At 41.7% G+C, this 110,041-nt stretch overlaps 3 protein-coding genes and 1 pseudogene across 11 annotated transcripts; all 4 read right to left on the bottom strand.

Annotated features, from left to right (window-relative positions):
- Window positions 1-31,006: 31,006 nt before the first annotated feature.
- On the bottom strand, window positions 31,007-43,639 carry CHAMP1 (chromosome alignment maintaining phosphoprotein 1). Of its 5 annotated transcripts, none has more exons than XM_059685211.1 (3): window positions 43,467-43,639; window positions 38,090-38,210; window positions 31,007-34,480 (listed from the first exon to the last, which is right to left on the bottom strand). In XM_059685211.1, the coding sequence occupies exon 3, from the start codon at window positions 34,470-34,472 to the stop codon at window positions 32,010-32,012; it is 2,463 nt and encodes an 820-aa protein (XP_059541194.1). In that variant the 5' UTR covers window positions 34,473-34,480; window positions 38,090-38,210; window positions 43,467-43,639; the 3' UTR covers window positions 31,007-32,009. The 5 variants fall into 5 exon arrangements, with proteins under 5 accessions (XP_059541194.1, XP_059541189.1, XP_059541191.1 ...); XM_059685206.1 differs by having other exon boundaries at window positions 31,007-34,526; window positions 43,467-43,638; XM_059685208.1 differs by having other exon boundaries at window positions 31,007-34,526; window positions 43,504-43,638.
- Window positions 43,640-45,946: 2,307 nt separating this feature from the next.
- On the bottom strand, window positions 45,947-64,477 carry UPF3A (UPF3A regulator of nonsense mediated mRNA decay). 5 transcript variants are annotated; one of them, XM_059685213.1, is made up of 10 exons: window positions 64,209-64,474; window positions 62,885-62,991; window positions 60,182-60,288; window positions 56,197-56,295; window positions 55,963-56,073; window positions 55,204-55,259; window positions 54,960-55,118; window positions 51,717-51,877; window positions 49,283-49,580; window positions 45,947-47,124 (listed from the first exon to the last, which is right to left on the bottom strand). In XM_059685213.1, exons 1-10 carry the CDS (start codon window positions 64,413-64,415, stop codon window positions 46,969-46,971), a joined length of 1,461 nt encoding a protein of 486 aa, XP_059541196.1. In that variant the 5' UTR covers window positions 64,416-64,474; the 3' UTR covers window positions 45,947-46,968. The 5 variants fall into 5 exon arrangements, 3 of the variants coding, with proteins under 3 accessions (XP_059541196.1, XP_059541197.1, XP_059541198.1); XM_059685214.1 differs by having other exon boundaries at window positions 45,947-47,121; window positions 64,209-64,473; XM_059685215.1 differs by lacking the exons at window positions 45,947-47,124; window positions 51,717-51,877 and having other exon boundaries at window positions 49,427-49,580; window positions 64,209-64,477.
- Window positions 64,478-69,762: 5,285 nt separating this feature from the next.
- On the bottom strand, window positions 69,763-108,576 carry CDC16 (cell division cycle 16). The gene is made up of 18 exons (XM_059685212.1): window positions 108,369-108,576; window positions 105,674-105,728; window positions 105,478-105,575; window positions 104,516-104,554; window positions 103,335-103,475; window positions 101,143-101,302; window positions 99,823-99,914; window positions 98,735-98,868; window positions 97,950-98,029; window positions 96,836-96,885; window positions 95,892-95,965; window positions 93,778-93,903; window positions 83,019-83,171; window positions 81,516-81,579; window positions 78,263-78,324; window positions 76,139-76,274; window positions 74,652-74,742; window positions 69,763-70,297 (listed from the first exon to the last, which is right to left on the bottom strand). The coding sequence occupies exons 1-18, from the start codon at window positions 108,414-108,416 to the stop codon at window positions 70,038-70,040; spliced, it is 1,863 nt and encodes a 620-aa protein (XP_059541195.1). The 5' UTR covers window positions 108,417-108,576; the 3' UTR covers window positions 69,763-70,037.
- On the bottom strand, window positions 83,184-93,388 carry LOC132228580 (cap-specific mRNA (nucleoside-2'-O-)-methyltransferase 1-like; annotated as a pseudogene).
- Window positions 108,577-110,041: the final 1,465 nt, after the last annotated feature.

Here is a 110,041-nt window from a genome sequence, read left to right as displayed (position 1 = left end):
GGACCTGCATTAGGGTTAGGGTTAGGGTTTGGGTTAGGGTTAGGGTTAGGGTTAGGGTTACGGTTAGGGTTAGTCTGGGACCTGCATTAGGGTTAGGTTTAGGGTTAGGGTTAGGGTTAGGGTTAGTGTTAGGGTTAGGGTTAGGGTTAGGCTGGGACCTGCATTAGGGTTAGGGTTAGGGTTAGGGTTAGGGTTAGGGTTAGGGTTAGGGTTAGGGTTAGGGTTAGGGTTAGGCTGGGACCTGCATTAGGGTTAGGGTTAGGGTTAGGGTTAGTGTTAGGGTTAGGGTTAGGGTTAGGTTTAAGGTTAGGAATAGGTTTAGGATGGACCTGCATTAGGGTTAGGTTTAGGGTTAGGGTTAGGGTTAGGGTTAGGGTTAGTGTTAGGCTGGGACCTGCATTAGGGTTAGGGTCAGGGTTAGGGTTAGGGTTAGGTGTTAGGGTTAGGGTTAGGATTAGGTGTTAGGGTTAGGGTTAGTGTTAGGTTTAGTTTTCGGCTTATTTTTAGCTTTCAGAAGTTGTGTTAGTGTTGTTAGGTTTAAGGTAATGTGTCGGGTTAATGTTCAGGATTATGGTTAGTGTTAGGGTTGAGAATTTGGGTTATGTTTAAATTTAGGGTTCCGAATTAGGTGTAGGCTTTATGGTTAGGGTTAAGGTTAGGATTAGATTTAGGTTTAGGTTTTAGTCTTAGGGTTAGGGTTAGGGTTACGGTTATGGTTACGGTTTATTGTTGCAGCGTAGTTTTATGGTTTTGTGTTAATGTTAGGTTTAGGGTTAGTGTTTAGTGTTGCATCTTTCAGTTTCAGAATTTCTTTTGAGTTTCTTTTTATGATTTATGTCTTTTGTCAAGTGTTTTAGTTTGTCTATATGTCTTTTTTTAATATGACTGAACTGTTCTTCTGAATTTAATTGTAGCTCCTTGAGTTTCTTCAACAGCTCTGTTGAATTCTTTATCAGGTAATTGGCTGTTGTTTATGGGTTGAACCAGTTATTAGAAAATTATTGATATCTTTTAAAATGGCCTATTTCCTTGAATTTTTAAGTTTACATTTCTGTGTTGCTGCTTTCACATTTGAAGTATCTTTCCTGGCGATCTTGACAAGGGGGTACTGAGCCATGATGATGTTTCTCTGGGCTTTCCTATATTTATTTTGGATTGGCTTGCTTTGTTGTATTTGCGCCCTCTTGTGGCAGTATTTTTAAGTTTTGCATGTTCTCATGTTATAACTCGCTAAGCTAGGTGCTGGGAACTTCTTTGTTTGCCAGAAGGTGGTGCTGTGGCTCCAGTTTGTTGTTTTTCTGTTGCCTGACCTACTGTGCCAAGGAATGAGCACTAGGAGCTGGTTGCAGTGCAGGTGTGAGTTTAGCATTCAGGTGTTGAGAGTGCCACGGACCCAGTGGGGAGATCCTCTAGTGCAGCGGTTCTCAACCTGTGGGTCGCGACCCCTTTGGGGGTCAAACGACCCTTTCACAGGGGTCGCCTAAATACATCCTGCGTATCCGATATTTACATTACAATTCATAACAGTAGCAAAATTACAGTTATGAAGTAGCAACAAAAATAATTTTAGGGTTGGGGGTCACCACAATATGAGGAATTGTATTAAAGGGTCGTGGCATTAGGAAGGTTGAGAACCACTGCTCTAGTGGCTTACTCCCAGAGGCTTGTGTGTGGATTTCCTGCCAAAGTCCTGACAGACAGCAGGAACCACATTTGATGTTCTTAACTGCTTCCTACACTTTCTCCTTAATCCCCCAGACCTGGGGGTCCCACCTCACTACTTAGGGTGATGCTGGATAGAAAGGGGTTTCTCCATCCAAAACCCGCTCAACTGGAGTAGTCCAGCACTCGCTCACTGCTTTCTACCCCCTTAGGAGAGGTCGCCGCTTTCCACCCCCTATGTGTTAGAGTCCACTGTGCTGGACATCTGTGCCCATGCAGTGTTGCTCTTGGTGGGAAGGTGGCTCTGGAGGAGTTCCTTCCTCTCCTCAGCACTCAAACTCAGCACTTTCATGCTCTGATGGCCGCTGGAGTCTCCCCTGGAGTTAACCAGACTTCTGCAAGTTTGGTCTCACCCCACGTCTAGGAGGTCCTACTTCAACACCTTGCTGCTGCAGGAGAGAAATGGGTTTATTTCTCCTCTTAATTGAATTTATTGGGGTGACTTTTTAAATAAAATTGTATAGGTTTCAGAGGATGTCCTACCTATGGCTTAGGCCCGCTCCCCATAGGGAGCGGGCCTAAGCCGCAGTCTGGCCTCCCTCTGCCAGAGGTGACCACTGATCAGGGAAAGGCACCGCCCCTATCACCCTCTTGCTGCTGCTGCCTCTGGCCTCCCTCTGCAGGAGGGGACCCGGGGATCATGGGAAGGCGACGCCCCCATCACGCCTCTGCTGCTGCCACTGCCAGCCAGGCCGGCCCTGGGCAAGCGGCAGCTGCCATCGCATCCCCGACGCTGCAATTCCCCGCCCCATCCCCGACGCTGCAAGTCCCTGCCCACCAGAGCCTGCTGTGCATGCAGCCTGCTGATCGGTCATTATGTGATGGCATCCCGACCAATTTGCATATTGCCCTATTATTAGTATAGATGTCCCTTCAAAGTCTAATCTCATTAAAAGGGGAAGCAATCATTTGGACCCCTTTCTCTTCAAATGGGGCAGGTTTGTTTTAGAAGGGAAATTTCTTTTATTCTTGGAATGAGTTGAGAAATTGCTGTGTAATATCACTTATGAGCAGAGAAATTAACACTCAAACTGAAAGTGTTGACCAAGTAAGACCAAAGTAAGACTAATATCACCATCCTTCCTTTATACTTTTCCTTCCTTTGCTGATCAAAGAAATCCCAACTTCATGTCTTTAATCCTCATTTTAGAAACTAAGACACCCAGAGTAAACCAACAGAAGGCTGGCTGAAAATGCAAGAATCACTGATTCCTGCTTCTCAGTGGAGCATCAGCATTGCCCACCCAGTTTCCGCATTCAGTATTGCACCTTTGGGGCAGCCCTTGGCAATACCCATCATGCTCTGGGCATTATCATAGCACTAGGTGAGGCTGATAATGTGCCGTATGAAGGAAAAGTTGGGCAAAACTACAAGACAGTGTGTTTTAAGTGCCATAGAAATGATGCCGACAGGGAGCCTCACATGAAGTAGGCAATTGGGAACTCGGTGATGGCACGGATGGGCTGGGATGGTTTCAGAGAGATAAAGGCTTGAAGAATGAATTAACATTAAGAGATGAGGATGGAGGTACATTACATGAAGCTGGGCTTCCAGCTGCAATAAAGGGGAATAGTGGAAGATGGATGGGAGAGAGTATGACCAAATTGAGGAGGGCAATCATTGTAAATTAGACTCAGGAATATGGAGGGACAGCAGATATAGCTTGGGAATGTGTAAGTGAGAATGTCTCTTTCATCCTCAAATCACCTAGTTCCTAGTTCTGTACTTTGCATATTGAAGACTTTAATAAATATCTATTGATTTGTACTGAATTGAAATGAAATGATGACTCCTGACTGAACTAAACATCAAAAGATCTAGTGTAAGTGTTTCTCTGCTTCTAACCTACACGTGACTGGTGACAAGTTTCTTCCTGACTCTCGATCTTTCCTGTGAAGTGGCCCTTCAGGAAAATGAGCCCAGTCATTGACAGAGCAACATAACAAGCTGAGAATCACACTTGACTCACATCTAACTTTCTACAACATGACATGCCTCACCACAATAGTCCTGAGGCAAGATAACTTAGAAACAATTAATTGGCATGTTGTGCCTTAACCACAGAAAGCAGTTAAAGGAGGCCTTGAAATACCACCAGTAAGAGCATATCAGCCCTAGGGTTAGCAATGGGTTTTTATTTTTTTAAATCTGCTTTTGTTATATCTACATCTATGCTATGGGTGGGTTTTTTTTGTTTTTTGTTTTATTTCCTGGCCATATTTAATTTTTAGAGTGTTAACAGAAGCCAAAACACCATATGGAAAATTGCCCAGTTCTTTTAGGTTTGAGACTTCAGAGTTCTAAACAACATTAAAGTTTTCACTATAATTTTCTTTGTCCGGTTTTCTACTCCTCAACCCCAGGTCAAAAGCAACAAACAGATTCTATAAATGTTAAATAAGACTAATTGAAGGACAGCTCACCATTTCCTATGAAATCTTAATTAAGAATCAAGATGTTTCCAGAGATGGGATGAGAATCTTTCTTCATGGACTGATGGGTGTAGGCCACAGACATAAAAAACACTGGAATTTATTCACATGTTCCTTTATAATTTGCATTTTTATGTACATAATCTCATTTGGATTGAGGAATTGAGTGGCCAAGGGAAGCTTACAAGTTAAAGCAGGCATCTATGGTACTTTTCTGGAACAAGTTAATTATGGCCTTTGCCATTTCAAGCCATGGGGCGTAGGTAAGAAGGCGGAAGGAACACAATCATGCAACTGGTAAAGGTTGATTGTGTAGAGGACCGGTTGCCATTTAGCAATATTGCATCTTCCAAGGCCCTAAACAAATCCATTTTTCTAGCGTTAATCAAAGCATTTCATTGGTGGACATTTGGGAGGAAAGTTCCCATGAGGCTGTAAGTTTCATAAGCTATGTGATTAGATAATAAATGTAACACCTATTGACAATGATTCTGCAATGAGCAGGGACTGTGAAGAAGTGAATAGGAGCTGTGATTGTTACTCGTGAGGAACTTTCAGTCTAGCTGAAACATGGACATAAAAGGCTGAAAATGAAATTCCTCCAGTGACTATAGAGACAATAAAGGTTATAGGAGTTCGGAAGTGGGAGGAATCACTTCTATGTTGAGACCTTGGGTGGCCTCAGAGAGTTGTGTCTTCCTAAACACCACCGAGACTTAGAACTAGACTTGGAATGCTGGGCTATTTGGACGGGTGGACACAAAGTGAGGTAGCGGTAGTATTGATGAGGATTTCATAAAGGAAGATTAGTGCAAAGCAAAAGGGCCACATCTCCAAGATTTATAGAGAACAATTTTAGCTAGAATACAAAAAAAAATACTTGGTTTTACATAAGGAAATATGACTAAGCACAGCAGGAATGGAATTTTAAAACAGACACAAAAGAAAAAAACAACCACTCCAACTGAAACCAGGGAACACAGCCTGGAACCTCGGTCCTTAAAAAATTATGGAACAGGAAACATTTTCACTTGTTCTGCTGCTAGTAAGATGAACAGAATATTTTCTATTTTAGCTCTCACTGCATCGATAATTTAGAACTAGATAAGAACAATGGCTGAAGAGCTAGGTTTTCATAAATTCTCATCTTGGGCAACATAAAATGACATGAGATGATGCCATTTGGCACTGACACTTAAGAGTACTCAATCAGCTCATCTTCCTTTTTATGCATGTTTGTATACTTGTAGGAGGGATGAGGGTGGCTACTATTTGTCTATTATATTCCAGTGATCCTGCAAAGGAAAATTATCATTACCAAATTGGAGCAACTAAATATATAAAGCAAATATTAACAAAGCCAAAGGAAAAAATAGACAGCAATACAAAAATAGTAGGGGACTTCGATACCCCACTTCAAACAATGGATAGATTATCCAAGCAGAAAATCAATAAGGGAACAGAAGTCTCTTTTTTAAAAAGATTTTTTTATTGATTGCTAGAGAGAGGAGAAGAGAGAGAAACATAGATTGGCTGCCTCCTGCACATCCCCTATCAGGGATCGAGTGCGTGCGTCCTGACTGGAATTGAACCGGCAACCTTTGGATGCATGGGACAAAGCCCAAACAACTGAGCCACACCAGCCAGGGTGGAACAGAAGTCTGATACAACACTGTAGACCAACTGGACCTAAAATTACATATTCCACCCAAAATCAGCAGGATGCACACTCCTCTCCAGCACACACAGATCATTCTCCAGGATGAATCACATGTTGGGCCACAAAACAACTCTTAACAAATTTTCCAAGCATATTTTCTTACCACAACTGTATAAAACTAGAAATCGATAACAGGAGAAAAGCTGGAAAATGCACAAGTATGTGAAAGTTAAACAACATATTCCTGAACAACCAATGGGTCAGAAAAGGAAGCAAAAAATATCGTTACAAAAAGAAAGTGGAAACACTACTAACCAAAACTTCAAAAGCAGTTCTAAGATGAAAGTTTACAGCTATAAACGCCCGCATGAAGAAAAACGAGAGGCATCATGGAGGCATAAATCCTTCCTCTTTTCTCTCCTTTTAGTTTTAAAACAAGTAATGAGACATGAATAACCAACCAGAAGTGCCGGCCACACCTTACTGCAAGGGACCTGGGAGGGGTGTGGCGCACCTGTGCATCAGAACATAAACAAGCCCGGCGAGGGCTGAGGATCCACCCCGCTTGCTGTGATGGGGAAACCTGGGGAGTGCGGACCTGAGCAGATACGCAGGGCGAGCGAGAATGTGTAGAAGTCCAGCTTGCCTGAGGGGGGACCCCAGCTTGCCATCGGAGTGGGAGAGAGAGAAGTGTGGAAACAGGAGCGAGGAAAACTTGCCAGCGCTGCACCCACCCCAGGGAAACACTGCAGGGAGCTAAGCTGTTCGGTGGCAGCGACATCTCCCCGGAGGAGGTGAAAGTGGTGAGAGACACCCCGCTTCCAGCTGCTCGAGTTACAAGTGGAGAAACCCATGCTTCTCCAGCAGCACCTGGATTTCTGAGGCGGGACCTGCATGACTAGGGGCAGAGAGGAAAGAAGGAAGGAGGCAGGTAAGAATGTCAAAGATTAAAGAATGTGGTTACTTAAAAAAAAAAAAGGTGGTTACTGATATTTGCTTCAAAACTTCCTCTGGGAGTACCCATTTAGCCCGGGAACCCCTAAAACCCCAAGTGCTAAGCCCGCCCCCTGCCCCAGTCTGCTGCTGACTACTTGTGCGTGGGCGCCACTCTACTGCACAAGTGAGAGCAGCTCCAGGAGACAGAGTGTGCTAGGAAAACAGTCCACGGTCAGTGGGCGAAGGAAAAACCGCACACTGGAGCTATAGTGCCACCTGTTGGAATATAACAGAAAGTTTTAATAGTCAGCCTGGTAAATGGTGAGAGCCAAAGACATAAAAAAGCTAGGTTAAGCCCTAACCGTTTTTTGGCTCAGTGGATAGAGCGTCAGCCGGCGGACTCAAGGGCCCCAGGTTTGATTCCGGTCAAGGGCATGTACCTTGGTTCAGGCACATCCCCAGTAGGGAGTGTGCAGCAGGCATCAATGATCCCTTCCTCTCTGTAAAAAATCAATAAAATATTTTTTTTTTAAAAAAAAAGCTTAGTTAAGACGGTGTATGCTACTTAATGTGAAAGCAGAAGCACTTAGCTACAAACACTATTTTAAAAAATCAAGAAGATATGATTTTTTTAAAAATGATAGTTCTTCGACAGCCAAGCTCAAAGGAAGAAATATTGCGATCTAAAAGATAAGGAATTCAAAACAGCTATATGAACAAACTTAATGAGCTACAAGAAAATTCAGAACAAAAAAGTATGAACTCAATAAATTTAATAAAGTTGATGAACAGCAGTTATTTACCAAAGAGAATAAAATTATTTAAAAGAATGAAACAGATATTCTGGAGCTGAAGAATTCAATAAACGAGATGGAGAGAAACATGCAATAGAGAGCATCTGTAGCAGGGAAGACCAGATGGAAGAAAGAATACGTGTTTTGGAGGATAGGAAAGTATAAATAATATGCTTACAAGAAGAGAAGGAACTAAGATTTTAAAAGAGTGAAGAAAGCTTATGAGAGCTCTTGGATTTGAACAGAAAGACAAACATTAGAATCAATTGGGGTTCTGGAAGGGAAAGAGGGCGGGGAAAAAACTTCACTATGCATTACAGGGTGGGTATCACGTCCATTCACTGAAGTAACACTAAACACATCTTATAAGTAGCTAATTAAAACTTCTTTGCAAAAGTGTTTGTAAACACTTCACTGCATGCATTACAGAGTGAAATTACTTTCACTCACTGAACTAACATGTGCTGAGTGAATCTTGCAAGTAGCTTTTAAAAACATCTTTTAAAAGAAGTGTTCTTAAACACTTCACTACATGCATTAAAGCATGGGTACCACTTCCGTTCACTGAAATACAGTTTTGAATGCATTTTGCAGGTTGCTTGTTAGAAAACACCTTAATTAAATGTTTTAAACACTTTAATACATGCATTATAGAGTGGGTATCACTCATGTACATGGACTTTACACTGTGCTGAGTTCATTTTCAAGTACCTTGGTAGGTACATTTTTATAAGTGTTCTTAAAACGTTACTACATGCTCTACAGAAAGCTTGTCTCCTCTATGCAGTGAAAGAACACTGCTGAGTGCATCTTGCAAGCAGTTTGTTAAAAAGCAACTTTATTAAATGTGTTTTTCAACACTTCACTACATGCATTAGAAAGCTCCATTCTCTGAAATAACTCTCTATTGAATATTCACCTCTATCAAGTAGCTTATTAGAAACATCTTTTTAAAATGTGTTGTTAAACACTTGACTATCAGTATTACAAAGTGGGTATCACTTCCATTCCCTGAAATAACACTGTGAATGCATCTTGCAAGTAACTTGTTAAACACCCTTATTAAACGTGAGCTTAAACACCTCATTAGATGCATTACTTAGTGTCTATTACTTGGATTCAATGAATTAGCACAGGGCTGATGGCCTCTGAAAGTAGCTTTTTAGAAACATCTTTATTAAATATGTTCTTATAAACTTTGTGGCATGCATTAAAGATGGGTATCATTTCTGTTCACTGAAATAACACTTGCTGATTACATCTTATAAGTTGCTTGTTAGAAACAACTTTATAGAAATTGTTCTTAAACACCTTATATCATACCTATTAGCCATCTAAATAAAAGCACGCTGAATGCATCTTTAAGTAGCTTGTTAGACACATCTTTGTAACAATTGTATTAAAAACTTCACAACATGCACTACAGATTGGGTGCCACTTTCATTCTCTAAATAGCACTAAATGCAATTGCAAGTCCATTGTTAGAAACATCTTTATAAATGTTTTCTTAAACATATCACTACACGCATTACAGAATAAGTGTAACTTTCAGTCAAAGAAGCAACACTGTGCTTAATGCATATCTTTCAATTAGCTTGTTAGAACATCTTTATTAAATAAGTTTTTAAAACACTTCACTACATGTATTAGAGTGGGTATCACTTTCACATACTAAAATAATACTGTGGTGAATGCACCTTGTAAGTAGTTTGCTAGAAACACCATTATAAGACGTATTTTAAACACGTCACTGTATGCATAAAGGGTATCACTTCCATTCGCTGAAAATTTCTATACTGAATACATACTGCAAGCACACGGCTAAAAATATTTTTATAAAGTGTCCTTCAACACTTCACGACATGCATTACAGAAAGTCTATGACATCAGTTCACTGAAATAACTGTGTTGAATGCATTGTGAAGTGGATTGTTAGAAACATGTTAGATGGTCTTTTAAAACTCACTAAATGCGGGGGGAGGACAAAATGGCAGCAGAATAGATGGACAAGTCCTGAGCCTTGTCCTGGAGCAGATAGAATGAGCAGCAGAAATGAATAACATCCACCCCAAATTGGCGAAGGAGACTCAGCTGCCCAGGACACTGCGACCATCCAGCAGCAGACATGTGAACAGCCCGCTACTGTCCTGTCCAAGGAGTGGCAGCCCCGCGAGCAGCCTGCCCCAGGCCACAGAGTGGCAGCCTCATGTGGCCTGCCCCTGTCCAAGGAGCAGCAGCTGTGTGAGCGGCCTGCGCCCTCCCCCCTTCCCCGCCCCCCCGCTCCGGCATCTGAGGAGCGACAACCACACAAGCAGCCCACTCCCATCCAAAGAGCAGCGGCCGCACAAACAGCCCGCCCACAACTGAGGGGCGGCAGCCCTGCACAACCCGCCCCTGGCCAAGAAGCAGCAGCTGCATGCAGCCCGCACCCTGCACCCATCCGAGGAGCAACCCACCCCTGTCCAAGGAGCAGCAGCCACCCGAGCAGCCCGCCCCAGTCAGAGGAGCAGCAGCTGCATGAGCAGACTGCCCATGTCCGAGGAGCGGCAGCCTGCACCCATCCAACGAGCAGCAGCTGGGTGAGCGGCCTGCCCCTGACTGAGGAGCAGCAGCCACATGTGCAGCTCACTCCCGTCTGAGGAGCAACAGTCGTGCAAGCAGCCCATTCCCCATCTGAGAAGCAGCAGCCATGCAAACAGCCTGCCCCCATCCGAGGAGCAGCAGCCACATGGGCAGCCCACCCATGAATGAGGAGTGGCAGCCCCGTGCAGCCCGCCCAAGTCTGAGGAGCAGCAGCCACACGAGAAGACTGCCCACATCCAAGGAGCAGCAGCCCTGTGCAGTCCACCCCAGTCTGAGGAGCAGCAGCCTCACGAGCAGACCATCCACATCCAAGGAGCAGCAGCCCTCAGCAACCTTCCCCAGTCTGAGGAGCAGCAGCCACACACAGCCCACACCCATCCAACAAGCAGCAGCTGGATGAGTGGCCCACCTCCAACCAAGGAGCAGCAGCCACACATGCAGCTCACTCATGTCTGAGGAGGAGGAGCCACACAAGCAGCCCGTCCCCCATCCAAGGAGCAGCAGCCACATGAGCAGCCTGCCCATGACTGAGGAGTGGCAGCCCCGCGCAGCCCACCCCAGTCTGAGGAGTAGCAGCCACACACAGCCCACACCCATCCAATGAGCAGCAGCTGGGTGAGTGGCCCGCCCCCATCTGAGGAGCAGCAGCCACACAAGCAGCCTGTCCCCTGTCCAAGGAGCAGCAGCTATGTGAGCAGTCCTCCCCCATCCGAGGAGCAGCAACCACATGAGCAGCCCAGCCCCATCTGAGGAGCAGCAGCCTCATGAGCAGCCCACCCCCATCCAAGGAGCAGCAGCTGTGCAAGCAGCCTTGCCCCATCAGCCAGAGGAGCCACCACTGCTGCGAACAGCACCCACCAGAGGAGCTGCTGCCAACTGAGGAGCAGCTGCTGCCATGACCGCCCGAGGAGCAACCGCAGCCCAAGGAGCCATTGCCACCCAAGGAGCAGCCCCTGTGTGACTCAACGTCTAGATGCCTTGGTGAGAACAAAAATGGGTAGACAAAGAAACCCCCAAAGGAAAGAAAATGAGAAAGTGCCAGAAAGGCAGCCAAGTGAAACAGAGGCATGCAATATGTCAGAAAAAGAATTCAGAATAAGGGTCATACAGTTCATAAACCGGATGGATGAAAAAATCAACAACTTATATAAGAATCAAGAAGAAATGAAGAGTGATATAGCTGCAATAGAAAACACCATGGAAAGTTTCAACAGTAGACTAGGAGGAGCGGAGGACCAAATTAGCAAATTAGAAGACAGGGAAGCAAAACATATCCAAACTGAACTGCAATTGGAGAAAAAAATTAAAAGACAGGAGGAGAGTCTAAGGGAGCTATGGGACAACATAAAACGAAGCAATATACGAATAATAGGGGTACCAGAACAACAGAAAGAGAAACAAGGGTTAGAAAACTTATTTGAAGAAATAATATCAGAAAACTTCCCTGAGGTGGGGAAGAAAAAAGTCACACAAACACAGAGAGTCCCAAACAAGATGAACCCAAAAAGACCCACACCAAGACACATCATAATTACGATGGCAAATGTTCAGGACAAAGAGAGAATCTTAAAGGTTGCAAGAGGGAGACAGAAAGTTACATACAAGGGATCTCCCATTAGATTATCAAATGATTTTTCAACAGAAAAACATCAGGCCAGAAAAGAATGGAAAGAAATTTACAAAGTGATGCAAAGCAAGGGACTGAATCCAAGAATACTTTATCCAGCAAGGCTATCATTCAAAATTGAAAGGGAAATAAAGAGCTTCACAGACAAAAGAAAGACTAAGGGAGTTTATCACTACCAAGCCAGCAATGCAAGAAATGCTAAAGGCACTGGTGTAAAAATAGAAATAAAAAGGTAAGAAGGAGCACAGGCACAAAAAATAAAAATGGCTACAAACAAGTACCTATCAAAAAAACTTTAAACGGCCCTAGCCGGTTTGGCTCAGTGGATGGAGCATCCGCCTGCAGACTGAAGGGTTCCAGGTTCAATTCTGGTCGGGAGCATGTACCTTGGTTGCAAGCACATCCCCAGTGGGGGGCTGTGCAGGAGGCAGCTGATCAATGTTTCTTTCTCATTGATGTTTCTAACTCTCTGTCCCTCTCCCTTCCTCTCTGTAAAAAATCAATAAAATATATTTTTTTAAAGTGAAAAGTTTAAAAAAAATAACTTTAAACATAAATAGACTAAATGCTCCAATCAAAAGACATCGAGTGGCTGAATGGATTTAAAAAACATGACCCATATATATTCTTTCTACAAGAGACCCACCTCAGAACTAGGGACTCACACAGACTGAAAGTGAAGGGATAAAAAAAAAAAATATCAGGCAAATGGAAATGAAAAAAAAGCTGGGGTGGCAATACTTATATTGGACAAAATAGACCTCAAAGTGAAGGCCATAACAAGAGATAAGGGAGGCCACTTCATAACACTAAAGGGATCGATACAACAAGAGGATATAACCCTGATAAACATGTATGCACCCAATGCAGGAGCACCCAAATACATAAAAAAAACTCCTGAAGATATCAAGGGAGAGATTGACAACAATACAATCATAGTAGGGGACTTTAATACACCACTGATATTACTGGATAAATCTTCTAGACAAAAAATCAGCAAAGAAATAGCAATTCTAAATGGCTCACTAGATCAGATGGACTTAATTGACATCTTCAGAACATTTCACCCCAAAGCCACGAAATTTACATTCTTCTCAAGTGCACATGGAACATTTTCAAAAATAGACCCCATATTGAGTCACAAGCAAAGTCTCCCCAAATTCAAGAAGATTAAAATCACATCAAGCATCTTCTCAGACCACAATGGCATAATATTAGAAATAAACTACAATAAAAACAATCCAAAAAATTTAAACACTTGGAAGCTGAATAGCATGCTATTAAACAATGATTGGGTTACCAAAGAGACCAAAGAAGAAATTAAAAACATCCTGGAAACTAATGACAATAAAAACACAACAATCCAAAACCTATTGGATACAATGAAAGCAGTCCTGAGAGGGAAGTTTATAGCTCTAAAGGCCTACCTCAAAAAAAAAAAAAAAACAAGAAAAAATGGTAGTAAATCATCTAACTCTAAAACTCAAAGAATTAGAAAGAGAGCAACAAGAAAAGCCCAGAGTGAGCAGAAGGAAGGAGATAATAAAGATCAGAGCAGAAATAAATGACATAGAGACCAAAAAAACAATACAAAAGATCAATGAAACCAAGCACTGGTTCTTTGAAAGGATAAATAAGATTGATGAACCTCTAGCCAGGCTCACCAAGAAGCAAAGAGAGAGGACCCAAATAAACAAAATCAGAAATGAAAGAGGAGAAATAACAATAGACCCCACAGAAATACAAAGGATTATTAAAAAAATATTATGAACAACTCTATTACAACAAACTAGACAAGCTAGAGGAAATGGACACACTCCTAGAAAAACACAACCTTCCAAAACTGAATCAGGAAGAATCTAAAAATCTCAATAGGCCAATAACTATGGAAGAAATTGAAGCAGTCATCAAAAAGCTTCCAGCAAACAAAAGCCCGAGGCCAGACGGCTTCACAGGGGAGTTTTACCAAACATTCAAGGAAGAACTAAAAGCTATCCTTCTCAGACTATTCCAAAAAATTCAAGAGGAAGAAAAACTTCCCAGCTCATTCTATGAAGCCAGCATTACCCTAATACCAAAACCAGATAAAGACAACACAATAAAAGAGAATTACAGGACAATATCCCTCATAAACATAGATGCCAAAATCCTCACAAAATTCTAGCAAATCAGATCCAGAAGTGCACCAGAAAGATCACACACCATGACTAAGTAGGATTTATCCAGGGGATGCAAGGATGGTACAATATCCACAAATCAATAAACATGATACATCACATAAACAAATTGAGAGATAAAAATTACATAGTCATATCAATTGATGCAGAAAAGGCATCTGACAAAATCCAGCACCCTTTCTTCATAAAAACTCTCAGCAAATTGGGAATAGAAGGATCATACCTCAACATAATAAAAGCCATATATGACAAACCCACAGCCAACATCATACTCAATGGGAAAAAACACCATTTCCCCTAAGAACAGGAACAAGACAAGGATGCCCATTCTCATCACTCCTGTTCGACATAGTACGGGAAGTATTAGCCATTGTGATCAGACAAGAAGAAGAAAAAATAAAAGGCATTCAAACAGGAAAAGAAGAAGTAAAACTGTCCTTATTTGCAGATGACATGATATTGTACATAAAAAACCCTAAAGACTACATCAAAAACTACTAGACTTAATAAATGAATTCGGCAATGTAGCAGAATACAAAATTAATGCCAAGAAATCTATGGCATTTCTTTACACCAATAGTGAACTAAAAAAAAAGAGAGACTAAAAAAGCAATCCCATTTATCATCGCATCAAAAAAAAAAAAGATATCTAGGAATAAACTTAACTAAGTAGGTAAAAGACCGGAAACTATAGGACACTGAAAAAAGAGATAGAGGAAGTCATAAACAGATGGAAGAACATACCGTGTTCATGGATTGGTAGAATCAATATCATTAAAATGTCCATACTACCCAAAGCAATCTATAGATTCAATGCACTCCCCATTAAAATACCAATGGCATATTTCACAGACCTAGAACGAACTCTCCAAAAATTCATCTGGAAGAATAATAAAAAAAAAAAAGACCCCGAATAGCTGCAGCAATCCTGAAAAAGAAGAACAAAGTAGGTGGGATCTCAATACCAGATATCAAGCTGTATTACAAAGCCACTGTTCTCAAAACAGCCTGGTACTGGCACAACAACAGACATATAGATCAATGGAATGGAATAGACAACCCAGAAATCGACCCAAACCACTATGCTAAATTAATATTTGACAAAGGAGGCAAAAACATACAATGGAGTCAAGACAGTCTCTTCAATAAATGGTGTTGGGAAAATTGGACAGATACATGCAAAAAAATGAAACTAGACCACCAACTCACACCATACACAAAAATAAACTCAAAATGGATAAAGGACTTAAACATAAGATGGGAAACCATAAAAATATTAGAGGAATCCACAAGCAGCAAAATCTCAGACATATGCCAAAGCAATTTCTTCACTGATACAGCTCCTAGGGCACTTGAAACTAAAGAAAAAATGAACAAATGGGACTACATCAAATTAAAAAGCTTTTGCACAGTAAAAGAAACCTTCAACAAAACAACAAGAAAGCCTACTGCATGGGAGAACATATTTGCCAATGTTTTCACTGTTAAGGGTTTAATCTCCAACATTTACAGGGAACGCATACAACTTAACGAAAGGAAGATAAACAGTCCAATCAAAAAATGGGCAATGGACCCAAATAGATACTTTTCAAAAGAAGACATAAGGAAGGCCAAGAGACATATAAAAACATGCTCAAAGTCACTAATCATCTGAGAGATGCAAATCAAAACAACAATGCGGTACCATCTCACACCTGTCAGAATGGCTATCATCAACAAATCAGCAAACGACAAGTGCTGGCGAGGGTGCGGAGAAAAAGGAACCCTTGTGCACTGCTTGTGGGGATGCAGACTGGTGCAGCCACTGTGGAGAACAGTATGGAGTTTCCTCAAAAAACTAAAATGGACCCAGTGATACCGCTTCTAGGAATATATCCCAAGAAATGAGAAATACCAATCAGAAAGGATATATGCACCCTTATGTTCATAGCAGCACAATTCACCATAGCAAAGATTTAGAAACAGCCTAAGTGCCCATCAGCAGATGAGTGGATTAAAAAACTGTGGTACATCTACACAATGGAATACTACACTGCGGTAAAAAAGAAGAAATTCTTACCATTTGCAACAGCATGGATAGAACTGGAGAGCATTATGCTAAGTGGAATAAGCCAGTCAGAGAAAGATAAATATCACATGATCCCACTCATTTATGGAATATAATGAACAACATAAACTGATGAACAAAAACAGATCCAGTGACAGAGAAGCATCGATCAAACCATCAAACCTCAGAGGGAAGGTAGGAGAGGGTGGGGGTAAGGGGGGGAATCAACTAAAGGACTTGTATGCATGCATATAAGCCTAACCAATGGACTCAGACAACAGGGGGATGAGAGCATGAGTGGGGGGGGGGGAGCAATGGGGGGATTAATACCTTAATCAATAAAGAAAAATAAATAAATAAATAAATAAATAAATGTGAGTGGCTATCACTTCCATTCACTGAAACAACACTGTTCTGAATACATCTTGCAAATAGATTTTTTAAAATATCTTTATAAAATATATGCTTAAAACATTATGACATGTATTGGAGTAATCATTGCCATTCATTAAAATAGCACTGTTGCAAGTAGCTTTTGAGAAACATTTAATTAAATGTGTTCTTAAACTGGTCCTCTGGAGCTTCCTCCTTTGCCGCTTTCTGTGATGTCACACTTACGTCCTAAAACTATAGCTAGATCTTTTGCTATTACTGTGATAAATGTTTGAGGGTCACATAAAATTGCCTATAGTACTTAGCAAAACTAAACATTCGAAGGTCATAATAGTACTTAAGCTAGCAAACTCAACTGACTAGAAAGTGTATCTTATGACACTTTAAAAAGCCAAAAGAAGTTAACAGATTTTGGTACATTTGTTCTATTCCATATAGAAAAGCCATGTACCGATTTGTGATGTCTGTCAATCCCTCGATTTTCCTTAAATGCAGTTGCTATTCTCTGTTGAAACTCCCAGATTTCCTTGGACAAGAATAAATAGCTGTAAAGTTTATGAAGCACGTGTACGTAACTCTCAGCAATGTGTAGCCAAAGGGCCCAACCGCTCTTTGCGCAGGAAACAAGATTCAGCCCTGCTGGAGCCAAAGGTCCTCTGGTCCTGATTTTCCTGATGACCCCTGACCTGCCAAGGCAGCTGCCTTCGACCCCTCGTCCATCCCCAAAGCCTCCAAGACCGGGCTGCAGGATAATGCGGGCACTCTCCACATGTCAACCACCCTGACCACAGAACAGTGGGCTGGTCGGAGGTGCAGGTCCACCGCCCACCCTGGGTGGCCAGGCCTCCAGACTCCTAGCCCCGGCCCCGCAAGCCCTCTGACCTCGTGTGTCTCCGGCAGTGAAAACGGGGGGGGGGGGCGGAATGAGAAGTCGCGGGACCGGGGCGCGGGGGGGGGGGGGGCGCGGGAGAAAGGGTGCGCAGGTGTGGGAGCAACTTGGACGAGGGGCTGAACCAAGGGGGACGGGCGAGCATCATGCGGGTGAGGGCAGGAGTGGGGGCGACGGGGGCCTAGGGCTCTCGAAGTTTAGGCCCGGGAAGGAGCCAGCGGCGTACCCACGGTGGGTGTGGGGTGTAGACGTTCAGCTCTGCCGGGGGTGGACGCGGGGAGAGCACCTGGCACCTCCGACCTCGTTATCTGACTGTGGGCATAGTGCAGGCAAAGCCTGAGAGAGGAAGCGGAGAACCTGAGCTGGGTAGGGCGGGGCGGGCAGAGCCGAGCTTGCAAACCTAGATAGAGGAGGGTCCTCAGCAAGGTGGGGCGTGGCGTGGCGTGGCGTGGCAGGGCAGTGAAAACTCTGGAGAAATAGCCCGCCCTGAATTAGGCGGGGGCGGGGCGAAGAAAGAGGCGGAGCTGACAGTGGTGCGATCCCTTGTGGGGGTCAGGGGCCGGGCAAAGGAGGCGACCGCTTCAGCACCGCGGACAGCAGCCGGGCAGCGGTGCCCGAGCTCCCAGTTCTTTCTTGGTTTGGGGAGAAAGAAAATTCTTTTCAGCCTGTGGAGGTGGAGATGGGTGTCCTGTTGGGGCTGGGATGCTGGACTCACCAGCTAGGGCAGCAGCTGTCCTCACTGCCGACGACGGGGCCCTGAGGAGGCATGAGAGGGGGTAGCTGCTCCCTGAGGGTCCCGTGAGGTCCAGGGAAGCCTGCAAGCTAGAGAGTCTGGAAAGCCTGCAGGTGGACCCGAGGTGTGACGCTGTGGACTGGAGGCGAAATGTGTCCACCGCAGGCAGAGTTCCTCTTGGCAGTAAAAACAGACGCAGACCTTTATTCCTGCAAGTTCTTTCTAAGTAGGCAGATCAATAAATGCCTCTAAAACAGATTTGAAATATGCCTCTATTAGCATCACCATAGTCTAAAAAGAAAACCAGGCCACCAAACAGCATATGACCACTTTATGGTTCTCTCTATTTGTACTACTTTTCCTTCTTGAATGGCAACTTAGTCTGTTTTTTAAGTCATAAGTTAAAAAAAATGTTGCATTGCCCATTTTGTGCATTATTTATCAGTAAAAAAAAATATTTTAAGGCCTTACCTTTTGAAATTTTTGCAGGATTTTTTATAGCTTCCCAATGTCATCCAAGTTAAGAACGGAGAAAATCTGCAGGATTTTGTTGTCAGGCATGTGAACTAACAAATCAAATTTTCCCCAACACAGATTCAAAGAATAATTCAGTACTTCTGCGCCAAACGCTTTCTGCATCTGCCCTAAATATCAGAGAGAGTGAGAGAGGTTATGACAGGCCAATTCAATCCCACCCACTCTCAAAAAAAAACCACTTGGTTTAAAAAGCACCTATGCTTCTTCATGAAGGATATACCTATCATTATAATAAAGCAGTTTTTCTGCTGAAAAGATGGTCATCATTAAGAAATCCTAGCTTGCTTAAGTGAAACAATAGAATCTCACATTTATGAAATTCTTTACAATTTGCCTGACAGTAGCTCTTTGAAAAGACAGTTTTTTTATCATCTGTGAACATTCATTCATTCATCAAATTTTCACCAAATTTTGTGTGGCTAGTACTACTCTAGGCCTCAAGCATACAGTTTGAGCAAAGCAGACCCATCCCTGGCTTCACAGGTCTCAAGCCCTTCCTCTCATACAAAAGGAATGAGAACCCCTAAAAGGTCATGATCTTCTTCAAACCCTCCAAGTCACAAATGGCAGAACCAGATCCTCTCCATCAGGAATTCTTCACCTGAAATCCACGTGAGGGGCTGTGGTGACATTGTTGTTCTGATCCTCCATGGGTTCCCTAAATTAGTATCACCATATTGTCAATAGGTATATCATACATTTTTCTCTGGAACAATCTATATTAACTTTTATCAGATTCTCAGAAGAATAATTTTAAAAGTTAAAAGGTTTATACATTAACCTGTCAGTAATCCCACTCTGAAATAAGGTGTGGACAGAAAATGCAGGTATTTTTATTTTTTCAATCACCTTCTCACCAAGTACACTGATCTGTTTAGAAGGAATAAAATTTGGGAATAAACATTTGGGGTCCCTTGCCCCTGACAACAGAAGGCCAAAGCTCAACCAATGAGAAGTGCCTGCCCATGCCCCTGATGCAGAGGTGATGTGGTGGGTGATTGATTCAGGGCTACTTTCTACAGCAGCAAGCAGTGAGGGTGATAATGGCACCCAACAGAGTGACAACAGTGACTCCATGGGGGCCTTGTGTGTGCTTTCTGCATTGTGTCTCTCTCCTTTGGTTCTGAATCTCATCTCATTCTCCAGTTGATTCCCTGAGCTACTTGAGACCCTTTCAATAACCTTCCTTTTCTGCTAAGTCAGCTAGGATTGGTTTCTATTGCTTAAAACCAAGAACTCTAAAGGAAAACTGATAAACAGGGAGGGGGTTAGAGGCAACAATAACCAAAGGAAACTTGGGAAATAAGTTATACTGCCCTGAATAGAAATCCCATTAATAGCCAGGAATGAGAATCTGGCAGCCATAGTCTATGGGAAAATGGCTGGTTACCTATGGTCAACTGAAATAAACTGTTCATTATGAGTCAGGTTTGGGGAACTGCATTGCCACTGCCATAGAACAGTGTGAAAGGCAAAAGGAAGTCAAGATTGTCAGGTAGAGTAGCAATTTCTAACAGCACTATACTTGAATACAAACAGCAAACAAAATGTCAAAATTCTTTTTTTTAATATATTTTATTGATTTTTTACAGAGAGGAAAGGAGAGGGATAGAGAGCTAGAAACATCGATGAGAGAGAAACATTGATCAGCTGCCTCCTGCATACTCTCCACTGGGGATGTGCCCGCAACCAAGGTACATGCCCTTGACCAGAATCGAACCCGGGACCCTTGAGTCCCCAGGCTGGCGCCCTATCCACTGAGCCAAACCGGTCAGGGCTCAAAATTCTTTTTAAAAAATATATATTTATTAATTTCAGAGAGGAAGGGAGAGGGAGGGAGAGATAGAATCATCAATGATGAGAGAATTATTGATTGGCTGTCTCCTGCATGTCCCACATTGGGGATCCAGCCTGCAACCTGGGCATGTGCCCTGACCAGGAATTGATCTGTGACCCTCTGGTTCATAGCCATGCCAGCCAGGCTAATGTCAAAATTCCTAAAACCCAAGACTTGGGACTTGCTATGCAGTTGCTAATATAATTTGTCTTATAGAAACAGAATTGAAATAGCCACAAAATATCTGGGTGAAGGTTGGTTCAATAATCCAGAAAGAATGGGACTCTATGCATCAGAATGAAGACATTTAGGAGGCTTCAGACTCAGAATCTCCAGACTTATAAATACTCAAATTCAACTGATCATCCCATGCCATTCCCTCCCCAAGGAAACTGATTTGCTCTTGCTCCCCCAATCCCACCACTGTTTATAGACCTGAGGTGGCCAATAACACTGATACTGGGAGGAGGTGGCCTCCACAACAAAAGAACACAACACTTTACTAAGTCATGTCAGCAAAAATGAGGAGAACAAATGTAGGAGTCTATAAGAAGGAAGAAAATAATACTAGGTTGGGCTGAACGTATGGATAGTGTGTTGTTTTAAACATTAGAGAGCCCTGGCCTGTGTGGCTCAATTGGTTGAGCATCATCCTGTACATCAAAAGATTGCAGGTTCAATAACTGGCGAGGGCACATGCTTATGTTACAGGTTCAATCTCCTCTGGTCCAGGCAAGTATGGTAGGCAACCTATTAATGTTTCTCTCTCACATCAATGTCTATTTCTTGCTGGAGGCAAAGACCAACAAGCAGTTAGCATAATAAATGCGAGAGGTCAGTCAGAAGGCTGATGGACTTTGGGCTTTAGCAAGGGGTAAAAGCTATGCACCATTGTTCTGTTGAGACAATGGTGGCTCAGGGCAATCCCCTAACCTGATATTCTTCTACTGCTTATCAAACCTTACCTTTGATATGCATGTTTGCTTTGCTAAAGGGCAAATGTGTATTCTAGTAAATAAAAAGCTATGGGTCCAGAGATTTGGAGAGCCACTCACCTAGAAAAGGGCCTCCGCCTGGTTCCCCAAATGCCTTCCAAAGTTATATTTCTTTTTTTAAAAATATATTTTATTGATTTCTTACAGAGAGAAAGAGAGAGAGAGAGTTAGAAACATCGATGAGAGAGAAACATCGATCAGCTGCCTCCTGCACACCCCCCACTGGGGATGTGCGCAACCCAGGTACATGCCCTTGACCGGAATCGAACCTGGGACCTTTCAGTCCTCAGGCCGACGCTCTATCCACTGAGCCAAACCGGTTTCGGTAATATTTCTTATCTAGTATAGCCATTTGCACGTGGCCCCTTCTCCAGATTCTGAATCCTTGTTGCAAAAGGTTGCAGCAATTTCTCTCTTCCTCTCTCTCTAAAAATCAATAAGCATATCCTCTGGTGAGGATTAAAAATTAATAATAATAAAAAGTTGAACATCAGAAAGGTAAATAGTTGTTTACTCAACTGGTTAAGAGCAGCCTAAACTCAGTGATGGTCCAGTGAAGTTGAGATGCCAAAAATTCCCATCAGAATTCAGAGATTTCTGGGGATAGTGATGCTGGAATAAACTGAGTATGTGCTACCTACCCTCTTCCTCCTATTTATGGCCCCCAAGGGCCCAATTATACTTTATTCTTCAAACCATTGAAAATACTCCAGTGAGAAAACACCATTATCTCTGAAAACATATAAGTGGCTACAATTAGAGTAGGCTCTGTAGTAGACTAGAAAATGGCCCCCAAAAGACAGCCACATCCTCATCTCTGGAACTTGTGAAAGTTATTTTAGATGGAAGGAGAAAAGGGATCTTTACAAATGTGATTAGGGATCTAGGGGTGAAGAAACTCTCCTGGAGTGTCCTGGTGAGCCCTAAATTCAGTCCTGTGTCCTTCCAAAAGAGAAACAGGGGAAGATGAGAGAGAGAGAGAGAGAGAGAGAGAGAGAGAGAGAGAGAGAGAGAGAGAGAGAGAGAGAGAGAGATTAAGAAAGAGAGAGAGACATGAACATGGAGCACGAGAGTGGTTGGAAAATGTGGACTTAAAGATCAGGGAGATGCTGATACAAGCCAAGGATGCCAGCAGCCACCAGAAGCCAGAAGCTGGGGGAGGCAGGGAACAGATTCTCCCCCAGAGCCTCCAGAGGGAGTGTGGCCCACAGGCAGATTTCAGACTTCTGACCCCCAGAACTGTAAGAGAGTAAATTTCTGGTTTTTAAAAACTATTTTTATTGATTTTTGGAGGGGGAAACATTGATGTGAGAGCTGATCACTAGGGCCAAGTGATTATGGAGTGCCCCGGCTGAAATGGATGAACTACCCCTCATACAACAGGTACTGCTCCCCTTTGTCTCTGAGTACCACAGGAGGCTGCTTCATTTGTTTCATATCCTAGAGCCTAAAGCTGTTCCTGACATAGTAGGTACTTAAATGCCTACTGAGTAAACAAATCAATGTACCCTTCATCAGTTCCACTCATGTGACACTCCCTGGATAGAACAAGAAGAGCAGCTGGCCATGTGGCCCGTGGAGGATCCCCGACAGCCACCAGACAGGAGGCTCCATGGGCTGCACTTCAGCTCTGCCCTGAGCTGCTGCAAACTATGGATGTTGGAGATTAGCCAAGCTGGGGCAGTGCCTGGGCTCCCTCACGGGTCCCAGCCAGGCCTCTAGTGCCAGGAACAAAAGGCTCTTTAAAGAGGGAAGAAGGCACAGTCACAGGTGCCTATGACAACGTAAAACTGCCAGGCCCATCACAAAGCCCTCTCTGTTGCAGCCAGATGCTTGCCGTGCAGCTGCTTTCAGCAGGAAATCGTTGTGGAGTTTTCTCACTTCTCTTGGGAGGATTGTTTCTTGTTCCAGATGGGGAGAAACCATCCATGACTTCCAGATAACCTACCCAAAGAAGCAAACACACGGACACACAGGCTGGCATAGGTGCTGTTCACCAGGGAGGCCATAGAGAACCAGCTCTCAAAGCAAGTCCAGAAATGGGTGAGAGAAGAAAGGCATTCACATATTCACATAACACACACACACACACACACACACACACACACACACACACACACAAGCTGGGGGGCATGTCTCAATGGTTGAGTGTTGACCTATGAACCAGGAGGTCATGGTTCAATTTCCAGTCGTGGTACATGCCCAGGTTGCAGGCTCAATCCGCAGTGTTGGGTGTGCGGGAGGCAGCCAATCAAAGATGCTCTCTCATCATTGATGTTTCTATCTCTCTCTCTCCCTCTCCCTTACCCTCTGAAATCAATAAAAATATATTAAAACAACAAAAAAAAACCCCAAAACTCAGTAGTTAATATAAATATTATTTCAGTGCAATACTTTAAAAAAATCTAAATTAGTGCCCCCCAAAATCCATGATGAACAAAATATAAAGATTTTAAATAAAGACAGGATCTGGCCAACTCCTTTGGCCAGTCCATGGGTGTTGACTCGAGGCTCCAGCCTGGGAAGCGCTTGTCCCAGGTGGATCAGCCATCTGCTCTGGCATCCTTTCATCAGGATTTGCCAATAAGTAACGCTGCTGAGCCCTTCCCTAGGCCCACTGAATCACAGCCTGAAGTTATCAGATACCCAAGTAATGTCAGACTTTCTCATGGACCAGAGAAAACACAAAACCAGGCTGAGGAATTGGGGACTACTTGTCCCTGTTTGAAACTGGTAAAGGTTTACACTTAGCCAACTGCTGTTTCCTTAACAAGTGGTCCTCAAAACTTTTGCTCCTGTATGTCCTAAAGTAATTTTCACATTTCTATTTCACATCATTTCATCCTGCTGAGGACAAAATTCTTTGCAATAAAAATATGCACGTGAATTAAAGGTTTGGATTTCCCATCATAAGGTCATAGGTATTAAAAATATCTATTTCAATAGTGTATAATTAACCAAAGCAAATATTAAAATAGTTTATATATAAACTGCTAATAGTCTTTTTCTTTTTACCTGATATAAAGCTATATAATACAATGTGTAGCTAAAACTGCGAGTTATTGATGGAACAAAAGATGCAACAGTGGGAGTTCATTTCTTCAATAAATACAAATATATGAGTATATCAAACTCTAGCATTTTGGGAATGATTAAGATTTATTTTAAAACTTATAAACAAATCCTTTATTTTGTTTTATACCACTATCAAACATTTTATATGTTTATGTTTGATAGTGATATAAAACAGTAAGATAGCCCAGCCGGTTTGGCTCAGTGGTTGAGCATCGACCTGTGAACCTGGAGGTCATGATTCCCGATAAGGGCACATGCCCAGGTTGTGGGCTCCATCCCCAGTTTGGAGTGTGCAGCAGACAGTTGATCAATGATTCTCTCTCATCATTGATGTTTCTATCTCTCTCACCCTTCCTCTCTGAAATCAATAAAAATATAGTATTTATAAATAAATAAATAAAACAGTAAGATATATGCACTGCTAATAAACTATTCTGTCTGGCAACTAGCATATAAGTATTTTTTAATTAGTGGAAGGTAGAAATAATAAAATATTTAATTGGATGAAGAATGATTATAATTGGGAAATATACTTTACAAAAATAGGATTTAACTATTTTAAAGATTATTGCACTTTATCAGGAAGAAATAACATTTTACCTATATGTTTTATAGAATGAATTTTGAAAATACAGTTATGCTCTGCTTAACTACGGGGATATATTCTGAGAAACGCATTATTAGGTGATTTCATTTTTGTGAGAACATCATAGCGTGCACTTGCAAAACACCAAATGGTGTAGCCTACTATACACTTGGACTAGATGGTATAGTCTATTGCTCCAAGACTACAGACCTCTTCTGCATGCTACTGTACTGAATACTATAGGCAATTGTAACACAATGGTAAGTATTTGTGTATCTAAACATAGCTGAATATAGAAAAGGTACAGTAAAAATATGGTGCAGATGATTTTTTAAATGGTACACCTGTTATAGGGCATGCATAAAGCTTGTGGGATTGAAAATTGCTCTGGGGGAGTCAGTGAGTGAGGGGTGAGTGAATTTAAAGGCCTAGGACATTACTGTACACTACTGTAGACTTTATAAACACTGTACACTTAGGCTACACTAAATTTAAAAAAATAACATGAGACTAAATCAAGCACAAGAGAAATTGTGCAATCAAGAGACACAGGAAACACAAGATGTGGATGTAGGAGGCTGCTGCTGTGTAACATGACATACTGTTTCACAGCAAACTTATTTTTCCTATAAGTAGAAACAGTATATTCTAAAATAAAGATAAAAAGCATAGTATAATAAATACAGAAACCAGTAACATGGCTCCTTACTACCATTATCAAGCATTATGTACTGTACACAATTGTACTGCTATACTGTTATAGACCAGTAGTGCAGTGGGCTTGTTGACACCAGCGTCATGACTAACACGTGAGTAATGTGTTGTTCTACGTCATGACAGCTATGATGTAACTAGGTGATGGAAATTTTTTAGCTCCATTTTAAACTTATGGGACCACCACTGAATATGTGGTCCATTGTTGACTAAAATGTTGTGATGCGGTGCATGACTATAGTCCCATTAACCAGTTTTCTGTAACTTAGCAAAGTTATTTCAGGCTGCCTTTGCCAACTATATAGTAAACTGCTGTTCACCAAATTTTTCTTTGAAATAGCGCATTTACCCATTCTGCACTTGCAAGCTGATTAACTCTGAAAGGTATTCATTGTTTTTGGCTTTGTAGAAATCATACTTTGATCTCAAGCCCACACCCCTATTTTTCATCTCTAGTCTTATTCCTATTATGCCCTCCAATTCAATTTATGAAGCAGGTATTATCATCTCAGGTGTGTTAGAGACAAACCATTTAATGTGCCAAAGGCCAACAGACCTGTAACTGAGTGAGGTCTTACTCAAGTCTTGTTTCAAATCACTGGTTCTTTCTGCCATCTGTTCACTTACCCACAAGCCTTAAATGCCATCCTTACTCCAGCTTACTACTTAAAGCAATAATATATGGCAGTTTAGACTCCTTAAAAACAAAAATTTGTAATTCATCGTTTGGATAGCTACATAGTCTCATGGTTCCTTCTGCTTGCTTTGAATTCTATCTCGTGTGAATTCCACTGCTCACTGTTTGGAGTGGAAGAGGATGGGTGAAGAGAGTGGAGGCTGTCATCTTTCCACTAAGCTGGGGGCCCTGGGCAGGCCAGTTCCCACCTCTGTGTTTCTCTTTCACCAAAGGAACACATTTTCACAAGTAACAGGAAGCTCCATAAGTGAAATGTGGGCAGAATTTTCCACTGGTAATAGACACGATTTTTTTTGATCAAGCAACCGCCAATTAACTCCCAAAGACACCACTTACAGAGTCCAGAGGCCCTGAGCCAGGCCTCTACTTTGCAAAGCAGAGTTGGATGAAGATGAGGACTGGCTATATTTGAGATGCGTCAAGATGGTAAAAATTCTATTCACCAGGCTCCTCTCAGAGAGAGAATTCCATGTGATAGGGCTATTTGATAGGAATGCTTGGTGGGGGTAAGGTTCCCCGGGGCAAGACCAGTGGTTGATGACTAAATAATCTCTGCCTTCTGAGAGTTGTTCTGAGACTAAAGCTGACTTGCTTAGGACAGCAGAGGGCACCTGTGTCCTCCTCCAACTGGCACTGAACCTCTTCTGAATGAATGTTGAGAAAATATTTATAGACTATCAGCTTGAAGGGGAATAAACCTATTAACTGCATTTGGCACCCACATGACTCAGTCTGGCTTCATTTCAACCCTCTTCCCGCCCCAAGTGTAGAGAGATCATGATTTAAAACTGAACTCATTTGGCCTCTTTTCTGTTCACTTAAATATTGAGTTTTATAACTAAAAATGCAGTATAACAGGATGTTCCTGCTTCAGTTACAAATGTGACTCAATGTGGTTACAATGTGCACAAACACGTTTTACCACTTTTTAAAAATAACAGCTCCATGAATTAGATGTCATATTACCTTTTTAAAGACCAAAAACACTGAAGTGAAGAGTTAAGGTGCCCCCTTACTTAAAGGCAGGTCTCCTTCCCACACGGGGAGTTTCTCTTACCACAGCAGAGGTGAGCTGTGGCCGAGACTGAGCACCTAACAATATGGTCTATAACAGGGGTGGGCAAACTTTTTGACTCGAGGGCCACAATGGGTTCTTAAACTGGACCGGAGGGCCAGAACAAAAGCATGGATGGAGTGTTTGTGTGAACTAATATAAGTTCAAAGTAAACATCATTACATAAAAGGGTACGGTCTTTTTTTTTAGTTTCATTCATTTCAAACGGGCCGTAGTTTGCCCACGGCTGGTCTATAACCATGGTTCTCATCCTTGGCTGTGTTTGGAAGCATGTGAGACTCTAGAAAACACCTGGGTCTGTGCCTGGTACCTAAAAAGATTTCACTGATCTGGGGTGGGGCCCAAGAACCAGTTTTTAAACTCTCCAGGTGATTCCAAGGTAGCGCCAGGTTTTAAAACTACTGCTCAGTAACACTGAGACCATGGGGAAATTCTGGGTAGCAAAGAATGTGCCATCCTCTCCTCATTCAGCAAATATTTGAGCGACTCCTATATTCCAGGATTAAGGCATGCAGGTTTCTTCATTCAGAGAAGGAGAGGCACTCCATTAAAAGTGAGTAACACAGTGCTAGGTGTCTGAGTGCCTTGCCCAGACTAGACGGCAGCAAGTGTGGATGAGGAAGTGGTGCCTCAGCTGTTTTAACCAGGACCTGTGGTCTTCTTCCTGTGGTGACAGCAGGAAGGGTACATATGGAAAATTAGAAATGACTTTTTGCTCTCTGGAGCTCCAACCCCAGGGCAGAGTCCACCATGGATATTTCAAATTGGCTATTCATAACCCAGATGTTTGTTGGTATGAAATTCCCAAAGACCCTAACTCACTGCCAAGAAGAGATAAGCCATAAAACCCTGAACTTTCAATATGGACTTATTTTCCCTGCTAGAGGTCAAAGTTCTTGCAACAGTATCTAACATTTACTAAGCACATTCCATGTATCAAGTACTTTACTAAGTGCTCTGAGTGCTTTATGCTGTCGTAGGCTGTAGGTCCTACAAGTCTACCCCATTTTGCAGAGGAGAATAGCACGCCCAAGTTCAACTTCACAACCCCCTCCCCCCGCCATCCCCACTAAGCAACCGAGGCAGGTATGTCTGACTTCACAAACCAAGCTCTCAACCACTGTGCTTGTTATTCCCAGCACAAGAGGAAGTGTGTGCTTATCAAGCATAAAGCTATAACGTCCAAGAAAGCATGTACTTGCCTTTGTCAGTGCCTTACCTCAGTTTTGGTAATGACCAGGTGGGGAAAGTCCTTGCTTGGAGAGGGAGCCTGGCTTCCAATCTCATACAGATCGCTGGGCACGAGAGAAGTCATGGGTTCCTCCTGCAGTTCCAGTATCCAACAACCACAAATAGTATCCAAGACCTGGCCGGTTTCTATGCTCAATGCCCTGCTTTTTTTCACCTGCAAGAGCAGGTGGCCTTCACTCTTAGGGCAGCCTGCCTGAAGCACAGAGCCCTCTTTCCCCTCTCCCCTTTTCACAGGAACAATCAAAACTGTTTGGAAGAGGTTTGGCTTTGCACTGTCACTATACATTGGCCATGCATCAAGGAATTCATCTGGCCAATGTCAAGTTCCTGGCTGCCTTTCACTTGCATGTGTGTGAAAAGCCCATACACTCATGTACTCAACTAGTATTTATTGAGTGCCTACAATGTACCAGGCACTGGGGTGTCAGTAGAGCCTGTCACTTCCCACCTGCCTCACCCTGGCCAGCTGGTCAACCTTCAGTGGTCATTCATCAGAGCCAGTTCTGCCTGTTAGAAAAGAAAGAGCCCCACTCTCTCTAGAAAGAGCCCTGCTCCCTCCTATAAGGTGGGCTCATGAATGGCCCTCAGGCCATGGTTGGGCATCCAGTTTTCTTGATGAAGTAGAAAGCCTCCGCCTCATTCCTAAATGAGACACTGTGTTATTTGTTTTCTATATGCCTTAACCTATATAATAAAGGGTAATATGCAAATTGACTCTAACAGTGGAACGACCAGTGCTCTGACGCACACTGACCACCGAGAGGCAAATGCTCAATGCAGGAGCTGCCCCCTGGTGGTCAGTGCACTTCCACAATGGGAGTGATGCTTAGCCAGAAGCCAGCTCATTGCTGGCTGGCGCAACGGCGGTGGTGGGAACCTCTCCTGCCTCTGCAACAGCACTAAGGATGTCTGACTAAAGGCTTAGGCCCGCTCCCCAGGGAGAGCTCCCAGGCTGCCAGAGGGATGTCTGACTGCCAGCTTCGGCTCAATACCCCTAGGGAGCAGGCCCAAGCCATCCGTCAGACATCCCCTGAGGGGTCCCGGACTGCAAGAAGTCGCAGGCTGGGCTGCGAACCCCCCACCCCCGAGTGCACAAATTTTCATGCACCAGGCCTCTAGTACCATATAAAGCATATAGCATGTTTATCTTTTTGTTCACATTTCTTGTATTTTTTCTTTGGTGTTTAGTTGATTTTGTAGTGAAATGTTTAAATTCCTTTACCTCCTTTTGAGTACACTGTATAGCAATTTTCTTTGTGGTTACCATAAAGATGAACATCCTAAAGTTATAATATTCAAATCTGCATTTATAGCAATTTAACTTCAATAACATACAAAATTTCTGCTCCTTTACAGCTGTTCCAACCCCTTTAGATTTTTGATGTCACAAAATTACATCTTTATACATTGTGTGCCCCAAAACACAAACTAAAAATTTTTTAAATGTATTAGTTTCCTAAATTATATAGAAAACAAGATTTGGAGTTACAGTAATGCTAGTTTTACACAATAATTTTCTTTAAATGTATTTATGAATCTATGCACATACTATAGTTGGTTTGAGACTGCAGGCTTCAAAAGGGTTTCTGGGTACTGAAGACCCTTTGTTTTTCCATTCATAACTTTAATCAAATCAGTATAACGAAAACGACAACTGTATATGAAAGATATCTTATCTGTCCAACTTGTTGGCATTATCCCTAGAAGGAAACTTCAGGACTAGAAACTTGTTCTTGAGGTGTTCAGTGTAAATTGACAACTACTCAGTGCTTTCCCTGCCTAACTATGCTCACCAAAGTGATAAATCTGAAGCTTCGAAGACCTTCCCAGTATTATCTAACACTGTCTTCCCAATTGGCATGTTAATTTGGATGCCATTAAACAAAAAACACTCCTGTTCAAAAATGTCCAGAAATGGCTCAACTAAAGCTAGTATTTCAATCTGGCTATACATCAGAATCCTAACAGCGTGAAATGTTTCACACTGTTTAAATGAAGCAGCCAGGATAAACACTGAAATTTGAACAACCTTTAATAAATTATGTGCACTGATGAGATTCTCCACAAGGAACACCTAGTATAGTGAGTCCCTAACTTACCTGACCACAGAACTTTGAGAAAACAGAGCTGAGAAAATGCTGCTCCAGATATGAAAAAATTAGTATGCTGAGAACAAGTGGAAATAGGAAAGAGTAACAGAAATTAGACATCATACAATGAAAAAGAAAACACACACATGAAGATGTTGGCGACATGAAAGCCTTTGTTTTTAATTCAGTTGATACACATTTGAACAAAATATTTTAGAATAGAATAATCCATGAACAGGCTCAAGGTATTTACAGTAACAACTTTAAAAACAAAAATGGATACATTCTCAAACAGAAATGTCTTTATAAAATTTTCTGTGGTGACTCCGGAAGACTTTCAATTCCTACTCATTACCCTGATGTGAAGCTCCAACAGGTGGCACATAAGGCCCAGGAGTAGGAGGTACATCTCTAACACATTTGGCAATTAAGGATCATCTATTGGTGTGAGCTCACAGGGAAGTGAAGGGCCAGATCTCGGGATAAGATAAAGAATGGAAGACTCCAACGCAAACAACTAAGGACAAGACCTAAAATCATACTCACCTTTCTCAGTTTCCTGTAGGAGAAGGCTGCAAATAGTTTTTTATACTTACTCAATTTTCTCCCTTTTAGCAGAAAATCAGCAACCCTGAGACTCCAATTTTCCAAGACATAAAAGTTAATAAACATCTAGAAACTCTCTGTTCAAGATTTATAAAAATGATCAAATAGAAACTTCAAAATAACTTTTATGATCGGAAAATATTTTTAAGGAAAAAGAACAAAACCCCTCAAAAATGTCTTGCCTAATTCTTAAACATTCCAACTAGTAATTTCCATGGTATGAAATGAGTTTCACAAAAAAGATACACTTTTTAACTAGATTATTTTAAATTGAGTACAACTGGCTCTTGCTTGTTAAATGAATGCCTATATCTTCATATTATTCAAATATACTTAAAAGAGATTAGATATGTTATCCATCTAGAATATACAGTCTGAATTGATAGCAACATAAACAGAGACCATAAAAAAGATAACAAATGTCTATTCTGTGAACACTATTGAGACAAACACTATACACCATACATAGCAACATCTACTGACCCAACTAGGCTATTCAACTATACTTTCAACAAACAACTTTGTAGAGCATGTAGCCACTGTTTTCAAAAGTCAAATCTGCTGCTCTTCCAGTGGTGGTTCAAGAGCTTCCATTAGCTTTTTGTTTGCCTCTTCATTGTGCCGACTTTGACAATGAGTTAAATGTTTCTTAAAGCCTCTTGGGAAATTTGATTCAAAATTACATCGTGGACATTTAAGTAAACTTTGCCCATGGGCTGCTACATGATTTTTAAGGAGAGATTCCAAAAGAAAAGCCTTTCCACAAATTGTGCATTTGTAAGGGCTATGGACATTATGCTTATTAACCAAATGATGCAAAACAGCACCTTTTTTCATAGCACGACAACAACAAATTTTGCAATAATACTTTCCTTTTCCACGCTTCATATATTTGGCAATCTCCTCTTCAGAGATAAAAGCCTCCTTTTCTTCAGTAAACTGTAGTACATTTTTGGACTGCTCTGGACTAGTCATGTCCATTTTGTTCTCTTTACTAAAATCAAGAGATTCCACATCAACTTGCTCTTGATCACTGCTTGATTCTTGGCCCTTACTTTCTATTGCTTCCAAATCTGTTTTTATATATTCACTACTACTAAGCTCAGCATCAGAGTTCTCTTGGTTGTCTTTCTTGAGCTTCTTTGAGGCGGGAAATAAAGTGTCTTCTAAGAGTTTCTTAGGTGTAGCTAGTTCTTCCTGAACCAAAATATCACACTTTTGATCATCTATGGCATCTGTCTGCAGTTCATCTCCCAATTCAACTGCCTTTTGAGATTCTGGGAACATAGCAGATTTGGAAAGTTCAGGGAAAAGGGTATGTTTCCGGGGCTCTGGAAAAAGAGCACGTTTTCGTGGCTCAGGAGAAGCAGGAGGGGCTGTTTTGGTAGGCTCAGAAAACAGGGCGAGTTTTCTAGGCTCAGTATCAATAGAAAGAACGGGCTTCCAAATATCGGAGGCTGCTTTAGGGGACTCAGATGGCCCAGAAGGTTTCCGGGTCTCAGGGAAGACAGGTTTCTGAGGTTCAATAAAAAAGGAAGACTTCCAGAGATCAGGGGAACCACTACGGGAACTTTTCTGGAACTCAGGAAAATCAAGTGAAGCAGGAGGAGTCTTCCGCTGATCAGGAGAAAGCTTCCAAAACTCTGGCGATCCTGAGGGTTTTCTGAGCTCTGGAGATCCTGCTGGACTTCGAATATCAGGGGACAATGGTGGGCCTGGTTTGCGAAGCTCAGGAGACAAGGGGGGTCCCGCTTTACGGAGCTCAGGAGACACTGGGGGAACCGTCTTCCAAAGTTCAGGTGACAAGGTGGGAGCTGTCTTTCTCAGTTCTGGTGGGCCAGACTTCCACGACTCAGGAGATGCCGGGGGTGATTTCCAGGAACCAGGTGAGACTGACGAAGACTTCCAGGAAGCAGGGGACATGGAAGGAGTTGGTTTCCAAGGTCCAGGTGATATAGAAGGAATTGGTTTCCAAGGTCCAGGAGACACCGATGGAGCAGGTTTAGCTGGCTTCCAGGGTCCTGATGCTGAAGGACTGGATTTCCAAGACCTGGGGGACCCAGGGGGCCCTGGCTTCCAAGAACCCGGTGACACAGCTGGGGCTGGTCTCCTAGGCTCTGGAGAGACAGCAGGGAATGGCTTCCAAGGTTCAGGAGACTCTGACGGAGATGGCTTCCTAGGCTCAGGGGAGACTGTCCGGGCTGGCTTCCGAGACTCTGGAGATGCAGTTGGGGACGGCCCCCAAGGTTCAGGAGAAGCAGCAAGAACTGGTGACTCTGGAGAGGAGGCTGAAGGCAGCCCCAATGTTTCTGGGAAATGGGAGTGTTTCTGAGGTTTGGGATTAATAAGAGCAGCCTTTACTGGCTCAGGAGATACAGGAGCAAGTTTCTGTGGTTCTGGAGAAGGAACTGGGACTGGTTTCTGAGATTCAGAAACAATAGGGATTGATTTTGAAAGTTCAGGAGAAGAAACAGGGGTAGTTTTTGGTGGCTCAGGAGAAGGAAGAGAAGGTGTCTGTGGCTCAGGAGAAACATGGCCAGGCTTCTGTGGCTCCAAGGAAGTAAGAGGAGTAGGTCTGGGTGATTCTGGAGACAAAACTGGGTCAAGTTTCTCTGTTTCTATGGAAAGGGCAGGTACAGATTTCTGGAGTTCTGAATTAGGGGGCATTTTCTGGTGTTCAGGAGGAGGAGGGCTTTTCACAGAATCTATTTCTTTGTTTAACTGATTTTTTGGTTTCTCATTCCATTTCTCTGGGGCTGCATGTTTGGATGTGATGTGATAGTATACATTAGAGTACATCTTGCTGGTGAAGAAGCATTTATGGCAATGAAATAGCTTTGCACTTTTCTGGTAAAATATCATTTTACCTAACCCACCAGCATCCATTTCATCACAAAATTCTGGATGGATGGTGCCCATGTGGATTTGTACATTTTCATAATCCGTGCCTCTGAAATTACAGTGGTCACACTCCAAACGTACTGATGGTTTACGAAGTTCCTGAAATACTTCCATTTTTCTTTCTGTTACAACACACACAGTTATACTCTTTAAAAACTTTCAATAGTGCTGAAATAAAGTAGAAATAAATTATTTTCAGGGAACATAATCTTGAATGAACTGCTATTCTAGCCCATTCTAAAACTGCATAATTGTAAGCATAGGATGGCGCACATATGCATTTATTCAATAATATATCTATAAAAGATTTTTAAGAAAAAAAATGCAACTAATTTTTAACTGAGTTACAGGAACTCTGCTAGGTTTACATACATCATCCTATTTAATCTTCTTAATAATCTGACTCAAGTATTATTTTGTTCATTTAGAGATGAAAAACCTGAGGTTCAGATTAGTGACTTAACCAGGTTATGAAGCTATTAGTGACCCAAGCCTTACCCCAGAATTATGTACTTCACGTGCTATATACCCTGACTCTAAAACCCCAAATATCAACAAGCTATCTGTGTACAAAGCTAAGTAAATATCAAAATACCAGTTAGGCTATTTAAGGCTGAGCAAGAAACTTTAAATCTATTTCAAAAATCACTTGTTAAATTAAGTGTAACTATGAAAACATAAATTTTTAAAAAATTTATGTATGTATTGATTTTTTTGAGAGAGAAAGACTTGATCCACTTATTTATGCATTCATTGGTTGATTTTTATATGTGCCCAGACCAGAGATCGAACCCACAACCTGTTGTATCAAGACGATACTCTAATCAACTGAGCTACCCGACCAGGGCTCATAAATCTTAAAAAAAAAAAATCAGCCTATTTTATATTTTATCCATTTTAATATAAAGTATTTGATTCATTTATTTAATAAATGATTTTGTGCCCCATGCTTTTCTAAGCACTCAGGGGTAAAGGGGTGTTTTGCAATATGGTGCTTTCGTTGGTAGGGATGTGAGAGTGTAGAGGGAACATAAAGAAAGCTGTCAAGGAGACATTCAAGAAGAGATTTTGAATAACATGCCATCCTAGGCTTAAAATTATTACTTGAGCAGAGATGCTGCCCTTACCAAGCAAAGGGCAATTTAGATTGAGGACAGCCTGGAGGCAGGAACTTGCTTGCCAGAAAATAGAACTTTTTAAAATTTTAAGTGAGACTTTTTAGGTGATAAAAGTAACAAAAGCTCAGTTGAAACATACTCATTCATACAGTATATAATACTCACACAGTATCACTCCCCAGGTAGCCCCGTATTTACATGTGATTGAAGAAATGTTCTATGTATACTATACACAAATGCATAAACACATTCTATACAAATGGGATATTATACATATTGTTCTGCAATCTGCTTTCATTTAAGGAAAAGAAGGTGTCCCTCTGGCTCAAGAGAAATTACAGGGCCAGGTTTCTGAAGTTCCAAAGCAAGAAGAGTAGGTTTTGTGATTCTAGAAACAAAATTGGGCCAAGTTTCTGGCAGGTAGAGGTTTCAGGAGCTCTGCTGAATTAGAGGGCATTTTCTAGGACATTTTTACCTACAGAGATAAGCACTGAATTTCTTTGTACATATCTTTGAATGTAAGGGTACTTCTGAAGGGAGAATTCCTAGAAATGGATTACCATGTTCAAAGGCTAGTTACATTAAAATTGACACATTATACCAAACTCTCAAAAAGTCACAGCACTATTGCATACCAATTAATAGTGTATATATGAGGGACAATTCCCCAAATTCCTCATCAACACTGAGTGTATCATTAAATTTCTAACCTTTACTATTTCTTAGATGAAAACCAGTATCTCACTACTGTTTTAACGTGCTTTTCTTTAATGAGAAATGGACATTTTTCCTTGCTGATTAGCCATGTATATTTCTTTTCTAGGATATGCTTTGTCCATTTTTCTTAATTACTTATAAATTGTCCTTGTATATAAAAGAAATCAAACTTTTAACTATAGGAACTTTTCTTAACTTCTCAAGCAGTAATTCATATACAGTTTGGAGAAAGTAGGTTTATTTTTTCATTTCAAAGCAGCACTTACTTAGCTTCATCTCTCCTCTTTGCATAACGTATAGTCCCATTAACAAAACAATTTTCTTCCTTTCCTATATGCTGCCCATCAACTCTTACCAATAGTAACTCATATAATCTATTAATCATCAAAAAGTCCAGTAATTGTATAATACAGACAGGGCTTTGATTATAAACCTTAAGGGCAAAGCACTTTTTCTTCTATTCCCACAGAAATGTCTGAGCACACTGTTTTATAGTCAGGAAAATTTTTTAAAATGCTTCTGGCAAACTTCTCAAATAAAAAACAAAATAAAACAAAACCACATCTCATAAATGGACGTCTCTAACACAGTACAACAGTAGAGAGTTGGTCTCCTTTTGGGCACATACTCTTTCCCGATTGTTATCCCAGTCTTGTGGTCCCTTTCAGTAGGCAAAGCTCTACAACCTCTTCTCCTTATTTCTACTTTCCATTGACTCAGTTTCTCCCTTTTTTGCCTATTTGGAAAGTTTCTACTAACCCTACATTTTATAGCTACTCCTGCAATTTAGTTCCTGTTTTTAATACCATTTAGCCTAATTCCAGCTGCTCTTGCCTCAAACATCCTCCAGCCACCTCAGTTTCTTGGACTACTTTTGTCCTCAACTGCTGCCTGCCAAATCTGTCCATTCACCAGCTCTCCACCTTCACGTATGGACACTCAGTAAATACATCATCCATTCTCATTCCCTTTCAGTCTGTATTAAATCCTGATGGCTCCTCAGACTTCCAAATCATTCATTCCCTATCTTTCCCAAATGGCCCTCCCTCTTTCTCTTGCTACCAAAACTCTTCTGGTCAATCTCAAAGTTTCTATTACTCACACCTGCCTATTATTTAAGCCTCATTATCAAACTTGTAAAAAAAGAAGGGAGGAAGGGGGGGTGGGAGGTAATCAACCAATGACCTTGTATGCATATATGCATAACCCATGGACACAGACAACAGGGTGCTGAAGGCCTGGGGGTGGTTGAAGGGGGAAAGTGGGGTGGGGAGGGGAGGGGCATGAGGGGACCAATGGGGGTAAAAAGGGGACATATATAATACTTTGAACAATGATGAACAAAAACAGATCCAGAGACTTAGAAGCATCGAACAGACCAGACTGTCAAACCTCAGAGGGAAGGCAGGGAGGATGGGGGTGGGAGTAAGTGATCAACCAAAAGACCTGTATCCATGCATATGAGCATGACCAATGGACACAGACAATAGGGGGATGGGAGCAGGTGGGGAGAGGTCAATGGGGTAAAAGGAGACATATATAAAACTTTCACCATAAAGAATTTAAAAATAATTAAAATTTAAAAAAGTGTATGTAAAACACATCTTTTAAATGTTACAGAATTTACCTCTCAAACTCCAGTTAGCACATGTTCATACATCATTTTATATATATGACTGTGTACGCTTTTATAGAGGTTTTTCTTAAGAACTCTAAGAACCTTTCAAAAATATTCTCATCATAAAATATTCTCCTAAACATTAAAAAGCAAGAAATGTTAAAAGCAAAAAAAAGGGAAAAGAAATATTGGTAGAATAACACTTTATAAATCCAAGACAAGTACTTTTACAGCGAGAAAGAAATAAAGACCAACATGCTTCTCCCTAGTAGACTTACCAGCTGTCTTACTAGAAGTCTTTAAAAAAGTCTTCAAAGGACAGCAATTTACATGGCTTTTTTACTAAACGGCAGAAAACAGCTGGAGTACATGAAGGAGGACAAAGATGAGAAGTTGAACCTAAAAATAAAAAAATAAAGGGCAGTCAAAATCCCATCTCTATGATATCTTGTGTCCCCTATAATAGAATTCTGCCTATTTCTCTCACCATTATTCCCTAAAACTTGTCAACTGCTTTAATTCTGACACCTTATCTCCCTGCCACTAGTATTCTTTCCTTCCAATCCATTCATCAAACTGCTGCCACTCATCTTCCAAACATAAAAACCTAATGCGACTTGCCTGCCCACAATTTCTCAGGGTAATTCTAACACCTATGGCACAAAATTTGAACAGTGTATATAAAGCTTTTCACAATCTAGCTCCTGACTACACTGCCTTCTTCTCACCTGTCATTCCCTGACAATTCAAGCTTCTGGGCCTCTATACAGGTATTTCCTCTCCTTCACATCCACATATTGCCACCCAGTAATCGGGCAAGTTCCTCCATCCTTTAGGAGGGATTGTTTCTTAAATACTGTAAATATCTCCATCCTCTTCAATCTTCCTTGGACCCCCTGCTGTATACACATCTCTACAGAATGGTCATCTCACACCAGGCTGTGGGCTCTTGGAGAGCAGGGACTAACCATTCCCCTCTGTAACCCTTGCATTTCCCTGGCATATGATATATGCTCAGAAAGTATCTGTTCAATCTCACACACTCTGTCATAAAGACTGGAGCCCTGATCTTGGGCGAGTCTCTAGGGACCCAGACTCAAATGGGAGAAGCGGGACTGTCTGGCTTGGGTCGGAACTCGAAGGCAGCTTTCTCTCCGAGGTTTGCAGCGGTTGCTGGGACTCTGTGAGGCAGAGCACCTAGGGACGGAACTGAGAGCAGCCATAACTGCTCGCTCCACCCGCCGTTTAATCCTGTGTGACCCGCCCCGCCCCGCCCAAGCCCTGCACAGAGCCATTTGCTGGATAGCCTCAGGCAAAGGCTAGATTAGCACCTCCCCAGAGGACAGAAGTTTTCCCACTGCAGACACAGCTGACTCTCACAGCCAGTTGGCCTGGAGGTCAAATCCCCCCAGTACTAACTACAACAATCAAGGCTTAACTACAACCAGACTGCCACAAAGACCACTAGGGGGTGCACCAAGAAAGCATAAAAAAAAATGCGGAGACAAAGAAACAGGACAAAATTGTCAATGGAAGATACAGAGTTCAGAACCACACTTTTAAGGTCTCTCAAGAACTGCCTAGAAGCTGCCGATAAACTTAATGAAATCTACAAGAAATCTAATGAGACCCTCGATGTTATGATAAAGAACCAACTAGAAATTAAGCATACACAGACTAAAATAACGAATACTATACAGACTCCCAACAGCAGACCAGAGCAGCGCAAGAATCAAGTCAAAGATTCGAAATGTGAAGAAGCAAAAAACACCCAACTGGAAAAGCAAAATGAAAAAAGAATCCGAAAATACGAAGATAGTGTAAGGAGCCTCTGGGACAGCTTCAAGCGTACCAACATCAGAATTATAGGGGTGCCAGAAGATGAGAGAGAGCAAGATATTGAAAACCTATTTGAAGAAATAATGACAGAAAACTTCCCCCACCTGGTGAAAGAAATAGACTTACAGGTCCAGGAAGTGCAGAGAACCCCAAACAAAAGGAATCCAAAGAGGACCACACCAAGACACATCATAATTAAAATGCCAAGAGCAAAAGACAAAGAGAGAATCCTAAAAGCAGCAAGAGAAAGAAACTCAGTTACCTACAGGGGAATACCCATACAACTGTCAGCTGATTTCTCAACAGAAACTTTGCAGGCCAGAAGGGAATGGCAAGAAATATTCAAAGTGATGAATACCAAGAACCTACAACCAAGATTACTTTATCCAGCAAAGCTATCATTCAGAACTGAAGGTCAGATAAAGAGCTTCACAGATAAGGAAAAGCTAAAGGAGTTCATCACCACCAAACCAGTATTATATGAAATGCTGAAAGGTATCCTTTAAGAAGAGGAAGAAGAAGAAAAAGGTAAAGATACAAATTATGAACAACAAACATGCATCTATCAACAAGTGAATCTAAGAATCAAGCGAACAAATAATCTGGTGATCATAATAGAATCAGGGACATAGAAAGGGAATGGACTGACTATTCTTGGGGGGGAAAGGGGTGTGGGAGATTCAGGAAGAGACTGGACAAAAATCGTGCACCTATGGATGAGGACAGTGGGTGGGGAGTGAGGGCGGAGGGTGGCACGGGAGCTGGGAGGAGGGGAGTTATGGGGGGGAAAAAGAGGAACAAATGTAATAATCTTAACAATAAAGATTTAATTAAAAAAATAAAAATAAATTAAAAAAATAAAAAATACTGGAGCCCTGATCTTACATTCACAGAATTTTAAAACTAGAAAAGACGCAAGCTACGATCTAGTCTTAGAGCCATTGGATTTTAGAACAAGAGGAGACCTCAAGGACCATCTACTTTAAAACTTCAATTTATACTTGAAGAAACTCAAACTTAGACATTAATTTGCTCAAGGTAAGGCAAATAATGAGCATGTGGTGATCAGAATAAACTTCTGCTATCTATCCAAGTTCTATTTTATCTTGACCAACTTAATACAGTGGAATTTCATAAGATCTTGAAAAGCCAATACAATGAGTCAAAATCAACAAAACAAAATTTATCAAACATTTAGAACCCAAATATCAATTGCAGAACATAGCACTAAAGAGAACTGCATTTCATATTCTGCATTTGGCAGAATATCCCAGTGGATCACTGTCTCCAGCTCTGGGCAGGAAGGGCACTTTAAGAGAGTCCCTAACACTAGGAAACTTGTAAATGAAAGCAAGCAGGATGGCGGGCATGAAAACATGTCATTTGTGAGCACAGGCACTTAACTTCAAAAGTGGGAGAATTATGGATAATATGTAAGCTGCCCTAGAAGCAACAAGTGGAGCCAGTAGGAAAACAGATGTCAGTTCAACATATCAAAATTTACGAACTACTCAATCACAGACAAATAAGTTGCTTTGTGGGGGAGGTGCCCTCCATAACAGGAAGCCAATGATCAGGACAGGACTGGAAGGATCCTCAAAGCACTTGAGTCCAACATCTTCACTTTATAATTGAGAAAACTGATGCTCAGTGAGAGAAGTGACTTGTGAAAGATCACACGAATTAGGTCCAAAGAAGCAACAGAAGACCCTGGCTTCCTGATTCTGGATCTATTTGTAACACAATGCTACCTTTCCCACAGGGGTGTTTCAGAATGAGTCCAGAATTCAGCTGCTGGGTAGAGACTAGGCACTGAAATTCCTATTATTTCTCCTATTAGTAACATCCTGTATTAGTGTGGTACATGCTCCAAATGACAAATACCAATATTAACTAAAGTCCACAGTTTACATTAAGGGGTCACTTTACATGTTTTATAGTTCTACTAGAGGCCCAGTGCATGAAATTCGTGCACGGGTGTGTGTGTGGGGGGTGTCCCCCAGCCTGGCCTGTGCCCTCTCGCAGTCTGGGACCCCTCACTCCTTACCGCCTGCCACTGCTGCTGCGCTCACCAGCTGTGAGCCTGGCTTCTGGCCTGCGGAGTGGCACTCCCCTGTGGCAACACATTGATCACTAGGGGGCAGCTCCTGCATTGAGCGTCTGCCCCCTGGTGGCCAGTGCGTGTCACAGTGACTGATCATTCCACCACTTAGACAATTTGCATATTAGCCTTTTATTATATAGGATGGAATTCCTAAATATCAACTACCCACCATTACAGATTTCACAGAATACTTTCACTGCCATAACAATTCCCTGTGCTCTGAAACACCACTGATTTTTTAAAAATATATATTTTATTTATTTTTTTACAGAGAGGAAGGGAGAGGGGACAGAGAGTTAGAAACATCAATGAGAGAAACATCGATCAGCTGCCTCCTGCACACCCCCTACTGGGGATGCGCTCGCAACCAAGGTACATGCCCTTGACCAGAATCGAACCTGGGACCCTTCAGTCCGCAGGTTATCCTTCTATCCACTGAGCCAAACTGGTTAGGGCCACTGATATTTTTTTCTTACTCTCTGTAGTTTTACCTTTTCCTATACACTCGTTAAAACAGTAGTAAAAGATAACACAATTTTCCATTCTAACCATTTTTAAAAGCACAACTTAGTGGCACTAAGTACATTCACAATATTGGAAAACCATCACCATTATCCATTTCCAGAATTTTTTTATCACCACAACAGAAACTCTGCACCCACTGAACAGTAACTTCCCTTCCTCCCCTCACCCCCACCAGCCCCTGGTAATCTCTACCCCATTTTCTGCCTCTATGAGTAGAACCGTACATGTGTCCTCTTGTGCCTGGCTTATTTCACTTAGCACATCTACACTGCAGCATGTCACCGAATTTCAGTCCTTTTCAAGGGTGAAGAACATTGTGTCTCCCACTCATGCGTTGACAGACATTTGGGTTGTTTCCTCCTTTTGGCTACTTTAAGTTAGGCTGCTCTGCACGCCTGTGCGCAATGTCCATTTGAGTCCCTGCTTTCAATTCTTTGGAGTTTACACCTGGGGGTGAAATCGCTGGATCATATAATAACTCTGTCTAAATTTCCGAGGAACCACTACTCAGCGGTGGGCCACGGCTCCTGGCTGCACCACGTTACATGCCCACCAGCAACTGCCCACGTGCTCCCATTTCTCCACACCCTCGCCAATAATAGTGATATTCCCCCGAATAGTCATGCGAATGGGTGTGAGATGGTCTTCATTCTGGTTTTCATTTTCATCACTGATGGCGAAGGCGCATCCTTTGATGTGCTCACCGGCCATTTGTGTATCTTTTTTGGAGAAATACCTACAGGCCTGTGCCCAGTTTTGAACTGGATTGCTTTCTGTTGTTGAGTTTAGGTTCTTTACATGTTCTGGACACGAATCCCTTACCTGGTTCATGACTACATTTCTCCCATTCTGAGGACTGCCCAGCTGTCTTTCAAACAATGACAAAAGCCCACGCCGTCTAGGGGCGGAGAACCCTGCATCCGGGACCGAAACGAGAAGAACGCACGCCCCGAGAGCCAGAGCCGAATTCCCTGCAGGGTTTAAATAAAACATTACCTACTCCCCCCCCCCTCCAGTCCCGCGGCGTCCTCTCCGCCCGCGGCCTCTGGGTAGCGGGTCCTTCCGCCAGCCGGGCGGGAGCTAACGGGATGCAGGCCCCTCCTCGGTGGGCGCCCAAGGCTTCCCGGAGACGCGGGCGGGGAGTTCGGGCCCGGACGACGCCCCTGCCTGCTCACCCCGATCCTCACCGCGGGACCGCGGATGTCGGCGGGGGGCCGGGCTCACCGTACCGGGCAGCGCCGCGAGGCCCTGCAGAACGGCGGCCTTCCGAATGGCGGCGGAGCGCAGGCGCGGGCTCCGGGCGCGCGAGCATGCGCGTGGCGGCAGGACCCGAGGGCCGGGGCTGACGGGAAGAGAGTTTGGCCATGCGCGCCCTTCCGTGTCGGCCAATCTGATCGCCGATCGGGGGGCACCTCCTCCCCGCCTCCTCCCCACCCCCACCCCCACCCCCAGCCAAGTGCGCGGGCGCGTGGAGCGGCCCGCCCGGCCCCCGGAAGTGATGTGTCCCCGCTCAGCTCCTGGACGTTCTCGCGCGCCGGCGGGGGTCCGGGCATCTCCTCCCCGTCCTCGCCCCCCTGGCCGAGCGGGAGCCTGCCCGCCGCTGCTCCTGCCAGGCCCCGGCGTGGGACCCCGGCCTGGTCGCGCCCAACCGAGAAGGTCCAGCGCGAGGAGGAGGCTTGCGTTTCAGATTCGCTGGCGGAAAGCGGGGGTAGATTGGAACCCTTTGGGGCAGTGGTTCTCAGCCTTGGCTGCACGTTAGAATCACCTGGGAATCTTTTTAAAATCCTGATTTCTGGGCCGCATCCTCCGGAAATTCTGTTTCTTTGTTGTGGGGTGGGGCCGCAACATTAGTAACAAAGAAACAATTTCCGGAGGATGAGGCCCAGAAATCAGGATTTTAAAAAGATTCCCAGGTGATTCTAACGTGCAGCCAAGGTTGAGAACCACGGCTTTAGGGTACAAGCTGGTCCTCACCTGGCGTTTCCGCCCAGCAGGTCTCAGCAGGTTCACCAACGTAAGCGAACGGCACCCCGCCAGGTTCACCTGTGCGAGCAAAGCCATCCCGCAAGGTGCACTTGTGTGAGCAAAGGCCATCCCGCCAGGTTCACCTGAGCCTCCTCCAGAGATGTGCTGGCAACTTGGTTTGACCATTGGAGTGAGCTGGAGGGAGAAGGTGGGGACAGGGCCCACCAGCTGCCCCCAGCTCCAGGGAGGATTGCAGTCAGTACTTGGATGTGTGCTAATGAGAAGCCGGGCAGCAGTTTGTACTCCCAGCTCTTCCAGGAAAGTTCTGGGAGATGGACACGTTTGTCTGCTCCTCTGTGCTGTGCCCTGGGTGACAGCAGCAGCAAGTACCCATGCACTCATTGAGAACTGCTGCTTTGTTTCCTACAGTCCTGTGGGTCTCATGGAGGCAAGCCCCACTGACTTGCAGAGCTAGGTGTTTTGGGGGCCCATCCCTCAGGTGAGGGCCTTAAAAGTAGATGCAAGATATTGGGACCCTAGGTTCTCCTCAAGGGCAAGCTGGTAATTGGGGGTTTCCTTCTGGTTGTATGGTGTCTTGCCAGGATTGGGGTTTATGGTGAGAGTGTGTCTCAGACTTACCTACTTGGTTCTCCCTTGGTGTAACAACTTTTTAATTTTATTTTTATTTTTACTGATTTCAGAGAGGAAGGGAGAGAGAGAGAAACATCAATAATGAGAATCATAGATCGGCTGCCTCCTGTACGCCTCCTGCTGGGGATTGAGCCCGCAACTCAGGCATGTGCCCTGACCGGGAATGGAACCATGACCTCCTGGTTCATAGGTTGGCGCTCAAACACAGAGCCACACTGGCTGGGCTTGGTATAACTACTTTTATGTTAAGACTAAGGTACTATTCTCCTTTTCACTCTGATCCTCTCCTCAGTGTACAGTGGCGTTTTCCAGAGGCTACATAATATGCGGTGATGTTATTACTAGGGCAGTAAATGGAACATGTGTTTATGTATTCTTGTGCTTTAATATTTCTGTTTTAATTCTGAATACGGTAAACATCAGTAGATGTAATCTAGTTGATAAACAAAAGTTCTGGGGCTGCCAATAATTTTGAAAAATGTAAATAGTTCCTAAGACCCAAATGTATGAGAACTATTGTTTTAAACCACAAATTTTGAAAATGAGCTCTAAAGATCTCCATGTCTTTGATCACGAAAATACAAACAAGCCAGTAAGACAATAGAACCAAGATGGGGGCCTTAGCAGTAAGATTTACTATGTCCTGATCTCTCAGGTGTGGAAATCTCCAGATCAAAGCCAAAATGAGCAGCAAGGACCACAGCTGCTCACTGTTCAGGAGATCCAGTCTAATGCATCCTCTAAGCAGGGGTCAGCAAACGACTTAAATATGGTTAAATATGGTCTGCTACCTGTTTTTATAAATAAAGTTTTATTGGATTCATTTATGTATTGGCTGCTTTCTCACCACAACAGCAGTTTAGTAGGTGTGACAGAAACCATATAGCCTGCAAATTGTAAAATGTTACTATCTAGCCTTTTCAGCCAGGGTTGGCTCCTCTGATCACTTGGACCTGGCTGAATCCACAGCAAGCCCTTCTCTCCCCTCCCCCACTAAGTTCTTGGAGCTCACAGGTAAAGAACAAGAACATAGCAATGCCATAAAACTGTGTCCAACAACTGGATGTTTTTAATGATGAGTCGTTCTTAGTTTTTTGACAAACATTTCCTATTTAATAAGGAATAAATATAACAAAATATTCATATAGTTAAAGTACATTTTAAAAAGCAAAATTATATTGTGTAAAATTCTATGTAGGAAAAGTACAATAACTGGACTTCAAATCTATAGCTACTAAAATTTTTATTTAGGTTCAAAACACAGCGCCAAAAATACCCAGACGTTTTAAAACTTCACTAAAAGGAAAAAATATTATAGAATGCATACTTGCAGAAAGCTACATAAAGTCACTTTAAAATTACCTCAGGCTGCAAAAAGAAAAAACCTAAATGCTGTACCTAAATTATCCATGTCCCAAAATAACGCCATTTATGTTAGCAATTCTTAAACTATAATGGTTATAAACCACAAGCACATCCATCAACAGAATGTCAAACTATTTTGATCAATTCAGTGGCCAGATTGTTAAAAGGGCCATAATGGAAGCTGTGGGGCTTCACAGTGTTAGGTTCCTATCCACGGGACTACAGTACAACAGACTTCCTGGAATCTTAGGACAGAAGGTGCATCCGTGGCTGAATTACCAGGATTATAATGGAATGAGAGCTGCTCACTTCCCAGAAACAAGGGCTCATAAGAAGCACAATGAGATATAAATCCCAACAGATTATTTGCTTACAAATGTATAAAATACAAAGTGTAAGTTATTCCTACAACATGTTTAAAGTGCTTCAGAATTCATGCTGTTTTGGTCATACTCTTCTACTTTCCCAAAGAGTTTGTTTTCTCTGTTGTGGCTAAATGATACACAGAAGTTCTTACTAGAAATGGTAAAATCAAAGAAAACTCTGTTCAATTTTTTAAAAGATTGTTTCTATGCCACCAGTTTCTAGATTCTTTGTAAGGAGTAGATTCACCTTGCAGGTTATATTCCAGACCCTTGTATACATTTCTAATCCATGCAATTTGGAATACGAGCTCACCCTTGTCACAACCGTGGCATGCCCGCTGACTCATTCTGCCTCTTTGCTCTTCTTGGAGCCAGCCCCCGCTGAATCTTCTGCCTCAGCCCTCCTCCCATCTCGGCCCTCCTCCGAGAATCTTCCACCACATTCTCGTGCTCTCATGCGAGCTCCTGGCTGGTACAGTGGCAAGGCCGGCCGGTCCTGCTAGGATAAAAGGGTGGGTTACTCTTCCAAGGGCTGGCAATGCAGGAGGGAACAACATCACTATTTCTAGGGACTGAAGATCTTAAATATATCTAAAGATTATCAGTCTTACAGCTAAAAATCAGCCTTTTTTTCACAGCACTCAGAAACCAAGCATTTCAAGGCAATAAAAAGTCATGAAAACACAGTTACTGTGTTACTGCTCAAACCTACAACACTCTGTGGAAACAGTACACCATGGCCCTCTCCTGCCAGTTTGAGAGATGACAAGTCAACACACACATCTCAGTCCCACACAGTCGCCAAGCAGTGGACCTGAGTCTGAGGGCTCTTAGAGTGCTTAACGAAACAGTTATTAACATTCATGTGGATTATTTCTGAACTGTCCCCTTTACAGAAAATACCCATCATCTTATTAAACTCTTAGAAGTGGTGGAATAAAAACAGAGACTGAATAAAGTACACAAAATGCACTTAAATAGCTTCCAGGCACGAGGACAGTGAAATGAGGGAAGGACAGTGTGATTCTGAAGGCTGGGACCCACACTCCCAGTGGGAACAACTCCTCAGGAAAGCCAGCGCTCCAAGAGAGGGAGGCAGCAACCCCATCCCAGCTTGGTGCTCCTTCCCGGCCTGCGCGTATGACAGCACCAGCAGCCCTCGCCTTTCCACGCCACCCGGAGTGCAAGGACAGTGCGACTCGCTCGGGTGGGCATGTCCCACTGGTGTTTTACCTTTACCCACTCCGAGGCTGTGTGTGGAGGCCCCACAGCCACCACCTGGATTTATCATAATATTCTTAATATAAGCCTGGCCAATGAGAAGAGTGGGAAAGGGTTCAACAGGACCCCTGTGTAGGCCGAGATGCAGCCTTGACAACCCACCATCTCCCGCGCCAACAAGCTGGCTCTGTTCTTCACCAGGGTAACGTGTACAGAGTTTGAAACTGACCCTAAAAGCACATCATAACCTGCCAGGTCTGGTACGAAAGGCGCTATCACCAACAAAGCACTTTATCTCTACTACCACACTGCAAACTTAATTGACAGGAGTCATCGCAAGTTCCCACGCCTACAGCTGTGCAAATACCCAAATCACTCCGTTGGAAAACGAGTGCTCACAGGAACAGCCCCCATCAGTGAGACTCATGGCTGTCCTTGGTGTACCCAAGGTCAAGGCAGCTACAGGAACCCTTTGTGATACAGACTTGACCAGCCAAGGGTGAAGCTAGAAGGTGCTGGCTTTTCTGAAGACCTCCCTTGGCTTTACTGGAAATACTTAGAAAATCAACATCGCTGAAACTTGGATGGATCTGACGGGAATCATGCTGAGTGAAAAAGCCAATCTCATAAGGTTACATACTCTGTTTCCGTTTATGTAGTGCTCCTGAAATCACAAAGTCATAGAGACAGAGAACAGAGTGGCTGCCAAGGGTCAGGAACGGCAGGAGGTGGGTGTGACCCGCAGCCTCAGACCCAGCTGCCCACCTGGAGGGCAGGCTTTGGGGGACTGACAGCAATCATGGGGCCTAGCCCTGGGAGGGAGATGAACGCATTTATAGCGCTTCTCCCTGACAATGAGATCTGAATACAAATTAACCTCAAATTTCTGAAAGAAAACCTGTTTGTTGGGCTAAGTGGGCAATCTCAATCTGATTGTGGGGGTCTAACTTCTGGGTGTTTATGAGCCATCTGATTGTCCATTAATCATCAGATGCTGTTAATAATGGAAAAGAAAGCTTCATGAAATGTTAATATTTTCCTTACTGTCTTAGTGGTAAATCTGATAATATACCATTATTTCTTCTCAAGCAAATAGTATGAAAGTGCTAGTTTTATAATAAATAAAAGCTTATTTTTTTCCTGGTGAAAAGATGATGGCTGGTTCTATTTTTTTATTTGTCATTCAGCACTTGGTGCCCACTAAGCGGACAAGAATAACTGCTCTAGCAAATACAGGCTCAGGGCGGTGCACCCTCTAAGATAATGCAGGATCCCGAGTAGAGATCCCGCACCTCAGGCACCTGTGTAGATTTTTCTTTTTTAGGTGAAATTAAAGAATTTCTGTTTGGAAGAGCAGTCATAAGCCTGCAAAAGTACAGCTCATACTTTTAGCGCAGACAGATGAATGAGGGATTATCCCAAATGAAGAAGAGAACCTTGTTTCGCACTCTCTCCTTTCTGGGGGCCGGGCTGTCCTCACTCTTCTGTTCTCTCCCCGGTCTCTCTGCTGCTTCCACCGGGACTCCACGGTCCTGGCTCCCCGTCTTCCCTCTGTCTGGGGTGAATCCTTTCCCCGGTTTCATCTCTTCTTCATTTCTTCTTGAAAACTTGTCAAACTCGTAGTGAGCTCTAAGCTTTCTGCTATCATCCGAGTGGTATCTTTGTGTTTCAAGTTCTTTTTCTCGAAATTTTCTCTCCATATCCTTTTGCTCTTTATCACTGTCATTTTGTGACCTGTGATTTAATACAAATGATCAGTAACCTTTCATAAAATGCTTGTTGATGACCTATCTTCCCTTCCAGACTCCAAGTTCCAGAAAAGGCAAGGAACATGTAAGTCTGCCCATCACTTAATGCCAAATTTGCATGCACAGGCATTCAATAAAAACTATGAATCAATTGTATTAACAATATTTCCTGTTATACTTGAGTAACACATATGTATTAAGTGATATGCTAAGGCACCAATTACACATATTTTTAAAATTCTCAGTAAACCTCCAAAATAAATATATTTCCCCCTCATTGCAGATAAAGTAAATGAGACTACACGTGGTCAGGTGACTCCCAGTATCCCAAATGCACATCCATCATGAGGCAGAGCTGACAGTGACAGCTTAGTTGCTGCTTCAACCATAGTTAAAACTACCTGAAATTTAGTAACATTTGTGTATATGTCAAACTATTAAATGAACAGTAAGTAAACAAGTGGCTGGTTAGCTCATTTGGATCTTAAAGTCTTTCCCTCCACCAACCGCTGGCAAACGTCCTTACATACCACCTGTGGACCCCTCACGTACAGAAGCGGCAGGACTGGTGGGGACAAAAAGATCTATAAGCAAAGCGTGAACTGGTGCCAGAAACATGACAAAAGGCAGTGCTGTGTCCTAAACCAGCGGTCGCCAACCTTTTGGACCTCATGGACCACCAGTGATCTGCAGACTACCGGTTGACAGCTTCTTAAGAAACTGCGTTATGTCTGTAACATAAACCATAATTCTAACAGATCAGATTTGATATCATGTATTAATTAATTTTATATACAAACCAATTTGATATCATGTATTAATTAATTTTATATACAAACCAATAAACTTCATGGACAATAGAGACCATTATAAACTTTTGAACAATAATAGATACAGAGGCAGAGCTGCCTCAAACAGATTGTCAAACTGCAGCGGGAAGGCCGGGGAGGGTTGGGGGGCAGGAGGTAGGGGGGTAAGAGATCAACTAAAGGACTTGTATGCATGCATATAAGCATAACCAATGGACATAAGACACTGGATGATAGGGGAGGCTAGGGGACTGTCTAGGGCGGGGGGATAAAATGGATACATATGTAATACCCTTTGTAATACTTTAAGCAATAAAAAAAAAAAAAAAACAAAAAACAAACCAATAAACTAGAACCCACCAAAAAGAGGGAAAGAAAATTTTACATAACTCTATATGCAAGGAAGGCAGTCATAAATCGTTCAGATTACTGTGCTCCTGGGCAAACAGCAGCTTAATCCCATGACCTTGCCCACTGCACCTGAATCCACTTCCAGCCACTCCTGTGAGCGGAACAGCCCTTGCCTCCAGGAGGCTCCGCAGGTGTCCAAATGCAAGGCATGGGCAGGAACCCTGGGTCAGGGGGACAAGAAGCCCAGTTGCATGTGGCCCTACTGACTGGGACATGACCAAACCCAGGGTCAGGGGCAGGAGGAAGGGCCTACCTCTGGACAAGCGAATGGCTGGTCTTTCTCTGGACCCTGCACAGACTGCTATGTCTGTCTTGTTCCCAGAGAAGCCCAGGTCCTTTTGTGAGCTCATGTCATGAGCAGGTAAAGACCTATGGGTCACAACACCAGGATCTACAGCTGTGTGTCAAAGTCCATGGGGCCAGAGGGCCGACAACTCCCACAAAGGAACTACAGCACTTAGAATTCTATATTTTTAGGACAGGAAGACTTTCAGCACCTGAAAGACCAAGTTCTCAAATTCATAATTCCATAGAGAACTGAAGGTCTGGAAGACCAAATGAGCATGGTATCTCAGAAGACACAGGAAAATTACAAACTGATAAAAATCACAAGGAAAGGAGACGGGGGAGAAGAGCCAGAAGACCTAAAGTGCAACAACAGAAACCCAAAGGAAATACAGAAGATATTTCTCTGCTTCAAAGATAGACTTGAGGCTACAGCCTAAACGGGTTTACCAAGTTCCTAGCATGACCAAAACGAAACAAAAATGTGGACAAGCATTCAAGAATTCCAAGAATTCTATGAAATATGAGCACTCGTGCTGACAAAGGATATGTGACCATGATGGATGACCATCCTGTGATGCTGAACGTGGCCAAAGAAACCGAAGCGCGGGGCTCACTTTTCCCTGCGCTCCTCCAGCAGGCTCTCCCGGGGCTTGGCCTTCCCCACAGCGCAGCCAGGACTGGCTTCCCACTGTCCCTCTCCACTCTCAATGTCCTCTCCAGGTTCTTTTGGTTTCTCAGTGGCTGCTTCCTCTCCCTTTTCTGGTTTCTTAAGAAGCTGAGAAATTATAATGTTAGTAAAATGTCACTTTAAGAGTATATTAATAAATAATTTAAACTATATACCAATATTGAGCCCAAATGTCTGAATACAAACAAAGATAAAGGTCCAATGAACAGGTTTGGGGTTAAACACCTAGGGCAACGTTCAGTCAATAAAACATTTTGTGGTTGTTAAAAAATGATGTAGGATAGTTAATGTGGTGCCTCAATGCTGGTATTAACGAATAAAGGAATGTCACAAAAGAATGACCTGATTTCTATTTCTATGTTGATACACATGAGTAGGAAAATGTCCAGAAAGCTTGCAACACTGTGTTCATAGTGATTATTTTTAGGTGACAGAACTGAAATGAATTTCTTTCCTTTCACCTACAGGTTCTAGTTTTTTAAAAATAAACAAGTATTGCCCTTGCTGGTGTGGCTCAGTTGGCTGAACATTGTCCTGTGCACTGAGAGGTCACCGGTTAGACTCCCAATCAGGGCAAATGTCTGGGTTGCATGCTCAACCCCCAGTAGGGGGCATGCGGGAGGCAGCTGATCAATGGTTGTCTCTCTCAGATGTTTCTCTCCCTATTCCCTGTTCTCCCTCTCTAAAATCAATACAAAATCTTTTGTAATAAGAAAAAAAAACAGTTTTTAAAAGGCTGCTTTATATTAATGGCTTTTGGAACAGTTTTAGAGTTTTCAAAACTTATTATTCCCTTTCTTCAAACAGACCTAGAAGGTTGCTATGGTGTGTTTAATTCAGTATGCCTTTTATGTGCGCCTCCCATCCAGTTAGTTCCCCAGCTCTTTGAAACAAAAGTCAGTTTGTAGAACATAAACGAAAGATCTTGTTCTATTTTTAGGCTATTAATACTAATTCTGTTGGGATTTCTTCACAGACTTTGTTTTTCAGAGTTTTGTTTTTTTAATTTAAATTCTCCAAATCATTCATAAGTCAGATGCCCAAATTGAGCAAAGATGCTTGTTAAAGGCTTATTGGGTCAGATGTGAACTATTAGGTTAGAACACCAGACACTCCTCAGAACAGGAGCTGTGGGCTACTCACGTCATTGGGTCCAACCAAGATTTTGTTCTACCAGATTTGGACTATATAACTTTCTCTTGCTGTGTTTAAGTCTTTCATTTTTTTCTTTATGAAGGATCCTATATTTACTTTACTGACTTAAATTTGTTTTCGTATCTTTGGTTTATTCTGGATTTTAGTCCCATTCTCCAAACGGAGTAAGTACATGCTGTACTCCCAATACTTGAAGTCTTACTTAAAACTATACATAGTTGAGCCCTAGCCAGTTTGGCTCACTGGATAGAGCGTCAGCCTGGGGACCGAAGGGTCCCGGGTTTGATTCCGGTCAAGGGCATGTACCTTGGTTGCAGGCACGTCCCTAGTGGGGGGTGTGCAGGAGGCAGCTGATCGATGCTTCTCTCTCATCGATGTTTCTAACTCTCTATCCCTCTCCCTTCCTCTCTGTAAAAAATCAATAAAATATATTTTAAAAAATAACTATAAAACTATACATAGTTGAAATTACAGGCTACAAGTTTCAGTGATTCTTCCGGAAAACTCTCAGATGTTGACAAAAGTGTTTCTGAGAATGTGAAGCATTAGGCACTGAGGGAGCTACAACTCTTTGTTCAGAAAGTAAAATGAAAAAGTTAGTGTTCGCACACCTGTGACCATTAAATTTGCATTAAATATATACCTACTTTGTCCCTGGTCGTGACAGAGCTGAACTTCTACAATGACAAAGACCTTTCCTGTAATATTAAGGTTTCGTTTTATTTTTTACTTGAGATTAGGTGGGGTCACGTGGCTTGCTTTTTGGCCAGTGAAATGTGGGCACCGGGATGTGTTCATTCCACATGGAAGATTTAAGTACTAGTGTGCAATCTGCCAAATACACATTTTCTCTCCTTGTCATAAAGATTGTAGAAGCAAATGCCAAGATGTATCCTCCATCAGCCTGGGTCACTGGATGGCTACAATGAGTAATACACAATGGACAAGTGACATGAACAAGAAGAGAACTTGAGTTTTATGAAACCAATGAAATTTTTGAAACTATTTGTTACTGCAGCATAACCTAAGCAGTCCTGACTGATACAAATGCTGATGTGTTTTTGTAGAAATATTATTAAGAAATCATTCCCTCCATTGCTAGGACACCCCATATGGGAGAAACTGTTTTAGAAGCAAAGGCCTAGAAAAAGCTTTGCTTCCCTTAAAGAACTGGCATGTTTTCTCCTCATGGATAATGAAAACAATGTTTCTGATCAACTTCCTAGTTGATCAGAAACTAATCTATGGCACAATGATGGAGACTGTGATCTCTTCCCCATCCTTTCCCTTTCTACTCTCTATCTTCCTGCAAGCACTGACCTTTGATTATTTTTCTGTCTATCACACAATTTTAATGAAGTCCTATAAGGCACCTTATCCCCTTCATGGAGTGAGTTAAGAAGCACGTTAGGTTGAAACCTAAGCACATCTGAGCAGAACACTAACAAGGAAGGGCTGACTCTAATTTGGGGCAACATATTTTACAGAGCAAAAAGTTCCCTCTGTACACGAAACCACCCTCCTAAATGAATGCCTCAGGCAAAGGAAAAATTGGGCAAGAGGTGCAGAAACCATTTCCGTGAGAAACCCAGTTCTACGAGTCAGCCTTCATAAGGCAGGGCTAGTGTACACTGAGCCAATGGTTTTCAAATGTATATTTTTTAGTCAGGAAATATTTTCATTAAAATAAAATGTAAGCAGGAGCCCAGTCTATGGTACTTAAATGCAGGGCTCCTCTGAGTGAAGTGCTCTGTTCACACTCAGGAGGCTGGTCCTCCTCCACCCTCCCACCCACTCAGTCCTTCCAAACACAGCATGCCCAAGGAGCCCCAAGGGCTCAGGGAACACAGTTTGAGAACTACTATTAAAGAATAGAGAAAAGGAACTATAGTAAAAAAAAAACTAGACAAATTAAAAATGTTCCTTTATTTCCAGTGAGCTAAAATACTGAAAAGGCACAATTAGGACAGCAGAACTATTTTTGGAAAAAAGATATGAAAGGTCTCCAAATTACCTTAATCCTTACTTCTTTCTCAGCAGCTTTCTTTTGCTTATCTGTTTCTTTTCTCTTACATTTTTCTTCTTCTCTTTTCTTTCTTTTTTCTTCTTCACGTATGCGTTTCTTTTCCAATTCCCTTCGCCTTCGCTCTTCTCGCTTCTCTTCTCGAATCCTCTAAGGAGGTGGAAAAGTCTGTGCATAAATTGTCTGCGTGGATGTGGCAGAAACATAAAGCATATGCACAAAAGGCCAGACATACCTGCTTTTCTAATTTTCTGTTTTTAATGTATTCCAAAAGAGGTGTGGTTCTTCTAGCTAAAACAAAATAATTGGAATAAAGTATTTAACTAAAAAATAAGATCTCTTTCCTTTGTTTTAAATACTTGTTTTCAATGTAATCTTTAAAATCTTTAAAAAATAAGGAAACTTAATTAGAAAAAGGTGTCTCATGTCTACTCTTGAGTTTCTGGAGACTGCTACTAGGAGATAACCACTTATTTCTAAGACACACCACTTGCAGGTGTAGGGCTGAAGGCCTGATTCAAACTGGACTCTGTATTCTGAATGGGTTTATCCACTTGTTTGCTTGGCTTGCTCAGGAGGCCTGATATGTTTTGAACAACAGAAAGATGATCTCATACTTAAGCCACGCATTTCATTTCAGTGGCTGGTCTTTGAAAAGATACTGACTCCAACCTTGAGATATAATGCTCCTTCCCGAATACAGCCAGGCACAGAGCACTCAAATGTCTTTTCTACTGTTCAAACGTCACAACTCTGAAACAAGATGAGTATAATGTAACTGAAAGCTCAAGCTATCCCATCCACAGATACTCAGAATATTTTCCCAAGCTGCTGTCTTGCAATGCTTTTGTCAAAAGTAGGAAATATTCTACATTTCTGCCAAACCTGTCAAAGGTGTCAATTTTTTATGAAAGTCATAAAAAAGAAGAAATACGTATATACTCTATAAATACATATCTTAATACAGTAAAGAGGTGAAATGAGCAAAACAGACCAATAAGTTCTCTTGTCTTTGCCTCTATGTCTCCCAGAAGAGTTTCGGGATTGGCACTAGTTTTTTCTTCCTCCACACAGTAAGTTTCTAAAAACTTCTTATATTCTGGATCTGTACATTTAAAGAGAAAAAAATAAATAAATATACTTCTCCCCATATAAAGGAGATAAACTGCATTTGATCATTGTATTTAATTTGGTAGGTTCATAATCCAGCCTTTGAAAAAGGGCTCACCATCGTCAATGCTTCCGGTTTTGGCATCTTTTTTCTTCAGCTTCTTTTTGGCTATCTTCTGGAATGGAGCGAACTCTACCACTGCGGGGTATTCTAGCCCTTTAACAACAACAACAACAAAAATTCCAAAAATCATTCTGAAATTCTACTATATTCATTTTGTAGAAGAATGATCTAGCTTTCTTAAGGATTGAACATATGTTGCAATGAAAATGTTAGTAGAGAACCAAGATGGCGGCATAGGTTAACGCCGGAGTTTGCTGCTTTGAACAACTACTTCAAAAGTGAAACCAAAAAACGGAAGGGACATCACCCAGAACCACAGGAACGCTGGCTGAGTGGAAGTCCTACAACTAGGAGGAAAGAGAAACGCACACGGACACTCAGAGGAGGCGCAGTGCTGAAGTCAAATTCTGAGGTGCGGAGTGCGCGGGGCGGGCTGGCGGCGGAGGGCGCGGTTGTTGTTTTCGATCGGGAGGGAGTCGCAGACTCTGAGCACCAGATCCGGGCGAGTCTTTAGGGACCCAGACTCAAACGGGAGAAGCGGGACTGTCTGGTTTCGGTCAGAGCGAGTGCAGCTTTCTCTCCGAGCTCTGCAGCGGGTGCTGGGACTCAGAGAGGCAGAGCCCCTTGGGACAGGACTGAGAGCCGCCATAACTGCTCTCTCCGGCCCACCCTGTTGATCCTGTGCGACCCGCCCCGCCCAAGCCCTGCACAGAGGCATTTGCCGGATAGCCTCAGGCAAAGGCTAGATTAGCACCTCCCTAGAGGACAGAAGTTCTCTCACTGCTGACACAGCTGATTCTCATAGCCACTTGGCCTGGAGGTCAAACCCTCCCTGGAATTAGCTACAACAATCAAGATTTATCTATAAGACTGCGAACAAAGACCACTAGGGGGTGCACCAAGGAAGCATAACAAAATGCGGAGACAAAGAAACAGGACAAAATTGTCAATGGAAGAAATAGAGTTCAGAACCACACTTTTAAGGTCTCTCAAGAACTGTTTAGAAGCTGCCGATAAACTTAATGAGATCTACACGAAAACTAATAAGACCCTCGATCTTATATTGGGGAACCAACTAGAAATTAAGCACACACAGACTGAAATAACGAATATTATACAGACGCCCGACAGCAGACCAGAGGAGCGCAAGAATCAAGTCAATGATTTGAAATGCGAGGAAGCAAAACACATCCAACCGGAAAAGCAAAATGAAAAAAGAATCCAAAAATGCGAGGATAGTGTAAGGAGCCTCTGGGACAGCTTCAAGCGTACCAACATCAGAATTATAGGGGTGCCAGAAGATGAGAGAGAGCAAGATATTGAAAACCTATTTGAAGAAATAATGACAGAAAACTTCCCCCACCTGGTGAAAGAAATGGACTTACAGGTCCAAGAAGCGCGGAGAACCCCAAACAAAAGGAATCCAAAGAGGACCACACCAAGACACATCATAATTAAAATGCCAAGAGCAAAAGATAAAGAGAGAATCTTAAAAACAGCAAGAGAAAGAAACTCAGTTACCTACAAGGGAATACCCATACGACTGTCAGCTGATTTCTCAACAGAAACTTTGCAGGCCAGAAGGGAGTGGCAAGAAATATTCAAAGTGATGAATACCAAGAACCTACAACCAAGATTACTTTATCCAGCAAAGCTATCATTCAGAATTGAAGGTCAGATAAAGAGCTTCACAGGTAAGGAAAAGCTAAAGGAGTTCATCACCACCAAACCAGTATTATATGAAATGCTGAAAGGTATCCTTTAAGAAGAGGAAGAGGAAGAAAAAGGTAAAGATACAAATTATGAACAACAAATATGCATCTATCAACAAGTGAATCTAAGAATCAAGTGAATAAATAATCTGATGAACAGAATGAACTGTTGATTATAATAGAATCAGGGACATAGAAAGGGAATGGACTGACTATTCTTGGGGGGGAAAGGGGTGTGGGAGATGTGGGAAGAGACTGGACAAAAATCGTGCACCTATGGATGAGGACAGTGGGTGGGGAGTGAGGGCGGAGGGTGGGGCGGGAACTGGGAGGAGGGGAGTTATGGGGGGAAAAAAAAGAGGAACAAATGTAATAATCTTAACAATAAAGATTTAATTTAAAAAAAAAAAAAAGAAAATGTTAGTAGTTAAACTATAATTTAATTATACTTTTAAGCAAGTGCAACCTTAGCATGTCAGACTCCACATTTAAGTAAAGGAGAACTATTGTTTATTAAATAAAATGATTCCTCACATTGTAGTGGTGATTACATGACTGAATACATTTAAAATTCATCACACTATATACTTTAAAATGACGAATTCTGCCATATGTTACTTATACCTCACGAAGCCTACCTCTCCTCACTAAAGAGTGTAGTATCTTTAAATCAGTTTCTTAGTCACATTTAAATCTTTTTAATTTAAAAGGTTAATTCAATTATTAACCTGCCATATGAATTCAAGAAAATTATTTTGCTTTTGAATAGACACATGGCTAAAAGAGGGGCCTTCAAAGTGTATACATAATATTCAAGTAAGATTTGCTTCAAATAAAAAAGTTCAGATTGAAAGTCACTACAAATTCATTCTGTTGTGATATGGGCAGAGGGGCATTCACATAGAAATGATCACTGGGAGAACTTGCTATGTGCTTAATAAAAATAGCACATTCTACCTCCATACTGAACCCACTGAGAATCACTCTGGACTTGTCAGGAATGACCAGGTGACTATGATATTGTAATTCTCTCATTTGTCTGGAAGACACACACTACAACATTAGTGAACCACGAAAAAATTATGCTAAGTGTAACAAACCAGTCAGAAAAAGACAAATACTGTATGATTTCACTTCTATGAGGTATCTAGAGTATTTAAATTCATAGAAACAAATTAGAAGGGTTGTTGTCAGAGCTGGGGCGGGGGGAGAAATGGGGAAAGTTGATATTTAATGAGTACAGAGTTTCAGCTTTGTAAGCTAAAAAGAGTTCTGGAGATTGGTTGCATAACAATGTGAATATACTTAACACTACTGACCAACACACTTACAAAAATAAGATGGTAAATTTATGTTATGTGCATTTTACCACAATTTTTAGAGAAGAAAGATAAGAGGCACTTGAATGAATTACCGAATAAATGAGCATTCAACAGAAATGTCAAATAGTTCAAGCACTAAACTTGCTTTTACTCACAGCAAAAATGTCTGAGTTTCGATCTAGTCACTCTTTAACCACCTCCCCCCCGCCCCCCCCCCCCCCGGCCCCCCACAGTGGAAGGGAAGAAAACTCTTGTCAGTAGTTGGGGGTGGGGTGAAATGGAAAGAGGTTGGTTGGTGATGGGTGTATAGAAAACAACATGCTCTTAAAAGTGTACACACATGATAGCAGTGAACACAATGGCTGACAGTCTGACAGAAAAGGAGGAAATAGAAAAAAATGTCAGAAGTAGAATCTAAGAAGTACAGAGAATTGGAACCATTTAACGTAGAGGTAAATTACATTGTCTCAGCAGACAACCCTGTTAAACAGGGTCAAAAACTGATGCTCAGTATTACAGTCCCTTCCCTCATGGCTTCATCCAGAAATGGCATAATTATGAAGAATATTCTGATTAGGAAGATGCTGATATAAATATATAATATAGTTTAGAAAATTTTATCAAACATGGGTAAAATAATTTAGTTTGGAGACATAAAAAGCAAAGTTCACTTATCCAGAAAGCGCATTTATATGGAAAAACTTCAATCTCCAATGATAATACATAAATAGGTTATCACTATTACACAACTGTTAGAACCCTTTCCATTTATATATCATTTTAATTTTTAAGAAGCATACAATCACAATAACATGATGCATATTTCTGCTTTACTTTAGATTAGTATCTGATAGCTTTTTTATTAACACTCACAAATATTCCAGCATAATGTAATTAATGTACTTAAAGATTGTAACAAAGGGTTTAAAAAGCCAATGACCCAACCTTTGTTGTCAATGAAGATATAGCCATCAAACCGATCTCTGAAAAGAAGAATGTCGTCAGGATTTCTAAAATTAATGTATGCTCTGGAGTAGAGATGAGGATAAAGACTGAAATGAGAAATAACAGTGAAAATGGTTAGTAAAAAATAGGATTTCTTTAATTTTGCCTTTGTTTTCCTTGTCTGAATACAACAAAACTACTTCAGATAAAACTTCTTTGTCAAAAGATTCATCTCTCAGTAAATGACAACAATCTGGATATTCTTTAGCAAAAAACAACAACACACAAACAAACAAAACATTAACTGATATCTTTTTAATGACTTGGGAAAGACTCTAGGTTAGTTTCTCTACTGCATGGAGCCAGGGCTAAAATACTGGTTCTCAGGGGTTGAAAAGCAAAGTCACGCCTCATCTTGCATCGTGGCTGCAATACAATCTTGCCGGAGACCATTCATCGTCTTCACTAGCTGAGTTTAGATAGAGACCCCCCAAAAGCTAGTAGTCATTGAAAGTCCTAGTAAAGGTCAGGGCTTGAAAGTCCTAACAAAGGTCAGGGCTGTGCACCACCCAGTTAATCTAGGAACCACTCAGTTAATTTAGGTAATAATAGTTGAAGCATCCCCACCTTAGTTCCCTTAATTCCTTAGATACTTATGTAGATTCTTGTAGATTATTGTTAATCAGATACCCTGCCTACTTCCGGAAACCTATTGATGAGCTAATCAGATGCTTAATCTATTCCTGGAATTTGTCCACCGATCCCTGTGTCATTGAAACCTCCTTACCCTAGGGCTACCCCAAACAAACCTCCTTACCCTAGGGCTACCCCAAACAAACATCCTCACCCTAGGGCTACCCTAGACCAAATAAAAGGTTGGAACGGCCTGAGCATCAGTGGAAGTCCCTCTCCTTGAGTTGGACTTGCCCGCCTGGTCCTCCAATATTGCAAAATTATCTCGTGTCTCTTTCTCTCATTTGTTGTGCGGCTCCTCTTTCAGATACCGAACCCTACTCCACGCGGGTCGTGGAAGGAATCACCCGACACAATCTAGTTATAATTCCTTCACAGAATAAAATGTTATATTGTGAAAAAGACTGTTTACTGATTTAGAGATCATTTTTAGGTGTTAGAGTATTTACTGTAGCACAGTGAACAGGGTCTACAGAACTAAGCCTTTCTCTGCTATCTCACAACCACCAATTTCCTTCAGGGCAGATGCTCTAACCTGATGTCACAGATGAGTACACTGAGGCCCAGAGAAACGAGGTACTTTCAGAGGGAGCCATTAGTTAAAAGGTGGGCCTGGGATTCCAATCTGAGCAGGTCGGGGTCCAGTGTCAGCCCTCCTTTAACTGTACGTTTTCCTAAATTTTAGTTATTTGAATATCATCTTTATGTTTTTTTAAACCATATTTATATTTACCTATTAGAGGTTATTTTTTGTTGAATAGACTCACATTATTTATTTTAATGTATTTATTCAAAAGGAAAGTTTTATGGCTACCATAAATAAGAACCCATGATATTGAAGATAAAAAGGATAACAAAGATAATAATAAAAACATAGTGAAAATCACTAAATCACAGCTGAACTGTCACCTGTTGAAGGTCTAACCTGAGCTCAGCACTCTCTTTGTTAACAAAAGCGAGATTTGAAAATAAAAAGTGTTGTCAGAGTCATCCGTCTCCCAAGTTGTAAAAGGGAACTGAAAAAGATATAAACTGAGAGGAGTGGAGTGGAGTCTGGGTGCTAGTGATGGAAGGGAGCAGAGTGGGACTTCTGGGGTCTGGGATTTCTGTTTCTTTATCTGGTCTTAGTTACATGGGCATGTTCTCTTGTGAAAATTCATCAGGTTATACATCTGTATATTCAATTTACTTTGTTATATCTTAATACATCTTACTTTAAAAAGCTACATGAAATATGGTTTGTTGATATTCAAAAACAAAAATTAAGTAATATGTTGTTACTTGGTCTGGTCTTGTTTTCTTAGACTGGTGATGCCAGTAGAGGCATATTTCAAATCTATTTTAGAGGCCTTTAATGATCTGCCTACTTAAAATAACTTGCAGAAATAAAGGACTGCTCTGATTTCTGGGAACATGTGGGAAATGGAGATGTCTTCTATTATCTATAACTAGAGGCCCAGTGCATGAATTTGTGCACGAAGGGCGGGGGAGGGGCAGGGGGGTGTCCCTCAGCCTGGCCTGAGCTCTCTTGCAATCCAGGACCCTTTTGGGGATGTCCGGATGCCAGTTTAGGCCCGATCCCTGCCTGGCCTGTGGGATTGGCCTAAACCGGCAGTCGGACATCCCCCGAGGGATGTAGCAGTGTGCCAAGTGGCAGGTAGCCCAGGAGGAGCCCAAGCCGGGTCTGGGCACTGTGCCACTCGCACTCATCCCAGCCCATTGCGCACGCCTGCTACCACTGCTCAGTAGCACTGGTGGAGTCAGGAGAGGCTCCTGCCACTGCAGCAGCTGCGCTGGCCAGCCATGAGCCCCGCTTCTGGCTGAGTGGCATTCCCCTTGTGGGAGCACAATGACCACCAGGAGGCAGCTCCTGCATTGAGTGTCTGCCCCCTGGTGGTCCTAGCAGCTGGTCGACCAGTTGTTCAGTCTTTAGACTTTTATATATATAGATAATTTGCCAGAAAGAGACAATGCCTCTAAGATTCTTAATGTTGGTAAACAGCTTCTCACCTGAGATCCCCAGTAAAGAATTCAAAGTAATCATGTGCAGGTAGTGGGTGTAGTTGCTCTTCCAGCTGCTCCTTGGTGAGGCTGGGTGGAAGGCGCCGGATGACTACCTGGGGAAAGGAAGCTGGTTGGGTTTTGTTTCACTCTTACGGTATTAAGCTTTAATTAATTATTTCAATGCTTGGAGACCTGTATTCATGCTCAGAGGAAAATCTAATCCAGGAGTCTAGCAAAAACACTTATTTTAGGAAAAGTTAAGAAAAACATACATGACAACTTGGCTGTCATAGGGTAATGAAGCGTGAATAATTGAAAAAGGATCCCAGAGGTCAGAAAAGGCTGTGCATAACAGTTCTTTTCATATAATCATTTCATTACCACTGGACAACCCATTGGTATGTCTGTGCCCGAGGTGAAAAATAATAGCTTCTCCTACACTCTCTCTGCAGGGTTAAGCCACACTAGAGGGTAAGACCCATGCAGGGAACGTATCCATGCTGGAATGTTTGTTAGCAGCTGGTAACAAATAAACGGTGTGTCTGTTCTTACTGCCAAGAGGAATGCCACTTGCATTGGACACCTTTCGTCTCCAGTCCAGAGTGTCCACACTGCGGGTCCTCTCCCACCGCCCACCAGGCTTTCCAGCCTCTCTTCCCAGCTTCCCAGGACCTGACAGGACCTTCCCCGAGCAGCACCCCTCCTTTCGTGCCCCTTCCGGCCCAGGACCTGGACAGTGTGGAGCTGCTGAGCCCAGCGTCTCAGCCCCAATGGGACACGTCCACCTCCAGAGACTGAAAATATGTTTCTTTCTCCCCAAACCGGAAAAGCGCTCCGAAAACTCTGGCTGCAGGAGGGGCTCAGGACTCGCTGCCCGGCCGCTGTCCGCGGTGCTGATACGCTAGCAGCTCCGCCCGACCCTGTGCCCCCGCCCAGTTCCTCGGCCCCGCCCGCCCGCCCAAGGAATGCACCTTGGCCCCGCCCCGAGCGCCTACCCGTTGGCCCCGCCCACTCTCCCATTCGCCCACCCAGCCCCGCCCTCGCCCTCGCCCCGCCAGGAAGGTCTTCCTCCCTCGCCCCGCCCCCGCCTCGCTCAGGACCAGTCTTCCCAGGGCGCTGACTCGCACCACCCCGTCCTCTCCCGCCCCATCTCGCTGAAACCCTCCGCCTCCGGTAGCGAGGGCGGCAGAGCCCAGTCCCGCTCCGCCCAGCCGGCTTCCTTCCCTCGCCCTCCCGCCGGGCTCCGGACTCTCCTCCCGACTTTGCTCGCACCTCCACGCCGGCAGGACCCCCATCCTCTCCACCCCGCCCGGCTTCAGGTCGCGCCCACCTTGCTCAGGACCGTCTTCTTCTCCTCGCGAGGTCTGCCTGCGCTGCCGGCACCGCTGGAGGACAAGGCCGGCGGGGCCCCAGCCTCTCGCCGAGGCGACTCCCGGGGGACGTGAACTTCCGCGGCGGACGTCCTCTCCCTTCCGCTCTGGCTCCGCGCAGCGACGGCCACGCCGGAGCCTCCGGCCCCCTCCTTCTCCGAGCGCATCCCGCCCCGGCCGCGGACCCACCGCCGCCTCCCGCCCGGGCCTAAACTTCGCGAGAACTGCGACGCCGCCGCCTCCACTGCACCCCCGCCCCCTGGTTCCGACACCGCCCGCCCCCTCCCCCGTCCGTGTGGCGCTCAGGCCGGCTTCCCGGCTCCCGCGCAAGACCTCTGACGCCGCGCCTCACACGGGGTTGCAGACACCCCGGGGGTTAGTGGCCTTGCGGCGGGGCCGGGCGCCGCAGCGCGCGCACCCACCCCGCCATGCCCAGGTGCTCGCTCACCGGGAAGCAGGGGGAGGGGAGATGTCAGACCGCCCACGCTTGCTGCTGCCCGGACTCGGAGGGTCCGAGGGCGGAGCTCGTCTGCAGTCGCCGGGACCCTGAGGACCGGAGGGCGTTTGGCCCTGCAGGGCTGCATCTGTTTCCCACCGAGAAGAGCAGGCCCTTTGGCTAAACGTTACACACACGTGCTAAATAAACTATTGACAGCTATTTTTTTTTTCTTTTCCAAGGAAATCTGAAAGTTTCACCAGAGACTAGCAATCCTGTTTAAGAAAAGTGAATCGATTGACAAACAGCACAAATCGGTGGCTTTTCTATACGGAATAAAATAAATGCTTCAGAGGTGAGAGCATGAGTTGGCTGGCATAAAAAGTTCGTTTTAGCTGTCCGTACCTTAGGAGTTCAGGTGTCGGCGTTGACCACTGTCTGGATGGATGGTGGTTCTGGCTGGATTAGAATAACTAATAGCTCAGACCCAGGACGTTCACAAAACAAGACGTATTTTCAAATGTAGTTTTTACTCACCTTTTGGAGGGCTCTCAAGTAATAGGACAGCAACTAGGCCAGGTTCACATTTGTATATTTTTATTTTACAAACATACAGGCGTTAACATTTGGTTAGTATAATGTATACATGGAAGTTCTTCATTTTAAAATGAAACACTTTTTCATCGTTTTCTCATTTCTTTTTTTCTTTATACATGTTGGCTATACTTTAATTCATAGTACCTTTCTCCCAAGAATTTCAAGTACAAATAAAAAGGAAATTATAGAATGGAGTAACTGAGGCATTAAGAGATCAAGGGAGCCACTGGCTGACCCTGGGAGTAAATCCAGGTTTACTGCAAGCCAGTGCTCCTTGAACCACTAAACCCTGTGAACACACTGGAAATATATTAGTGGGCCAAAAGATTTAAAAAGCAGTCCCCAAACTGAGTTCTCTAAAACTCCACAAAGGGGCCAGGAGCTGTTTTCAGTGTATTATAAAGTGTAAAGGTATACTATTGAAAACACACCTATTGATAAAGTTGTACAAACTAGACCCAGTTTTCTATATCAAAGTTGGTATAGAAAGTCTTTAAATACAGTGCATATAGCATATATTTGGACTATCTTTTTAAAAACTATTTGCAGGCCTTCCCTCTCTAATTTCTAACTATAATTCAGATTAAATAATCATCTAACAGTATTTAATTTGAGCTCTGAAGTGAGATTTCTAGATAGGGGTAATAAAAAGGATCCTAAGTCTCACACCTCACATCTATTCTTTTTGAAGCACTCTTGCTCCAAGGAGATTCTTTCATTACTCTGCCAAATAACACCAAAATTATCAGATGGAGAAAAGACCTCTCGTCCTCAGCTTCTCAATAGGCACAATCATGAAGAAGCCTTATGTTTCTGGTGTCCCTATTTTTTTGCCTCCACCACTATGAAGCCGTGGCTTATGTTATTATGAAGTCCTCTCAGCCCAACCAAATGCCTTCCCAGCCACGGTCAATTCATTTGAGATCCCCCCAAATCATTAACAGACCCTCCATTAACTAGTTACTACATTGTCCTCAATGCTTAGGGGACACTCCCTACAACCCAAAACTGTGCCTTTCCTTAAGCAGGAATTAATGTCTTTATTGAACTCTGCATGTCCACTTCAGGCCTGTATCTGGCACTTACAGGCACTCACATGTTTGTTGGGTGTGTATTTCTTGACAATCCAGCCAACAAAATGTCCAAATGTTTTCCCCCCAAGTAACATACACTACTCTAAATTTTAAAAGACCCCTCTAATTCTGTACTGCCTATTATCACAAAGTTCTGAGAAATGAATGAACAAAAATGAGATTTTAGAATTCAGGTTTGTCTGCTGAAATTATTCTTTAAATAAAATCTTATAATACAAATGTCAAGATACAGTAAATGAAATACACTGGTAAAATAGGTTATGATTTTATATGAAAAAAAGTCTTTAAAAATGTAAAGATTTACCCATCCTGTTAAATATTCTATTTTACATATGCAGAGAAATATATCCAAAACAAACCAGTAATAAATCACCTCAAAATATCAGCATGAATACAGTAAATTTGCTTTTGCTTAACTCAGTGATTTTCAATAGGCATGCTGCAAGGATTTATAAAACATGCAATACCTGACTATTTAGTCAAGGGTACTGACCTCCTTTCCCTTAGATTGCTTTTTTAAAAAAATGGCCCTGACCGGTTTGGCTCAGTGGATAGAGCGTTGGCCTGCGGACCGAAGGGTCCCAGGTTCGATTCCAGTCAAGGGCATGTACCTTGGTTGCAGGCACATCCCCAGTAGGGGGTGTGCAGGAGGCAGCTGATTGATGTTCCTCTCTCATCGATGTTTCTCTCTATCCCTCTCCCTTCCTCGCTGTAAAAAATCAATAAAATATATATTTTTTAAAAATGACAACAGCCAAAAAAAAAAAGCCATTCAGTGTGAATGCCATCTTGAACCATAAATATATAGGTCATATAATAGAGTTGCATCTTATTGGTCATGTCCTATATGGTTGCATCTGATTGGTTAATTCTTGGTACCAGAAATTTTTATATCCAAGTTTAGGCACCTGATTTCTTAAAAAGTAACTTTGGAGCAAAAAGTGTAGGTACTTACTAATATTATTTTGTAAATCAATCAAAATTATACCTATTTTTTTAGTCAGATCAGCAAAATAATATATATTTTTGGTGTGCCACAGAATATTAGTAATTAGTTTATGTGTATCATGTGATGAAAAAGGTTGAAAATCACTGGCTTAATTGAATACTCCACCCATAAATGTAGTCCTGGGATACATGTCTGTCATAGGGAAGGCTGTTATACTAGGAGAAGTCTTAACTGATGGATGATAGTGGCTTACGGCAGCTGGAGACCATATCACTCCCATTTTCCTTTGAAGATGACAGCATGACCACTTAAAGTTGGCAATAAGGATGCTTTTTTAGGAAACTATGCATCGTTATGAGATACTAGAGAATTGGGCAGTAACAGAAAAATACCTGGCAGTACAATCACACATTGCCTTTTTGACACACTCAAGTCTAAATCATGGTATTAAATTGTTGCTGATCTGAAAAGCAGCTTAGTCAAATGTCTTTAAGCTTTTGCCTTTTGTGTCTTAAAGTCAATGTGGTAATGGCTCACTATCAGGAGTTTGCTTTTCCAGAAACCTAAAAAAATCATAGATGAACAATGAAGAAACTAAATGAAGAAATATTTTGGTCTAGTGAGCAAACTGTTTAAAAAGTACCTTCATTTTTATTTCTAAAATGATTATATTAAGTTCAGTCATTTGAATTTCTAACCTCAGCTAAAGAGATGGGGAGGCATAAAGGCAGGTACATATGATGCCTGACAGAGGTAGAAAGTCCATTAAAAAGAAAAACTCAAGCCCTAGCTGGTTTTGCTCAATGGTTAGAACATCGGCCTACAGACTGAAGGCTCCCAGATTTGATTCCAGACAAGGGCACATGCCTGGGTTGTGGGCTTAATCCCTAGTAGGGGGCATGCAGGAGACAGCCAATCAATGATTTTCTCTCATCATTGATGTTTCTCTCTCTCCCTCTCTGAAATAAAAATATATTTGAAGCAAAAAAAATGGGGGGGGGGGAGAGAAAAACTCAAAATACACTATTTGAGTCTAAATACAGGGCAGGTTATGGTCTCTTTAGTGCATCATTGCATTAAACTGACATTCTCTGTGATGAACTGAGAGAGAATGGGGCCTGGCTGCCTTATTACAGTGCTCAGATTCCTCATTTATAGAAAGCCTTATTGGTGGGGGGCCTCACAAAATGAGAGCTAGTATTTTTTTGCCTTATATATTATATACTAGAGGCCCAGTGCATGAAAATTGTGCACTCAGGGGGGTCCCTCAGCCCAGCCTGCACCCTCTCACAGTCAAGAAGCCCATAGGGAGTGGGCCTAAGCCGTCAGTCGGACATCCTTAGCGCTGCCGCGGAGCGTTGAACATCTGCCCCCTGGTGGTCAGTGCGTGTCATAGCAACCGGGTGTTCATCCGTTCAGTCAATTTGCATATTAGCCTTTTATTATATAGGATATTTTCTTCTACCTTAGCCATTGTATTTCCACATTGAGAAGGTAGAAATACCTGGGATGCATTTAGGTTAAAATAAAAAGTTTTGGTGGTTAGCCCTGGCCAAATAGTTCAGTTGGTTAGAGCATCCTGATTGCCAAGGTTGTGGGTTTGGATGGGATATGTCACAGGAGCCAAACTGAAAGATCTCCAATGGCCAAAGCTGAAATAATTAAAGCCAAACAATAAATACTGCATGGGATCATAACCTAAAATATCAAATACACATCCATGAGTCCATACTGGTAAATGACTGAATAAATGAGAACAAATTTTCATTACAGAAGAATTCTAAATAATATGTGCAAATATACCTGCTTCCAGGGGGTAAAGCTTAAACCCCCTGGTGCCACTGAGGGTCGCCTGGACTTAGTGATTGCTTCTAAAAAATAGAGTCTGGAAAGGGAAAAACAGTAACTTTACAGTGGAGAAGCTTGGCAGACACCATCATAACCAAGAGATAAAGGTTAGTATCATCTGTGTTAAGTTGATATCGTGTACCCCAATCATGATGTGATGAGAAAATTACTTTATATCTGTGGTATTTTTTTCCTAAATCCATAACCCCAGTCCAATCATAAGAAATACACGAAACAACTCAAATTGAGGGACATTCTACACAATATCTGATCAGTCCTCCCCAAAACCCTCCATGTCAGGAAAGACAATAGGTGTCTGAGATACTGTCTGAGTTAAGAAGAGCCTACGGAGACAGGACAGCTGCGTAGTGTGGCCCCTGGACAGGATGCTGGCACAGAAAGAGGACATTAATGCAAAAACTGGTGAAATACAAAGAAAGCCTGGAGTTCAGTCACTTGAAACATAAAAATGTAGGTTTCTTAGTTATGACAAAGGTTCCATGGTAATGTAAGATGTTAATAATGGAAAGCTAGTGAAGGGTATATAGCTCTTTGTACTATCTGCAGTTTTTCTTTAAATAAAAAACCAGTCCAAAATAAAAGTTTATTGAAAAAGAAAAAAAAGACATAATAGATGCTTTACCTTCTTTATTCCACTATGTATAACTGTTTTGTAGGATCAGAAAATATCTGCTGCAAAGGTGTGCTATGCAGTCTCTTAAGGCCGGTCTCTGTTCCTAAATGTAGAAGTATGGTCTGGATTCATGTTAAGAAATGGGAAATTCTTAAGACATGACACGGATGTGAAGAACACTGACTGACCTACTCTACGCTAGGACAAAACAAAGTCAGGACCCATTTGGAATCACGTACTGTGGTCTGACATAGATGTCTCTAGCATCATGTCACTTTCATTCATTTCAATTTCAAAGGTTTCTTCCAAAGAAGGCCTGGAATCTGGAGTTTTCCTTGAGGTTTCCAGTGGTGTAAGCCCTGTTTCTTCTGTAGTCTGTTTTTCTACTTCAAATTCCCTGAAATCCCACGGAGGTGAAATAATGTTTTTTAGTGTCTTCATTGTATGCACATCAAAGTCATAACATTTTAATTTGTCTTTAATGTCTGCTCCTAAAAAGAAACACCATAATAAGAACAAAATAAGAAATTCCATTATTTCACTGTCATTTCCATTATTACATAACACAGCCTTTATCATTTAAGTCAAATGGTACTTTTAACACTAGAAAGACTGAAATTTAGTATATATCTATATTGCCCAAAAGCAGTCAAAATGACTGCATCATGAAAGAATAATATCGGAGCACTCTTCACTTATGTTCCTTAGCTTTTCCAATAATTCACTTCTATTCGACATTTCTTTCATGAATTTAGGGCGCAAAAGAAATAAAATAAACAACTTATTAGAACAAGTATCACTGCATAAAGATTCGAATAACAAGTTCTAGTTTAGCTTATTGAGCAACTGCAACTTATCAAGTATCGACAATTTATCATATACTTGTATGTTATCATGTGACGGTAATCGGAAAAAAATAAAAACTGTTATTTCAATACAGAGCCGAACTGGTCATATAAGAAATTTACTCAATTCAATAATAAGAGTCATAATTTCCCAAGCAGTCAAAATGACTGCTTTTGGGCAATATAGGTATAACACATATATATATACCGGAAATGAAGGAGGGGGAGGTAACTACAATTATTAATAAACACATTAACATGTTGTACAAAAAGTCACAAAATTCTAAGACATTGTGTCCTTATATACATAATTGTTTTTCTATTTGAAATTAAAAAGCAGTCAAAATGACTTCCTTGGGCAATCTAGTGTTAAGAGTACAAGTAAAGCTCAGAAGGAAAAAATGTTTCAATCATTTTCCTCCTTTTTTATTTTATTTTATTATCACAAGAGACAACTGGGAAGGCTTCTAGAAGTACATGCAGTTTCAAGCTCTAGCATGGCTCAATAGCCATCCCATTCCTAAAACCACTTACATAATGAAAGGAACCTGTGGGCGTTTTTTTCTCAACTGATAGATAAGAACTTCCTGTTGGCATTTTGGCATTGGTATATAGACACAAGTTTTATGCATATAAGAGCCACAGTGAAGGGAAATATATTTTCCACATATCAAAATCTTTAGAATGAAAAAAGGACTTTCAACAGATGTATGACATTCAATCATTTCTGACATAAAAACATGACAATTTTACACAGTACAAACTAATAGGTGTTTTGATAATGACATATAAGCCTTCTAAAAATATATTTTTATTTTGTACTATTTTGTACATCATGGTGACTATCCTATATAATAAAAGCCTAATATGCTAAGTGTCCGGTCGTCTGTTCAACCAATCAAAGCGTAATATGCTAATGATATGCTAAGGCTGCTCAACCGCTCACTATGATGTGCACTGATCACCAGGGGGCAGACGCTCAACACAGGAGCTGCCCCCTGGTGGTCAGTGCACTCCCACAGATGGAGTGCCGCTCAGCCAGAAGCCAGGATCATGATTGGCGAGCACAGTAGTGGTGGTGGGAGCCTCTCCCACCTCCGTGGTAGCGCTAAAGATGTCCAACTGCCGGCTTAGCCCTGGGCCTAAGCCGGCAGTTGGACATCCCCTGAGGGCACCCGGACAGCGAGAGGGCGCAGGACAAGCTGAGGGACCCACCCCCGCCCCAAGTGCTCGAATTTCGTGCACCAGTCTTCTAGTAGTTAATAATATTGTATTATATATTTGAAAGTTGCTAAGAGAGTAGATCTTAAAAATTTCAGCATAAGAAAAAAATTCTGTAATTATGTACAGTGTCATGTTAACTAGACTTATTGTGGTGCTCATTGTGCAATACATACAAATATTGGATTATTATGTTGTATAGCTGAAACTTATATGTTACATGTCACTTATACCTCAATAAAATAAAAAGTAGTACAGGACATAAAATCATAGAGGAGACTTCTAAGTGTAGTGAATGGTAGACTTGGAAATCTCCTCTGTAAAATCATTACCTTTGTGAAGACAGGCAAAATATCTGCCTTACTCAGTATTGTATCTCCAGACCTCACTTAGCTGTATAGGAATTTTGCATTTAAGCCTCACAACTTGGCCAAATGAAGAAACATACTCAGATGTGCCCCAAAACCACAGGGCTACTGAGTGGCAAAACTGAGATTTCAACCTAGGTTCTTCAGGATGCCAGAAGTCAAGCTTCTTTTTTCCTTTTTTAACTTTAAAAAACTGAGTCATAACCTACAAACCACAAAGTGTGCACAGCTGGATGAATTCTCATATATGTATAAACCCACATAATCACCACCAGACCCAAACAGAACACTGCTGGCTCCAAGAAAACTACCTCATGCTGCTTCCAGTGAATACTTCCCTTTCTAAGCCAGAAGTAATCACTGCTTTGATGTTTGCATCATCAATGATTAGTTTTGCTTATTACTAATCTTCATATAAATGAAATTAATCAGTAAGTATTGTTCTTTTTGGTCAAAATCTGTGAGATTCATCTATATTATGTGATTCAGTAGTTAGTCCTTTTAATTTTGTGTAGTATTTTTTTGTATAAATATACCATAATTTATTTCTCCATTCACCTATTGGTGGACATTTGGTAATTTCCAATTAGATGCTTTTACGAATAAAGCTAAGGTCCTAGCTGGTTTGGCTCAGTGGACAGAGCGTCAGCCTGTGAACTGAAGGGTCCCAGGTTCAATTCCAGTCAAGGGCACATGCCCGGGTTATGAGCTCGATCCCCAGTGGAGGGCATGCAGGAGGCAGCTGATCAATGGTTCTCTCTCATCATTGATGTTTCTATCTCTCTTTCCCTCTCCCTTCTCTGAAATCAATAAAAAGTATATTTTTATTAAAAAAAGAAAAGAAAAAGAATAAAGCTAAGAACAATCTTATGTGTGAACTTGGGCTTACTGAGGCCCTTGTTTCTGTTGGGCATATACTTGGGAGTAGAACACTACATATTAAGGTCAGTAATGCCCTAATAAGTCACACCTCCTGACACCTTTGCCACTCTTGAATAACCCCCTCCCAGACTGACACTGCACTTAATCACATGACTCCTTTTGATGAAGAGAATTTGATGGAAGTAATTTTGTGTAACTTCCGGCTTTAAAGAGGGCTGGAATTTTACCTCTTGTCCTTTAGAACCCTGAGACCACCATGCTATGAAGAACTGGGATAAAAGACCATGGAGAGGCCCAGCAGTGTCAGCTGAGGCCCCACCTGTGTATGAAGCCATCTCAGATCATCAGCCCTGCCAAATGCCTGCAGACCATAGATGCAGAACTGAATGAGACCATCAAGAGCCAACTTTGAAAAATAATACATTTTTATTGGAGTGGTTTGTTAAGCAGCAACAGATAACTGATATAATAGGCCTGTTTAACTTTAGTAGATATGTTAAACAGTTTTATCTGTTTATAACCCTCCTGATAATAAAGTACATACAAGAGTTCTAGTTGTACTGTATCTATACTACACCAACACTAGGTACTATCAGTATTTCTAATTTTTAGCCATTCTGGCAGATGGGTAGTGTTATCTCATTATGGTTTTCATTTCATTTCCCTAATAAGTAAGATATTAAGCATCTTCATTTGCTTTGTAACTATATGGATATTCTCTTTGGTGAAGCTCCTGTTCAAGCATTTTGCCTGTTTTTGATTAAATTTTTTCTTACTGATTTGTAGGACTTTTTGTATTCTAGACACAAGTTCTTTGACAAGTCTATGTATTATGAATAACTTCTCTCAGTATATCACATGCCTTTTCACTCTCTTAATATTTGTGTTTTTGACAAATAGATCTTAATTGTATTGAAGCCCAAATAACATTTTTCCCTCTATGATTTTATGTTCTGTTAAAGAAATATTTGCCTATTCCAAAGTCCATATCTCAAGATTTAACCTCACTGTACCCTCTTTACCTTACAATGTTTATAAATAAATGAGTATCCAAGTACACCAATGCCATCCAAATTTATGACTTGCTTGTCATTAAAAAATAATTTAAAGAATTATGAGCACTGTAGTGTGAATGTAAACCAACTTAATATTCTACTAAAATATAAATATGCTATATCCTGCATTATAAAATATTAAGGCCAGAGCCCTTTATCAGAAAAATGTCTCTTAAGATTTTTCCATTATGCAATTAAATTAATTCTTATATATCACAGTGCTCTGCACAAATTCTGTAATAGTATTTTGCATATAGCAAATATCCAACTTTAAACTCAATGAATACTTAATGAGTCATTAATTCTCACAGCATTGTTCTAACAAAAAAAAGGGAGTTTCTTGATATTAATGTAGTTAGAATGGTAGGAAAAATAAACCTAGAACCTCACACAAAATTTTGAGAAACCGAAACAGAGATTTATAACAATCTATAAAATGGACTATGAAATCAATAATAATAATTGTAATCTTACCAATATAAGCTTCAGAATCACCAATGTACATTTCAATGCAATGACCAAGCATTGTAACAGAAAATGTATCATCTCGCCTAAGTCCAAGGGCCTGCCAGAAAAGATTCAGCATGGTTATTACAAGAAAAAATATTTTCTTCTCTTTTATTTTAAAATATTCTTGCTAAACTGAATTCAATATACTCTAGGGAATCTCACGTGTGAGTAGAAGGAGGTTGTTAGTGGGGATACAGCTAAAACAAGAGTAGCCATGAGTTAATGAATGTTGAAGTTGGGTGATGGTATGTGAAGGGTCATTACACTATTCTCTGTATTTTTTTATGTTTAAAATTCCCCTCCTCCAAAAAAATTTTTAAAAACTTTATGTCCACATGGAGCCCTGTGATTTGGTGGCCAAGTTAATGGCACAGGCTAGATCACAAACCTTGTGAGGGGAGACACAGAAGATATATGATTTGTGGCTGTTGTCTAAAACTTTCTGTTGACAGCATAAAATTTGCAGAGTCAATGTCTTTGGCTAACAGGGGTGGGGAACATCTGGCCTGCGGGCCATATTAGACCAACAAAATAATTTGATCTGGCCCTGCTAAGGCATTAGGGGTGAGTTAATTAAATGTTTGACCAAATATAGCAGGATAATTTTTAAGTTGATAGTTCTGTATGGCCCATGAATGATGTTTTAAATATTCAAATGGCCTTTGGCAGAAAAAGGGTTCCCCACCCCTGGAGAAGGAACCTGAGTCAATAGCAGGGTGTGCTGGCACCACGACACTACTTTGGGGAAACAGGGTTATCACCTGGTACAAAAGTGATTTAGAAGAACCACACTCTGAATGTGAAGAACTGAATATCTTAACTATTTATTTCCCTTATATTTTCTTTTTATGTTGGTACTTGAGTGATCCCTGAAAAAAATCTATATGCTAATATATCCAATAGAGCCTGTTTTAAGTACAAAACAGTTGACAGGAAATAATTATGTTAAAGTTTAAGTGGCAGTGATTGTTTTATTTTTGTGGTCAACTTGCTTATTAATGGCATCTTAGATTTGATGAAGCACAGCATATAGATTAAGGAGAGATTCTTTCCTTGTAATAAATGCATATTGTTTTGTTCATATGTTTAAGTGATCTAAGGAAATTAATTATAACTCATAAATGGACTAAAAAAACCCACTAGAATTTCCAAAGGGTTCTCACTGTGCAACACAAACTCCCTGCCTAGAATAACGCCCGGCTCAGACTGGGCTGACAGACATCACTGGACACTACTATATCTCACTGCACACATAAGACAAGTCTCACATTTGTTTCTAATTTATTGAATATTGCACAACATACTTTTCTCTGCAAAGAATAAAATATAAGGTCACCTAAAGAATTTTAAAATGGCAAAGTAACAAAACATTGCCTAGAAAAGATCTTTTTTTTTTTGTAAAGTGGTAAATGTTAACCAGATTTAAAATTAGGTACAAACAAAAGACATACTGTATGGAAATAGTCCACAGCATTTTCAAAGTTGCCCATCAGACTATGGATATACCCTATGGCAGAATAGGTGGATGCATTTTGCGGAATTAACACCAATGCCTGACGGTGATAATCCAATGCCTCAGCATACTTTCTGTGGGAGAAGAGAGAGAGGGAGTTGGGGAGGGGAGGAGAATGGAAAGAAAGAGATAAAACAATTAGTGAGTACAGTAAAAGTAGTAAATACTAAGTCTAAGATGAGAATACCTATTAAAAACATAAATACTTTCCTATACTAGAACAGTGATGGCGAACCTTCTGAGTTCGGTGTGTCAGCATTTTGAAAACCCTAACTTAACTCTGGTGTCGTGTCACATATAGAAATTTTTTGATATCTGTAACCATAGTAAAACAAAGACTTATGTTTTTGATATTTATTTTATATATTTAAATGCCATTTAACAAAGAAAAATCAACCAAAAAAATGAGTTTGTGTGTCACCTCTGACACGTTTGTCATAGGTTCGCCATCACTGTACTAGAATAACAGTCTAGACCAGCGGTTCTCAACCTGGGGGTCGAACGACCCTTTCACAGGGGTCGTCTAAGACCATCGGAAAACAAATATATAATTACATACTGTTTTTGTGATTAATCACTATGCTTTAATTATGTTCAATTTGTAACAATGAAAATACATCCTGCATATCAGATATTTACATTACGATTCATAACAGTAGCAAAATTACAGTTATGAAGTAGCAACGAAAATAATTTTATGGTTGGGGGTCACCACAACCTGAGGAACTGTATTAAAGGGTCACGGCATTAGGAAGGTTGAGAACCACTGGTCTAGACTGTTAACTGATAACAGTACTTCATATCCACTTTTGCGTATCTTAACACCTCCTTGACATGTACTTTCCTGCCTGCTCGCTCAGCCAGCTGACGGTGCTCCTGCAGGGGTATTGCTGCATTCCTCCGGATGCTTAGTAGGAGACTGGAGCCAGCACCTAATCCCTGACACTTAGGCCTGTGCCCTATCACACGGCAAGGCCTCTTTATGTGAAGTCAAACCTCCTACACCAGAGGTGGTGAAAGGCAACTCAAGAGGTTTGCTTTAAGGTCAAAAGGAGTTACTTGGAAGAGCATTTTCAAAAGTTCTCTGGAATACTTTCCCTGTAAAATCTTTTCTGAAAAAAAGGTTTTGTGCTCAATAAAGTTTGGGAAATGTTGCAGCTCATAATACATAGTAAATACTTCCAAGAAATCCTGAAACAGAAAACCCATTAAATTTTGAGTAACCTAGAGTCTACCAAATTCATTTAACTAAAGAACCTATTTTCATTTTTTTAAAATATATTTTATTGATTTTTTACAGAGGAAGGGAGAGGGATAGAGTTAGAAACCTTGGTGAGAGAGAAACACCGATCAGCTGCCTTCTGCACACTCCCTACTGGGGATATGCCCACAACCAAAGTACATGCCCTTGTCTGAAATCGAAGCTGGGACCCTTGAGTCCGCAGGCTGACACTCTATCCACTGAGCCAAACCGGTTAGGACCAAAGAATCTATTTTCAACTGCCATCTGTTTCTCACACCACAAAACTGTTATCAAGCGGAAAACAGTGAGATAGAATGTAGACATCCTATATAATAAAAGGCTAATATGCAAATTGTCCCCTCAGGAGTTTGACCAGGAATTCGATTGCTTGCTATGACGTGCGCTGACCACCAGGGGACGGCACGGACCATGGCAGGCGACCAGTGGTTGCAGGGTGCTAAGGGAGTGAGGGAAGGAGGCAGGGAGGTGGGGAGGTGGGGAACCTGATTGGCCCTGATCGCCAGCCAGGCCTAGGAACCCTACCCGTGCACATATTTCGTGCACTGGGGCTCTAGTGGTTTTATACTATCCTAATTCTTCTAAATTAATTTTGAACATTAAAAATTATTTAATCTAAGAAATTAAAAGTGATTATAATTCTTGATATAGTACTAAAAATTATAAGATTACTGAAAATTATATATTACTATAAATTAACGATAACAAAAACAACTAGTCTTCCACAAAAATATGGAAAAGGCTACACAAAATTAAGTTCACTTTCAGTCACAAGAATATTTCTGAAAATACTTCACTTACTTAAGTTTTCTGCAGACATGCCCCAAGTTGTTCAACAAAGGTTCCCATTTGTCAACAGTTACCTGAAACACAGCAACATCAAACCCATGACTTCCAGACGTCACTTTTCAGCCTGACCTGTTTGCACTGCATTATTTCACTCATCTATGGGAGTTGGACTCTTTCCTGGTGCTTGCACAGCACTAAGCAGGAGTATTTGCTGTTTTTTCCATCTTTCTTTACTACTACTGAGACTTCCTGAGGATATCATTATTTTACTTAAATATTTATGTATCGCTCTGTCTGGTGTGGCTCAGTTGGTAGAGCATCACCCCATTCACCAAGAGGTCGCCATTTTAATTCCTGATCAGGGCACATGCCCAGGTTGTGGGTTTGGTCCTTGAGGGTTTGGTCCCTGGCGGTTGGGTCCCCAGGCTGGGGTGGGGGGGTTGGGAGGATGGGGGGAGAGACAGGGACCGAAGGCAACCGCTTGATGTTTCTCACATTGATGTTACTCTCTTTCTCTCCCTCTCTCTCTAAAATCAATTTAAAAAAACCCACATTTTTAAAAGAAATTACTGATTGGTTGATTTTAGAGAGAGAGAGAGAGAGAGAGAGAGAGAGAGAGAGAGAGAGAGAGAGAGAGAGAAAGAAAAACATCGATTTGTTGTTCCACCCATCTTTGCATTCATCGTTTGATTCTTATAGGTGTCCTGGCCAGGGCCCTGAGAACATTATTTTATTAGCACAATTTGTCATAGGGCCCATCTATGTTGAAGAAGTTCAAATTTTATATCTCCAGCTCAGAGCTTTATATTCTGTCTACTAAATATTTCTACTTAGACATCTCACAAGCACTTCAAATTCAATGAGCCACATGCTAAACTCTTATCGTCGCTCTCTTGCCATCCCAGCTCCCTAACCTCACCTCCTCCTGAGTGCCCTCACAGTACATGGCAACCATGTCATGCCTGACCCCTCCAAGGAATCACCAAGGCTTGTTTATCAACCTTCTTGGTAAAATTACAACCACCCATTAAAAAGTCTTGTCTGGGCCCCAATCAGACAAGTCTGACCATGCTGCCCTTCTTAAACCTTTTGTTGTCCCACCCCCTCAGGATAAGGTGCAGACTTTAACATCACCTTCAAGACCCTTAATAGCTTCTGCCCCATTTCTTGACATTCTCTGTGAACTCAAAATCCAAGTCATACTAAATTAGCTCCAACTTTGCACACACCGTTCCCTATTCCTGAAATACCCTATTCCTTACTTCTGCCTGGTTAACATCAACCATCCTTTAGGACTGAGGTATATGATGTAGCCAGGCTTTCTTGACCCACCCCCAAATCTGGGTTAACTGCCCTTCTATGTGGGTTTCTTTATTTCCTCAATCACAGCCCTTTTGTACCACAAAATTATTGCCAATTTACTTATCTGAATTCCCCAATCGATCTGAGGGCAGGAAATAGCAAACAAATTCCCTCTTGCCTCTCAATGCCTAGCTTAGAGCTTAGGGCACAGTCAATATGCATTAAGTAAGTCTGATCTGTAAATGAATACACAGATCTGAGCCACTCTCTCTAACTCTCCTGAGCCTGGTACTGGGAGGCACAGACCACTTGAATGAAAACAAACTCTTTGTGATTCTTTTTTTTTTTTCTTCTTCTTCTTCTTTTTTTTTTTTAACTACCACTAAAAATATCCTCACCCGAGGAATTTTTTAGAGAGAGTGGAAGGGAGAGGGAGAGACAAAGAGAGAGAAACATCGATATGAGACACATCATCAATTGATTGCTTCCTGTGAACCTGCAACTGAGGTATGTGCCCTTGACCAAAATTGACAGGCTGACACTATCCACTGAGCCCAACCAGCTAGGGCCCCTTTGTGATTCTTCAGCATGACTGCTTTCCTGTGGCTATTTTGACATTTTCAGCAACAATGTTTTCCCCTTTTCACATAACTTTCTAATGGAAATTCTGAGTTTAATGGTATTGTGTTTTTGTACTTAAAATCATTACTTCAAATTTCTGTAGACTCCTAAAATGCCTTCTGATCATCAAAGAATATAGTTTAAATTTTAAGTGTCATTTAAGACAGTGCATTTCAAACTTTTCTGTACATGAGAAATCACCTGGGGATCTTGCTAAAACTGCAGATTTTGATTCAGTAGATCTGAGATTCTGTATTTCTAATGAGCTCCCAGGTAATGCTGATACGGCTGGTCCAGTTTGAGTACCAAGGTCCTAAGGTATTCAATTGTATGAAAACTGGCAAGGTGCTAAGTAGCAACCCTATATTAACAAAAACACATGTATTATCCAGTCCATCCAAGACTGTGCTGTGGAAGAACCTGTTTATATACATACATGTGCAAACACACAGAAATACAGTGTTTTTAAGTTCATATGACAAGTAAGAAGAGACCAAAATAAACAAAGCGGTATCTATGGGGACAGGTGAACTGCCACCTGACAGGAAGCCCAAGGGAGCGGTATCTGTCTCAGCAAGGAGGAACTATGACCAAAGAAGATGTGGACTGTGGGCAAGTATGCCCAAGTATGTAACTGACAAGTGGCAAACAGAATAGAATAAAACCAAATAGGTACAAATAAAAAGATTCAGGAACCAGAGAGTAGAAACATGCAAATTCCGTATCTACAGAAGTTTACAATACCTAAAACTGTTAAAATAATATAGTATATATACATCCATGCTAGATGGAAGGTTAAGTCATGAGTGCAAATTCATGGGGTACATCTTTCATACAATAGAACCTAGTAAATTTTTCAAATAGTTAATAGTCTAAATATATGTTAAGTACAAGGTGAGGAAAAACAATAATAGGTCTGAATTTGAATGACACTTAGCCCCATTTCAGTGGGATCAGCTGCTATATTTAACCATTTATCAAAGATGAGGCTCTTTTGGGGTGCTATAGGACATATTATGTTATGTGCTGCAGTGCCCACCAGTTTCCACAAGTCATCACACATTCCTTGTATCAAATAATCATCAAATATATTCTGATTACTCCCACCTATCAAAACTAGAGCACAGAGCCAACACCTGCCCTCCCCTCCATTAGAAACAAATTCATTTTGTATCATGAAGTAAAACAGTTGATTGCCTGACAATTGTTATGATAAATATTAGGTTATTATATGATATTAGGTTACTTTTTTCTAAGCAAGACAGATTATCTATACCATTTTCCTCATTCAATAGTACACATACTTACGAGTGTGCATATTTATAGATATTACATAAAATACCTCATTCCCAATTGCTTTAATTTTTTCCAAAGCATCAAGAAACCATTTTTCTGCTGTTTTCCATCTAAAATAGAAGGAAAAAAGATTGCAGGTTATTCAAAGTTAGAAAACTTAATAAACATTTTAAGAAAAATTTGATTCTCTTTTTAGTAATATAAAAATGAAATGAGGTAAACCTCTGTAAATAGTACATCACAATGTACTATTTGCAATAGCAATTGTAATAGATGATGAATTTATGGCATTAATATCACTGGAGTTCAAGATGTTAGGAGATACAGATTCTCATTATTCTCTGTGTTCTCTAGTCACCATGCACACTGTTAGTGCAGTCAGACTACTGCTCCCAGTGGAAATACAGGGCTTAGGTTTCCAAACCTCCGCTCACATTTTTTACCAAATGTTCAACCTATAACCTGTTTTATATATGCTTGTGCTTAGTGATGCCTAATTTAACATATATTGTTGCTTCATTAACACTGAACTGAAGGCACTGTAACTTATGCCTTCACAAAGTTTATCTAACAAATGTATTTTCTGCAAGGCACAACACAACACAGCCTTCTTGTGCTTAGGAACACTAGACAGATTTCAGCACTACACTTGGGAGCCATTTTAAAGAGTGAAATTACCAACAAAAAGCACAAAAACGTGTCACAAAATTGAATGTAAAAAAGAACACTTGTTTAAGTAGGAAAGTGGAAATAAGAAGGCAAAACATCATTTGTTTGACCTTAGCTGGGAAAACGCACATGTCCGCACAATGTGAAAGCACCTTGATTGACTTTGGGGGTAAAAATGAGTTGACTGTATATTAAAATATTATTATACATTATTTTTAAATCTCCAAACTTTCTTTTAGAAATACTAGATAACCCAATTTTTAGAATACACACACGCCACAACAAACCATTACAGAAGTACTAATTTACTGTTTTAAATTCATGTATAATTTAATGCAAAGGGCTATACATATTTTTCTCTTTGAGAATGACATTGAACTACTTATTCTATAAATGTTCAAGGCTACAGTTAATGCCTCAATTGACCAGTAAACTCAGGTTAGGCCATCCTAGCTTAATTCTGAGGTTAACTGGAAGCTAAACAGAAAACATTTTCATTCCAAAGTTGTAGAGAATGTTTCTCAAATGCATGACTCCAACTCCTAATCAACAAGGAGATAGATGACTGAGGAATCTGCAGTGCCCAGGCCATCCTGCAGGGCTCAAGTGAGTTGACAGCGACAACAGTCCAATCTCAGAATTTAGGAGCTTGTAATAGCCCACATTAAAGGGGACCAAACAGGAGGTTTAGCATTTTTAAAGAAATCCAAGATAACACTTTTCTATTTCTTTTTTTTTTAACTGTACACCCCCTTCTCCTAAAGAATACACTTTTAAAAATCTACTGAAGGGTCACTCTGAGCAGTTAAACTCTAGTGATTGAGGTTTTATTATACTAATAAAAAGGAAACAGAAGGGCTTTTGGCCTTTCAGTACTTACTCTCCATTTTGAAATGCAACCACGCCAACTTCATGCATAACAAAAGGATCTTCTGGTGCAATGCTTAGAGCCTGGCCAAAGAATCTTTCAGCCAATTTTGAGTTATTGGTTAATCCATATTCTAATCCAATATAGAGCATTGGCAAATGACACCTAAAAATATTGGAAATTTTCATATATTCAACACCAAAAACAATAATCCAGTAGAAATTAATTTATTGGCTTCAAATCCTGTCTGCAAAATAACTTAAATATAGGCAAAAACAGAGCATTTACTTTTTTCTAAAACTTGGTTTACTAATATTTAAAGAATGTCAAATGGACTTTTAGTTTAATCAGCTGCCACTTCTGGAACCTTTCAGCAACCTAGCCTTTATATCTCATTATTCAACAGTAAACCCCCAAAATCCTCTAAAGCAGAAAAACAGGTCTATGCTGACTGTTTTCCTACACTATGCTAATGTCATGGCCCTATTCTAGACTGTCCTCCTCGTTCTCCTTTATGGACTCAGTACCATGTATCCTTCATGACTGTGTTAAAGTTCTGCTTCCCTTCATGAAGCTGCTTCTGACTTTCTAACTGAAATGGCTCTTCCTGTGTAGATTCCAATATACCAGTTATTATCAGTTCCACTGCAAAGAGTTCTGAATTATGTCATGTCTAGTCCATTTTCATGTTCTCTGAGACAGTTTTACATGCAAAGTACAGTGATTACATTAAAGCAAAGAAAACATACTTTTTCTTTGCAGATGGATCTAAGAATGTCAATAATACTGACTGAAAAGTTGGTATGTGCTTTGGTTCAAATCTAGAATCATGACTCAAGAATCTATGTTCTACAGAAAGGTCAGGAAGAATGCTTTAAAAGTTTTTACCTGGAGGATGTATTTCTGAAATGGCAGAATACAATCTACTTCTCCATGAAAGCAACAAAAGCATTGCCAAAAATCATCAAAATAAACTTTTTCAGAACTCTGGAAGTTAACCAAAGGCTTACAACAATGTGAGGAGTGTTTATTCTAGAGAAACAGCTGAGTCTCAGCAAGAACAACGGATTGTATGATGTTTTAACTTGTTCCTTTCCTGTCTCCCTTTTCTCAGCTCCACACTAGCCTAGAACATCAGTAGCCCAGCAGCCCCTGGAGGAGAATGAGCTTGGAGAGCCTGATATGTGCCACAGAGAACTGTCACTAATTAGTCACCCATCTGTCAGCTCCCTGGAAAACCCCCATTCATAGCTTGATTTTCTTTGACCTGACTCATAGCCAACTCAGTGAGATAAGCTCTCTCCCAGGGCAGTTGTTGAAAACAATCAGTGGTAACTGTTTAATATTAACCTGAGGCAGCCATACCAGATGAGGCAAACAAGAGACTGGCCAAAAACTTAAAAGGGAATCGGGGAATGAGATGTCTGTAAGGGAACACACAGAGATGTGTGTCAGATTTGTAGCCAGTCAGTCAGAAGTATCATTGGCCTGGGGCTTGTGATTGGCACCTGAAGTGGGGAGGGGCAGTCTTGTAGGACTAAGCCCTTACTTAACCTGTGAGGTCTGCACTAACTCTGAATAGTCAGTTTGAGAAATGAATTGACTTGGAGGTTCCAGTTGGTGTCTGGAGAATCAGAGAATTGGTTGTTGGTGTTGGAAAGAACCCTAGTTGTTATTAATCCAAACAAAATTGTTTTAAAATGTTACTTATAGTCCCCAAGATAATCACACACACACAAAAAATTCCTCAAAATTATAAGAAAACAGGGAATTAAAATGGTACATTACAAAATATCTAACACAAAAGAAGGCAATACTGGCAAACAGAAGAACAAAGAAGACAAAAGACATAAAAAACAGAGCAAAATGACAAATAAACCCTATCTTATCAGTAATTATATTATGCATAAATATATAAAACTCCACCAAAAGATAAGAAACCAGCAGAATAGATAATAAAACCACAGTCCAACTATATGTTGTTCACAAGAGACAACTTCATTTATTTTAAAAATATGTTTATCTTTAATGACCCAAGATTTTGCAAGACACACTGATATACCCTGAACTGGGTGGAAATACAGCATTTTAGCAGTGCTGCTGCCAAGCCAGTGGATGCTTGCTGGAGACACTACTCCCCAGGTGGGGCCAATTCCAACCAACCGCACAGGGAACCTCAGTGCCCTATCTCCATGGAAACCAGTCTAGCACAGAGATGGAGCTCTAAAGAGCCTGTATGAATGTCTCTGACAGGTATTTCCCATCAAAAACAACCATGAGTGCCCTCCCCACCCAAAGCCTATGCCCAGCTTCCCTTCTTCCTCCTCAGCCACCACATAGAAGAAACAGAGTGACCATAAAATGACAAAAGTAACTGCCCTTGCCCTAGACAGTTTGGCCCAATGGACAGAGCGTTGGCCTGCGGACTGAAGGGTCCTGAGTTCGATTCTGGTCAAGGGCATGTACCTCATGGTTGCAGGCTCCTCCCCGGCCCAGCCCCTGGTCAGGACTCATGCAGGAGGCAACCAATCGCTGTGTTTTCTTCACATCGATATTTCTCTCTGTCTTTCCCTCTCTCTTCCACTCTCTCTAAAAATCAATGGAAAAATATCCTCGGGTGAGGATTAAACAAAAAAGTGAATGCCCTTTATTGGGGAAGATAAGAGGGTAAAGGGTAGCAGGGTGGCTGTGGAAAATGAGGGTGTCATGCTTGCCAGAGGGCTGGGTGCAACCCTACCCCAGAGGTACCCTCTGTTGTAGTGGGGCCACTGCTGCTGGGGCACAGAAAAAGGCAGGGCTTTGAGGGTGCTTCCTCTTCTAGAGCTGCCCAAGGTTTGGGTCAAAAGGGGATGCAGCCCAGAAAGGCTCTATCACCCCAGGAGGTGGTCACATCCACTACCACAGACAGTGCTACCTGCATCCTGATGTGGTGTCAGGGATGTGAGCCCACACACCTCCCTTCCCAGCCTGCAGGACTGTCAGAGGACTACGCTGAGAAGAACGCCAGGGAAGACCAAGGCAGTGGGGGGACAAGAAAATTCTCCAAACTTGGCATCAAAACAGAGCAAGTTCAAAGAAACAAAACCTTGATTTATACAGCAGCTGCTCCTGGCCAGCTCACGACAGTAGACCTTCACCCACTTAGAGTTGGCACAGTAAAAAGTTGGGCAAAGCTGAGGCATGGCCGCCCTCAGGGCAGTGCAGAGAACTCAGAAAAGTGAGTTTACAGGATTCAGGAGACAACAGCAGAGCTAAAGCCCTGCTGCTCACTGACACATGCTCCACTAGCCCCACATGCCCTGGGCCTTGACTCCACACCGCCTGTAGGAGCAGCTCTTTCAGGCTGAGTTCTGGCCGGGGAGAAAGTTCCCAGGCAGGTCTCTGGGAAGGGAAGTCTAGAAGGGGTTCCAGAAGGAACATGTGAGTGTCCTCTGAAGGCCCCTGACAGTTCTTCAGGGGAGATGGAGAGGAGACCACCCACCCCCTATGGCAGGCTGCAATCACTGTGCTCCCCTGTCCCTTTCAAGATGGGGAAGGAACCAGTACTGTGGGGCCTAGGTAAGGCACCCTGACTCTGAATGACTGTGTTCAGCAGGAGTGGGCGTCCTCAGGCGCTGTGTCTGGATATAGGAGAGGATATCCTCCTTGGACAGCTTGTCTGGGTCCTGGGGTTTCTGCGAGTCACGTACACGGATGCCATCTCCCCACTCCCAGAGGCGCCGGCCATAGTGGCAGATGTGAAATGGGGCAATGGCATCTGCAGGGAGCTCACAGGTAGAGAGGCCTTGGTTTTCTGGTAGGAGAACTTCCTCTTAAAGCTTCTGCTGAATCCCATAGTCCATGGCTCAGTCACTGTCCTAACAATGTAGAGACCAGTGGGCACAAGGTGTAGCTGAGCTTCGGTTTGCCACTGGAGCCCTTAATGATCTTCGTCTCCAACCTGCTAAAAATCTTCTCCATTTCCTCCAGCCTATACACCTCCTTCATCCTGATGGGATTCATGTCAGGCCAACTAGGCTTAGAAACAGCTTTCACAAATTTCTCAGCGAGTTGAATTCACTGGTTAAAGTGTTGCTCCTGCACATCACTGCCATTCAGCACGAGGACATCGAGCTGGGCCTTCCCCTCCCCTTTCAGCTCATGGACAATCTCCACAGCGAGCAAAGTGTCCCAGGGTAGCTCTGTCTTCAGGTCCTGCTTGACCCAGCAGTCTGATTGGCGGCCATCCCATGTGTAGATCTATGACCTCACCAGGCCGAGGAGGAATTTCTGCTCATTGCCAGACACCATGCAGCAGTAGTTGAGCACTGGGCGGATCTTCTCCAAGGTTTTGGAGGTGAGCAGCATGGGCTTAGAGCTGAAGATGTCAATCTCAGTGCCCTGTATTAGGTCAAAGAACTTAGATTTTGGGTCTGAGGAAGTAGGAGCAATTCAAGCCTGGTCTGGGAACCCCGAAAGACGAAGGCACTGTTTCTAGATCTCTGCCTGCCGAGGCTCAGGGTCACGTCTTGAACAAAGGCATAGATTTTGGCCAGAACTTTGATCTGCAGACTATAGTGACTCTCACTGGACTGTATCATGTAGTCAGTAAATTCATGGTCTCCCTTGATCACCTCCAAAGGAACCACAAGGTTGACATCAGAATCAGTGTTCTGCAGCTAGTTGAGTTTAATACTGACTGAGAAGAGGTAATCCTGTCATCTATGTCCATCTTCAGGCCCTTGCACACCACATACCTCTCCGAGTTGGTAGGACGGCTGGTAATGGGCTTAAAGAGACATACTCATTCAAATGAACAGCACAGTAGGTAGATGAGCCCCATGCTGAATGGTGTGAACAGGTCAAAGGTTTTACAGATGAAGTGGCCTCCTGTCCAGACACAGAAAGTGCCACGAGGAACTGACAGAGCAGCAAGCTGCTTGCTGAGGATCTCTTGTAGGTCCTCCTGTCCCACCACAGAGAAATCCCCATCGGCCATCAAAAAGCGGACACCCTTGCGATCTGTTATCCAGGACAAAATTCCTAAAAGCAGTGATGTTCTCTGGATGGGTGATGTCTCCATCAATCCCACCCTCGCCATAGTAAGGTTCAAAGAGTTCCCTGGGAGGAGAACCAAGATGGCGGCATAGGTTAACGCCGGAGTTTGCTGCTTTGAACAACTACTTCAAAAGTGAAACTAAAACACGGAACGGACATCACCCAGAACCACAGGAACGCTGGCTGAGTGGAAGTCCTACAACTAGGAGGAAAGAGAAACGCACACGGACACTCAGAGGAGGCGCAGTGCTGAAGTCAAATTCTGAGGTGCGGAGTGCCCAAGCGGGCTGGCGGCGGAGGGCGCGGTTGTTGTTTTCAATCGGGAGGGAGTCGCAGACTCTGAGCTCCAGATCCGGGCGAGTCTTTAGGAACCCAGACTCAAACGGGAGAAGCGGGACTGTCTGGCTTCGGTCAGAGCGAGTGCAGCTTTCTCTCCGAGCTTTGCAGCGGGTGCTGGGACTCAGAGAGGCAGAGCCCCTGGGGACAGGACTGAGAGCCGCCATAACTGCTCTCTCCGGCCCACCCTGTTGATCCTGTGCGACCCGCCCCGCCCAAGCCCTGCACAGAGGCATTTGCCGGATAGCCTCAGATTAGCACCTCCCTAGAGGACAGAAGTTCTCTCACTGCTGACTCAGCTGATTCTCATAGCCACTTGGCCTGGAGGTCAAACCCTCCCTGGAATTAGCTACAACAATCAAGATTTAACTATAAGACTTCGAACAAAGACCACTAGGGGGTACACCAAGGAAGCATAACAAAATGCAGAGACAAAGAAACAGGACAAAATTGTCAATGGAAGATATAGAGTTCAGAACCACACTTTTAAGGTCTCTCAAGAACTGTTTAAAAGCTGTCGATAAACTTAATGAGATCTACACGAAAACTAATAAGACCCTCGATCTTATATTGGGGAACCAACGAGAAATTAAGCATACACGGACTGAAATAACGAATATTATACAGACGCCCGACAGCAGACCAGAGGAGCGCAAGAATCAAGTCAATGATTTGAAATGCGAGGAAGCAAAAAACATCCAACCGGAAAAGCAAAATGAAAAAAGAATCCAAAAATGCGAGGATAGTGTAAGGAGCCTCTGGGACAGCTTCAAGCGTACCAACATCAGAATTATAGGGGTGCCAGAAGATGAGAGAGAGCAAGATATTGAAAACCTATTTGAAGAAATAATGACAGAAAACTTCCCCCACCTGGTGAAAGAAATGGACTTACAGGTCCAAGAAGCACGGAGAACCCCAAACAAAAGGAATCCAAAGAGGACCACACCAAGACACATCATAATTAAAATGCCAAGAGCAAAAGATAAAGAGAGAATCTTAAAAACAGCAAGAGAAAGAAACTCAGTTACCTACAAGGGAATACCCATACGACTGTCAGCTGATTTCTCAACAGAAACTTTGCAGGCCAGAAGGGAGTGGCAAGAAATATTCAAAGTGATGAATACCAAGAACCTACAACCAAGATTACTTTATCCAGCAAAGCTATCATTCAGAATTGAAGGTCAGATAAAGAGCTTCACAGATAAGGAAAAGCTAAAGGAGTTCATCACCACCAAACCAGGATTATATGAAATGCTGAAAGGTATCCTTTAAGAAGAGGAAGAGGAAGAAAAAGGTAAAGATACACATTATGAACAACAAATATGCATCTATCAACAAGTGAATCTAAGAATCAAGTGAATTAATAATCTGATGAACAGAATGAACTGTTGATTATAATAGAATCAGGGACATAGAAAGGGAATGGACTGACTATTCTTGGGGGGGAAAGGGGTGTGGGAGATGTGGGAAGAGACTGGACAAAAATCGTGCACCTATGGATGAGGACAGTGGGTGGGGAGTGAGGGCGGAGGGTGGGGCGGGAACTGGGAGGAGGGGAGTTATGGGGGGGAAAAAAAAAGAGGAACAAATGTAATAATCTGAACAATAAAGATTTAATTAAAAAAAAAAAAAAAAAAAAGAGTTCCCTGGAAGCTGAGTAGAAGGCCTCCAGCTTAAAGTTGTTCGGGCCCTGCAGAGCCATTCCAGAGCCCTTTGCGTACCACTTCTTCCTCCACAGCACCTACTCTGAGAAGACAACTGGGCCTGCACAGATGTCAGCACAGTACAGAAGCTCAAAATCTATGCCTTTGTTCCCAGTCCTTCACCAGTGGTTTCCCATAAGAGTCCCTTGGATTTGTAAAAATGTGATCAAGTACAAAATCCATGTTAGCCATCTTCCTTGCGCCCTGTTTAGGAAGAAGACTCCTTGGATCATCTTGCAGGGATTGGCCCGGGTCTGAGCTTGCTGCATCTCCTCCCCATCCAGGACATCAAACACACTCTTACTCTGCAGCGCATTGTGAAGCACGTCTTCCCCACAAAACTCTGTTTCATCTTCAATAACCATCTTTCTCTTTCCCACAACCATCCAATCACTCATTTTCTCAGTGTCAGGAATTTCAGTGGTACATTCTGGAAACCATGACACCTGCTCATAGGCACTAGGCTCTGGCTCATCTTGCCAGTCCAGATTCAACTTCTGGTCAAAGCCTTGCAATGTCAGACACAAGCCTTTCTGATTAGAGGCCTCAACAATGTCCTCCCTACGCTGACTGTATTTATCCAACCCTTCACTTTCCCTGAAGCCCATTTGGCTTCTGGGAGATGCTGCTATACATGGAACAGCGGGAAAAAGTTCCCCCAACAAAAGAGTCTGCTTTGAATGCATCACTAAGAGAGCTGCGTTGCTTCCCCTTGGTCTTACTGTCAGGCTTGTAGTAGATACTTTTGCTGCATGATTGACAGAGAAGGGAAGTTCATCCTCAGATGTAGAGCTGAGGTTCAGGCTAAGCTCTGCAACTCTTTTCTCCTGTTTTTTGATCATTTATCCCCTTCATTGTTGACTGAGGGGAAAGGGCAAGCTGCCAGGGAGTGGGAAGGGGAGGGGTCAGGCAATTGCTGCCACTGCCACTACCGGGTCTGGTCCTGCTGCTGCCAAGAGACAAACTTTAGATTCAAAGACACAACAGGTTGAAAGCAAAAATATGGAAAAAGATACAACATGCAAACAGTAACAAAGGAGAGCTGATGTGACTAGACTAATATCAAAGTACACTTACGACAAAATTTATTACTAGAGACAGTGCATGACCTAATATATACATGTAGCAAAACCTGCCCGAATTAGAGGGGAAAATAGACAATTCAAAAATAATAGTTGGAGACTTCAGTACCTCAGTTGCAATGATGGCAGACAATCAACATGGAAATCAAAGATGTGAACAACCCCATAACCCAATTAGACCTAAGGGACAGCTATAGAATATTGTACCCTACAAGAGGAGAATTCTTAAGTGCACCTGGATCAGTCTCTAGAATAGACCATGTCAGGTCACAAAACAAGCCTCAATAAATTTAAAAGGATTGAAATCACAGAAAGTATGTTCTTCTACCACAATGGAATTAAATTAGAAATCATAACAAGGATATTTGGGAAATTCAAAAATATGTGGAAATTAAACAATACACTCTTAAATAACTAATGGCTCAAAAAAGAAATCATAAAGGACATTTTAAAATATTTACACAATTTCATTTACCCAGACACAGGGCAAATTAAGAGAATGCAATGCTATTTTGACAGGAAAGTAAAACAAAGTAATGCTTATCTTGAGAAGCTGATTTGAAAATTAAAGTTTGCCTAGATTGGGGAACATTAAAAGTACTAATCAGATCATTAGTTATCACTGGTTTTTATTCTTAGCTAGCAACTAACAACTCATAATAACTAGTCTGGGTTTTAGAGAACCCAGAATAGAAAAAAAATACATAAATAGCAGACCCTAGCATGTGCTGATGAGAAAGAACTCACAGTAAATTATTGAGATTTTTTGTTCTGACAACTAAACAGATTGACAGACTAAGGGTATATGCAGACGCTGGAGCCACACTTCAGCAAAGCGCTGGAAGAGGTTTCACACATCTTGGTGGACAGGGTGGAGAAACCTGGATCACTTACAGGATCAATAACCAACTGAACAATTTTAATCTGGAGGATTATTTCTAGTTATAAGTGTTATGGACTGAATGTATGTATCCCTCCCAAAATTAATATGTTAAGACCAAACAACCCAACATGACTGTATTGGTTAAATAAGATCATCAGATCATAATGCTGGGACCCTTATAAAATAAAGAGACACCAAAGCTCTCTCTCCACTATGTGAAGACACAGTGAGAAGGCAGCCATCTACAAGCCAGGCAGAGAGCTCTTATCTGCACCTGAGCGTTACACTTTCCAGGCTCCAGAACTGTGAGAAAGTGAATTTCTGTTAAGTCACCCAATCTGCGATATTTTGTTATGGCAGCCTAAGCAAACTAATATAGTTAGGGAGCTATCTCCTTTACAATGTTTTCATGGATGACTAGTTAGATTTAAAAGTCATATATCAAATTTAATATAACTAAAAAAAAAAAATAACTTGAGGATCATAAATAATTTTGATGCAAACTGGGTACCAAAAGGAGTCTGATAGTCTGAAAAGGTAAATCAAACAGAACAAGATGAAATTCAAAACAGATAAATACGTGATCCTGCTCCTGAATACAAACAAATTAAAGTAGCTAACTTTTATCAGGGTTCTTTCTACATGGCAGACACTGTCCTAAGTCTTTAGCTGGTATTATCTCAATTACTCCTCACTGTAAGCCTAGGAGTGAGTATTGCTGTTATTCCTATTTTTCAAGAGGGTAAATAACTTGCCAAGATCCCTAAGCAGTCTGATTCCAGCCCAGACCTCTGAACCATTGCACTCACACCACCTCTTCACAGAGATGGAGGCAGAGAACAGCGAACACAGAAAGAACACTGCAAGGTGTAACTAATTTTGAGTCCAAAAAGAGTCAACAGGAGTAAATAGCAATACTTCACTCTCCAAAATAACACACTCTTAGGGTACACTTACATTAACTTATTATATTAGTGATCCTAATCTCATGTAAAATAAAATATATTTAATGTTGATTTCAATCTAGAACATTGGCAAATATAGTCCTATACTACCATTAAGCCACATCAAATACCTTTTAGACATAAACAGAATATAAATAATTTTGCTTATGAATAATTTCATTCTCGAATGAGCATGTGAAAGAGAGCTTCCTTCCTCATTTGTTCCCTAGCCCAGCGGTTCTCAACCTATGGGTCGCGACCCCTTTGGGGGTTGAATGACCCTTTCATAGGGGTCGCCTAAGACCATCGGAAAACAAATATATAATTACATATTGTTTTGTGATTAATCACTATGCTTTAATTATGTTCAATCTGTAATAATGAAAATACATCCTGCATATCAGATATTTACATTACGATTCATAACAGTAGCAAAATTACAGTGATGAAGTAGCAACGAAAATAATTTTATGGTTGGGGGTCACCACAACATGAGGAACTGTATTAAAGGGTCGTGGCATTAGGAAGGTTGAGAACCACTGCCTTAGCCTAATTTCCTAGTTCCCTTTTGTACTGGTTAAGATAAAACTGCTAGGCAAAATCACTACACCAGCTTCTTCCTCCCTCCATTTCCATAGTTATTATATAATCACAAGCCAGTAGCTAGATGCAAGGAAGATATTTTCTTTAGTTTACCAACCAAATGACAGTGATAATAATAATAGAAATTTCATTTTGTTAGCAAAAAATCTTTTCATGCAGTTTGATCAATTTGCTTTGCCATACCCTTTCATCAGCTGTGCTGCTGTGAAGTAAGCAGCCATTGCTTGATCATGTTCACTTTCAACTGCAAATGAATGTCCATATGCTATCCACGCAGGCCCATAGGTCTTCTCAAGTGTTGTAGCTTTACTAAAATAAGAAACTTCATAAAATTAATATAATATTTACCTTAAATTGTCAATTTTATGTAAGCTGATGGTTTCAAGGACATTCAAATTAAATAAATGAGCTGTCAATACATGAAACACTAATGTAACATTTGTGTTAATTTATTTGAAACTAGAGGCCTGGTGCACGAGATTCGTGCACTCGGGGGAGGGGGGTATCTCAGCCCAGCCTGTGCCCTCTCACAGTCCGGGAGCCCTCAGGGGATGTCCAACTGATGGCTTAGGCCCGCTCCCAGACATCCTTAACACGCTGCCATGGAAGCGGGAGAGGCTCGCCACTACACTTGCCAGCCGTGAGCCCTGCTTCTGGGCTTCTGGCTGAGCGGCGCTCTCCCTGTGGGAGTGCACTGACCACCAGGGGGTAGCTCCTGTGTTGAGCGTCTGCCCCTTGGTTGTCAGTGCGTGTCATAGCGACCAGTTGTTCGGCTGTTCCGTCAATTTGCATATTACCTTTTTATTATATAGGATAAAAAAATATTTACTAGACCAAGCAAAATTTTAAGAAATTTTAGGAGAGGTCCACACTTTTTAGGTACTATAGTTGAACCCATTAGCATTCTGTATAGAATTTATAAATATTACTTAATCCAGGAGCTTCATTTCACAACCGAGTAGGTAAATGGTGGTAGCAGCAACCATTTAGGGCCTGTTTTGTGCCAGGCAATATGATAGATGCCTTATATGCATCATCTAATCCTAATAACTTGCACGACAAATTATTATTTATATTTTAAAGACAAGTATACTGAGGCTGGAAGACTGACATCCTACAGAAGGTGCTAGGAGATTCACTGTGGTTCCATGAACAGGACTATATAGTCTTAAACGGTCAGTCTTCAATCCGTGGCCCATTGGTGACCCAAAACAGGAAATAAAACAAACATTACAAGACATGGAAAATATAAAGGGTGAGATTCACACTTCCTAGGATTTTCTTTTCTAAGTTTTCTTTCACCCAAATGTTCCCTGTTTCATGTAGAGTCCATCACTGAAGAAGCACAGTAATTCAAAGAAGCATAGCTCAAAGAACAATTATTACACACATCATCTTCTTACGCCGGCAAAGAGCACAAGCAAGGTTTTCTAAAATATTTTACACAACTAACCAGAGAGCTCTCCCTATTTTCTTCCTAGAGCAGGATCCTTTAAAGTCAACTTATTAATTTTCCCAACAATCCTGGGATACAAGTATTATATCATTTTCATTTTTACAAAAAAAAAATAGAGGAATTAACTTTCCCAAGGGACTGTGGCTAGTAAGTGATGGAACTTGGATGAGAATTCAAGTCAGTGTCCAAAGTTCACACGTTTTCCCTTAGATCTATTTTCTATTTTGTTTACATGAAGGAAATCACAAATATCCTTATATTTTTAATCTTTAGTAATTAATTTTTCACATACAGACATTTTCCTGTAATTGAATAATTGAATAATACTGGTTAAGTAGCTTGATTGGGCTGCATGGAGTTCCTTAAACTAAAACCACAGCAGGTCCTTATATAAGCCAGTTCACTATGCCAAGAATTCTGTATTATAGTCATTTTTACTGATCCTAATCTCATGTAAAGTTTTATGTAACTTCACTACTAATTCACAAAAGACGTTCTAAAAGTAAGCAGTTAATAGTGTCTCTGTAAATGAAAAACAGAACCTTTCCAACTATTTTATAATGTTCTCTACTATTTCACATTTCTCATTTATAAATAAAAACTTAAATATGTTACAAGTTCCTTGAGAACAAGGTCTACACCACTGATTACTTTTGTCTCCCTCATGACATCATATAAAAGCAAGGTACATAACTAATGCAACTGAACTAAATCTGCCAAAGAAAACATTTTTTCTTTTACACTGCTTTTAAAATACTTTCTACTTATTGCATTAAAGCAGATGAGCAAAATAATCTCTCTACAGGTTCATTACAGAGTGAGGAAGACAATAAATTCGTACCTGAGATATCTTCTGGCATGTTCATTCTTATGACCAACCATGAGATAATAGCATCCCACTGCAAACCAAGAAACCTACAAAGTTCAAAATTTACCATGACCAAAGATCTGAACTTTGAATTAAAAATATCTAGCAAATTACGCCAGAGGGTGGATTAGGTGTTCCATCCCATATTCTAGTTCAAGTTAGAAGAGAACCAAATCTCCACAGCCCTTCCTCAAGAGGCCTTCAATCACTTCCCTGAAGCACTGAACACAAGAGGAGGCTACTGAACACTTCCTATTTCAAACCCACTCGGAGTCCTGGCCTCTCACCTGCACTACGAATCTTCCCTAACTCTGGTTCCATATTGCTAGCTGACATCTCTTGCACTAGTTTTGCCTCTTTATAAATTATTTTCACACTGGTCTAGGGTGTAAACTGAGACTTGGGCCTTGATTCTTGACTTTTGTCTTTAAGGACACAGTTTCTGATTCCACTTTCAATTTCTAGGTCTTAGTTCTGATCCATGGCAGTTTGGAAGACACAATGATTCAAATCAGTGCACAATCCAGTAAGGTACCTTATGTATGCAACATGAGAAAGCTACCAAACATTTACTAGCATTACTTATGAGAGGTGGGAGTGTGATTTTGACTTTCAATATTTTATTTTTCTGTATGTTGAGTATTTTTAATAATAAGCATATACTGTATAATTTCTATAATAAAAAAAGATCTTTGTTTTAAGTTATGTTTCAATACACTAAAAAAAATACCTTCATGGATTGAGAAAGTTAATGCTGCTTCTATTATCATAAGCACTAGGAGATTCTGCTCCAACACCTCAAAATAAAACATATTTGTTTGCATTTAAATATAAGCTGTCTAAATACTAGTTAAGCATTTTCTTTAAATTCAAGTAAGAAAAAACACTGTAAGAAAAATTTGTTTATATTTACTTACAGGGTTGCTAGGATATAAATCCACCAATTTATGAGAAAGATAGAAAAGTTCTACATTAGGAAAAAAAAAGAAAAAAATTATTCACATCAAATGAATTTTAAGACATGACTTTCCCCCAGTCATAACTCTTCACAATCATAGAAATGTTGTTCTCACAGCAATGACTTCATTCTTTTCCTTTTTCTTTTTAGAATCAAAATTCATTTACCCAATAAAATACAAAAACTCCAAGGGTTAGATACTATGGCTGTTTTATTCAAACCCCCACCCCTAGACACAATTCTTTACCTGGTGCCCGACCCATAAGTAGGCACTGAGCACTTGCTGAGTGACTTGAAAATTAGAATGACACATGGTAAAGCACTTCATGGTCCTTAAGAGGTGATTTCAAAGCACCTTACCTATCTTAACAACTCATGTCTCTTACTCCAGGGGCCTATCATGGACCATCTTAATCACCCACAACCAGTTTGGTTGACCAAACTTTCAAGTTTATGATTTCCTCTTGAATAATATGTGAGTCCTTGGCACGTCACAATGGTGTTTCCTACATGCAGCCTTGAATTCATGAGACCAGGGCAGCTGGAGCACCTGCATCTCCACAAGCTGCCAGGAGATGTGATGCTGTCGGTCACAGACCACACTGAAGCGGCAGGGATTTGGAGTTAAGAGTGGCTGGCTCTTTCTTTTGACAGGACTCATTATTCAGCCAAAAAGATTTAAAGGCGAATACAGTCCAAACACAACTAAATGTTTCTAAATGTTAAGATATGGAAAACCTGAGCAAAAAAACCTGCCTGCTTCCAACTTCTAAAAGGTTATTGACTTTTGCCATATCAGTTTGCTTAAGAATTTTACAGAAAAAAGACAAAAAAAGGCAGAACTGCCACTTAACACTTAAACCACAAATTACTTTTGAGACAAGGGAGCAGGAAGCAGGGATAAAGAAATAGTGTTCTGTTGAGATAACAGAATACACCATTGGTTGCTTTGATAAGCATTTCTTCTCCCAGTTGTTACTTTTATTATAGAACTTCATTATGTTATGACCTATGACTTCAACTATCCATGACTTGTAAGACAGAATTTCAAGAGTTAACAGAAAAATTCTTACCATTTGCTTTATTCAGCTCCACAAGTGTCCCTATATGTACAGGTAAACAATTTGCATGGAAAGGATCTTTTTCCATTACTCTGAAAGTTAAAGCAACACATTACTAACCCAGAAACAGTACAATACTCATAATTAGTTATGATTAAGTAGTCATTATAGCATTATGTACAATATTGTGGATTATAATAATTCTTTTACTTTCTTAACACATTATTAGGTTATAAGTGAAAAGGAAAATTCCAATTTGGAAGGAATAAAAATAAATATCGCATACATTTACTTTAAATCAACAGAACTGTAACATTAAATAAGTAGTCCAATTATTTAGAATAAAAAACAATGTGAAATATAAAATAGATCACAAGTATTTATCAATTAAAATTTTTGTGAACTCAAGGATTTATGCAACCCTAAAGATCCACTAAAATGGTACATGTGATTTAGAAAAGAACAAGTTTGAACTATGTACACTGGAAAACTTGTAAGATGGTTGGCTAGTCAGTGAGCCTTACTGAACATTAGTACCTATTGGATTTTATTAGTCTCTAACAAAGAAGAGATTTTATAAAACTAGTTCCAGAATGGTATTTTCAAACTTGCAGACTATCAAAGACTGAAATGAGGGACATGTATACCCCCCAGTTAATGGAATAACCCTCTTTCGCATTCTGCAAAGTAGTAAAGGCAACTTAATTACCATCAATTAGTTCAAGATTACTCAGAAAGCATACCCCATGCATATTTTAGATGAAATGTTCTACAGAAAAATAAGCGAATCTACTTACACAGAAGTAAGCTTGTAGCACATTTTAAAATCACAGTTATAATAATGTCTTTCAGCTAAAGATACTACCACATCCAGATTCTCTTGCAAACCATCTACAGACTCGGGGATGATAGTTTCACTCGGTTTATTATACTGAAACAGAGGAAGGTAAACGTAAACTCAATGAGCTATACCTAGTCAAAAGGCAGATTCAATTTGACCCAAGTGTTTAAAGGATTTACATAAGGACACATGTGAGCCTCTGGAAACATTTTTAACTTCAAGACTCATCAGTACTCCTCCCAATGAGTTTAATTTTATTCTCAAATTTATCACAGAATTCCCTGATAGGAAGTATTTTACAAAGTAGAAGTTCAGGATGCATAAGAAAAAAAACCCTCATTTTCATGCAACATCATTCCATTTATCTGATAGTTCAATCTTTTTTAAAAATATATATATTTTATTGATTTTTTACAGAGTGGAAGGGAGAGGGATAGAGAGTTAGAAACATCGATGAGAGAGAAACATCAATCAGCTGCCTCCTGCACACCTCCTACTGAGGATGTGCCCGCAACCAAGGTACATGCCCTTGACCGGAATCGAACCTGGGACCTTTCAGTCCGCAGGCTGATGGTCTATCCACTGAGCCAAACCAGTTAGGCAGTGGTTCTCAACCTTCTGGCCCTTTAAATACAGTTCCTCATGTTGTGACCCAACCATAAAATTATTTTCGTTGCTACTTCATAACTGTAATGTTGCTACTGTTATGAATCGTAATGTAAATATCTGATAAGCAGGATGGTCTTAGGCGACCCCTGTGAAAGGGTCGTTTGACCGCCAAAGGGGTCGCGACCCACATGTTGAGAACCGCTGAGTTAGGGTGATAGTTCAGTCTTTTAGTGTAAGGAGTCCCTGGGAGGAAGACATATTTTTGGAAGCTTTTTAAGAAATCATATATTTTAAATAATCTAAATCTATTCGTGCAAATGTGCAAGATTAATAAAAATTTCTAAAAATGTAACTAGTAAAAGAATAGAGGCCAAATTGAATGAAAGAAATAAGATACTTGCATAATGCAAAGACTAACTTTGTGTTTTCACTTACCTTTTTTAATTTGTTCTCAAATAGAAAACGTAGCAATTCCTGTTCTTCAGTACAGAGCTTATTAAGAGGTAGTGATTCAAGAAGTTCTTTTTCTTAAAAACATTGAGAAAAAATAATGTCATCACAATATTTATGGGGGGCTGAGTCAGCAACGAAAAATATTTGTCTATAGTTCTTGGTCTAAATAAGTCAAACTCAAAAAAGAAAATAATAAGATCAATGTGTATTAGAGAAAGCTAAGACAGTGGTCAGGCCCAGGTGATGAGGACTACCTGGTGGGTTATGCTACCACCAGGCCATTTCCCAGCCTCAGCACACTGCACTTTGTGTGAATAATTCTCTGTTGTGTTGGCTGTCCTATGCACACAGGATATTTAGAAGGATCTCTGGCCTCTGCCCACTAGCAATCAGCAGCAACCTCTACCCTCCCTCCCCAAGCCCAAGTTATGTCAATCAAAAATGTCTCCAGATACTGCCCAATGTCCCCAAGGAGGCAAAAATCACCCTGTTTGAGAACCACTGCACTAGGCTAAAATATGTTTGAATCTCATTAATGTAAGATCCCCATTTTCTCTGTTTCCCTTGCTTATCCACCTCACATCACTGCCGATGCTCTAGGTCAGTAATTTTCAACCTTTTTCATCTCATGGCACATACAATCTAATTACTAAAATTCTGTGGCACACCAAAAAATATATTTTTTTGCCGATCTGATAAAAAAAATAGGTTAAGTTTTGATTCATTACACCAAATGGCTATTGTGTTTGCCGGCTGTTGTCATTTTCTTATTTGACAATCTAAGGGAGAAGAGGACTAAATAGGTATTACTTTAGAATTTTTCTTGTGGCACACTGGTTGAAAATCGCTGCTCCAGGTCAATGGTTCTGGGCCCTTACTGTGCCTTAGGATCATCTGGAAGCCTTAAACCATGCCACAGCCTCCCCACCAGAGATTCTGACTCAACTGGTCTGGAGTCGGGACCTGTGCACTGAGGTTTTTAAAGCTCCTCGGGGATTTAAAATGCAGTCAGGTCGAGAGCCATGTAATCAGATACTGAAATCTTGTTTATATGACCTCAAATCACTTCTCAAAAATATGGTCTCGTCACATCACAATCACTCAAGATTCTGACTGCAACAGGAACTGCCCAGTATTGTATTCTGTCATGCATTTCATATTTGAAGACATTAAGGAAGTTAATAGGTCTGTTTAAATCTAAATCTGTACATAGCCTGCTGTTGACTCACAGATTTCAGGGGAAAAACACACACAAAAAGAATATCAATTGTGCTAAACATACAAACACCTGAGTTTCCAAACCTTCTTGGGCTGTCAACATGTGGTGTGATGTCAAAAGATCAAATGCTTCGAAACAATAGACATCGAGCTTCAAAGCTTCTTTATAGCTATAGGTAGCTAGGGTTCGGTTATCTAGAGCGTCATAGATTTTCCCTCGTAAAAGACAAATAGAACTCTTTATCTGTTGGAAAAATATGATGAGTCACATACTAAGCCAATACTTTTAAACTTAATTTATCAAAAATGTTATATAATCTGAAGGCCCAGGACTTTTTTTTTTAATCTAAAAGGATTTTTTCACCCCACTGTCAGACATAGTATAAATAGAAACATAAAGGCAAATGAAACTTCTCTAATCCATCTTCCCTAGGTTCTCCTCACTTCAGCATTTCTTTATAGTGAACGTGTCACTGCTACTTTTTTCATTACCTGTTTTTCTCAAATAGAGTAAGGATTTGAGACAGCAAACAGCACCGATATACTGAATCAAAATTTAACAGTTTAATAGGTAGATCTCAATGAAAGGTAGTAACTATTAGAAAACTGGCAGCAATGTAGCATAGTGGGCAGGAGCATGGCTTTCTGGAACTGAACAAACCTGAGTTCAAATTCCAGTTCTGACACTTAGTGACCTTGGACAAGTGATGTAACCTCTCTTGGCCTCAGTTTCCTTTTCTCATCTAAAGGGCTCTGTGAGGAGTAGAGGTGATAGTCTCTGTAGAGCTAGCACATGGTAAGGTGCTTACACGGTAGTTACCTCACTATCATCATCAACAAGAGAATGTAAAAATCTGATTGATGTTCCAGACTCTGAATGTCAAGAAACACACAACTGAGCTTAAAGGTTAAAACTGGTACAGGACTGAAGAACATTCATCATAAGATCAAAATTTAAAAAACACTGGAGGACCTTATGAGAGAATCTTAGACCTATGCAGTATCCAATAAGTTATTTTTTAAAAAGTATTTTAATAATACATTACAAATAAATCATGTATTTCTTAGCAGATAAGTTAATGGATAAGAAGTCCAAAGATGATAATAATACCAAGCTCCCTCACAAATGCATTTCTTAGCAGAAAAATGAATGTGCACTTCTTAATACATAAAATAGACAAACAATACAAAAGAGAAACACCTAAAAATGTATAGTATTAATTCATTTTTGAGGCGACTTACAAGTTCCTTATTAACAGTTATAAAAAATAATTGGAAAAATGGGGGAAGTGATGGGTAACGGCTACATAGTCCAGGGTTTCTTTCTACAATTGATTGTGGTGAGGGTTGTACAGCTCTGTGAATATACTAAAAGCCAAGCAACTGTACATTTTAAATGAATGAATTACATGGCATGTGGATTATTTATCGAGAAAGCTGTTAAAACAAAAAAAAAAGGAATAACAGTCCAGATTAGTAATCTGAATATGGATGTCACCTATTATATAACCTCTGCCAGCAAGGAATTTGCAATTTCATGCAAATAGAAAGTATACAAACTGAAATACACAAGTATCCTATATAATAAAAGCGTAATATGCTAAGGCCACTCAACCACTCGCTATGACGTGAACTGACTACAAGGGGGCAGACAGTCAATCAGTCGACCAATTGCTATGACATGCACTGATCACCAGGGGGCAGACACCAGGGGGTAGGTTAGCTTGTTCCTGGGGTCCAGCCGATTGGGACTGAGCAAGACGGGCAGGACATGCCTTGGAGCCCTCCCGTGGTTCCTTCCCAGCTGGCCAACCTCCTGCGTCCCTCCCCGGACCTGATCATGCACCGGTGGGGTCCCTCGGCCTGGCCTGTGACTTCTCGCAATCTGGGACCCCTCAGGGGATGTTAGAGAGCCAGTTTTGGGCCAATCCCACAGGCCAGGCCGAGGGACCCCAGTGGGCATGAATTCATGCACCGGGCCTCTAGTCATAAATAAAACACCAAAGTTTCTTGGGAGTAGGTACAAACACTGTTGAAACTCAGTAAGGGTAAAGACTATGCCACCTGTGGGGAGTAGTTTAAGGCATCAAACGGAAGATCTCAAGTCAGCTTAGTTCAGATTCAAGCATCTGAGAACATGATTATTACTGCTTCCAACATGGCTCAAAAAGGTCTCAAAATCGTTTTGAATTTCGGTGGGCAAATTAGTAGGCAACCAATATGCTTGCTAATTCTTACTGATGTTACTGAAGCATGCTTAGTATAGTATCACTTACTGAGGACTGTGACATTTCCCAGTCATTGGGGGTGTCTTTCAAGCCACTTTCATCCTTTAAATACTTCTCAAATAATCGTTTGTTGATAGGCTCCTCCATATCAAGAATATCAAGAGCCTGCTGATGCTCTTTCGCAGCATACTATGTAGAAAACAGAAATAACGTTCGTCAGCCATGACTTCAAACACTAAATATAGACACAAGTACTGTAGATTTCATGGACTTTTTTTCAAAAGAGACTATGGGAGAGAAACATCGGTCAGCTGCCTCTTCTATCTGCAATGACCGAGATTGAATCTGCAAATTAGGTATGTGCCCTGACCGGGAATCGAACTCACAACCTTTTAGTGTATGGGATGACACTCCAACGAACTGAACCATCTGACCAGGACAATACTATCCTATATAATAAAAGACTAATATGCAAATTGACCGAACAGCGGAACGACTGGTTGCTACGATGCACACTGACCAACACAGGAGCTGCCTCCTGGTGGTCAGTGCACTCCCACAGGGGAGCGCCGCTCAGCCACAAGCCGGGCTCACAGCTGGCGAGTGCAGTGGCGGTGACGAGAGCCTTTCCCACCTCTGCAGCAGTGCTAAGGATGTCCGACTGCCAGCTTAGGCCCGCTCCCTGGCTTCCTGAGGCAGTTGAGAGGGCGCAGGCAGGGCTGAGGGACACCCCCTCACCCCGAGTGCACAAATTTCATGTGCTGGACCTCTGGTAGATTTTAAAAGGTTAATGAATATTATACCCATTCATTACTTAAATTGAAAAGTGTCTAGCCCAACCAGTGTGCTCAGTGGTTGAGAACTGACCCATGAACCCGGAGGTCACGCTTCAATTCCTGGTCAGTGCACATGCCTGGGTTTCAGGCAAGAGGCAGCCAATTGATGATGCTCTCTCATCATTGATGCCTCTATCTCTCTCTCCCTCTCCCTTCCCCTCTGAAATCAATAAAAACATATTAAAAAAACTTTAATGTCTAAAGTGGAATTTTCTTCATGCATGCAGAGAATCAATATTTTATAGCAAGCAATATTAAAGAAAAGAACATTTCCTCACAAAATACTAATCTGCCAAACTCTATCATTAGAATTCTTACACATATGTGAGGAATGCATAACATTCACATAATTGAACTTTTACCAAATAAAAAGGAAACTGAGAGGATACTTACATGACATCTAGCTGCAAGGTAGCGGCAAGATTCATACAACTAGAAAATAAATTAATCTATTAAAATAGTGGTCAAGATACTGAGCATCTTCACTCTAAAAGAAAACTATGAGGATGAAATAACGCTATTTTCATAATTTCTCCTTTTACTCTTGTAGAGAGAAAAAAAAAATCCAGCCTTTTTTAACCCCTACGCACCGTAAACCTACTGTTTACTAGGCACTGAAGAGTCAAAAAGGAGCGAGGGCCTGCCCTCTGGGAGGTTACAGCAGGGGAGACACAAACACAGCAGTTTCTTTCACAAACGGAAAGAGGGCATAAAGAGTACTTGCCACTTGAGGAAGAAAACATCTGCAGGGGAGAAGGTAAGTGAGGAGTTACTCAGCATTCTAGGCACTGAGTCTGAATAATCGCCACTAGTACAAGGTAGTACAAGTATGCAGCGCCTATTACATGTACTGATGATGGTAGGAGGTTAGAAGTAGACTGGTGAGAAATCATAAAGGAGTCTATTCATGCGTCTGATCTTATCCTGTAGGAAATGGGAAATCACTGAACGATATTGTCAGTGGCACCATCAGATCTGTGTTTCAGAAAGACCACCCCTGTGAGAGTTTAAAAAATGAACTGGAGTCGGAAGGTGGGGAGTGGGAAAGATGTTACTGGAGAAAAGAGACAAGAGAAGAGACGAAAACAACAAAACAGACAAATTAAAGGCCTGACATGTATGAGTGGTAACAAGGTAGAAAGGACTATCCATAATTTCAGAGCTATTTTAGAAAACAGAATTTTCAAAACTTGGTGACTAAAGATGGGAAGGAAAAACAAAGTGACTGAGATTAGGAATAGCAAAATTAAATCCTTTTAAATAATTTTCACATAAAACAAACACCTATGATACTAAATTAAGGATACTATTCTTAAAAAGCTTTGAAAAGCTTTAACGTTCATACAATCACTTACTTTATCTAGTTTTCGTGACCGAAGTGCATGAGCTGCTCTATGATATTGTGCTGTCAGGTAAAGACACTGAGCCAACCAATAAATGTCCTGGGGTTCCTCTGGAGGGAAAAATTACATAATTGGTCAGAGGTACAAGGTAAAATAGAAAGATTTTTAAAGATAAAGAAATTAAAAAAAAATAAGATTTGTCACTTACCATGAGAGAGTGAAGCTACTTTATCGGCCCAAAATAGAGCACTTTGATACTGTTGCTGTATAAGAAAAAAGTGATAATTTCCCTGTTACTTCAACTTTTAAACAAATATCTAATATTATTAGAATGTGATTCTTTTTTTACATGTAGTAGGGGTCTATCAATTATAGCTTTATCTTATATCTCAGCTAGGTAAGTTTTAGTTCAATGGTATAATTAAAAAAATTATTGTAAGATCATTATATATACAGGTCAACAAGCCAGTGTTTAAAAATAAACTTACACAGGTACTAGCATAAAGACAGAGCTATAGATCAACGGACTAGAATAGAGAGCCCAGAAATAAATCCTCACTTACTAGTATATGGTCAATTAATCTATGACAAAGGAGGCAAGGATATACAATGGGGTAAACATGGTCTCTTCAATAAGTGGTACTAGGAAAAATGAAGACACATGCAAAAAAAAAAAAAAGAGAGAGAGAGAGAGACATCAGACCACACGCAAAAATAAACTCAAAATAGATTAAAGACTTAAATTTAAGAGCTAAAACCATAAAACTTCTAGAAGAAAACATAGGCAGTAAACTCTGACATCACTCTTAGCAATAGCTTTTTAGATATATCTTGGGCAAGGGCAACAAAAGGAAAAAATAAACAAAATTCAACTACATCAAAATAAAGTTTTTTCAGTGAAGAAAACCATCAACAAAATGAAAAGACGACCTACTAAATGGGAAAAAGTATTCACAAGTGATACATCTGATAAGGTGTTAATATCCAAAATAATACAAGGAACTCATACAACTTAACACCCAAAACACAAACAATCCATTAAAAAATGGGCAGAAAACTTGAATAAACATTTCTCCAAAGAGGACATACAGATGCCCAATAGACATGAAAAGCTGCTTAAGGTCACTAGTCACCAGGGACATGCAAATTAAAATAAAAATGAGATATCACCTCACACCTGTCAGAAAGGATATCATCAATAAATCAACAAAAAAGTCCTGGTGAGAATGTGGATAAGAAGGGAACCCTTGTACACTGTTGGTGGGATTACAAATTGGTGCAGCCACTATGAAAAAGAGTATGGAGTTTCCATTAAAAATGAAAAACAGAACTACCTTATGACCCAGCAATGCTGCTTCTGGCCAAGCCCTGGGTATTTATCCAGAGAAAACCAAAACACTAATTCAAAAAGTTACGTGCACCCCTATGATCATTTCAGGATACTCACAACAGCCAAGATATGGAAGTAACCTAGTGGACATCAGTAGATGAGCGCACAAAGAAGATATGGTGTATGTGTGTGGCGGGGGGGCGGGGGTGGGGGTGGGGTGGGGGGACGGGGACATCCCCAAAAAATGTATGCACACTCTTTGAATAATTATGAAGGCAGTGTTTATTAAAATACATTTCATTTTCAGAACTGAGCTATCAGCTGCTCAAGTGTGTGTCCATTTCTTGGGACACCCTATGCATATAATATTACTTAGCGGTAAAAATGATTGAAATCTTGCCATTTGCAACAACATGCATGGACCTAGAAGGTAAGTGAAATAAGTCAGACAGGCAAATATCGTATGATTTTACTCATAAATGGAATCTAAAAAACAAAAACAAAACAGCAACAGAACCTTAGATATACAGAACAAGCTGATAGTTGTCAAAGGAGGGGAGTGAGGGGATGGAAAAGAACAGTTTTAAAAACAGAACAAAATTATGAGCAGGTATCTTAAAACAGTAGGACATTTAAGTGATTACTTTGCAGTAGCTAGTCACTAGCAGTGGTTCTCAATTTCTCTACAACCCTTGCCTCAGTCCTCCGGGATTCAAATCAGGAGCTCAGCTGCCCAAGTGGGAGGAGGAATGCTGCCAGGTAGATGGTTACAAATCCGCTCGATGTTAATTTAAGGGCGGGACCCAGGCCTGTCTCATTCCGCACAGCACCCCGGGCGCCAGCGGAGAATGCTCGGGAGCATGGGTGCAGCTCACTGGCTCGCGGTAACCGCACGGCGCCCTGCGAAGTACGGCGGACACCCGGCAGCAGCGTCTCACAACCCATCCTGGACGTCTCACTGAACAGGCTTTCCCTCCCTCCCGTGGTTTCCAATCTGTTGGGAGAGCGTGCATTTTACTAAAATTTAAGTGACAACCTAGAATCTAGGACCTAGATTAAACTGATGCTGCCGATTCTGGAGACGCTTCCGTCCGTAAGCGCTGCTGGCTGCTCACTGCACCGCGGTGCAGGGAACACAGATGTAGTTTCCGGCGCTGATTTGAGGCCACGGGCTTGTCGGTATCTTTATTTCGCTTAAATTCGGCCCCAGGAGAATGACAACTTCTCCCACATTTTTTATTAGCTAGCGAAATTCAAAGGCCACCCTGCAGCTTTCCTCCTAAAATAATGCTTCAATTTCCACTCGGCAGCAAGTCGGCATTGAGCACCTACTGTGTGCCCAGGAGTCAGGCGGCGGCCGGCGGGGCCTCGGGTGCCGGTAAGGCTCCCCTTGCATTTAGGGGGCTTTCTTCCATTTTCCGGGTCCCTCGTCCTCCCGGCTGCAGAGACAGCCCAGGCCCGGCCGACCCCTGCACCACCGAACCCCAGACCGCAGTTCCCCCGGAGGAAAAGGGCCGCGGCGGGCTCCCCTCACGAGTCCCGCGGCCCGCGCTCCCCGGGTCGGCCAGCCCACCTGGTCCAGGTACTGCCGGACGCGCTTCCGCAGCCGCTCCAGGTTCATGGCCGCGCTGCCGCTGCCGGGGGTCCGGACGAGCGCCCTCCACCGCGCGCCTTCCTTCCCGCTGCCCGCGGAGCAGACCCGGAGCCCAGTCCCGCGCCGCGATCGCCCTAACCCCGGCTGAACTGACAGCACCCGCGCTGCAGCCGCCGAGGTCTTTCCGCTCCCGGCCAGGCCGCTCCCCGGAAGTCCTCCGCAAAGGCGTCCCCTCCGGCGCCAGAAACTGGCGTCGCGCTGTTTGGTTCCGAGGCGCTCTCTGAGCCGTGGGTGGCCGGGGTCTGTGGGTGACCTGGACGCCTTTGCTCTGCGACTGGGGTGCCCGAGCCCGTGCAGCCCATTTACATGTCCCCGCATCGTTCACGCGGTGACTGGTTCTCGGCGGGGCGCGGGCACCCGGGGTCCAGGCCTGGCTTTGAGTTCAGCCCCGGTTCCCTGGTGTTAGGTAAGTTCCATGGTTCCGATGTGCCGCGTTTTTCTCACGTGGAAAATTACCGGTACCCACCTCAGAGACTGATCGTGAGGGTTAGTAAGCGCTCACTTGATGTATATAAACTTTTACTATTGTGGCATCCACGTGTCTCTTTCAGATTGTCTTTTGGCAAACAAACCCGAAAGGTAAAGAACACTGTGATAAAAAACAAGTATAAACTAAAAAAAAACTTGACCTAGTCAAACTTTGGATCCATACAATGGAATATTATGCAGCAATAAACATGAATTACGTGTTGACACGTGCAGCACGCTTAGTGGAAGAAGCCAGTCACAATGGCCCCACACTGTATGATTCCACGGACAAAGATTCTCCCATCCACCAAACCTTACGCAAGCTCCCTTATCAGGAAAAAGGCTGAACTCTTTACCAACAGGCCTGACTTTTGGACTTGCATGTTCTTTTATGTGTCATCCAATTTTACTAAGAATTCTGTCAGTTTAGCCAGAATCCCCCTGCCATACGTCAACAAATGCCTCTCCCCCTTCCACTCTCCAGATGATGCCTGATCACCCTGGCCTGCCTTCCCCAAGAATTCTGTGAGATCAGTTTAGACAGAATCTGAGGGCAAATGCTGGGGGGAAATGTGAGAAGAGGAACATAAATAGAATTTCCTCCATTAGTCAAACCACCCCTGAGCTTGTAAACATTTGGCAGAGTTCTCATTTTGGTTCCGAGTCACTCTCTTAGCCATGGGTGGCCCTAACCTTCAATCACTATCTAAAATGGATCTCACCAGGCTCATGTGAAGGTGTGGACAGGACTGTTTTCCTTCAAGCGGCTCCAGTGGAGAATACAGTTCTTTGCCTTTTTCTGCTTCTAGAGGCCATCAGCATTCATTCATGGCTTCTTCCTCCAACTTCATTGCCAGCAGAGTAGCATCTTCAAGTCTCTCTCTGACTCTGAGCCTCCCTCTTGCCTCTCTCTTTCTCTTACAAGAACCTGGTGATTATGGTGCACTCTTCCAAATAACCCAGAATGGTCGCCTCATTTAAAATCCTTAATCACACCTGCAAAGTCCTTTTTGCCATTTGAGGTAGCATATTCACAAGTTCAGGAACTAGACGTGGGCACCTTGGGGGCTGTTATTCTGCCCACCACATTACCTAAACATGTCAGCCACCCAAAGGAATGCCTT

The sequence above is a fragment of the Myotis daubentonii genome, chromosome 2 (genome assembly GCF_963259705.1).
Source record: "Myotis daubentonii chromosome 2, mMyoDau2.1, whole genome shotgun sequence".
NCBI lineage: Eukaryota > Metazoa > Chordata > Mammalia > Chiroptera > Vespertilionidae > Myotis > Myotis daubentonii.
The sequence above is the reverse complement of the archived record's forward strand: the minus strand, read 5'-3'. Positions and strand labels throughout refer to the sequence as shown.

Bases quoted from the DNA above. Each gene is read 5' to 3' on its own strand.
- CDC16 (XM_059685212.1), bottom strand. From the start codon at position 108,416: ATGAACCTGGAGCGGCTGCGGAAGCGCGTCCGGCAGTACCTGGACCAG. The intron at 98,869-99,822 runs GTAAGTGAAAAC...CCTCTGTTTCAG, and splicing joins TTGAGAACAAATTAAAAAAG to TATAATAAACCGAGTGAAAC. The intron at 83,172-93,777 runs GTATGGCAAAGC...CAATATTTTTAG, and splicing joins GCAGCACAGCTGATGAAAGG to GTGTCATTTGCCAATGCTCT.
- CHAMP1 (XM_059685211.1), bottom strand. From the start codon at position 34,472: ATGGAAGTATTTCAGGAACTTCGTAAACCATCAGTACGTTTGGAGTGT.
- UPF3A (XM_059685213.1), bottom strand. From the start codon at position 64,415: ATGCGCTCGGAGAAGGAGGGGGCCGGAGGCTCCGGCGTGGCCGTCGCT. The intron at 62,992-64,208 runs GTGGGCGCGACC...TCCTTTCCCCAG, and splicing joins AGAAGACGGTCCTGAGCAAG to GTAGTCATCCGGCGCCTTCC. The intron at 60,289-62,884 runs GTGAGAAGCTGT...TTCTCATTTCAG, and splicing joins TTCTTTACTGGGGATCTCAG to TCTTTATCCTCATCTCTACT.